At 39.2% G+C, this 144,179-nt stretch overlaps 2 protein-coding genes across 2 annotated transcripts; both read left to right on the forward strand.

The window, feature by feature from the left end:
- Positions 1-24,751: 24,751 nt before the first annotated feature.
- Positions 24,752-28,400, forward strand: LOC131041166 (uncharacterized). The gene is made up of 2 exons (XM_057974156.2): positions 24,752-24,755; positions 28,009-28,400. The coding sequence occupies exons 1-2, from the start codon at positions 24,752-24,754 to the stop codon at positions 28,398-28,400; spliced, it is 396 nt and encodes a 131-aa protein (XP_057830139.2).
- Positions 28,401-30,493: 2,093 nt separating this feature from the next.
- On the forward strand, positions 30,494-105,420 carry LOC131041173 (single-stranded DNA-binding protein, mitochondrial). Its single transcript, XM_057974166.2, has 7 exons — positions 30,494-30,546; positions 31,672-31,768; positions 97,660-97,829; positions 98,012-98,220; positions 98,466-98,566; positions 104,799-104,858; positions 105,043-105,420. The coding sequence occupies exons 2-7, from the start codon at positions 31,699-31,701 to the stop codon at positions 105,057-105,059; spliced, it is 627 nt and encodes a 208-aa protein (XP_057830149.1). The 5' UTR covers positions 30,494-30,546; positions 31,672-31,698; the 3' UTR covers positions 105,060-105,420.
- Positions 105,421-144,179: the final 38,759 nt, after the last annotated feature.

Raw genomic sequence — 144,179 nt, forward strand, 5'->3', positions numbered from 1 at the left:
ATTCAACAAGATGACACACTTTGTGCCTTGAAAATGCACAAATGATGCCTCTTACATAGTAGGGCTATTCTTCAAGGAAGTTGTGAGGATTCATGGCTTGCCGCTTATCATTGTGAGTAACAGAGACACTAAATTTGTAAGTCACTTTTGGCAAACCTTATGGAAGAAACTAGGTACACAACTTTCCTTTTCATCAACATACCATCCACAATCAGATGGTCAAACTGAAGTGGTTAACATATCCTTAGGTAACTCATTGAGATGTCTCACCAAACAACATGGACAAGGTTGGGATCTAGTATTGGGTCAAGCAGAGTATGCCTACAATAACTTGGTTAATAGAAGCACAGGTCTGAGTCCCTTTGAAATTGTTTATGGATGTCATCCTAGGGGCATATTGGAACTTAGGGACCTCAGTCCTATGGACCATAGAAGTTCACAAGGGGAAAACTTTGCAGAGAATATAAAAGAGATACATGAGCAGGTCAAGAAGACATTGCAGAAGCATGATGAGAAGTACAAGGCACTAGCAGATATGAAAAGAAGAGAAGTACACTATAAGGTTGGTGATCTAGTGTTGGCCTACTTGAGGAAGGAGAGGATACCCAAGGGACAACCTAGCAGGCTATGCATGAAGAAGATTGGACCTCTTAAGGTGATGCATAAATTTGGCAATAATGCCTATGAGTTAGAGTTACCTCCAAACTTGGGCATATCCCCAATGTTCATTGTATGCGATTTGTATCCATACAAAGGGTTTTAGACAGCTACAAATCAAGAAGAACCTACTACTATAGAAGATGTAGATTGGTTACAAGATTTACCTCCAAGCCAACAGGTCACATTTGAATGTATTTTGGATTCTAAAGTTGTGAAAAAGACTAGGAAAGGAGTCTATAGAGACTATCTGCTCAAATGGGCAGGGCTACTAGATTCAGAAGGTACATGGATGTCAAAGAAAGACATCATACAACATGGTACCATTGTCCAAGCTTTGTCCACTCGAGATACTTGAGTTCTTTTTACCCCCGGAGCATGGTGCAGGAGCACTTGAGCAATTTTGTTGGGTAGGTTCCAGGAGTTTGGAATCATGTGATTTTGGTTTGAAATAAGGTCAATAGGTTTCTAAATAAGTGCTCAAATGTTGTAAGGATCTTAGGAGTTACTATTTGGCCAATGTTGGCCTATTTGCTCTTAAGGGTGCCAGGTAGAGTACTTGGTAGAATAAGTTGATTTTGAGTTAGAATAGGTTGGTATGATGTAGTTTAGGAGGTTTTAAGGTCATTTGAACCTTTAGAAGTGACCTAGGTTTGATTTGGGCAAAAATTTCTCAACTATGTAAAAGTTGTAAGAAGTTGCAAAAGTTGCTCATAACAACTTTGCAACATTTACATTTTCCAAACACCAACGGCTAGTTGGTTGTCTTTTTTAGTTAAAGACATTTGTAACCAACCCAAGGCCGATATAAGGCTTGGGACAACTGATGAGAATGTTGGTTGAATATTTGAATGAAGAAAAACAAGTTTAGCCTTTCAAAAATTATGTTTTCAGCGAGTTGAGTTGAGTTTCATTGACATTGTACGGTCTGTATGGACTTCCAAGCCAGACCAAGGCATGAATTGTTAGAGTGGAGACATACCTTTCATTGCATGGTGATTTGAGGTTTTGAAGTGTTATAGTTTGTAATTTTTATCATTTTTTGTTGCAAGCGGGTCCTAAAGACCTTAAAACAAGGGTTTTGAAGACTCTATGGCTCATACCTAGCATTCCATGGTGGAACTCCATACTGAAATCTTGTGGAATGCTAAGAGGCCTTGTAAAGTACGCTTTCAATTTGTTTGTGAGACAAGAAAGGCTAAACTCTAGATTTGCCACCATACCCTAGGCTTGGCACATTGAGTTGGCAAGCTATGGGGATCATGGATAGCAGGCCCTAGATGGGTAAATCTGTTGGATGGATTTGATTCCAGGTTGGATTGGACATCCTCATGGGTGTACAGACCTGATACAATCATTAGAATCCTTTTCCATTTGGATTGGTGAAGGCATTTGAGCAAAACCCTATTTTGTAGGCTTAAAAGGAGGGAAGTAGGCCTAAAAAGGGTTAGGTGGGTTAGAAACCAAACCCATATCCAATTATGAGATATTGTATGAAACCTCGAAAAGGGTATTTGAAAAGACAAATTTTTCATAGGGGTGTTTAGGACTTCAGGCAGATAAGTGCAAAATACCTCATCGGTAGGGCTAATTGGACTAGGTCTCCTAGTAGGCCTAAAAGAGAAAATTGGTCCTTAAGCTTGGAAACGGTAATCTCCAAAGACCTAGATGAAGGGATAAGGTTAGGAAAAAAAAGAAAATCAACCCTATGTGAGTTGGGAATGTGTGAGAGAAGATCTTAAGGTAGAGGGGGTAGGCACTTGGTGAAGGTGTGAGAAGGTGTTGAGTATGAGAGTCTTAGTTAAGGAGTGTTCGATACTCACAAGACAAGAGGTGGTCACCATAGTCTAAGGACCTTAAGAAGGTCATTAAGGGTGTGCCCTACAACCTTTGGAAGGTTGGGATAGTGTGGAACCATTGGATGATTCAAGAGATTGCCTAGAGAGACAATAAGAATAAGCAAACCCAGTAGGAGTGAGCATCCTCTCTACATCATAAAGTCATCCCAAGGGATTTCAAAGTTAGTGATCTCGTGCTAAAGGAAAATCTGAGAAATCAACAAGATCGAGAAAAGAAGGGGAAGTTTGAACCTAACTAGTTGGATCCTTTTGTCATCATATCCGCCTACGGATCGGGTGCATATCAATTAACAAATTCAGAAGGGGACATGCTCGACTAACCAACCAATGACATCCATCTGAAGAAATTCTACACTTGAGTCATCCAATGCACGGAAAAAGCAAAAAATACAAAAACAAATAAAAAACAAATCAAAAAGTGCAATAAAAATAAGTAGTGAAAACTTGACAACATGCGTTATTTGTGCGAGAACAACTCCTCTATCTATCAGTACTCATATCATTTGATTCATGTAATCTCAGCTAAAACCCATCGCTAGAATACTTATTCATGCAGCATTATCCTGGACATACTTAGCGTAGTCATTGTCTTTGATTATCCAAAAAATAGTTCTCCATATCATATCCCACCATGGCTTGGTGATCAACATGTATATCCACATCAATAGATATATGTGACTAGGGGCGGCATTCCTCTCACTTCACCCATTCCAACAACAAACAAACAAGGATCGCAACATGCTAAGAGAACTAATGTCAACAACTGCTCACTAGGCTAGCAAACAAGACCATTATCACACTGCAACTTTAACACACACATGATGGATGATTTTTTAAATTATGATTTGTTTATATATAGCATGAAGTTTTGACTATTTTGTATCTTAATTTTTGAATCGTTAGATCTCTTGAGCTACTCGAGGATGAATTAAGCTAGAGAAGCAACGAAGGAATATGAATTTTTTTTTGGATTTTTTGTCTGTGAAGCGACCACTCGTATGGTGCGAATTTGTCTCGAGACATGATTGGAAGCATATCATTGAAGACATTTTCCACTTTTTCATATACAAATAGTTAACTCTTGTTTGTTTTACGCAAGGAACACTTAGGTCATCTTGGTTCAATTATACCTCGACGCTTGTGTTGTCTTGCAATATCAAACATCCATGTAAGTTTTAATCAGGTCACTATGGTTCAATTATACCATTATTCTTGTATTAACTTCCAACATATCAAAAGCTCAATGATGACAAACAAAAACATAGCACAAACAAGTGACTAAACAGGGATGACAACGACCGAATTAAAGTGAGAGTTTAGTTGCATATCATCTTAAACTTGCATTTAGTTGCATATCATTTTAATTTTCCATCAGTCTCACACCATTATCATTATCATTATCATTATCATTATCATACATCTCATTTTTAAGATACATCTCATAAATCAAAGTAATCAATGCAATGCATCATTACATTCTCATCTCATCATGAATCATATATTCACATCATCATCAAAATCAAGCACATTTATATCTAAGCATTAATCTTATATAAAAAACATAATGCATATCATCAATCATCATCAATAACACATCACATGTGGATCAGAGAAAATCATATATATATATATATCAAAAAATGGTTGAAATGTACAAGGAATATAATGTCTGTCAAAATACAACAAAATGATCAAAATACAACAGAGATAGGTCTCTCAAGTATGACTGTCTCCCAAGGCTGACGTTCTAGCAGTAGATGTCCCAGCTCCTGGATCTCCACCAGGTGGATCACATCGGGCAGGCCTCGTAACACCTCTACTCTCTGTACTCATATGACTGTGACCGGATCGACTAGCTGACACTGCAACATAGCTAGGAGCTTTGTGATCTATAGGGACCACCTCCTCGTATAGATGCTTGTAATACTCAGCCTCCTTGGTCGAGTATTGTATCTCTCTCAGCGTGTCCCAAACTGGGGCACTAGTCGTCGCTCTCTCCAACCTATCAGCAAGATCCTTTTCCCGACCCTGACGCTCTCTCTCTGTATCTTGCTCTGCAATGATCTGCGTAATCTGGCGCTACTGCGCTAACACTTATGCCTGCAGCTCCTGCACCGTGACATGTAGCGCTTTGATATGTGAATCTTGTCGATGGGTGGGTACCCTAATCTGAATAGGTACCTGTGTCATGGTCCCACCCACACCTGTCCCTGTTTGAGGCGTTGGTGGAGGTAGAACATTAGATCTCCTCCTTTGAGCAAGTCGCCTATCATCCTCTATACCAACTACTATCGTTAGCACAACACCTACCCTGCCAGCCCCACCAGCACTAAGAGCGAGCCCTCGTCCTCTATCTTCTCCTCTCCCACCTCCTCTGCCACCACCTCCTCCATCATCTCCACCTCCCTCTCCTACCTCCTCTCCCTCCTCATCTCTCCGTCTAGCTCCCCCTCGCCTCTATGGCTGCTCATCCTCATCATCATCAAAAGCAAGTAGAATCTCTGTCAAATCAGATATACGTGCCACTGTATGTGCCATGAAGTATGCTAAAAACTCCTTTGTCATCCCAACATCCACAACCCCAACCCCATAATCTCAGATATGTCCTGTCAGTGTCATATACTCCTGCACCGCTGCTACGCTATCCAAAGTAGGTCCCCACTCTGGCACATCCTATCTCTGACGAGCATATAAACAGGCCCCCTATGGCATCCCCTGTTGTCTACCATACTGTCGCTGAACACGGCTATGCAAAAATTGCACAATAATAAAGGGTGTCCTCTCGATCAGGTACCTCGACATATATACATAGGGCATATCTAGCCTGTCCTCTTCCCACACCTCGCAATCCATATATGGTCTCCAAATGATCGTATCGATATCATCTAGTGCCCTCTGCCAATGCTCTAGTTTTCCCAGCTTATGCTAGACAACTACACTTGTGTACCCATAAACATAAGCCCCCCAACTGGCCTATCATTGTCTGCAAGCGGTCTCGACACATGAATGTGCTCCCAAGCCCATATCTGTAACAATGTAGCCCCAGTTGATAAACTAGTATATCCTAGATATACCACCTGGTGAAGCTCTTTATAAAGATGGGCCAACATATAGGACCCCCATGCAAACCTACGTCCCTACATCACCATGTCCTCTAACACCAGTCCCCATCCCACGGCTCATCCTTTCGACCTACGGTCAGGACATATAAATCCACCAATAAACCCTACTAGTACAGATGGCAGTGGAGTGTAACCAAAATCCAAAAACTCTTACCATGGGATCTCATACCCGCTAATCTGATCATCCTGGAAGATGCGACAGAGAGCCTCTATCCCACCCTCCTTAGTCTGCTCATACGGCAATAAGGCCCCAACTATAGGAATCCACAAAATATGATAAGAGTTTTGTGGTGTGACTGTCATCTCGCCTGTAGCCAAGTGAAAGGTGTTTGTATCACTACGCCACCTCTCTGCCAACACTGTCAATAAACCTCGGTTAATGATATACCAAGGCATGTCTAATAACGAGGACAACCCACATCTCTTGATCACACCTCTATCAACCTGTGACAAATGTGGAATCAATGACTATGGTCTCGGAAATCACTCTCGAGATTGGAGCACGCCAAGCTCTGCCTGCAAAACAACAAGTATCCATCATCAGTTCTCAAAATCTATCTAATATATCCAATCAAAACAAAACATCTCAAGAACACATCATAGATATATTCACATCAATCCGTGAATAAATCAAAGACCCATATCGAGAAATAAATCAAAGACCCATATCAAGAAATCAAGCAAAGACCCATATCAAGAAATCAATCAAAGATCCATATAGAGAAATAAATCAAAGACCCATATCGAGAAATAAAGCAAAGACCCATATCGAGAAATCAATCACTAACCCGTATTGAGAAATCACTCAAAGACCCATATTGAGAAATCACATCAAGATCCATATCGAAAGAAACATCAAATCCATATCGCAAGCATCAAATCAAATCCATATCGAAAATCACATCAGGATTCATATCAGAAAGCATCATATTAGGATTCATATCGAAAATCACATTAGGACTTATATCAGATATCAAACCAAACTCACATCGAAATAAAAATGAAGATCCATATCAAACTCAAAATCAGGATCCACATCAAAAATCAATCAGCTTGGCACTCCATATCAAAAGCAATTCATATCAACAGCGGCAGACTCAAATCATCTTATACTAGCATATCAGAAATCAGACATCATCACAAAGCAGGACTCACATTGGCTCGGGAACCATAATAGAACAATCAACAAACACATATCGACATCTATCTAATCTATTCGACTCACGACGCATTCTTCACAATCCCTTTTTCATCAACTTTGGACCCTATGCACTAAACCGGGGCTCCTAAGTTTTAAGCTACCACTCATGCACTATCCTTTTTCATCAATGCGCTAGAAATAATACCCTACGTGCTAAACCCATACCACGTGCTAACTGGTACTCCCACTACGCTGCCCTGTTAACCCTATGCACTAACCAACCTTATGCGCTAGCCTATTTCTCACCTACGCTATCATATGCTACCCAGACGCTAAAATTCCTATCGTATGCGCTACGCGCTAACCCGGCAAAATCCGATGCAAAAATAAAAAAAATGATCAAAATGAACAAAATCAATAAAAAACGCAGAGAGATTTCAACCACTTATTGGTGGGCCATAGGCGGCGGGTCTCCGATGTCACCTAATGTGCTCAAATCAGTGCAAGGAATATGGAATCGACATCGTCGTTAGAGATCAAAATGTCATAATCACAAAGAGACAAGTGTGCAAATGATTTATCCAAATCATTTTTTACCTCTTTTATAAGGTAAAATCATTACGGTTAATAACTGAGGCATGTATTTTCCTCACTTTTTCATTTTTTAACCTTATTGACATCATTTTCGAGAGATGAATCAATACAAATACATTCAACGCAGTCAATATTCTCAAATTACAATTAATCCAAAAACGCTCATCAACATGACAATTTTTCACTAAAATCTTGATTCATCTCCCGAGGGGGCATCATATCGACATTTCGACACACAAAATCATATCGATCAAATTTTGACAACATATCCGACAAATTTTCTTTGGATCAACACGTGCATGCACGCCACTTCAAAGAGGGGCAAAATGTAGACGTATAAATCTGACCACTTTCCTAAATGAATATTTAAATATTCATTTTAACCCTATTCCTCCTATTAATTAAATTCTATTTAATTAATTTCTTCACATTCATCTATTTGATTAAATAAATTACTCAATTTATTTAATTAAGTTCACCTAAAACTTTTCCAGCCTTTAATTAAATAAATCACTTTATTTAATTAATTCCCATTTCTCTCTTTTTAATTAAATCTACATTTAATTAAATTGATCCCTGCAAATAAATAGATCTAACTTATTTATTTAAGTCTCCCACTTGTATTTATGCAAATTGCATCTATTTAGTTGAAATAAAGTAATTTTATTTTAATTAAATTCCCTTTTCCTCAACTTGCAAAATCTTACATCTCCCACTTGCCTCCTAAAACCCTTCTAGTTTCTTCTAATCCATTCCAATTAGCCTAATCCATTTCCTAATTATTGTCACAATCCTAAGCAAAGAGAAGTCACTTCTCGAAACCTCCAAAGTCTTTGAAATGCATTAAAGGCTTTATGTCTTCAACAAGTTAGCCCTCAAAATCTTCCTAACCATTAATGGTTAACTCAACCTTCCCACATGATTAGAGACTTTCTCTCTAACTCGACCCTCATCTAACCCAAGGGTCTCATCAAGCATTCATGGCTTTAACCTTGGTTATCCCTTTAACCCTTGCACAAGAGTTTACCCATTGGGTAAAAACTTTATCCATTGGATAACCCCAACTTAACCTTAACCCTTACCTCCTAAGGTAACCTCCATGTCTTCTCAAACATTTAATGCTTCTTTCATCTCCTCTCAAGGAACCTTTTGTTGACAATTGTCACCATTTCATTGGTGAGAATTGTAAACATGGATTGATTAACTTCCAATCCTGGCCCTTGTTAAGATTATTCAATCTTGACCATCCATTGCCCTATTTTCCCTACAAATAGAATTCTCATTCCTCATTTTCATATATAAAAGTTTTCATGCATCAAACTTATAGTCATTTTTGCATCGGATTTTGTCGGGTTAGCGCGTAGGTTAATTAAAATAAAATTGCTTTATTTCAACTAAATAGATGCAACTTGCATAAATACAAGTGGGAGATTTAAATAAATAAATTAGATTTATTTATTTGCAAGGATCAATTTAATTAAAAAGAGAGAAAGGGGAATTAATTAAATAAAGTGATTTATTTAATTAAAGGCTAGAAAAGTTTTAGGTGAACGTAATTAAATAAATTGAGTAATTTATTTAATCAAATAGATGAATGTGAAGAAATTAATTAAATAGAATTTAATTAATAGGAGGAATAAGGTTAAACCATGTCCTCTAACACCAATCCCCATCCCACGGCTAGTCCCTTTGACCTATGGTCGAAACACAAAAATCCACCAATAAACCCTGCTAGTACAGATGGCAGCGAAGCGTAACCAAAAGGAATGGTCACAATTGTCACCATTTCATTGGTGAGAATTATAAACATGGATTGATTAACTTTGAGCCCAACCTCTTGTTGACAATTATTACCATTTCATTGGTGAGAATTGTAAACATGGATTGATTAACTTCCAATCCTGGCCCTTGTTAAGATTATTCAATCTTGACCATCCATTGCCCCATTTTCCCTATAAATAGAGCTCTCATTCCTCATTTTCATATATATAAGTTTTCATGCGTCAAACTTATAGTCATTTTGCTAATCAATAATCTCTCATGCACCAAACTTATAGTCTAATTACTAAGCATTTTAGCCTCTCTTTGTTAAATCATCATAATAGCATTTAAAAGCATTTTAGTATCATAGAATATCCATGTTAGACTAGTATATCATTGCTAGGATAATTAGCTAATCTTATCATTATCTTTATGCTAGCTTAATCATCATGGTTTTAATATCATACATGTTTTAGGAATGCATTCATGCATAATAATCAAACATCACTTGTTCTTGGAGTTGTCATTCCTAAGTCACTTTGCTCAGTGTTCTGAGAGAAAAGACATTGACTTTAGGGATCCTGTGAGATAGAGAACAATGGGACACCCCTTGGGAAGTTGAACTATTTCAATATAGTTCCTATAACTTGCACCAAGAGTCTCATTGGTGTTTGGGCCTTTTGAATTAGATTTTTACGCTTTTGTCGCCCTCATTCCCTGCATACAGTTATTATTGGTGAGATTCCTATTAGCCACATAGAAAGGTGAACGAGTACTTGTGGCATGCCATGCAATGGCCAAGAGTGATCCTGAATCATGACTAGGAAACCATTCAAACAAGGAAAAATTTTACCCCTTCTATGAATTAACCTCGTACATGTGACAATTCCATAATATTCTATTGTGATGATTTTTAAATAAATTTTTGTTGACTCGAAACTCTACATGAACCCCCAAAATTAACTTGCTCCACCATGAGCCCCTATCCTCTATGTTTGTAGTTTTTTATGATTTTGAAACCATTTCAAAAGGAGGATAGGTTATACCATACCATCAAAATAGTGGATAGTCTTATAAAATATAAGAATTCTATGTTGCATAGAGCAACAAGCATGTTTTAAATTGTTATTGGCTCTTGATGAAGTTTTGAACCTATTATAAATGTCAACATTGACTACATGGAAGATTTTATAAGTTCCATAACTTCTTTGAACTATCATACCATGGTTGCAGGATATGCAAAAAGTTGACTTATTAAAATGACAATATAAATTTTCAAGAAAATGCAAATTGTAGGTGTAAGACTGAATTCCACAATCCTTGTCAATGTTCTCATGCCCAATGCCAAAGTGGGAGCTGTAAAAAAGTATATAATCACAACATAGAATGGGGTTTCGGCTAATATTTTCGGTGGTCCCTTCTCAAGCTTCCTACCTAGTATTGCAAAGTAGGTTTTTTGTGGCCTTTGTTTTTGGTCATCAAGGGTGTGCGATGGCTCTTGACCATGGCCTTTTTTCTGCTCTCTCTTTGGTGGTGGGTGTTCTCCTGCTTATGTCTGGGAAGGTGTCTGGGAAGATCTAGGACCCTGGTGGATTTCTTGTGGAGAGGCTCTTTTGCAGTATTATGTTCTCTCCTTCCCTCCTGTGCTCAGGATTTATTGCAGATCTGGACCATGGTGCTCTGGTTTTTTGAAGGAGTTTCTTTTTTTGGATCTTCTATGTTGGGATACTCTCCTATTTAGGTGGAGAGTCTTCCTTGGTGTGACCCTTTGAGAGGGGTTTCTTGGTTCTTGTTCTTTTCCCCTCCTTGTCTGTTAGAGGTGACTTGATTTTCTATGGAGGTGGAAATTTGGTGGAGGGGAAAGGACTGGTTTCTTCTTGCTACTAGAGAGCTCTAGTTGTTGTCTTTTTGCCTCATTCTTCATCCTGTCGAGGTGGAGATCTTTCCTATTGAGGTGGAGAGATGGAATGTTGGGGATTTTCAACTTTTGGTGCTCCTCTTGCTGATGGCTATGGCTGTCTATTTCTTCTCTCAAAGGTGTCTCCTTGGGCAGGTGTAGAAGTTCATTTTCCCAGACTGCCAACTTGTCTCTTGGCCTGGATCCTTCTTGTTGTATCATGGTTTGGCCTTTTTCCTTATGGTTTTTGGGGTCTTTGATCCCCCTTTTTCTAGTTGTGGGTTCCTGGCTTATCCCACAGGTAGGCCAGTTGCTAATAGTTTTAAAGGGCCCAGCCTGTCCTTCTGTTGTCTTTGGTTAAGGGAAAGTCTTGTGTTTGGTGTTTTGAGCTCTTCATTTAAGGTTGAGGGTGCCTAGCAAAATCCCTGGTTGCTGGTCTTGGGTACCATTTTAAACCCAGTTTGAAGGTTGAGGGAGACTTTCAAAACCCTTACTAGCCAGATTCAAATTGTATAAATATCTATTGTAATATAGTGTTGTTAATGAAGGTTGGGGGTACCTTTCAAAACCCTGAAAGTTGGTTGAGTGTGCTTGTTATACCCGCGATAATTACTCTTATGTGCTATAGTTTGGTGTTGTAGCTTTGTCTGTTTTGGTGTGGCTATGCTGGTGTGTTGTTGGTGTTAGTCATCTTTGCTGAGTTTTGGCTGTAGTTTTTCATTGTTTATTTCTTCTAGTAGCCTACTTTGTAGGGTTCTAGATCTTGGTAAAATATATTGGGTTTCGGGTCCCTCCAATTCTTGTTGTATGGGGTTTCAGGTCCCCTCAAAACCTGTTTTCCCTTAATCAAAAACACAACTAGCTAGGCTTTGATACCAGTTGTTGGGAAAGCAAAGTGCGAAAACATCTTCTAGAATGTTAAATTCTTAGAGGAGAAAAGCAGGAGTAACTTTTAAATTCCAAATTATAGTCATTAAGATTCACATAACAAAAAAACAAAGTAAACATAAAGATTTGCAATCACAGACAAAACACCAGAATTTCACCTGGAAAACCCTTACGGGTAAAAAACCCACACACCAAAGCACTAATCACTTGTTAAACCGTAAAGAGTATTTACATACAAGATACATATTCAAATGCTTTGTTCTAGTCTTTGTTCAAGAAGCATACAAATTTCAGATCAATTTTGATCCACACAAATTACAGTCACAATAATTTTGCAATTTAGCATTCGACAACCAACAATTTCATCCAATCGATCAGCTTCCAACTAACTGACTTACATCTACAATCGTTTCTTTAGACATTTATACCTCTATCCCAAAAATAGTTCATTTCAAATCCCATAAATCCCAACCGTCAAACACTTCAGGTTGTTGAAAATACATTGAGTATTCTACATCGACTTCCAATCGAGTTCCTTAGACTCCAACTCGAACCAACAATTGGCATCCAACTCAGTAGGTCAAAATGAGTCACACATGGTCCCCACCTTTTTCTCTTAGCATATTAGAGAGAGAGAGAGATGACTTCAAAATTATCCTTGAGAATTCTTATTGAACACCGAAGTCTCATTGAAATCAACTTTCGCTAAGACTACTTTAGATTATACCAAAAACTAGCTCTTCGCTAAGACCACTCTAAAGCCTCCTTGATGTCATAGTTCCTCGATGAAAAATGTGAATTCAACTAACTGCTTGAAGCATCTTACTAAACTCTAATGTTACATCAAAAATCCCTTTTATGCTCGACGTCGCAAATACTTCTTCAAGTATGCTCAAACTTGCTACATCTCGAGTTGTGTGTAAAACACGAAGGGTAATCAACCAACTTTGGAGCTTGTTGATAACATGAAAGTTTATCACATCGAACTAATCACTATAGAAAACTATCATGTAACCAAATCATCGATTACACGACTTAGTCATATTACGAGTGTAGCGTCCTAAAATTGCGACACTTGCAATTTCGACTGCATTTCGGTCTTCACGATGGCGACGCAACACGCAACCTGAATGGAGACCCCAAAACTCGCTCACGACACCAAAAACTGCATTTTTCAAGCACCCTGGCCTGAACCTCCTTTGCACCCCGCTGTCCTGGAGGTGGGACCAGAGCGCCCAGCGCCCTGGTCCCTGGGTCCTATTTTGGGCCCGGTCTCCTAAGTGATATCGGGTCTTTTTGTTTGCAATTTGGAAATATACTTCCTTGGTCGGCCTAAGGTCGGGAAAATCAGTCTATCAGCCCTAATTGACAAGTATATAAACTACATTTTTCTCTCTCATTTGGATATACATAACACACATGACGGAAAAAGCGTGGAAACTATACTCAAACATTCAAGCATTCAAGTATTCAAGCAATTGATCATTTCAAGTCTCCATTCAAGGCTAAGTGTTGCATTCAAGTCAAGGATTCAACCATTGAAGAGGAGATCACTTACTTCATGCTACAACATACTACAACATACAACATCTAAACCTTCGCACATAAGGATACCAACATCCTTAGAACAAGGTATTAGTACTTGTTTGTCATTACAGTCATTTACATTTACAGCACTTGCTCATTTCTTGGTTAATTCCAAAACTGGGGTTTGACCTAAAGGCAAACCCCTAATCCCTAACCCCCCATCGTCTCCGCTTTTCTGTGTGTAGGTTGCAGGTACGCGGCTGAGATTGAAGATTTGGAATCCTTGTGTAGAGACGAACCGATCCCACTTCGTTTCGCGGATTTTTCGGAGGACCGTGGCGCCGAGCGCCATCGTCCCGACAACTTTTTCTCAAATTTACAGGACAGCGCCGTATCGACATTCTACTGCTAATTCCAGGTCCGCAGCTTCATCCTATAACCCGAACTCAGTTTATAAGCGAATCTTTATGACTTTCTATGCATTCCTAGCTTAATTTCCTAATCAACATTCTTTACAAAAGAGGGTAGCTTTGCTTTCCAAACCCTTGAAATTCATTTAGCATCCAATCCTACATTGTGTGGGATTGGATCTTATGAGTTTCAACCCCTCTTTTGAATGTGAAGTCTATCTCCCAAGTGAAAAACCCATCGAATCCTAGCGAACCTCCCTTCTCTCTCCTCGGAGTTGGAAGAGGGGAGACCAACTAGGGTTCGACCGCGATTTTTCCGCTTTACAACGAGATTTCAACTAGTAAGTTTAAGGCATCCATCCTCAACATTCTCCCACTTGACGAAGAACAAACCGGTTTCTCCAGAATATCAAAGACTATTGAGAAACATGGGCACCAAGGCTCATCGAGTTAAGACAATATTTGAACTTAGTTATGTTCACAGGCTTTGCCAATGCATCTGCAACATTCTTCAAAGTATCCACCTTTTCCAGATTTACCTTTCCATCTTCCACCATGTCACAAACAAAGTGATACTGCACATCAACATGTTTTGTGAAATATGCCCTGCATTAAACCCAACATTAGAAAACAAATGCTTAAGACAAACAACCTCTTGATAGGCACAAGTTGCTACCACATTCTCTGACTTTGTATTAGATAAAGTGACTATAGCCTATCGCTTGCTCATCCAACTAATTGCACCATAATTCATCGTGAATACATATCAACTAGTGGATTTTTTGTTGTCAATGTCCCCTACCTAATCAAAATCCATATAACCTTAAATGTTGACATCCCTCTAAGATCCAACAATTTTTCCATGGTAACACAAAGCATACTGAGAAGTGCCTTTTAGATATCTTAACACTCTCTTCATAGCATCCCAATGTGGCCTTCCTAGATTTGCCATAAACCAGCTTGGTACTCCCATTGCTCGGGCAATGTTTGGCCTATTACAGGCCATTGCATACATTAAATTGCCAATTTCACTTGCATAAGGTACCTTGGTCATGTCCTCCATTTGGGTAGAAGATTTTGGACAATCCTCAACATAAAGTTTTGTTCCCTGTAACACTGGAACATCTAATTGCTTGCAATCTATCATATAGGATATCTCAAGGATAATATTAATATACTTACTCTGGCTGAGCCAAAGCTTTCTACTCTTCCCATCCCTTCTGATTTCCATCCACGAAATATACCTAGCTGCACCGAAATTTCTCATTTCAAAATGCGTTGACAACTGATATTTTAAATCTGAAATCATACCCTTATCATTCCCAACGAAGAACATGTCATCCACATATAGAGCAATGATAAGTAAGCAATCATTTTTAGTTTCAAAATACACACAATGATATGATTTTTCCCTCAAAAATCCCAATGACTACATAAATGTGTCAAACTTCTAGTACTGCATTTTGCATGTCTATTTTAAACCATACAAAGATTTCTTTAACTTGCAAACCAAGGATTCTTTACCTTTCACAACAAAGTGCTCAGGTTGGGACACATAAATCTCTTCCTCCAAATCTTCGTGAAGGAACACTATCTTCACATCCATCTACTTGACCTCAACATCATATACTGCTGCAATTGACAAAAGAAATCTGATACATGTCATCTTTTCTATAGGAGAAAATATTTCTCCATAATCAATTCCCTCTACCTGGGAATAACCTTTCGCAACCAACCTAGCTTTATAATTCTCCACACTGCCATCCAAACCAATTTTCTTCTTAATAACCATTTACAACTAGCTGGTTTTTGACCTTCTAGAAAGGGCACTAGATCCTGATAACTTGATACTTTGACATGTTTTTTTTATCAAAACTCTTAGGTTATTGGCATCTTTTGGGTTGCATTTTGATAGTAAAGGATTGTGAATTGAGCATATGTAATCCATGTGTTAAACCTGAACTTATGAAATCATGTTTGAACTTTGTTGGTTAATTCTTGCAGCCATACCAATTTATTCCTACAGCCAAGTGATTTGTCCTTGTTGATATGTGGATTATTTAGGATAATGTCATATGTGAGTTAATGAATGTATTAATTGAGTAACAGACGTATGCATGCCCTTGCGTGTGTTCTTGTTTAGTGCAGATAATAAAAGATGTTGCGGTGGATGGTTTCCTTTTGCGCCCAAAGACTGAAGAATCATGTAGAGATAACTAGAGATCAAACTGAAGGGGATCCAAGCAGGCGCAACGTATGGCATAATCGAAGCAGTCATACTTCACTATGGGATTTTAACTCTAGTGCGTATTGAATTCGCAAAATATCACTATGGCGTGCAAAGACTGTGGTGCGGTTTAGATCCACTAATTGTTCTTGCAACCAAGCTCTAGTTATCTCCTTCATCTAACATTCATCCGCTTCTTCTTCTGGGCGTGATTTGAGTTGTCCATTGTAGTTTATGTTTTCTTTATAATAAGCTCTTCCTTTTTCTTGGAGGTTAGACAAGATAGAAAGGAATTGAGCAAAGAGTTTTTAAAAAAGCATTCAGAGTTTTCTTTTGAAACATGTAATCGATTTTAGAATGAAATAAAGCAAAGATATGTTGTTCTGAACTGTTAAAAGTATTTTGCTGGAAGTTTGATATCACTCACCCAAGGGGGCCCACTTGGTGAGTGATCCTATGTTTATCTTCATTGACGTTCATTTTTACCTAGTTGCAGTAGAAGTTCATGACTGGATTGTTCCTGCAGCCACTAGAAATAGATCCACTGACTGTTCCTACAGCCAAGACAGAATGGTGTGATTTCTGTTATTTACATTAGATCATTCCAGCATTGTTTAATAAAGCTTTCATATAGCCTTTTATGATTTCCATTCTTGCCTTTCCTTTCTACGTAATGTTAGTTACTGCAGCAATGCAGAATAACCATTTAAGGAGCTTAGTGCATATATATTGCAGGCCCATTTCAAGTTTTACGTTCTTGGATTGATAACTAAATGAACAACAACCATGAAAATAGTAAACTCTACCATATGAATGTCCAAACTTTGGATTGAGATTTCAATTAGAGTAATTATTATCATTATAGTTGGGGTAAACATTTTTGGCGCCGTTGCCGGGATGGTGTCAAACTGAGAACCTTTTATGGTTATTATAGTTTCCAGTTAATTGTTTGAAATTTCATGAATATGCATGCATAGCAGAAGAAGAGATGCTAGAGGTAGATTTCTGCCCACTCATCCTAATCATGCAGAAGATAATTTCCTAGATATAAACCCTTTTGCTAAACTTTATCAAGTCCCACAGAATTTGAATCACCCTGAATCTGAATTTCCAGAAGGTAGTCTTCAGTTTCTTTTTGGCCCACAAGAAGAAGAATTTCCTATAGTAACAACCCCCACAAGTCCAATGCAAGGGAACCCTCCTCCTGTTGGGAATAATCCACCACCACCACCAGGTCCAACATTTGAGTTTCCCATCTCTAACCAGCATGATAATGCCAACCTCAAGAACATTCCAGCATCTTCACTTCCTAAATTCTATGGGTTGGTGACAGAGGATTCAGATACATTTCTGTTTGAGTTTGATGTTCTCTGTAGAAGTTTTGACTATACTACAGATGCCCATAGACTCAAAATTTTTCCTGCCACTTTGAAGGAGTCATCTTTGAGATGGTTTATGAGCTTGGGTAGTAGCACAATCAACACATGGGATTAGATGAAATGGTTGTTTCTTGCTAAATACAAAGACTATTGTAGAGGCACCGATCATCATGGGGATGATATCTTTAGAATGACACAAACTAAAGATAAGAGTCTTGAGGATTATCTGGAAAGGTTTTTGTTTAGTGTCAAGAAGTCCAAGCATAGTACTCTGAATGAAGATTCCCTCAAATTGATATTTTTGAGGGGTATTAGTGATGAATGCACCGATTCCTTAGATCTCATGGGAGGAGGTGACATTACACAATCTACTTGGGCTGAAATAGGGGAAAATTGCAAAAAGTATTCCAAATCTACATCTAAGAAGAACATTAGATTTAAGCCAGGGGCACCATTATCAACATTTGGAACTGGAGTTTCTAGATTAGAACTTAGTCATCTATTAAAAGACTTCAAGGAGGACATAATAAACAATACGGCTACCCAGTTGGATACATTGGCAGCTAAGAAGAAGCATGAGGAAGCTGATGCATTCTTTGTAGAATTTTGTCCTCATTGTAAACAATGGAAGAAAGATTGAAGATGTAAGATGATTGCAAATGTGGAAGTACCTGACTTCAAACCAGTTCAAGGTGAGGACGAGCAAGTCTTCTATGTTGCTCAAAGAAGGCCAAATTTTCAAAGACAAGGTATGCCACCCGATCCACTTTCTTTTTCTGGTTATAGTGGTAATTCTTATGCACCAAACAACCAATGGCAACCACAATATTCTCAAAAATTTGGTAACTATCCACGTTGGTATGGGTCACAAGGCCAAGGGCAGAAATTTGTTAATCAACTTCCAAAGTGGTAGCAGCCATAGGGAAACTGGTATCCATCTCAGGGTCAAGGGAACCAGTTTCAAGGGAATTGGCAACCTACCTCTCAATGGAGGGGAAACCAATCATGGCCAGCCCAATCTTCTGGATATTAGCCTCCTGTTCAGCAACCACAACCTCCTGCTTTAATGCCTCCTCCTGCAGCTACAGCTGCACCGCCTAAGCCAACACAGTTGCCTACTCAACTGGTGCCTAATCTGAATATCAAATCTCAGCAACAACAACAAGCTTATTCAGCTGATGCTAACCAATACCCAGCCTATTCTTTATCACTAGATGATATTCACCTCTGATCTGGGACAACTCTACCTAATCCCTCTCATTTCTACTCCAAACCAACACCACTCAGCATGCTTCTCACCTTTTCCATCAACGTTTTATTCAATCTTTCAACAACTCCATTTTGTTGTGGAGTGTAAGGTGTAGTTTTATGTCTCTCGATTCCATGATCTTTGCAATATTGTTTAAACTCTGCATAACAAAATTCACCGCCATTATCAGTCCTTATGCACTTAATTTTTCTACCAGTTTGATTTTCAGCAAAGTTTTTAAACTCCTTAAACTAACCGAACACTTCTGATTTACTTTTCAGAAAATACATAAATGCCCTTCTCGAATAATCATCTATGAAAGAAACATAATATTGAGTGTTTGACAACAAAGAAACATTGACTGGACCAAATACATCAAAGTGAACATAATCTAGCAAACCAAAAGATCTATGAGGACTAGAATGAAATGAATCATGGTGTTGCTTTCCATATATGCAATATTCGCATAATTCAAATTCAAAATCACAATCTTCAAGCCCCTCTAGAAAGTTTTTATTCTTCAGAGATTTTAAGCCCTTCTCTCCCATGTGACTGAGTCTATGATGTCATAACATCATTTTCTCTGTAAGAAGTTTGACCTCCATAGAGCTTGCAAAATTCTCCTTCCAAGTAGCCTTGTTTGACTTTCCAGATGTACTATTATAGTGAACAGATGGTGCATCTAGCATGAACAGAGTACCAACCCATGCAACCTTAGCTAGCACTATGGAGCCTCTAGTCATCTTACAACCACCACCCACGAATGTAACTTGTACACTAGCATCAAACAACTTACTAACAGAAATAAAATTTTGAGCCAAACCTGGTATGCTCATTATGCCATCAATTCCCTTAATTCTTCCACCAGGAAACTGAATTATGACTCTTCCTCGGCTAACAATTTCAAGAGATGAATCACTTGCCTAATACACCTTTCCACCATCATATTTCTCATACTTTGAGAACCATTCTCTATGAGATGTCATGTGGAATGATGTGCCTAAATCAATTAGCCAGACATTATCTGTTGTCTGAGTTTCCAAGGAAACAATGAAAGCATCTACATCACTCTGAGAAGATTCAATGTCAAAATAATTCTTCTTCTTCTTCTTCTTCTTCTTCATTTTCTCCTCCTTGCAATCCTTTCAGATATGACCAGAATGCCCATAATTCTAGCATTTCACCTTGGACCTCTTTCCTGGAGACTTTCATCTCTTCTTTGACTTAGATTTGGACTTCTTGTCCTTTTGTTTGCCTCTTTCCTTTGATCTACCTCGAACAATAAGAGCTTCCTTGGCCAGCTCAGAAGATTTCCTTTGTGCCTCTTCTGATAGCAATAAAGCAACCACATCTTCCATTTTGAAAGTGGTTGTTACACTTCCAATAGCCATTACCAGATGATCCCATGTGTTAGGCAAGGAACATAACAAAAGAATACAATGATCCTCGTCACTAATTGTTTTTTTTTAATTGGTAAATCGTATATTTTATTAATTTGGAAAAATATGTACATGTCAAAATTTCAGGCCCATATTTGCAAAATGGGCATCATCAAAACCTCAAATCCCTTACATCCATAGAATTGAAAATTTATCACCCGAACTTGACAAGTACAATAGGAAAACAACATTATAGTAAACAAAAATGAAAATTGGGTGATTCTCACCTTCATCTACACCTCCTCCATCACCTTCTTTCCTTTTTCATCCTTTGCCACTGCTCGTTCTTCCATTTGCATCTCGTCCTCTAGTTCCTCACTACCACCAGAGCCTTACCAAGTAGTAGAACTCGGTTAGAAGTAGAAGTAGACTGGGTGAACCCACAATAGTGGGTTACACTTTTTTGAATGAATAAATTGCACTCATTTGTCCAAAACATAATTTTTACCACTTTCAATCGAATGCCATGTTCGATCGGACCAAAAAAATGATTCGATCAAATGTATTATTTTAAACACGTTCGAACGAATATAAAATTATTAAAAAGGGGGGTTCGATCAAACCCCCTTATTTAATGGTTTTTTTAAAAGAACATGGTCATTAAAAAAAAATTGCTCAAAGGGGTTCGGTAGAACATGGGTTCGATAGAACCCCTTTTGATAGAACATATGTTCCATTGAACCCGCCTACTAGAGATTTGCCCCCAAACTCTCCTGATTTCTACAAATTTTTGGCCTTCGAAGCTCAAATTGGGGGCTCAAATAGATGAATTTTGACAAATCCAAATGCAAGATAGTAGTACTTGAAGCGAGATTTCTAATGATTATTATTTTAATATATATTGATTTTTTTAATTTTTTTTTAGATTAACTAAACATAGGTTTCACACCAAACATCAACTTTGAAGTTTAACACTTATGAAAAAATAGTAAACAAGTGAAAAAAAATTTGGAAAATATCTATGCAATAGGTATAGAAGTTCTCTTTCCACAAAAAAAAAGAATTCCGATACATATACAACAAGTTACAAGCGACCAAATGAACATATGTGAAAATTATAGTTAACTCAATTTCAAAACTTCATAAAATATGAAATATTGAAGATAATGTTATGAAAGCAATTGCAAACATTAGGTATGGATGATACAAAAGTAAATTCAAAAGAATCAAATTTATATCTATCTTATAAAAACAAATTATGCCATACCAAATGAGTATCACTCTTTAAAAATGTTATTTTTTGGTAAAAAACTAGTTTTCGAGGGAGGTAGAAAAATGGAAACAAAATGATTCCAAAAAATTTCAAAAAAATATATTTAGAATTGACGAACAAAATGTCACAAATTACTAGTTCACATCATCTACAAATTCCTTACAGTTTAGTAGTAATAGGTGTTTGAATGTGAAGTTTTTTCTTAAAATGAATATTTCAGTGTCAAAGTTGGCAAAAAAGTGTAACCCATTATTGTGGGTTCACGAGTTGTCTCGCACGTCTCTTCCCTACTGGTCATCCACGCTTCCTTCTCGAGGGAACTAGCTGAGTCTTGAGGGCCCGATAGTCCTCATAGGGTCCCCACTTAGCAACTTTCAGTCGTGTTTCCTAGACAATGATTGATGAGATCTATTGTTTTACACCTCGTAGTCCTATCTGCGTTGCAGTTCACCTAATTTCCTTGTTGCATGTTGTACTCCATATAAGGAATGACTGGAGTGGAGGGACATATTCACTCACATGTAGCCATCTCCCACCCGGGCTTACAAACCCCTCCATATCCCTAACCAGGGCTAACAATCCTTCAAACCCACCCAACCATTCTTTCTTTACACACCTATGCATTATCTTTGCCATTGATCGATGCGGTTCTAGCTCCAAACACCACGCCATGAATAGCGAGACAATGTGGGCACTTGGTGCGGTACTTGAAACCCCCTTCTAGATATTCCACCCCTAACACGATCTTCACTCTGGTCAGGAAAGTGCGTTCCTCATACATGAAAATGTTTGCCAATCTATCGTCAATAATTCATCCCTAGAATGCCACTTGTTGTTTGCTTGTCTATAGAGAAAAAATTGCTTCCATATTGACCCCTATGCTCCACAACTCCTCCTTTGGCTTCACCCAGATGCAAATGCAGATGATTTCATTGCCTCTTGTGTGGTTTATATTCGACTCATCTGTCCAACGCCATAAATGTTCCTTCCAAATTGGTATTGGGGTAAGAAATGGTAACATCTCCCATGCGCTTAGATACGGTAACAAGCTATAAAAATTTTTGGTGCTTGGACTTCATTACTGTGCCAATACATCACCCTTGACCAGTCACCTCTTGGTGTTGCCAAATTCCTCCTTTCCTGATGCAAAATTTACACCACCTCTTCTCCCGCCTCCTTTGTACACCAATCCAAAACACATTGTGCAATTATACATGTGTGGGCTGAGTTCAATAAAATGATTTGGTCAAATTCAGTGATTACTACCTAGTTCAATTCTACACATCTACCAACCTCCCATTATCTGACCACCTGATTTCGTTTTGTTCACAATCCATGACCATCTTTGCTTGAAGGTCTGCATCATTATTACCTTCCCTCAATGTGTGGGAAATTTTGAATTGTGGAAATTCCTTTAGTAGTTTAAGGATCATCCTAATGATCTTATCAATTTTCCAATGGATTGCCTCCCCCCTTGCTAATGCTTGTGTAATAATCTTTGAATCACGCTCCAAACGTAAATGTCCAACACTAAGCCTTTTTGCCATTTGGATTGCTAATAGGGCCACATTAGCTTCTGCCAAGTTATTAGTTGTAATCCCCAGACCTAGTATGCATTTAGCCAAAATCATCTCTTCATGGTTGCAAGCCACACACCCTTCCCCTGATTGACCTGGGTTGCCTTTCGTTGCTCCATCAAAATTCACCTAGATCCACCCTTCATTTAGAGGATTCCATTTTATGTTGTGTCTTTGCCTTTCTATAGGATCAACCCTATGAAGCCCATTAATGGGCATCCTCGTCGCTAATTGTTACACCCACAAAATTCAACTGTGCAATAATCATGTTGAAAGTGGTTTGCTACAGATGTACCTTCACTTATCTTTAAGGAGTATAACTTTTTCCGCAGGGATAACTTATTTACTAGAGACTTTCCTTGATAAATGTCACCAAGCTTCTTCCATAGAGTAGTTATTATCTTCTCGTCAAGAACATCCAACCGAATAGAATCTGCAAGACATAGTCTAATCAACCCTTTGGCTTTCCTATTTGTGAGATCCCAATCTTCTTGTTTCATGTCTGATGGTTTGACTCGAGACAATGAAACCCAAAGGTCTCTATCCATCAATAGGTCTTCCATCTTGAGTTTCCATAACTCATAATTGCCATCGCTGGATTTCTCAATGTCTACTCTCCTTGATGTGCTCACCATCTCAATCTGCAATTTCAAACACCAGTTCTTTGCAAAACTCCCACTACAAAATTATCACAAAAAACTCATCCTGCGTGCAAGGATAACACAACTGGTCAGTCTCTGATACCACTTGTTGGGAAAGTAGAGTGTGGAAATGCCTTCCAGAATGTTAAATTCTTAGAGAATAAAAGTAGGAGTAACTTTTAAATTTAAAATTATAGTCATTAAGATGCTTGCAATCATAGACAAAACACCAAAATTTTGCATGGGAAAACCCTTACGGGTAAAAAATCCACACACCAAAGAACTAATCACTTGTACTATAGTAAAGAGTATTTACATACAAGATACAAATTCAAATGCTTTGTTCTAGTCTTTGTTCAGGTAGCATACAGATATCAGATCAACTTTGATCCACACAGATTAGAGTCACAAGAATTTTGCGACTTAGCATTTATCAACCAACAATCCCATCTAATCGATCAACTTCCAACTAATTGACTTACATCTACAATGATTTCTTCAGTCATTTATACCTCTGTCCACAAAATAGTTCATTTCAGATCCCATAACTCCCAACCATTGAACATTTCAGACTGTTGAAAACATGTCGAGTATTCTACATCGACTTCCAATGGAGTTCCTCAGACTCCAACTCGGACCAACCATTGGCATCCAACTTAGTAGGTCAAAACAAGTCACATGTGGTCCCCACCTTTCACTCTTAGCATATCGGAGAGAGAGATGACTTCGACATTCTCCTTGAGAAGTGTTATCGAACACCGAAGTCTCATCGAAATTAACTTTATCGCCAAGACTGCTTTAGGTTATATCGAAAACCAACCCTTCGCCAAGACCACTCCAAAGTCTCTTTGATGTCATAGTTTGTCGGTGAGAAATGTGGCTTTGACTAACTGCTTGAAGCATCTTATCGAACTCTAATGTTACATAAAAAATCCCTTTTATACTCGACGTCGCCAATACTTCTTCAAGTCTGCTCGAACTCATTGCATCTCTGGCTGTGTGTAAAACACGAAGGGTAATCAATTGACTTTGGAGCTTGTCGATAACACAAAAGTTTATCACACCAAACTGATCACTACAGAAAGCTGCAACATAATTAAATGCCCAATTACATGACTTAGTCATGTTACGAGATTTCAACTAGTAAGTTTGAGGCATCCATCCTCAACAATGGGTATCGTTGGAATAGAAGTGAATGAATTTATTGATCTAGAATAGAGGGACATTGGTGCATATTCTAAGGTATTATACTACCTTCAAATTATAATGCAATGTTTGGAAGATTTTTCTCGTAGAAGGTCAAGCATGAAGTAGATTCTATATAAGAAATCAACATATATGCATAGGATTCCATTTATAAATTGGGTATAAGATGAAGCACAACTATTTGAAAATGATGGCTATAACACATATCATGTTGAAGAGGTACATGCAAGATGTGCATTTATAACTAGTGCATATAAATTGTTGGACATAATGTCTTGACAATTATTTGCCCACCAAAATTTTAAAAAAACTTCAATATTTAATTATAAATTATTATGCTTATAATTATAACAAAATGGCTCTAAAAAATGTCGTCAAGTGTTAATTATATCTTATTTTATAAACATTTTTATAGTGCTAAAAAATGAAAAAGAATCGAGTACAAACAAAAAAGTTATATATACCTCCTAATTTGTAAAGACAAAGAAAGTTATTGGCTTGGAGAAGATTAGGTTCCTTAATTTGTATAGAAACGTATAGTCTATAAAACTCTTTCTTGGGAACTAAACAAAGAATAGATTTTGCTAGTTTGTGAGCTAGTGTTCTTATTCTTTTTGTTGTTAATTGTTTTGATGTTCAATTTACAACCATTCTTAATAATATTTTTTGTCATGCGATGAATATTAATTTCTCCCCTTAATATAAATAGTTTTCATTGTGCATCTAGGATGAAATTATTGGACATTTTCTAATTTGTGAGTCATGAAACCCTGCATGGACATATCTTTTTGATATTAGACCGCATTCCATTTATGAACCCCTATTGCATTATTTACACTTAGATAACCCTTTTTAGGGAATGAATATGCTTTTGTGGGATTCTTTTTATAATAATATAAGATTCTATTGTGTGGTTTGAGAGTTTTGTTGTCCTCCAACATCAAGGATTATCAATTTGTGCTAAATGGATCATCAAAACACTTGAATGAAACAAAGATTTGAGGGTCTAGTTAAACATTATATTTCTATTAGAGTGCCTTATAGGTGCCAATCTTGGAAGGATCTTGTTTTCATACTCTTCTTATTATGAATGAACCTATCCATACACAAGACACTTTTGTTATTAAGATTATATGAAATATCGAGAAGCTATCAAACCATGGCCCTTATGGGATGACAATGAACCATGCAAGAGATTATCTATCAATCAATAATTTATTTGGGGTTTCTCATTGTTTCTTCTCAAGAATAACTCCTTGGTAAGGTACAAATGGTTCTTGCTAAGGTACAATTGGTTCATGCTTTGCAATTTTACAATAAGAGAGGTTTTTTTAATCTCATCTCAAAGAATATTAAGAATTTTCATTCTTGACTCAAGGTCAAATTGAAATACAAGCTTTACAATCAATATTTGTATACATACCAAATAATTATGGGTTCAATTTCCCATAAAATACTTCATAACATTGAATTTAGAAGTTTTAAACTTTGGTGGGAAGATTGAAAATGGTACGTAGACACACCATTATTTGTGATTACAAACATCACAATGGTTATACTTGTATTTCTCTATATTTTTACATTGGGTCTAAATTCAACCACTAATGGGTTCTCTAGTTTTCTATAGGAATTGAGAAAATACAACACCACAAGAGCCCAAATAATCTCTGCAAGCTGAAAAACCTGTTACAAGGAGAAGCAAGGAATCAAATATAGAAAAACAAATACACAAAGAATATGCTCAAAAAGAGAGAGCTCAATATTCACAAAAATATGTAATGTGATTCTTACAATGAAAAGAAAGAACTCAAACTTTAATAGGTGAAGAAACCCTAAAAGGGAAAACCTAGGTTTGCACATAATAATTAATTAAAATAATTAATTATTTGCACCTAAAGTTAGCTTAAGTGTAAAAGAGATAAAGGGAACTTAAATAATTAAACAAATAATGTTTAATTAATCAAGTAAATACCCGAATACTCTAACACCCCCCCTTAAGCTAGACTTAGGGAGAAGCTAAAACTTAGAACAACTACTGAAAGCAATAAAGATGGGTCCCGACAACAAGGCCTGATCAGGTACCCAAATACAATGAAATCTCTATGAACTGGAGAAATAGAGAAAACCACGTGGGAACAAAACTCTACTCCAAAAAGAGATGGAAAAGAATACCACTGAAGCATGAAGAACCTGCAAACTCTGTCAAAAAATAACTGCTGATCTGGAAAAACTCCACTGAAATAAAACATGACCAGGTAGAGAAGACTGTAATCTGTATGAATGCCCTCAAATGACACTACTCGAATTAGAAGGCAAACAAGGCAAACAACTGGAATCGAAGATACAAATGGCATGAAAACACCAAAGCCTGAAGAGCTGATCAATCGAACCACGAAAGCATTAGAACCAATAGGACAAACCTCCCCATAATGCAAAAGTGGGAGAGGGACAGGAACATTGAAAAAAACAACCAAGAAGAAATGCATGACGAAGAACCAGGAACATCAAAGGTGCTGAGAAAAGTACATGGTGTCATGGAAGGAACACACTTGACACACATCATGAGGCGAATGTCGTGGAAGGAACACTCATTGGACAAAGGAATATGGCAAACAACAGACAAACATCAACCCCCCTCATGGCACTTGATCAATAGTGTATGTACAACAAGACACAAGATATGCAAGATTCCAAGTAAACAATGCATGATGGCACTTTATCTAAGTGCGTTTGCATAAATACAAGCTACAATAATAAGAAGATTGGAAATAGAAACGTGAACCAAAATAGAGACATCCTACTCAGAGAAGAGATCTCAAGACCTAAAACAACCATGATATCCACCAGAGTGCTGAAAAGCAAAAAACTGAATAAAATATGCATGGAGTAGAATCTGGAAATAAAACTAAGATGGTTGGAAAGTACATAGCACATGCTTTCCAAAAATACAAACTTTTCAAAAAACGGAGGTTGGATGCTCACTCTATGGCTCCCAGAGTGCAAAAACTAGATCTCACTTTGACTGGAAAAAAATATAGTCAAACAGAAAAATTGGAAAAAATTACCAACACCATGAGGTCGGTCCCGAAACTAGCTTTCCGACGCCTATTCATTTTTGAAAAAATGACTCCGTATGCCCAAGATAGAGCCAAAAAACCAAACCCCCCCTGAAGAAGGCCAAAAAAGGAGGTCTGGTGGCTCTTTGGTGGTCCGGTGGCCAGTGGGTGGTGGCCGGGTGGAGGGCGGAGTGGGTCGGCGGCGGAGCCAGGTGGCCAGGAGGCGAAGTGGGTCGGGCGACAGAGGAGGCCGAGCCGGGAGTTGCAGGCGGCGACCAAAGGTGGATTCTAGTGGCGGGGAGACCAGTGGTGGTGGCTGGGGAACACAACAGAAGGTGGGCGTAGGTGGCGGGCGGTCGAGAAGCAGTGGAGGCCGTCGGTGGCGCTGTCGGTGGGGTTCGGAGGACGGCGGGGGCCAGCGGGGAGAGGTCGGTGGGGGCCGGGGGTTGGGAAGCCGGAGGCCGGCGCCGACAGGGTACAGGGGCTGGAGGAAGACGCCAGCGGCGCTGTACGGGTTTGCAAAATGGCAGGGGCCCCACGGTACCCTGCGACCGTGAGGGCCCCCAAAAAACTTTGCAAAAAACTTTTTTTTTTGAAAACCCTATTTTTTGCCCTTTTGATTTTTTTATAAAAAATCAAAATCCGGCCTACATGCCGTAAAAAGGCCAAAAAAAAAAAAATTGATTTTTTTTTCTCGAAATTCGTGCCAGGGCCGTACGATCCTATGGGGAGAAAAAAAATCACCCAGATGCTCAGGAGTCAAAAAAAGGTCAAATTTTATATGACCATAGGGGTTTTTGGGCCTTCTGAGCACGATGGTGAGGTCTATTTAGGCCCAAAGTGCTCAGAAAAAAAGGTCAAACCCTAGGTGCATAAAAAATTCTGAAACCCCATATCTGCTTCCAAAGCCAAAAATTCTCAAAACAAGAACATGTAGCTGTAGATCTGAAGCTCTGATACCATATAGGAGTTGAGAAAATACAACACCAAAGGAGCCCAAATAATCTCTGCAAGCTGAAAAACCTGTTACAAGGAGAAGCAAGGAAGCAAATACAGAAAAACAAATACACAGAGAATATGCTCAAAAAGAGAGAGCTCAATATTCACAAAAATATGTAATGTGATTCTTACAATGAAAAGAAAGAACTCAACCTTTAATATGTCAAGAAACCCTAAAAGGGAAAACCTAAGTTTGCACATAATAATTAATTAAAATAATTAATTATATGCACCTAAAGTTAGCTTAAGTGTAAAAGAGATGAAGGGAACTTAAATAATTAAACAAATAATGTTTTACTAATCAAGTAAATACTCGAATACTCTAACATTTTCTTTGTGCTATTTGTGATGCAAAGTTTAGATTGTTTGGTCTACTATCTTTGAATCGAAGTCTATCCATCACACAAAATTAACCCATCTAGGATTGTCAACTTTTGTTGCCCATTTAGTGGACAATAGGAATCTAAATCATAATTTTTTGTTTTGTCTTATAGCTTAAGAAGTTTGTAATTTTATTCATGGTTTTTCCAATTCTTTTAGGTTTGAGCCTGTCTCATGGCATGTGATTTTTATTGAGAGGTTGACATTGATGTTTTGTAGAACTCACATAGATTTATTACGCTTTGAGGGTGCAAATTCTTTTTAGCATTTAGAAAGTTAAAGACTATTATATTTATTAGCCATGTTGTTGACATCCACTTCACATTTTTACTAAGGTTGTGATCCAATATTCTTATGTAGATCTAGGTGAAAGAAAATAAGGTTGCATTTGATGTGGCACATCTAAAAGTGCTTTTAGGTCGCAAGGATAACATCCGGTGTATGGTTTCAAAAATACCATTAGTTCTAGCTTTTAGTACAGGCCGATCTCCTCCTCACGAACATTGATGCGAATGTTATCTAAATGTTTAGGAAGGTCACTATTCTCAACCACATGCTTTCCAATCCCCACCAAGAAGAGTTAGGGATTTGTCTACTTGTGATTGCTCTCAAACTTCTCACTTGCCTTCAGCCTCTTCTTAGCCTCATGGTTGAGAGGCTTCTAGTTGGTTGGACTCTAACAAGTTCCCTTAGCTTTGCATTGACCATTTCTCTTATTTGTGATACTTAGTTACCCACAAAAGAAAAAAATGAAGATGATACGATTAGTGGTTGGGAGCTTGATCTTGATAGCCTAAAACCTTGCTGATATATAGAAAAAACTAGATGGCCATAAACCTCTTCACTTTCTAATAATATAAATCTTACTAAATTAATTTGTTTTGTCTGTTCAATTGATTGTTTTGAAAAAAAAAACCATTTAAATTTTTGAACGTAATTTTTTTTTTTGACACATTTTTATTTATATTTTTATAGTTTTTTATATATAATATATTTTTTTTTATGCAAATAATATAAGAAATCTATTCATTTGGTAAAAAACATACAAAATATCAAAAAGGGAACTCATATGTTTCCGAGTAGGGCAAGCATTCAACGAAAGGCTAATAGAATTGAAGTCGGAGATAAAAAAAGGTCAACATGAAGCTAATATTCGTAACATAAGTTTTCAATCAAAAAGGATTTGCAGCGAGTGCCGTTGTGCTGAACAATGGATTTATCATTCTACAGTTAGAAGTTCGGCAGATGTTTGGATTTATTTTAGTTTGCTCAGTGACCCAAAACTTCACAGTTACATTTTGGGCAAGGGTGGCTACATTTCGTGTAAGTTAGTTATATTCTATTTTCAGTTCGGTACCCTGACTAGGTAGAACTGTTTCATATTCTAATGCAATGATTCCACTTATAAATTGGATGATTTTGGTATTCCGTGTGTTTGCCAGAAGACCTTTACAGAACATTTTTTGTACTCTTGTTGATGGTTTGACTCGGTGTTTGAGGCTCCGAATGCTGAATAGTAAGGCATTTGGGGAATTTGGGTGTCAACACTCTGCATGATTGAGGCAACACTGTTCAATAACTTTTGCATGAAAGGATTAAACAGAGGGTACTCTTTAGTCTCTTTATCAGTGATCTTCGTAGACTTCACCTAAATGAGTTGAAAACTTTAAACCTTTGGTCTGGTTCATCTCATTTGTGAAAACCCATTGCAATGTGCTGACTTGCACCCTTCTTCCACACGAGTTAGTTCAACAATCACAGACTCTGATAATGCACCTATGTTAAATATACAATTGAGCCACTGACTATGTTTTTGCGTCCATATATCCAAACTAACTATATCACGTGCAGTAAATTACAGGGGTTGGCACCAGGAGTCGTTTTTGTTTTGGATATCTTCTTGGTATATCTTAGTCTCTGTTTAATATGGACCTGTACTGTGTATAGTAGAGATATTGCCTACTGTCAAGCTGTGTGCATGGTTCTGAATCTTTTGCTTACTAAGGTTAAAGTTAAAACCTTATCACTGCTGACCTGCGAATTTATTTGCTAGGAATCTGAAGTTCTTTATGTGTCCTGATATTAGCACAAGGTTGAGTACAATTGTATCAAGGGAAGATGAATGCAGAATTATTGATACGAAATGTCGTGGCATTAGAGAATCACTTTACGTGTTCAACTTTGATTAGTATTCTACTAATTGAAAGATTAAAAATCAGGTTCCTAAGGTGTATAAGGTATAAGAGGAATTAGTTCTTTCCTATGCATTAATTAAGTATCGATCAGATAATATCTCAGCAAAACCTGAGAATTGCAGTGAATGCGATTTCCATCATTCCACTAATGCAGAAAAGATGTGTGCAAGGGATTTATTTTAAGCTTCAACTTTCAAATAATTTTTTAAACACAAAATGGTTCGAACGTCTTGTCATATTTGGTTATTTGCAGGCTTGTTGGTAATCATCCACAAAAGTTATGGCGCCCCGTTTAGCAAATTTAGTTCACCCTCTAAACAGGATACTTGGCATGACCGATTTGAAGTCCGGTACGCATTTTGTTTTATCCTCTTGATATATTTTGTACCTATATGATAGTATTTTTCTAATTTTTTTGGGTCTCATAACTTCCAATAAGATATATGCATGGCTTCTTTTTGTGATTCTCATATGTTATGGAAAGCTTCTTTTTTGCACAAGAAGATAATTTCTCCATCCCTCTAGCCTGTGGCTACCCAGCATTCTGGATTGACTGTTTTACAAAAATATTTTTTAATTCAAATTTGAATGTATCATGTTTTGGATTTTATATATTTATAATTATTTTTGTAAAAAATGCATCCAGAATGCTGGATAGATTTTGCTATATCTCCCCCTCTTCTTAGATTTCTTTCTAAATATGACAGATTTTTGAACCTTGTTGGTCATATTAAACACAAAAGGTAATGATTATGTAGGTCGATAGGAGGCTGCAAACGTAATGAACTTGTGCCAGATACATGTTTTGGCGATTTGTGTGAGTTTAGGGAGGGAGCTTGTTTAGTGTGATATTTGTGCCAGGACTATGCATGCAAATTTAGTTGTAATGATTACGAAGAGTAAGACTCATTGGATATCTGCTATAGCAACAAATATCTTTAAATGCCAATGAGGTTTAAAATTTTCTAAAGGACACAATTAATGCCAAGTGGGCTAATCATACTCATGAGAGATGGGTTTATGTAAACCACTACTCATGAAAACGGATGAATGAATTTGATTCAAAAACTATTCAGTTAAATCCTGATAAAATAACATGATTTCGTAAAATTATTATCTGGAATAAGCTTGCTCATCACACCATTGTATTCTTTTTAATACAGTCTTTTGGCTTGTACAAACTACAAACTCAAAAATTAGAGGACAATGAAATCACTGTAGATTAGAAGGCAAAAGCACAAAACAACATTCAAATCTCACAAGAAAATTACAAATATGATTGCTTCCTTGAAAGATGAGAGTTAACCACTTAAAAATTCAGGTATCCAAATTGGTAGTTTATGTGGAAACCGCTACATTAGATGAGTTGTAAGGCTTGTTATGAAATTTTGTGCCAATCTTGTTAGCCAACTCATCCTACTTTTTTGCGCCATGTCACTCATTTAGACTTATTTAGGGCTGTTTTTTTTCATGAATTTTTAGACACAATGCATTCCGTTTGAAACACAAATGCACCTCATTTTGAGCAAGGTCAATTTTCTTGAAGTCTAGACAAATCAACTCACACTCATTTGAGGTTATTTAGAGATGCAAGTAGTTGTTGAGAATCTTGGAAGATAAAATTATTCAAAGATATGACTAGCTAAATAAACAATGGAAAATTGAAGAAAACATTGTTGCATTGCAAAGTTTTTTTATAGCCCATTTAGGGATATACCTACTGGAAACAACTAGGGATTACTTCTGTATCCATGGGACGCAAGCCATATGTGCCATGGCTATTATGCTCAACATGTTCAATCTGAAACAAAAATAAATATTGGCGTAATTATAGATGGCAGTTACCTTCCAACAGCAGATTTTAGATTACAGTTTGACTGGAAAGAGCATATGTGCACAGTTAAACATTTGTGTTCTACTATGTCAGAACATGCATTGTGTCATTCAAAAGTATCTCGTGTGGATTTGTGGGTGCAGACATCCTTTTGCCTTGTTAAATGTTATGGATTTGTACAGCATTACTTGCAAATTACACACGATATCGATTTTGATCTCAGGGTATCAAGTTACTTTATGGGTCCCAATTATAATGGTGGAAACTGTGTTTGACAAGAGACTAAATGGCCTTTATAAATGACATGGTGGTGGGGAATGGGATTTAAAAAGGATGATGGAAATCAGAACTAAGTGTATATACTATAATTAAATATCTTCCTCCCAATCATTTTTTATCAGATTCCTAAAGCTCAATCAGATTTATATAGTGTTGTTTTGTGGGCTTCACTAAGCATAATGTACTATACTTATTACATTAGACATTAGAACTTCATTTTGCATATGGAAGAGCATAATATTGAGATTTCTGTGCCAGCCACATTTGCCCAACTCTATGTCGCTCTTCTAAACCTATTAAGGGGTGTTCCTTCTCATGAATATTTTGCATCCGGTGCCTTATATCTGAAGCATAAATGCATGTCATATTGGTTGATAATTAATCATTTTCAGTAAGGTCAATGTTCTTGATAAAATACCAGACAAGTCATCTCACACACTCATTTGAGACTATTTGGAGATGCAAGTAGTTGTTGAGAATCATGGAAGATAAAATTCCTTGAAGACATGACTAGATAAGGATATTGAAAAAATGATGCTAAAAATACCACTACTCTTTTGACTTTTGGACCATTAGGGTCTTGCCATAAGTGTAATTCTGTTGCTGGGTGAAGAAAAGCATTCATAAGGAGTCAAAAGCTGCGTATTTTTGCATATTCAGATTCCTCTGAGAAAGCTATGCAATTTAGAAAAAAAACAGCATCTCATATGGAATCAGTATGAGGAAGTTATGACTTTGTGAAGTTGCCTTTAATCTGTGACAGTTGCTGCCAATATTCATGAGACATTTTTTTTAACCCACAAAAATAAATTGTGGGTTTTGTCAGCGTATTATACAAGTGATGAAAACATTATATGTGGCAAAATAGACATCATACACCCTGCCAAAACATCACAATAGCTGTATGGAACTGTTGATGAGTCTTTTGTACACGACCAAACACAGAATAAAATACCAAGGTATCTTATCCTCTCTTGATCAAAGTTTCCCGACTGCTGAAGATCTTGCCGAAGGATCAGTCAGAGTAACTCCAAGGTTCTTGTATTTAGGTTTTCTACGTGTGGATAAGCTTCTCGTGGTATGATGTGATTTTGCTGGAATCACAAGGGGACTTATGTTTGACTGCCTGAACGTCTGATTTGCTTTGGATATTGTTGGAACGTGAGATTTTAATGGTTCTGGATTTTGAAAAAAAAAGGAAAAAGTAGAAGGGTTGAAACGGGATCTATTTCTAATACTAAGAATGTAAGAGTAATGAATGACCTTTGATGAAATTCTAACTAAGTCTTGTTTTTACATCCTAGGATCACCTCCACAAGGTTAGTGCGATTTTCTGAGGAAAGCTTTATGATGTTTAGATCACCGCTACAAGCATGGACATCGTCAGGTTGATGCATATCAATGAAGAAGTGATAATTGAAGTTAAGCTTAAGCTGAATGATTCCAGTTGACTACACAAGGCAAGTTTGCAATCAACAAACCACTAGTAGTATGGATATACGAATTTCACCGTTGGTCGTACAAATTTCTTCCATTCACCTAATAACATAAAATCAAATTTGAGAAGTATAGAGACCATGCAAATTGTTGAATCGACCCATGGAATTCACCATTTCTTCAATGAAGTTTACAAGTCTTTTGCAACAATACCTTGGCAACAATCTTTGCCTTCTCTCTCTACTCTACTCTAACTATTTCCTACTCTTTAACTATTCACTATTAGCTATTCTAACCTCTATGAACTAACTATTAACTATTAGCTAGCTATCCTCTATGAACTAACTATTAACCTTTACAAATGATGAGCCAAGGCTTTATATAGGGAGCCTTTTACAAACAGACGACTCTGATTGATTTAGAATCAATGGCTAGGATTACAAGATAAAAACCCTGATTAGGGTTTGTTACAACAAACTTCCTCTAGCCAATGAGAAAATTACATTCCAAGGGTGAGGACCAATAAGAAGCCGGAGTAGGTACATCGAAGTTTGTGCCGCCTTTAGTAAATTAGGTGCATTGAATCTGGTCATGCTGAGGTGGACCAATCCAATTGGAGGAGTGATGACTGGGATGCCACCTTGTCTGACACTTGTAACTTGGTTGATGTTCAATTTCATGATGCTGAGAGGCTAACTTTAATTAACTCTTCTGAAACTATCTGCTTCTTCAACGAACCTTTGCTTTGACCTCCTTTGTCTCTAATGTGCTAGATGGATGGCGTACCTTTCCTTGAAATGCTGGCATCGCCTTTCTTTGTCATCTTGTGGTTCTTTAGTGTGGCGAAGTGGAGGTTCTGGAGGTAGCTGGCAATTCCTTGAACACCTTGAGTCTTCCCTTTTGCATGTGGAACGTCCTTGACGACGATGGACTGGAATTGGTCGTCCTTGATGATTCTGGTTTGGAAGTGGTCGTCCTTGATGATTCTGGTTTGGAAGTGGTCGTCCTTGATGATGATGGACTGGAAGAGGTCGTCCTTGCCCTAGCCTGGTTTTCTCCATCTGCAAAATAAACCAAAAGGTGATTAAGTACATATGACATGTTCATTTCAACAAAGCATTTTCCACCTTAAATCATCAACAAGACTTCAAATAAAGTTTGCTCAAAATCCTTCCCAGGGACAGGCCCTATAAGAATTTCGCCCTGTACCCTTTGGAAGGGTCAGGAGCGAAATTTGCTATTTTGCCCAATTTAGACCTCTTTTCAACATTATATCACAACTAGCTCTTCGCCTGGCCCAAACAAGGTGAAAATAGGAGTTTCAAAAGATTTCGCCCTAGACCCTCTGGAAGGGTCAGGAGTGAATTTTGCATTCCAGGACAAATTCCATCATGTCTCTACTCCAAAATGCCTTCCAAGGCAAGCATACACTATCCTTCTCCTCACCAAAAGCTAGGAATCCACAACTTGACCTTCATCATGGGCAAACTAGGTGATTTTGGGAATTTTGCTCTGGACCCTTTGGAAGAGTCAGGAGCGAAATTCAAGTTTTAGGTCTCAATTCTTCATTTCCTTCACTTCAATTCATCTTGCAGGGCAAAGTAACATCATTTCAACCTCAACCACGCCTTAGGACTCAAAGTCCTAACTTGACACAAGGAGGAAATAGGTAGTTTGAAGAGTTTTGCTCTGGACCCTTTGGAAGGGTCAGGAGCGAAATTCACCTTTTAGCTTGTTTATCCTGACTCAAGTCCATTCCTTTCACAATGTTTCCTCTAGACTCCCTCTTTGAATCCATTTCTCAACTTGGCAACATTCGCTTGATCCTCAAAAGGCCTTGAAAAGGAAAATTCGCTCAAAAACCTTGCCAGGGACAGGACCTATCCAAAATTTCGCTTTGGACCCTTTGGAAGGGTCAGGAGCGAAATTCTTGATTTAGCTCAAAATCCACACTTTTGGTGATCAAAAATACTTCATAGGCAATCGAAAGAGCTTATCTCACCTAGGTCTAGGCCCGACTTCACTCAAATTTTGGAGGAAAAGATGGTTTTTAGGGTTTTTGCTCTGGACCCTTTGGAAGGGTCAGGAGCGAAAATCTTGTTTTAGGCTTCTTCCTCAATCCTTTCAACTTGAATCAACTTCAAAAGGCAAGAAAACACTTCTTCACACTCATCCAAGCTACAAAAACTCAAAGTTTGACTTGACCTGCAGGGAAAATAGGTGATTTTAGAAATTTCACTCTGGACCCTTTGGAAGGATCAGGAGCGAATATTTTGGTTTTGCTCAATTCCTTCAAATTCATGGATCACTAGCAACTTGAAGTCACTCCTAAGGACCCCTCCCATCTCAATTCACTTTAGTCTGCAATTGCCTTGGCATAAAATTGGGGAAAAAGGTGGTTTTAGTGAAATTTCGCCCTGGACCCTTTGGAAGGGTCAGGAGCGAATTTCCATTTCTAGGACAAAATCTCTACCTTTCATCGCTTTCAAACATTCCTAAAGGCAACAACATGTCCATTCTTCCTTTCAACATGCCTTGGATATCAAAATTTGGTCAAACAAAGAAGGAAATGAGTTCTAGGTAGATTTTTGCTCTGGACCCTTTGGAAGGGTCAGAAGCGAAAATCATGTTCTAGGCTTGATTGTTCATTTTTCCAACTTCAATCTTCTCTGGGAGGCAAACATAGATCATTCTCCACCTAAGGAACAAGGTTTGAAGCCCAAACAAGGGAGCAAATGAGGTTTATAATGAATTTCGCTCTGGACCCTTTGGAAGGGTCAGGAAAGGGAAGGGTCATGAGCGAAATTCATACTTTGGGCAAAATCTTCATCTTTCAAAGCGTCCAACTCCTTCTCAAGGCAAGAACATACCGATTCACCCTCCAACATGCCAACGCCTAGCCAAAACAAGGAAGAAAATAGAGCTATAAGGATTTTCGCTCTGGACCCTTTGGAAGGGTCAGGAGCGTAAATCATGTTTTGAGCTTGATTCTTGATTTTTCCAACTCCAATCCTCTTTGGGAGGCAAACATAGATCATTCTTCTTGCATCTCCACCAAGATCCTGACTTTGGCTAAGAAAAAAATGAGTGTTTTCGAGAATTCCGCTCTAGACCCTTTGGAAGGGTCAGGAGCGAAATTCACCTTTTAGGTTAGAATCCTTCATCTTTTCCACCTTTACTCTCTCCCTAAGGCTAGAACATTCAAAAACACCTCCAAACATGCCTTAGAAACTAGGAAATTGGTTTGGACAAAGAAGAAATTGAAGTGCATAAGGATTTTCGCTCTGGACCCTTTGGAAGGGTCAGGAGCGAAATCCTCACTCTTGGCTAGTTTCTCACTTTCTTTCATCTCATTCCCTTTCAAACTTGATCAAATCAACTTCCTCCTTTCGCAATCAAGACAATCCACCATCCAACTGGGTCTAGGCAAGGTCAAACTAGGTTTTTAAGGCCAAGAGAAGGCTAAATGGAGGATTTCGCTTTGGACACTTTGGAAGAGTCAGGAGCGAAATTTCTACTTTAGGCTAATTTCCATCATTTTGTAGTCTTAAACTTCCTCTCCAAGGCAAACATGCATCCAAGCCTCCTCAACTATGCCTCAAAAATCCGAAACTTGGCCATATGAAAGAGCAAAATAGAGGAAAAGGTGAATTTTGCTCTGGACCCTTTGGAAGGGTTAGGAGCGAAATTCATGCTTTAGACAAAATCCACACTTTCAAACACCTCAAATCACTTCCTAAGGCAAGAATATGTCAATTTGTCCTTACCATGCCCAAGGAATCAAGGTTTCCAGTGCAAGGAAGGAAAAAAAAGGTGTCTAGGGAGAATTTCGCTTTGGACCCTTTGGAAGGGTCAGGAGCGAAATTCACATTTAGGCTCAAATCTTGACTTCATTCCTCACATTTGAAATTCACATTTAGGCTCAAATCTTGACTTCATTCCTCACATTTCTCCATCCAAACAAGTGTTTTGCCCTCAATAATGCCTGGGAATGAGTTAGTTCTAAGTTTGGGTCAAACTAGAATGTCTTATGGAGAATTGCGTTCTGGACCCTTTGGAAGGGTCTGGAGCGAAAATCGCTTTGGACCCTTTGGAAGGGTCAGGAGCGAAATTTGACATTTTGGTCTCTCCGTCAGGATCCATGTATGGAATATAACATTTAAGTATAAGTGTCAAATTTCAGGATCAGGAAGACATTCTAGACTTAGTCAAATTTCAGGGTATTTGAAGATCAGGATGACATTCCAGACTTCATCACTCGCCAATTTGACCTAACTCAGACCTTCAAGGATGATATTCACTCACCAAGCAAGACACAATTAGCAACAAGAGCAAAACCAGGCCCTAAGGAAGACTCTCAAAGAAACCTTAATTCTGGGGCCCTGTGGACTCACCCTAGCTCATGCAGAACCTGCCATCCTAGCGATCCCTCTGGCAACCCTCAAAATGCAAAGGTTAACAGACAAAACCCTAAAAAACCTAGAAAAACAAACCCCAGAAAGCAAAAAGTAGGGGTCCCCATTTATAATGGGGCGATGTGTGAATACGTCACATCAGGAACACAAAATGCCACGTTTTAATTTAAAAAGAGCCCAAAAAGAGTAATTTTTGGGGTTCCTAAGTGTGTGATGCTTTGGTTTCTTCTCCTTTGGTCTTTCATTTGGCTGGAGGAAGGTTTTAATAGGGAAACATTTCTGGAAGTGGGTGGACTTTCTTTTTATTGATGTAGTTAGTCTATAATAGGATTGTTGCATGTGTATGTAATAGTTTTTCTTAAAGTAGAGAGTAGCTGCAGGCACAACTGAAGTTCTAAATTTGTGTGAGGGCTCCATTGATGCCAAGAGGGTGTGTTATCTACATTTGTTCACCCTTATGGTAAGTTTTTTCTCATTTTTTACAGAGAATGTGGGAGTTTGACATTTATGGAGTTAGTGGTTCTAGTCCATTTGCGATCATTGGAGTTTGGGGTTGTATTTTTTTCTTTCATCCATATTCATGCTTTACAATATGTTATCATTGGTGGAATTCTCTTGCATTCACCCTATTATGTTTTGTACTATACTTGTAGGTGTGCATTTCCCACCTTGTCTTATAGTTGCAATGGTTTTTGAAGGGGTTGTAGGTATCTAGTGAATGCATTTGGGGCACATGATTTCTAGTTGGCTTGCAATTAAACGGTCGTCACTAAAAAAATGTTGTTTAATCTTTTCATCTTCAAGTACTAGTCAATTTGTGTGGAAGTTGTGATTTCTTGTTGCAAGGGATTTTCAAAGTTGTATGTAGAAATACTAGAGGAAGGGCATCATAAATAATATTCATGAAGTAGTTGCGAGTGTGCATTTGCCATTGTTTTGTAAAGCCATGAGGGTTTTTTGAAGAGGTCATAGGTATTTGTTGAATGCATTTAGGGTACACAATTTCTAGTTGGTTTGCAAGTGTGGAAGGGCATTTCTAGTCATAAGATATTTTTGGGGCACGACTCTACAATTCAAGATTTGCCTTTGTTAATAAGAAATTGCGACATTTGTGTTGGAGGGTGTAATATACACCCCTAATTTTTTTTTGAAAATAATAATGCTGGAAATGAGATACATATCAACTTCCCTTCCACTTTATGATTACCCAGATGTTGGAGTGGCAAGGTGAGAGCATACGGTGTTCAGGGTTACAATTAATTGAAATGCAGCTATTGAAAGGAAAGCACTAGATGACAAGCCAACCAAAACCGCATATACAGTGGGGTGCACATGCAAACATTGAAAGACATAAACATCGACTTGTCAGTGCGAAAGCTTATACAATACTAAAAATGAAAGCAATATTCTTCCCCTTATCTAGTGGTGAATGAGTACCAAACAGTAACAACTCTTCCACTTATTCAGTGGTGAGTGATTATGATGATACCACTTATTCAGTGGGGTAAGTATTAGCAATAAACTAAGATCAATCCCATTGGCAGTACAGCCAACCTGTGTTACAATGTTAGCTCACATATAACCATGCCAAAAATAAGTATGTTTGCTATTACAAAATGCTAATGAAGTAACAATATTGTTGGAGTAAATAGGTCAATTGCCTAGTAATTAATTAATCATCAATTAGTTACTTAGGTCCCTTATTACTTTATTTACTTAAGCTTAAACTTAGAAGTGCTTTTCTATTATTAGATTGAGCTATAATTAGGTCATGTTGTCTCGTAGCATAGGATGAGGACACTTGTCATGATCTAACGTAATCCTCACCTAGGGTTTTATCTTTTTCTTTTATAAGCATTCATTTGTACATTGTAATCCATTTGAATCCATTCAATTTAGGTTAACCTCAATATCAGATTCTCTTGTGGATCAATCTTTCTCACAAGGTTGCATAACACAATCATGCCTTTTTCTCTTCAGATGTGATAAGCTTTTTGGCTGTAGGTGATTTTTGAGAGCTGTGGGGTTCACTATCAACTCCCTCATGGTATTAGAGCACTAGAGCTGTGATTTCCTGTCCAAATTTTGAGAAATCCAATCTTGAGGGAAAAATCAGCTCATCTTGGAGCAAAATAGGCATTATCATTGAATCGAGAATGGTCAAAGACCCTAAGGTTTGTTGTCGGGTAATTAAGCATTAAGGTAAATTGTGTTAGCGTCGGTAGTTAACCCGTCGGTTGTCGGCAGTTGGCACTGGGTAACTGACCAGACTCCTTTATATTGTATCTGTTTCCAGTCTTTGGACATGCTATTGTAGTCGAACATATTGCTATCATTGTATGTACTGGCTTATTATGAATCAATAGAACACTTGTGAGTTCCATATATTTTGTGTACTTCTGTCATTTATGCAATGTCTTAACCTGACACCCCAAGGGGGAAACATTTGGTGCTGTTGCCTAAGTAAAAACCTGGACAGAGAACCCGAAGAATTGTTCGAGGGGGAAAAGACACTCACGAAGGATTTCTCCTGCATCCTACAGGCGGCAATTGAAACGCACGTAAGGAGGGAAGCCACAGCCGAAGATGTCCCAGAAGATGCTGTGTGGAATTCGCTCGGAGTAAGCCCCGCTGTGAATCGATTGATGAGCAAACTGCCTAACCTTTTGGCATAAGGATTTTTGGCTCTCCAGAACCGAAGGGAAGACATCTACCGAGAGAACCGACGACAGCAAATTCTACTGGAATTTAGGGAGCGCCAAGAAGATGAGCGCAATACATGAACTCTGATGGCCAGGGAGAATAAATAAGAACGCCCTTATTGTAATAAGTATGTCAGTGACATACATTATGTACAAGGGATGAAGTAATAAATTTTTTTTTGTGTGTTTTGTGTACATGGTGTGTCCTTGCTGTGTACGGAAGTGATTTATGCCCAATATACTAAATAAGGACAAAAATAAAAATATACAAAGTGATGAATGGGAAGTGGCACAAAGAGCGTTGAATCTTAGACAACAGATAGAACAAAGGCGTAGGCTAAGGCAGCTTGCCGACGGACGACCGGCCGAGGGGTTGCTCGAAGGGAACCCAGGAGGTGTCACGGAGGTTGCGGAGGTAGAGATAGATGGAGAGAATTACACTCTCTACACTTGTAAAGCGGAAAAATCGTGGTCGAACCCTAATTGGTCTCCCCTCTTCCAACTCCGAGGAGAGAGAAGGGAGGTTCGCTAGGATTCGATGGGTTTTTCACTTGGGAGATAGACTTTACATTCAAAAGAGGGGTTGAAACTCATAAGATCCAATCCCACACAATGTAGGATTGGATGCTAAATGAATTTCAAGGGTTTGGAAAGCAAAGCTACCCTCTTTTGTAAAGAATGTTGATTAGGAAATTAAGCTAGGAATGCATAGAAAGTCATAAAGATTCGCTTATAAACTGAGTTCGGGCTATAGGATGAAGCTGCGGACCTGGAATTAGCAGTAGAATGTTGATACGGCGCTGTCCTGCAAATTTGAGAAAAAGTTGTCGGGACGATGGCGCCCGGCGCCACGGTCCTCCGAAAAATCCGCGAAACGAAGTGGGATCGGTTCGTCTCTGCACAAGGATTCCAAATCTTCAATCTCAGCCGCGTACCTGCAACCTACACACAGAAAAGCGGAGACGATGGGGGGTTAGGGATTAGGGGTTTGCCTTTAGGTCAAACCCCGGTTTTGGAATTAACCAAGAAATGAGCAAGTGCTGTAAATGTAAATGACTGTAATGACAAACAAGTACTAATACCTTGTTCTAAGGATGTTGGTATCCTTATGTGCGAAGGTTTAGATGTTGTATGTTGTAGTATGTTGTAGCATGAAGTAAGTGATCTCCTCTTCAATGGTTGAATCCTTGACTTGAATGCAACACTTAGCCTTGAATGGAGACTTGAAATGATCAATTGCTTGAATGCTTGAATGTTTGAGTATAGTTTCCACGCTTTTTCCGTCATGTGTGTTATATATCCAAATGAGAGAGAAAAATGTAGTTTATATACTTGTCAATTAGGGTTGATAGACTGATTTTCCTGACCTTAGGCCGACCAGGGAAGTATATTTCCAAATTGCAAACAAAAAGACCCGATATCACTTAGGAGACCGGGCCCAAAATAGGACCTAGGGACCAGGGCGCTGGTCCCACCTCCAGGACAGCGGGGTGCAAAGGAGGTTCAGGCCAGGGTGCTTGAAAAATGCAGTTTTTGGTGTCGTGAGCGAGTTTTGGGGTCTCCATTCAGGTTGCGTGTTGCGTCGCCATCGTGAAGACCGAAATGCAGTCGAAATTGCAAGTGTCGCAATTTTAGGACGCTACATTTAGCCCCCACTTTAGCGGGAGTATGTGAGCTCATACTTCCGGTAAAGTACAAGGAAACAACATTGAAAGACTTTCACCACGTCAAGGAGGCAAGATACACCAAGCCTCCAGTGGACTAAGGATCTTACGACTTCGATTGACAAAGTAAAAGGGAAGATCACGAGGGAGAACCATGACTGTCAGTAGTAAGGTCCCTCACTATGAGTCATGCAAAAGAAATACTAAAAATTTTCGAGGCAAAGCTAAGTTCGCCAAGAAATTTTCAAGTATCGTGAAAGGATAGATAGGGTGTATGCCCCCCTACGTTAAAGCGATCGCACACGCCTCAACGGGGGTGATTGTTTTAACGTAGTGATACACATAAGAAATGAGAAGGGAAAGGAGCACGTTATCGCAAAGATTTAGCCTCCAAGTGTGAGATAAACCCAAGGATAATAAACACAAACACAAAGCACGAGGTGACTTCGCTTTCCTCGGGGTCAGTATGCTGTATGATAAGTCATGTATATATATCATATGTATGTATGCATAATTGTTCTTCATTCCCCAATCAAGGAAGGTCACCTAGAAGAAGGGAACACATGTGTCTTTTGAGTCAACATGAGAGAGACCAAAGAGATCTCAATGCTTTGCATCGTCCTGAAGTAGACAACACTAAGGACGACAAATAGAAGAATGAGAATAACATAAAGAAGAAGTAACAAAAGAGAGAGGAGGAGAGAATCTGCTATGCTAATGTAACTAGTCTAGCATGTCATCTACCCCCTGATCTTGCTGATCAATGTTTCGGGAAGGCAGGGAACACGCTAGAGGAGGAACATCCAACACAGCAGATGGAGCTATCACAAGATCCAAACAAGGGCTATGTTCATGTTCCAAGCCACATTGTTCTTGTCTAGGAGCTAGGATAAGTGCTTTAGAAAATTCATTAGATAAATGGTTATCAACATCAACAAGTTCATATTCACTGTCAGAAGCAAGAGGAGTAGCATTTTCATCATGAATAACATTTTCATCTATATCATCATCAAGATTTATAAAAATAGGATCTTTAACTCGCACAGGATCAAGACCATCATGCATCTTATGTTTAGGAGATTTAGGCTCAATGTCCGGCTGGGGAGAAAATGGAATAATGCTTGTTGAAGGTGTTTTTGGAGATTGTAAATTTTGAGAAGCGGCTGCTTGAGCCCTAAGACGACGCTTTCGTCGGCGTTCACTTGCGGAACGATTACGTCTAGTCTTAGTAGGAAGTGGAGAAGATAGAGGAGGAGGAATGTTCTCATCCTTATCACTGGGGTGTTTAGGTTGTGGTCTCTTAGGCTGGATAATAGGAGAAGAATAAGGTCTCTTCTCTCTATAAAAGGCAGGAGGAGGAACTGCTCCATATAAAGGAGGAATTTTTGGTTTAGGGAGAAGACCAAGTCCATCATGACGAGGAGGTATAGGTCTACTCTTGGAAGGTTTATCAGGCATAGACATAGTCACATCCATGGGGACGGGTTGGGAATCTTCTTGAGGAAAGACATTAGTTTTATCTTTCAAAGGAAGAACTTCCTTCTCAAGAATGATGGGAATGTCAAGTTTAGGTGTTCTAGGTTCACTTAGATATAGGATCATATTTGTTTTCCACTTTTGATAAGATTTGAAAAGATGATCACTTCGCGGAGGAAGAGATTGGAATTGTTTAGGCCAAAAGTAATCAATAGGAACACTAGAGGTTCTTTCAGCTGGTTTAAAGAGACTATGATTGACAGTAACAACTTCACCATTATGGGGAAATTTCAAACACTTATGTATAGGAGAAGCAATAGCTTTCATGGAAGATAGCCAAGGATAGCCAAGCTTCACACGAAATTGTTCGGAAGATGGAATAATAGCAAAGTTCACATCAAGAGATTTGTTATGGACCTCAATGGGCAATGTAATAGAACCAATCGCAGGAGAAGAAAATGCATCAAATAATTTCACAACCACATCTGTTTTGTCATATATCACTTGATTCAATTGCAAAGTAAAAAGAAATTCTTCAGTAATAACATTAACCATGCAGGAAGGATCAATAAGCACTCCACGGCAAGGCATATTCTTGACTTTTGCAACTATGTATAAAGGACCATCAGGTGCTCTAATGGTTTCACTGGAATCAAATGTGATGGAAGGTTCTTTAGGGATTTCTTGCTGCTCTACAAAGTTAATCACATTCGGAGTCATAGACACAAGACCATCAGATGAGAAAGAGGAATCATTAGCCTCAATCGCATTAGAAGTATGAGAAGTATGAGAAGGTAATGGATCAATAAAAATCTGAAGATTTTGGTTAGGAGGAGCTACAGATGTGTTGCCTTTATCATTCACTCCAGAAACAGAAATAGCATTATTATCAATCAAATCCTGAATTTTATCCTTTAAAGAAAAACATTTTTCAGTATCATGACCAGGCTGACGATGAAAATGACAAAAAGCTTTATGATCAAAATAAGGTGAAGTAATCTTTGCAGGATCAATTTGTCGTATAGGAGGAAGAGTAAGCACATTTTGTCCCAATAACTTATTCATAATATCATGCAATGATTCATTCAAAGGAGTATACTTTCTTTCTTTTCTGAAAAACTTAGAAATAGGAGGCACACCTGATGCTGCATTCACATTGTTGTTGATGATGTGTTCATTAAATTTGATGGAATCTCTGTTCGGTTTAATCTTCCCAAATGGTTGTTGACTGCTATCACCCTTATCACTCGGAGCCATAGGATGTGATTGTTCCATTTGACTCACAGTCAGTTGATAATTGTGAAGAGTGGCACACAACTGTTGGAAAGAAGTAAACTCAGAAAATAGAAGTTTGTCTCGAATATCTTTTTGCAAATTAGAAATAAAGATTCTTTGAATATCATTATCAGGCACTGGAAAAGAAATTTGAGCATACAAATGCTTATATCTACCAATGAAATCAGTCACTTTTTCTTTAACACCTTGTTTACAATGCATTAAATCAATCAAAGTAACTTTAGGACTTATATTGTTTTGAAATTGTTGAATGAAAGCATTTGCAAGTTGTTCAAAAGAAGTAATAGAATAAGAAGGCAACGAGCAATACCATTGTAGGGCTTTGTCTCTTAATGTTCTAGTGAACAGTTTTGCAAGCAACCTTGGGTCATAAGCAAAATCAGTACAAATTGTTTGAAAAGTCTTAACATGTGTTAGAGGATCACCTTTACCATTATAAAGTTCCAGATGCGGGATTTCAACATGTTTAGGAGGAATAGCTCGAACAATATCAAGAGAAAGTGGGCTCGCAACATCAAATGTAGGCACACTAAACTTAGATTGATTCATAGAGGCAATTTGTTGTTGTAAAGAAGAGACAGTTTGTGCAAGATTGTTAATGGTAGCTTCGGTCGAAGAGTTCATGTTAGGTGTGTTAGATTGAGATGGAGGTGTTATGTTATTGAAAGAAGGTAGGGAGTAAGGTGGTGGGACCCTATGATAGTCAACCATAGGGGATGATTGAATAGGAGGAACACTACAAGGAGGAATGGAATGGTTAAATGAATTGCCCCCTTGCGTCATGTTCATTTGTGAAGATGTAATAGGAACACTCATTGAAGGAATGTATGAAGAAGTCGGATTAAATGAAGGAATAGGATTAATTGAAGAAGAGGGAGGATTGCCCCCATGACTGGTAATCACAGGAGGAGTGTCTTGTATAGAAGTAGCCATGATGTTTGATGTAAAGGTAGGTATGCTAGCAATAGGAGTGGTCAAAGGAATAGAATGATTGACTTGTGTAGGAGGTTGTGTGTAACCCAAAGATTCGGCACAACTCTTCATAGGCATCACGTTCGAATTCACAATGTGTGCGATACCGCGCAAGACATCAATTCCATTCTTATCATTTTGAAGCATGCGTTTTAGACCCTCAATTAAAGGAAGAGCTTGACTATCGGGATACTCATGAGACATCCATTGGTGAAAATCGTCAAATTGGTTATCCAATTTTGAAAGTTGTTCAACGGAAACTTCATGGGGAGCTTCTTCATCATTAGGAGGATTAGAGGAATTACCCATGTCCTCGTTAAAAAGGCTACTCAAATTAGGTTCCATCTCCTCGGTAGTTAAACCTCGGAAAGACTTAATTCTACGGCTTCGTCTAACGGGAATAGTGTAAGTAGGGCTTGTTGTTGTAAAACTCATGCACTAGAGAGAGAGAGAAAATTTTGAATTTAGAGGTAGCAATTTTCAGTAAAAACAGCCAATCTTCCAGATTTAAGCTGTTAAATGCAATCACAACAGTCGCCCGAAATTTCAGAAAAAATGTTCGGGACCGTGGCGCTCGGAGTGCAACACGGTCCTTGCAACTTTTTTCGAAATTTGTAGGGATGAAAGGTATGATGATTTTAGAGCTAATCTGAAAAAATTGAGGGATTTTACGATCTGTAGATAGGCCAAATTAAAGTTGCAATCTCAAAATTGAACCCTATCAAGATTGTCGAAAAATGCAAAATTTTAAATTTTGAAAAAGAGAGGGAAATTGAAATTTTGAATTTTATGATTGTAGAGGGAATGTCAAAAGCAATGCAAGTTTTGAAATTCAAAAATTGACTCAATTTCACGCAAAATTCAATTTCGAAAGCGGAAATCAAAGTTGTTGTAATTAAGCACTTAATTTCAAAAGTCACAAAATGCAAATATTTGAATAAAGCACTGAAATTTCGAATGAATGCAAATACACTTTTCAGATCTAAGACAGTAAGAACACAATTTTGACACAAAATTTCAGTTTCGATGATTTTTGAATGATTAGGAGCCCTAGACCAAGTAATCACAAGACCCACTTTGACTGCAATTTTGAAGATGTTATAATTGATAAAATCAGCCAAAATTCTGGATTTTAGCAGGAAAATACAGCAAGATCTCGCTCCCGAAATTTTGGAAAAAATGTCGGGGACGATGGCGCTCGGAGTGCAACACGGTCCTCGCAACTTTTTTCCAAATTTTCAGGGATGAAAGATATTGTGATTTTATTGCAGAATCCAAAGTTACAGCTGATTTGGAGATGTTTTGATCGGTCAAATTATCAGACAAAGGTTGAATTAAGAGGGTTTAAAAAATTAGGGTTTTGACTTTTAACCACTTAATTTTCAAAATTAAAGCACAGATATGAATTGATAATTTGTAATAGAAAAGCAGATCTGAAGCAAGCATTAACAATTAAGCATTTCACAAGTTCAATTACTAAAAAGAAATTTTAGGGTTTTTATGCAATCACCTCTAAAATTTTGCAAAAGATCAAACATGGAAATGTAATCAATTTTTTCAGATCTAAGCATGAAAAATCAGAAAGGATGTTCACGTCGGGTTCACCAAAATGTAAAGCGGAAAAATCGCGGTCGAACCCTAGTTGGTCTCCCCTCTTCCAACTCCGAGGAGAGAGAAGGGAGGTTCGCTAGGATTCGATGGGTTTTTCACTTGGGAGATAGACTTTACATTCAAAAGAGGGGTTGAAACTCATAAGATCCAATCCCACACAATGTAGGATTGGATGCTAAATGAATTTCAAGGGTTTGGAAAGCAAAGCTACCCTCTTTTGTAAAGAATGTTGATTAGGAAATTAAGCTAGGAATGCATAGAAAGTCATAAAGATTCGCTTATAAACTGAGTTCGGGTTATAGGATGAAGCTGCGGACCTGGAATTAACAGTAGAATGTCGATACGGCGCTGTCCTGCAAATTTGAGAAAAAGTTGTCGGGACGATGGCGCCCGGCGCCACGGTCCTCCGAAAAATCCGCGAAATGAAGTGGGATCGGTTCGTCTCTGCACAAGGATTCCAAATCTTCAATCTCAGCCGCGTACCTGCAACCTACACACAGAAAAGCGGAGACGATGGGGGGTTAGGGATTAGGGGTTTGCCTTTAGGTCAAACCCCGGTTTTGGAATTAACCAAGAAATGAGCAAGTGCTGTAAATGTAAATGACTGTAATGACAAACAAGTACTAATACCTTGTTCTAAGGATGTTGGTATCCTTATGTGCGAAGGTTTAGATGTTGTATGTTGTAGTATGTTGTAGCATGAAGTAAGTGATCTCCTCTTCAATGGTTGAATCCTTGACTTGAATGCAACACTTAGCCTTGAATGGAGACTTGAAATGATCAATTGCTTGAATGCTTGAATGCTTGAATGTTTGAGTATAGTTTCCACGCTTTTTCCGTCATGTGTGTTATATATCCAAATGAGAGAGAAAAATGTAGTTTATATACTTGTCAATTAGGGCTGATAGACTGATTTTCCCGACCTTAGGCCGACCAGGGAAGTATATTTCCAAATTGCAAACAAAAAGACCCGATATCACTTAGGAGACCGGGCCCAAAATAGGACCCAGGGACCAGGGCGGGCGCCCTGGTCCTGAGGGACCAGGGCGTTGGTCCCACCTCCAGGACAGCGGGGTGCAAAGGAGGTTCAGGCCAGGGTGCTTGAAAAATGCAGTTTTTGGTGTCGTGAGCGAGTTTTGGGGTCTCCATTCAGGTTGCGTGTTGCGTCGCCATCGTGAAGACCGAAATGCAGTCGAAATTGCAAGTGTCGCAATTTTAGGACGCTACAACACTGTTGTAGGGTTGCCCAAAGGGAACCTAAAAGAAGTCACGGAGGGTGTCGAAGGAGAACTCTACAGTTCGCTAGAATACCACCATAGGATAAGAAGTCGCGAAGAGTTGGTGGAACAAACAAGGCGAAATCTAAACCTGATCGACGCTACCAGAGACCTACTAAAGAACTTGTCCATTTCGGAGGACAACCAGAGGGAGACAACCAACCGGAGGGAGACGACCGAAGGTGACGGTACGGCCGAAGGTGCCGGGGGAGCACAAGGGTACCGTACGGGAGGCAATTTGTTGGGTTCGGGGTCAACCTTCTCTGGAGGACCCATGAGTGGAGGGTTAGGTGTAGGAGGCGGAGGATCACCAGGTACAAGCACACAAGGCATTAGAGGACCAAGACCTAGCGGTGGGATGGCAAGTAAACAAAAATTGCCAAAGTTCACAGGGGACGACAAGGAAGACCCCGTATGCCACTGCCGTACATGTAAAACTATTTGGTCCGCCAATGGAGTGACGGACCAGGATGACTGGGTACAACAGTTCCCAGCCATGTTACGTGGAGTTGCCATAGATTGGTACTCTGATGTTGACAAGCAAAAAGTGGCCATGTGGGCCAATCTACAGAAGGAATTCAAGGAGGAGTTTCGGTTGCTCCATGATGACAATGAAATCGTAGCGGAGATATACAGTACCAAACAAGGTACCAAGGAGACAGTACAGGCATACAGTAGGAGGCTGAAAGAATTGCTGGGTAAAATGGAAAGCCAACCTGCAGATGGATTGAAGAAACGATGGTTCGTCGAAGGGTTGAAATCCTCCCTACGGAAGAAGATGAAAATTGTACCCCCGACGTCATATGACGACGCCTATAATAGGGCGATGGACCTAGAGAGCGAACACAAAACATCAAAGAAGAAGAAAAGTAATAAATACTCATTCAACGATGATGAAGACTTTGACGGGGAAAGCAGTAGCAGTGGCGAATCGAGTAAAAAGGTGCACGCGCTCCAAAAGGACATGGAACGAATGCTGAAAGAATTCAAAGCCATGAAGGGGAGTAAAAGTAAGACTGAAGAAAACGACGTGTGTTGTATGGACTGTAGGAGTGACGGACACACCAAGGGGTCTTGCCCCAAGAAGGCTTTCTGCGACATTTGTCAGATTGCCAGACATTTGACAAAGGAATGTCCCTACAATATGAAAACAAAGAGCCAACAAGTTCTCTTCACGCAAGAGCAGCTGGCCGCCGGAACTTCGCAAACCGCCAACCATAATGCATCATCTGGCAGATATCGGAACAACCGCCAAGGGGGGAAGACTAATAACAACAATAATAATAGGAGCCGAATCCAATATGATGCGAAGGGACGACCAATGATCCAGTGCCGAGCCTGCAATCAATGGGGCCACTTTGCCAGGGAATGCACCTCAGAAGAAACTCCACAAAAACTATGCAAATGGTGTGGGCCTAGAGACCACGATGATAGAACTTGCCCAAAGTTTGGAGTGAACCTGCTCAACATTGACAGGACGGAGGAACGGGTATTGGCAATCACACGGTCACAGGCAAAGAAGGCCACATACTCGGACCCTCGCACGGAGAAGCAGTGGGCGTTGGAGGCGAAGGTTGAAGTGGCGAAGGAAATGTTGGCACAAGGGAACACTCAGGAAGCGGCAAGTACTTCCCGCTCTGAGGCTGAGGAAAATATCCTAAAGTAAATGTTGCAGATTGAAGTACCTGTGAAGATGAAGGACCTCTTGGAAACGATGCTGCAATTACGTACGACACTCCTACGTACGGTTCAAGTAACTCCACAGAGTCGGGTGACCTGGAATACAGATGTTCCCGACGGAACACCAACAGACCCATTGGTCCTGACACTATATAGTGGTCGGCACTCGACGGTGGTAGAAATGGGAATACTTGGCACCATTTTGATTGACACCATTGTCGACGGCAGGTCGGGAGTGAATGTGCTTCTGGAAGAAACCCGGAAGAAGCTTGGCAAGCCGACACTATGGCCGTCCTTCAACTTATTGGGAGCGGATCAACATGGTATCAAACCTCTTGGAACGCTCATGGTGCAACAAGTGACCATCGGGACACAACCATTTGTCCTCAACTTCGTGGTGATTCCGCTCGCCAAGAAAGGATACGACGCCATTCTTGGCAGAGGGTGGTTGGTGGCGGCCAGAGCGAATCACAACTGGAAGTGTAACACGTTGTCCATGGAGAAAGCCGGGCGAAAATTTATTATCGACCTGAAAACACAACTCGTGACTGAAGAACTTGCGCCAGAATCGGAATCAGACGGCGAGGGCGGAGTTGACGAAGGAAAGTACGGAAGGGAACCGAATGAGGAAGGCATCCTGGGAATCCAAGGATGTTCGGAAGATGAGACCGATTCCCTTAATGGGCTCTTCCATTGGCAAATGGAAGACTACGAGCTGCTATATGGGTGCAACATGTTGGAGGTTGACGAGGAGCCAGACGAAAATGAATTTCCGCTAGCATACGGGGAATACACGGAAGGGGATGCTCCTGTCAACGAGACACCAGCACATAGGTTTGACATGACGAAACTAATCCGGTACGAAGAGTCTGTAAAACCTACAAACCTCGGCAGGGTAGCAGAGCCAAGGAACATCCTGGTTGGCGACGATTGGAATCCAGTCCTGAAAGCCGCCGCGTTTTAAATATTCATGGAATACAAGGATGTATTCGCCTGGACATACAAGGACCTCAAAGGGGTGTCGCCAGAACTGTGCGTACATCAAATTTCACTCGTACCTGGGGCCGTACATGTACGGAAGAGGCCGTACAGAATGAATAAAAACTATGCTGCGAGAGTGAATGATGAAATCGAGCGTATGCTTGAAGCCGGAATTATTTTCAAAGTGCAGACCAGCGAGTGGGTATTGCCCATAGTGATATCCCTTAAAAAGGAGGCAAACCAGATCCGAATCTGCGTGGATTTCAGATGCCTTGACGTGGTCACCATAAAGGACCTGTTTCCAATACCATTTGCGGATAGCATCTTGGAGGAAGTGGCTGGTCATGAAATTTATTCATTTATGGATGGATTTTCTGGGTATAACCAGATATCCATTGCCGAAGAGGACAAATTAAAAACGATCTTCATAGTGGAAGATGGCGTGTATGCGTATAACCGAATGCCATTCGGGTTATGCAATGTGCCAGCGACATTCCAACAGATAATCCTTCACATATTTGACAAGATGTCAGTAGGGAACTTCAGGGCGTTCCTTGATGACTGGTCCATCTACAGTAACCAGGATGCACATCTGGCCGCACTTGGCAAATGCATGGAGAGATGCAGGCGAGCCCGCCTAGCACTCAATCCCAAAAAATGCAGATTCATTGTGCCTCAAGGGAAGCTGTTAGGACACAGTGTGTAAGGTTGGACTCAAAACTGACCTAGACAAGATTCGGGTGATAGTGGAAATGGAGGCACCGACAGATGTCACGGGAGTGAAATCCTTTCTAGGACACATAGGGTATTACAGGCGGTTTATCAAAATTTTTGCTCAAGTATCCTGCCCTCTGGACAAGCTGACGAGGAGAGGTGAACGGTACGCATGGGGGACGGCTCAGGAAGAGGCCTTCCAAGAATTGAAGTCATGGTTGGTGGGTGCGCCAATCCTGACATATCCTGACTAGGACAGAGTTCCACGTACACATTGACACATCCAATTTCGCCATAGGAGCCACACTGGCACAGGTTGGTGATCACAGGCTAGATCGCTCGGTCTACTTTGCAAGTAGACTCCTGTCGAAGGCAAAGAAAAATTATAGCACCACAGAGAGGGAAGCCCTTGGGATGGTGTACTCCGTCCAAAACTTTCGACATTACTTACTGGCCACCCTGTTCACATTTTATGTGGACCACTAGGCGTTGATGTACCTGGTAAACAAGCCAATTATCCAAGGACGAATCAGCCGATGGCTGCTACTGCTTCAGGAGTTTACATTCAACATTATTGTAAGACCCAGGAAGAGCCATGTAATAGTTGACTAGCTATCGAGAATCTAGTTAGGAGAACCAGGCGAAGGAGTGAATGAAGATTTTCCAGGTGCTCACTTATTTCGCATCGCCGTTCTCCCCGCCTGGTACATAAGCGTGGGGGAATACTTGTCGACATCACGGTTTCCGAGGGAGATGCCACTAGGAGAAAGAAGGAAACTGGTACTGAGGACCAAAACATTCCAACTCATTAATGGCCTCTTGTACAAAATGGGACCTGACCAGATCCTACGGCGATGCGTCCTGGAAGAGGAAATTCAGGGTGTCCTAAGGGAAGCACATGAAAGGCCCGCAGGTGGACACATGGGGCTCGACACCACGGCCAGGAAAGTTCTGTTGGCAGGACTGTGGTGGCCGACACTACATAATGACGCCAGAGAGTGGGTGACGAGCTGTGATACATGCCAACTGGTCGGACGACCATTGAAGAGGGATTCTATGCCCCTCAACCCATCGAATGCCCAGGAACTGTTTGAGAGATGGGGATTGGATTTCATCGGACCATTAAAACCAAGTAGAGCTCGATGGTGCAGATACATTGTAGTGGCGACAAAATACTTGACCAAGTGGGTCAAGGCACGGGCTTTGCCGGACATCTCGGTGGTCAATATAGCAAAATTTATCTATGAACAAATCATTACGCGGTATGGGATTCCAATCCAACTGACGAGTGACAGAGGAGGACATTTTGTAAATCATATAATCTGGTTGCTAACAACGGAGTTCAAAATCTTCCACTCCTTATCAAGCCCCTACTATCCGCGAGCGAACGGGTAGGCCGAGGCGACCAATAAAATAATTGTGTCGGTGATTTATAAGTCTTGCGGAGTGGAGAAGGATGATTGGGAGGAGCGCCTACCGTCGGTACTTTGGGCATACCGAACGACTTATAAGGTAACTACAGGAGAGACTCCCTTCCAGCTAATGTATGGACAAGAAGCCGTGGTGCCAGTTGAATTCATGGTGCCGAGTCTCCGAATCGCCATCGATAATCGACTTGGCGACATGGAAAACCTGAGAGAGAGATTGTACGCTTTGAACAAATTGGACGAGCGACGGATGATGGCTCAGTGGGCGACAGAGACGGCACAACAAAGGCGGAAGAGTTGGCACGACAAGCATTTGTGAAGAATGCGGTTTACCCCATGGCAAGTTGTATTAAAGTTTAATGGGCGCAACGAGATCAAGCCCGGAAAATTCAAGGTAAAGTGGTTGGGCCCTTTCAAAGTTCGTGAGGTCGGCACGAATGGGGTGATCAAGTTGTGGACACTGGACAAGTAGGAGGTGTAGGACACAGTGAATGGCTCTAAATTGAAGGTGTACCATGAGCGAGAAGGACCCAGCTAGCGGCACAAGTAAGAAACAATAAATTTTAAAAAAAAAAAAACCAAAAAAAAAACCGCCCAACTTGTAGTGTACCTACCAAATCAAACGGAGGTTTGATGCCAACACCCTAGCGGGGTCAAGGGGCAGCGCCCCTTGTGGGGTCCTGGGGCAGCACCCCATCGCGGTACAGGGCGGGGTTGAGGGGCAGCGCCCCTCGTCGCCAACGCCAATTTACAACCTTCAGAACCACACGAAACTTCATGGCGCACACCGTTTTCATTATTTTTTTGCAGGAACTTGTCTTTATTATTTTTGTGAAAATGAAGGGAAATTTGCAAGTGGCGAGCAAAAAAAAAAAAAAGGAAATTTTACAAGTTGGAAAAATTTAAAAGAAAGTTTTTTTAAGTGCCGAAGAATTAAGGGGAACTCGTTCATAGTAAGTCTGTACGAAACTGAAAGATAGAGATCCGTACGGATTCCACAAGTAAAGGAAATGCCGTATGGTCAATAAATAACACTCCATGGATCTCAGAAGAAAAATCCGTACGGAAATTAGAGTACGGGAAGGAGTGCCAACAAAGGAAAAGCGAATTCCGTACAGAATCTGGTACGGCGGGGAGACAAACCTTACGTACAGAAATAAAAAACAGTGAAGGGAAAAGTCTGCACGAAATTAAAGTGGCAACGAGAGGAACAAAACCGTACGGAATTTTCCGTATGGATTCAGGTGTGCCAAAGGAAAACAAATTTTCCGAGAAGTAAACTACTGGCCGTACGGACCACGAAAGAAAACTAAAAGTGCCATTGAGACAAGGGGAATAAGAGATCGCAATCGGAAGAAAGAACATGTGAAGGTGCCCAGGAGAGGAAAGATATAAGTTTGGAAAAAAAAAAAAAATCATTTGATGGCGTCTAATGCCGGGCAGTTGAAAAAACTGGATTGGAGGAGACTACAGGATTCAGAGAAGACCACCAGGAAACCGTCTACAGACTGTCCTATGGATAAAGGGAAGGTTGTTGTACCGGATACAGGCAAGAAAGAAAGGCAGCCGAAAGTCACGGTGGACACAATCACTTTCGAGGGGTTGAACGACAATGTGTGCAGGCAATGGTGGTTGGAGGCGCAGTCCCTAGATGACATTTTGGTGAAAACATAGTTAGGAAGGGCATGGGTGCATTGGGCCATTCAGATGCCGATATTCGCCATTCGGGATTTTGAGCCTTGCTTGCGCATGATGATAAAATCGTACAATGACGAGTTGCGTACCTCCTCATTCAAGTACCAGCACACAAACGTTATTGTGTCTTTTGCTCCGGATGACTTTGCTAGGGTTTTTGGCATTCCTGACGAAGGGAAGAAGGTGGACAAGCATGCAATGAAGATGTCCGCTGAGAGGAAAAATCAGCTGCTACAACAAATATGTCGGGATAACCTGACCAGAGCAGAGTGGGACAGGATTACGACACCCAAGGGGCGAGAACTGAAAAAATCTTACATAGTACCTGGTGCATGGTAGTGCTTGCTCGACTTGATGAAGAGCCGTCTCACAGGAGCTAGTAGGGCCTCCGACATAGCCGTGCCGATGATTGCATTGATGAACGGGCTCCGTAATGGGACGGTGTACAACTAGGCTACTGTCCTGTGAGACCGCATTCATGAGTTCCTCACACTAAAGCACAAGGCATTCTATATGCCCCACCACGCCATTGGGTTATTCCTGGACGCAAGCTGTATACAAGTGCCGGAAGAAAGGCGAGGGTGGCAACCGCGGGACAGCATTGACCCTACCGCACACTCCATTTTTTACTGGACTCATTTGGATACACACACAGGGGATGCACTATCCAGCAGGAAGTGGAAGCCCCAGATTCAGGTAGTCTCTGCTAGCGAGTTGGATTCAGGGGCGGAGTCGGAGGAGACATCTTCTTACTGTTCGGGTGGGGATACCGAATTTCGCCTCTCACACATGGAGGTACCGTATCCAGAGTTGGGTATGGAAGAAGGCGTAGGTGGTACGGTTGCCCTCGGCCAAATACCGAAGGGGATGCGGGGACTACCAGGAGGAAGAGTGGTCTGACCTACGGGTGTTCAGACAGGGAGGCTAGTATATGCGCCCGCTGTGTTGACTACAGATGGGACCGTGACACCATTATCAGCAGCAGGAGTGACAGTGGGAGCCATATCAGCAATCCCTGTGCCGGGGTTTGGCCAATTGCATCCTCGTCCCTCCCTCGCGCAGATTTCACAGGCCCCTAGCAGCAGTGTAGTTCAGCCGAGGGACACAACCCTTATTCGGACAGAGCTAGTGGATGGAGGTGGAGAGATTAGGTTAGACAGGGGTGACATTGAGGGAGATGATACAGACTCATGGTTGGAGCAATACTCAGCGCAACTGAAAGCCCCAGTAGGACCCCCGCCTGCCACACCTCACCATCAGGAGGTGGTTGATTTAGAGGGCAGTGACTCTCCTCATGAGATGCGTGCACAGGGGGAACCTACGGACCTACTCCAACACATGGGTGGTGCGGAGGATACAGTGCCATAGGTAGACATTCTGATGCCTGGTTCTACAGAGAACCAACCCACTGCCTTGACTCAGTTTTTGGCAGCAATAGAGAGTGAGGCATGCAGACTTTTGGCCTTGACAGAGGAAAGGACCCTAGGGCAGCCAGCGTTGGAGGGTCTCCTGGCATTTGTTATCGGAGGAGTTGCTGAGGCGTTTCATCGGTGCTGCTTTGTTGACAGAGGATGGCCTCGCGTGGATCTTCCTGTGATGGAGGAGTGGCAGCACCCTGGACAGACTGGAGAGAGTTAGGTGCAGAGCCTACTCAGGAGGATTGAGCAGGCCATATGGGATAGTCATTTGGCGCATCGTCGTGCTCAGCAGGAGGCAGATATCACTAGGGAGACACTGGAGTTGGAGTTGGCTCAGTAGAGAGCCCGGACAAGGAGTATGGAGGAGGAGTTGGCTCGTGTCTTCGCCGAGTTAGTAGCAGCCTCAGCCGCATGGGTGGCAGATAGGGCTTTGTTGGAGGCCAGTCTGAGTAGTACGAGGGCAGAGCTGGATAAGAAGCATACCGAGCTGATGGAGGCCGTATTTAGAGTGCAACGGTCTCTGGAGCGCCAGCTGGTGGCTGAGAGGGATCTTCGCCACCGCACAAAGCAGGTGTTGCAGCTCCGGGAGCAGTTGGCCCCTTCCTCATCCACGGGACCATCAGGGACGCCATCTCTACCCCAAAACAAGGTTGCCTATCAATTTTCTCAAATTGGAGAAGCTAAATTTTTTTTTTAGCAACTGGAAGATTGTGTACAAGAATTCATGCTCGTCCATAATTCTCCATCTGGTGCATAGGCACACAGGGTTTTCAATTTTTTTTCTAGTTTTTTCATTTTTGCTTGCCAAAATTTAAAAAAAAAAAATAAAAAAAATACTGTTGTTGTAAACAATATTGCTGTAACACCTCAAAATGATGTCAAATCACATGTACCCAACACCCCAGCTATGAAATAACATGGATACCTTGAATGGATAAACAGAAAGGCTGGTGCAGGTCTGGAGATGCACTGAAATATGCTGCAACAGGCTGGGCAGCAAGGAAAACTTCCAGATAATCTCAATTACTTACACCAAACAAACCAACACTGAACACAAATTCATATATCCTTGCCAAACAGCTCCAAACTTGAGCAAAATTTCTTGAAAGAAGGATACACGATTCTGGAAATAGTTTTCAAACAATGTGCAGGTCTGATATGAAAGAATGGTGGCTGGTTCAACATGGGTAGCAATGTGAAAATCATCAAAATTCACCAAATAGACACTTCTCCACCCTACAAATGATTGGAATCTTGCAAAATATTAGGGCAACCCCAAACAAGAGGAAATCAGCACCAAAACCCAAGCACCCTCCTCTAGAAGTCTCACAACAAGCTCAAGTGGTATGGCCTATAACAAGTGGTACAGCCCAACAACTTCTTATTGTCTCCTTTTTCAAATGTATGGCCTATAAGAGCACTCAAATGCATGCAAAATTTGAATTATAATCATTTCAAAATCACAAATATACTTGCAATATTTTCTACGGCTTGGTTTGAAGGGTATGGCCAATCAATTCTTCTCTTCAATTGCCTTGGAACACACATAAATTAAATTAAACTTTGAAAACTGAAAGCATTAATTTGCAATTCAAAACATTGCAAAAATCTTCATCTCAGCAACCCAAAATTTGGAATTTCGATTTGAAGCACAATGGTGATCTTTGTATGAAATCACTCAGCTAGCTAGAGGGTTTCCATTCTTGAAACCAACAACTCCAAGAGGGTTTTCATCCTCAAGAAGCTTTGGAAGAATTCTAGTTCATTCTAGCAGCACAATAATATTCACTAGTCTAACTCTTAAAATGAGCTCACATCCTCCTTATATAGATTTTTGGAGAGAAAATTCCAATTTAAAATTATAGTAATTCCTTTTTCACCCAAAATGATCTTTTTTAAAGATTAATAACATTTCAATGTGCAAAAAAGCCCCCCATGTCCTAGGCATCCACTTTTGAGCTCACTTAATCACCTTTGAAACAAATTATTACACTTAAGCTCTCACTTTAATATTATAACATTAGATAACCTAAGTGAATAATTAAATTATTTTAGCTAAGTTGTGAAAAGCACTGAAACACCATTGGAATCAAACTCTGATCATGCCAATATGATTTTGAACACTTGGGATGATGATCAGAGCCAATCCGGGTGACTTACTAAAAATAGACTGCTTCTCCAAGAAGTTTGGAGCAGTGTTACAAAACTCTGCAAGACTTGCCGAGTCTGGTTGAGTTCAGAGGTGAGGCACCTCTGCAGAGTCTCTGGGACTCTAGATTGGGAATCGCCGAGTCTGACTCAGCTTGGCAGAGTCTTGGCAGATTCGTTGAGTCTGCAAGACTCGGGCAGACTCGCCGAGTCTCGAGCCCAGGACTCTGCCGCTCAACCAAGAGAAAAAGTGTCCAAAAAACAATTAAAAAAAGGTTGATCACCCTTATCTAAGACCTGCACCAGCACCTTGGAGATTTTTGGTATTCATTTATTGTTGATACAACATTTCCAGCCATCTTCAAAGGAGAGCCAACATTAGGCAGTGGAGATCTGCCTTATTTTGCACTACCGGATCACCTTTCAGATCAACATTAAGTATGCCAATCTTGGAGGAGGGCTTATAATCAGTTTAGACAAGTTTCACCAGTGTTTATTGCTGATTGCAGACATTTTATGAGTTGTTTGCAGGCATTTTATGAGTTGTTACCAGCAGTTTGAAGGATTTTGGTTGCTAACCCTTAATTGTTTGTTTCCAGTTGCCACATGACCTCCCCAAGTCACTTACCATGCCTTTGTGCCACTACCACACTTCTACAGTCAGATCCAGCCATCAAACTTGCCTATTAAGGTCTCCTATATATAGCATGTGGTAGCTGTACGTTCATTATTGCAGGCCAAAACTCAAAGATTGTAAGTCTGAAATTGTGCATATCAGTCACTGTAAGCTGCTGCAGCAAGTTGCAAGTTAAACAAATTTTTTTTGAAGGTGATAAATCAGTATTTAATCCATATCTAATAAAGTTTAATACCCTAGGGTTCTATTCTTGGATGTTTGTTGGCATTAGAAGGTTTAATTCATTCCTAGCAGCATTGGTATTCAATGTTAGGGACCTTTGACTACTCTGATCTGATTGCAGTTGCATGGGAAAGAGTGGTTAGTTGGCTGTCCATTTCATATCAGACTTTAACCAGCATCTTCACTTGGGTGATTTGTCATCTATAAGTGAATTTTTTAGATTGGGTAAAATTAAAGATGTTTTCCAGCCATAGAGAGTTTCGACAAGAAGTTTCTGTTGATGTTATAGCAGCAGGAGATATCTTTCTCCTGTCTGCTATCTTATTTATTAATTAATACTGTATTATCGCTGTCTTACATCAGCAATCTCCTTACTTATTTCTCTAACTATTCACTAAATTGCTTTTACATAATAACTCTTTAGTTATATCCTTGACTAACGTGATTAGTAGTAATTATCATTTCGGGGCTGTTGGATTAACATACCCCTTGGATTGGTCATATCCTAATTATCAAGTCGTGTCACTTCATTTCCTTTGATCGGGTATTTAGGTTCCTCTATCGGGAGCACTAAGATGATTGTTGAATGAATGCTGTGTAATCCGTGGAAACCAATCAACGATATATGCTGTGTGATATCTGCTGCGTGATCATATCTGTGGAAACCAATCAACGATATCTGCTGGGTAATTTGTTGATGATATATATGCTATATATATTCAACCTGCAAATCTAAATATTTAGATTGTATACATTGTTGAAAGCCAGCAACTAGGAGGAAGTTTGTAGGTCTTCAGTCAAATTAATATCCTCAGCATATCAGATATCTACTGCACATTGTCAGTGATAAAAATCGTGAGGAGTCTTCACTTTATATTGACCTTGAGATCAAGGCAAATTCTCTATATCAATTGAATTATATCAGAGATATAATTCTCATACTTCTAATTTTTTTTGTTTTTAAACCTCTGATCCAAAACTTAACAGTTTCCAGCAATTAGTGTCATTTGTTTGGTTGTTCTAGTTTGTGTTTTGCATGAGAAATCAGAAAATTATATAAAAATGAAAAAATATAGAAAAATTCCTAGTTGGGGACATTACATGTGTGATACAAATATGCTATGCATGAATAAAACTTAAGCATCTTTGCTATAAAAGGATAATATTTACACGAGGTAAATGAACATGAATGTATATCTTGTCCAAGTGTTTGAGCTTAATTGGTTCAAACATTGGGATTTCATTGTGGAGGCCCAAGTTCAATTCCCCATAAGGACATTAATAAAGTGGAATTCTAAGTTGTGACTCTATCCAAGACCTGTCTTAGGTGCACACATAGGAGGGCCGGGGTGCCGAGTAATATAGGCATATTTGAGCAATAGACTTCTAGCTTTTATTTTTTATTTTGATATTTGTTTGGAACTTTTGATGCAACGGATTTCAGATTTCATGTCTTTTGTAGACATTTGACACTATTTACATATCTAATGTGTTATTTCCTTCAACTAAAATTTGCATTTATACTTATATGATCAATGTATACTTGTGTTTGTGTTCAAAATAGCTTCTATTTCATGAGATTATTATGTGATTAAGGTTTATTTATTAAAGGTTGCATGAAACAAGTTTTAAATCGTTAAAAATCTTTGAATTTGTTGGGTTTTTCAATTTGCCGAGTCTTTGCTGAGTCTGGGCATTGAGTTCGAGTCCAAAATTAGCTTACTGAGTCTGGGTCTTGTAACACTGTTTTGGAGAACTCCCCAAATGTTAGAAATCACTTCTGAAAGTGTCATGATGACCCACATTGCCAATTGAGCTCATTGCTAACAACATCTTTGTAGGGAACAACCTGAGTACTCCAAGAACTTTGGAGTTTCTTGGACACAACAAGTAGCTCACGGGTAAACTCAAAAATTGAGCTAATTGTTCTTAAATTGATTTTGCTTAAAATGGGGACATTATAGAGAGCACAATTTGCTATCATGATTTTACACTATGCTCAAAGAAGAAAAATGGCCCTTTGCAGAAGTAAATTTAAACTTACAGGCTTATACAATGTACATAATGGTTCTCCCTCTAATGTAAGAGTCTATAACTCATCATCATCACAAGTTGTTGAACCCCAAATTGAATTATGTTTGCATTTACAACTTGGTTTTGTGAATTGAGGCTTTAGATTTTGAACTTTAGGATTGTTGGAGTAAACTATTATTTATTCACAATCTTAAGTTTACTTAGGCATATCATTTTCCTAGGTGGTAGGTAAAGTTTATTATTTACTTATGTTGTTATTTGTGCATGCATAGTTGTCGGGTGGTTGAGTTCTAACTACTCCTACCTTGCATTTCATTGAGCCGCATGTCATCATTGTGTGCTCTCATCTCTTTTGCTCTTGCCTATATAAGCAGTGCTCATGGACATTTTCAATTATCTCAATCTCAATTCATCATTATTTCTGGTGAAATATTTGTTTTCTCTTTGTGAAGGTTTATAGCTGTTTGTAGGTCTTGGGAAATTGATAATTCCTACAAGGATCTCTTATTGCTGTTCCAGGCACAGTTGTAGGGGAAAGATACTGTTGCCATTTTATGACACCCTTGGTCCATAAGTGAGAACCGATCAGAGATATGTTCCATGGACCAGCGCTGCCCCAGTTGATCAAGAAGAGAAGAATCATGAAGTGTGAAGTGTTGCCTTGTCCGGAGGAAGTTCCTCCCTTGGCCTTTTCTTCTTCCCCGGTCCGAAACCCCGAGGTTCCAAAGTTCTTTTCCCTTTGCCTTCTCTTGTTCTCCTTCTTCGGAACTCCCAAACCCTGAGGTTCCGAAGTTCTTTCTCTTTCCCTTCTCTCGCTTTTCCTTCTCCGGAACTCTAGAACCCCGAGGATCCAAAGTTCCTTCCCTTTGCTGCCTCTCCTTTCTTTTCTTGGAACTCTGGAACCCCGAGGTTCTGAACTTCCTCTCCTTCTCTCCCTTTCTTTTCTTCTCTCTCTAGTTCCTCTGGAACTCCGAAACCCCGAGGTTCCGAAGTTCCTTTCCTTTTCCCTTCCCCGAAACTCTAGAACCTCGAGGTTTCGAGGTTCCTTTGTGTAGTTCCCCGGAACTCCGGAACCTCGAGGTTCCGAAGTTCCATCCCCTTCTTCTCTCTGGAACTTCGGAACCCCGAGGTTGCGTAGTTCCCTCCTAGCCCTTCTTCCTTTTTTTCTTCGGAACTTCGGAACCCCGAGGTTTCGAAGTTCTCTTCCTCGCTTCCCCTTTTTTTTTCTCCGGAACCATGAGGTTCCGAAGTTCCTTCCCACTTTGCCTTCTCTTTCTAGTTCCTCTGGAACTCCGGAACCCCGAGGTTCCGAAGTCCCTTTTCTTCTCTTCCTCTCTCTATCCCAGAACTCCGGAACCCCAAGGTTCCAAAGTTCTTTCCTTAGCCTTTCGAAGTTCTCCGGAACTTCGGAACCCCGAGGTTCCGAAGTTCCTTGCTCCTTCCCTTGTCTTCCTCACTTCAGGAGTCCGAGCTTCCGAAGTCTCCGAACTTCCTTCCGACTGGCGACACTTCCGGATGGTGTGATCGACAGTCAAAGCTTTAAATGCTCCGACAGTTTTTCGTGACTTGTGCACTTTCTTTTGTGGAGCCACAAGGGTGCATTAAATGTTTTGGTAGGATTTCCATCAAGGGAGGTACGAGGCCATGCTTGGTGACTTATGTCATGTCTGACTTTGGAAGGTTAGTCAATCCACCTTCTCAGGATTGCCCCTTTTTAGGATATGGCTTGGTTGCTTGCATGTACAAGTCAAGTGCATGCACTTCCTTGCACTTCCAGACTGACATGTAGGGGTCATGATCACCCTTGTAACCATTTTTTCTAGATAAAGGCTATTAAGCCTCATTGTAAAGGGTTCTCTCTTTGCTGGCTTGAGCTATCCCATGCTCTCCCACTTCTCTCGTATTTATCTTGCATTTATGCAACTGTAAGTTTGACCATCGGCCTTATAATTAATTGAAACTCACCATTCTTGCTGTCTTTCAACCTATGCATGCTGTGTATGTTTTCTTACCTTCATCTTAGGTGTATGTCTTGTGGCTTTTCTCTCCATATATGCCATGTTAACTTGTTTTCTGAGTGTGAATTGTGGGAATCCTTCTCCCCTCTTGACTCTTAGCGAATTCTAACCTTCATACATGCATTGGAGTCACTCATGCAACTGAAGTTTGTGCATCTCCTGTTTGTTTCAGTTAATTCTTTGTGTCATCTCGGTGGGAAGAGGAACAATCTCTTCTTGGTGCATCACCTCCTTCTATTTCAAGCATTCTCTCTTCCCTTTACCTCTGCAAGTTGTTAGGATAGGCTTAGGAAGTAGTTTTAAAGTGTTGAGTTGGTTCAACACCTGCACTTGGATTGAGAAGGAAGCTGGCCTTCTTTGGAGATTCAACCCCCGTTGCGCAAGGTTCCACACATCGGGGTTGTCTCCATGTTTCACAAGGTTCCTGAGTTGATAGCTCAGCAAGGGTGCGAGCTTTTGTGATAACAGTTTTTGGCACGCCCGGTGGGACTAGTTCCACATACATGCTAAGGATTTAGTGCTAATTCTTAGTGTTTTAGCCTCTAGAGGCAATCACCTTTCAAGCACTTGGCGACTCTGCTCAAGGTCCAGTTCTTGTTCACACAAAGTTCATAACTCTAGGGCCCTAGAACCCCCAGGTTCCCAAGTCATCGCAACTTTCCTTACTCTGGAACTCTGGAACTCTGGAACCCCCAGGTTCCTAAGTCCGCAACTCTGGAAATCCAGAACCCCCAGGTTCCGAGGTGGTTAAGCTCAGAAATCCGGAACCCCCAGATTTCGAGGTCTCTGCTCACCAGTTCAGTCTGCTTGCTCATGTCTTGTTGCAGCTCTGGATTTCATGCCCAAAATTCATACAACGACGTCTTCTAGAGGTAGTTTCCAGTTCGAAGAGCTCTCATCTTCAGGCTCTAGAAGACAGAGAGGTAGACCTTCATTATCACTAGTTAGGGAGGTCAGGGTTGTAAACACTCCATCTCCCAGGTCACATTCTACCACTCCATTTACAAGACAATTACTATCAAGGGCTCCCACCACTCGTATCAATAGACCATTGTTTCGCATGGCAAGAAATTAGGTTTTGTTACCTTCAAGGGAGGGAGTCCCCTTATTTTGACTCAATGGAGTGACATACGAGTGGCTGCGTTGAAGAGTTTACCATACTTCATTGGTGAAACAACTACTACAACCATTGAGCACATTAAAGACATTGCAAACATCTGCTTCGTCCATAATATCACTCAGGATGATGTTGCTGTCAGACTCTTAGCCACATCTTTGAAAAGTAAAGCTTTGTAGTGGTATAGAGGGTTGCCGTCTAGCTCCATTCACAATTGGGATGAATTGGGGGAGAGATTGTGCAACCATTTCGAAGACAAATGTGACAACCTATCACTTGTGGAGCAGCTGACTACGATCAAGAGGGCACCCCACGAGTTCATGGGAGATTTCAATTTCAGATTCCATAGGACATGGAATAGAATTCCTGCTCTAGTGAAGCCATCTCCAAATCATGCCTTCTTGTATTATCTTAGAGCTCTCAACAATGATATAGTTGTCATGGTACAATCAATGGGTGGACCCTCTCTACCGGGTGCATATGACATAGCCATAAGAGCAGAAAATTGTTTGATTCAGGTTGGGAAGATAGCTCCAAGGCCTCCAATGCCTCTGTTCCCAGAAGCTCCTACTCAACAACCCACCTTGGCTCCTATCCCCATGTCTCCCGCAGGACAATCATCCACACCCTCTCCATCCTCCAATGAGCTCCATGAGGTCAAGGCTCTACTACAAAACTTTGGCAATAAATTGGTGGCACTAAAAAGATAGCAAACTCAGTATAGCAGACCTTACCAAGCACAAGGTCAGAATTATCAGCAAATTAGGCCATCCTTTCAAGGGCAAAACCAATGGAGCAATGCCATGCCGTTGAATAGTGTGAACCCCACAACTGCAAGAACCTCAAAGGCGATTGTTCCAATGCCAAATAACCTCGCCCAAGAGCAAGATTGGTGTCAACCATGCAATCAGCCACACAACCAAGGTGCATGCCAAAATGGAGGGTTTGTCCAAACTTTAGTAGTGCAAGATGAGCCGACCACTCCTGGCCAGCAATATGACCCACTCTACCTTCGTCAATTGGCAGGAGGCAGAATTGTGTGGTTCAAACCACACAAATGGTGAGTCCATGTTGCACTATGCAAGGTCAAAGAAGAGAGCCATGGAGGCTGCCTCACCTTCAATATTAGCCCAAGCTCCAACACCCAATGTAGCCGTCCACGATACAAGCCAAAGTACCATGCAAGGGAGCAAGAGGCAGCAAGAGGCCCAAGTCGTCCAAAGAGCAAAGGCAGACCTTGTAGCTTCAAAGGGGCCTCTAAAGTCAGCTGGTGTTCCTTTCAACATAGTTGATCAGATGAAGAAGGCCAACCTCAATGCCACTATGTGGGAGGCCCTTTCAATCCCATCTCAAAGTGATTTGCTTAAAGAGGCACTGGAGGATGTCAACCAGTTAGGTGATGAGGCAGCAGTCAGAGGAAAGGCAGTTTCCACCAGTTTGGAGCGACCGAAGGAAGAAGATTCAAGCAAGATCAGCAAGCCTTCCCCCTTCTATCTCTCCTTGATCATAGGAGATAGCTTGGTTCACAATTGCATGATAGATTCAGGAGCTAGTAGCTTTGTCTTGCCTAAGAAGGTAGCTGATCTTCTTGGCATAGAATACGAGCCTGTGACCAAAGGGGTGGTCCAATCAGATGGCACTTCCATTAAGACAGTAGGGGTGGTGAAAAATTTGAAGTTAACCTTGCATGCATGCCCTAGTTGCACTGTCTTGCAAGACATATCAATCATCGACCTCCCTGCCTTCTTTGCCATCTACCTGTCTAGAGACTTCACAACCAAGATAGGTGGGTACCTGTCTTCTGATTGGTCCCACATGCTATTTCGAACAAGGTATGGTACCAAGGTCACCATAAGGGCAGGACTAGCCCTACACCCCTAGCCCTATAAACATGAATTGCACTTTGCATGAAGAGGGGGAGGAGTGTACTGTCCGTGAGCCTGCCACTCTCTTGCCAGAGGTTCTTGATTGCTTACTGGACGAATGGGCCAATGCTTTTCAGTTTGGTCCATTAGCTAAGATTGAAGAGACTTGGCTTGGCACCTATTGTATCCATGAAGAGGATACTCCTATTCCTAACCTCATCAAGACACAAAGAGATTCAGAGGGGTTATGGAACATGTTTTTTGATGGTTCAAGAAACGAGAATGGTGCAGGTGTCGGGATAATGCTTGTTTCTCATGAGCGGGAGAAATATTTCTTCTCTTTTAGACTTCAATTTGGTTGCACCAACAATGTCTCTGAGTATGAAGCCTTGATCCAAGGTCTCCAACTTGCACAAAGCAGAAAGATCAGATCTCTGCAAGTATTTGGAGATAGTGAGTTGGTTGTCAAACACATCTGAGCCCAAAGAACAACCTACTCAAATCATACAAACATAGGGTTTGGGATTTGATTGAAGGATTTGAGGCCTTCAATATCTAGAGCATTCCTAGGGGTCAGAACAAGCATGCTGATAGGCTTGCAGCAGTTGGTGCTCAATTCGACATACCAACGCATGTTGCAAGTGAGAAGGAGCAACACATCAAACTTGTTGTGAGGCCTTCTGTCCCAGACAATCAAGTGAATTGGCAAGTGTTTGAAAGTGATCAATAGATCGTCAACTTCTTGCAAAATGAAGCAGAGTTTTTTGCTAAAAATCAGTTAAGCTGCAAGACTAGTATGGAGTTCAAATCATGCAGCTCAACTCGAAGAAGTTGCCTAAAGGTCTAGTTACCTTGGAGGGCATTTTCAACTCAGATGATTAGTTGAAGAAGAAGATGAACTTGGTTGCAAAGAGGGGTGATTACAAGCCAGTTGTTGTTGCTGATTGTAGGTCCTTGAACTTGGGCAAGGTGTGTTCCTCAACCGAGCAAGAGGTCTTTGTTGAGCTTTGCGAACAATATGATGACATAGTTGCTTGGACCTATGAAGACTTGAAGGGTTTTGACCCTAGCTTAGCCCAGCATACCATAGAGCTAGATCCAGATGCAAAGCTAGTTAGACAGAAGCAAAAGCCAATAAACCCCAAAATTGAGCCACTAATGAGGAAGGAGTTGAGCAAGCTCATAGAAGCCAATATCATCTTCCCTATCAAGCACTACTCTTGTGTGGCCAACCTTGTCCTTGTAAGGAAGAAGAATGGGGAAATCAGGCTATGCGTATACTTTAGGGATCTCAATAGAGCCTCCCTCAAGGATCATTATCCCCTTCCGTCTATGGAGCAGATTCTCCGAAAGGTTAGTGGCTCAGAAAGATTTTCATTCTTGGATGGGTATTCAAGCTACAATCAGATCTTGGTTCAAGAATCAGACCAATACGAGACTGCATTTACCCTTTCTTGAACTAGTACATCAGCTGGAATTAACAGAGAATGATGCCATGACAGTAAGGCTAGCAGAGCTGATGGAGCTAGAGGAGTTTAGAAGTCAGGCTATGCATAAACTTAAGACTCATGAAGAGCAGGTCAAGAAAGTTTTTGACAAAAAGGCGACTAATAGGGTCTTCAAAGAGGGAGATCTAGTTCTCAAGTGGGATGCAGACAGAGCCAAAGTTGGGCGACACTCCAAATTTGATGCTATCCGGAGTGGTCCATATGTCATCACTAGTTGCAAGGAGGCCAATGTATTTCATCTTTCCAGGCTTGATGGCGAAGTTCTTCCAAATCCAATGAATGGGATTCATCTCAAGCCCTGCTCCTAAAGAGGGTGTTGATAACTATGTAAATATTAGACTAAAAGTTGTGTTGCTTTCATAAGTGCTTATGCACATGCCACGTTCTCCTTAAGAGGGTGTGCGCTCTAGTTTCTTGTTTTCCTCCAAGTGATGGCACACACATGTTTTGGGTCTTTTCAATGACTCAGTGCCCAATGGATGCTTAAGGGTTCTGGACTTCATGCTTTGTAGGCAAACATCCCGCATAAATCGCCAAAATTTTTGTCATTTTATGACACCCTTGGTCCATCAGTGAGAACCGATCAAAGATATGTTCCATGGAACAACGCTGCCCCAGTTGATCAAGAAGAGAAGAATCATGAAGTGTGAAGTGTTGCCTTGTCTGGAGGAAGTTCCTCCCTTGGCCTTTTCTTCTTCCTCGGAACTCCAGAACCCTGAGGTTCTGAAGTTCTTTTCCCTTTGCCTTCTCTTGTTCTCCTTTTCTGGAACTTCGGAACCCCGAGGTTTCGAAGTTCTTTCTCTTTCCCTTCTCTCGCTTTTCCTTAACTGGAAGTCTGGAACCGCGAGGTTCCGAAGTTCCTTCCCTTTGTTGCCTCTCCTTTCTTTTCTCGGAACTTCGAAACCCTAAGGTTCCGAAGTTCCTCTCCTTCTCTCCCTTTCTTTTCTTCTCTCTCTAGTTCCTCCAGAACTTCGAACCCCGAGGTTCCGAAGTTCCTTTCTTTTTCCCTTCCCTGGAACTTTGGAACCCCGAGGTCCCGAGGTTCCTTTGCGCATTTCCCTGGAACTCCGGAACCGGGGTTCTGAAGTTCCTTTCTTTTTCCCTTCCCCAAAACTTTGGAACCCCGAGGTCCCGAGGTTCCTTTGCGCATTTCCCTGGAACTCCGGAACCCCGAGGTTTCGAAGCTCCCTCCCCTTCTTCTCTCCGGAACTCCGAAACCCCGAGGTTTCGAAGTTCTCTCCTAGCTCTTCTTCTTTCTTTTCTTCGGAACTCTAGAACCCCGAGGTTCCAAAGTTCTCTTCCTCGCTTCCCCTTTTTTTTAATCCGGAACCCTGAGGTTTTGAAGTTCCTTCCCCCTTTGCCTTCTCTCTCTAGTTCCTCCGGAACTTCGGAACCTCGAGGTTCCAAAGTCCCTTTTCTTCTCTTCCTCTCTCTATCTTGGAACTCCGGAACCCCAAAGTTTCGGAGTTCTTTCCTTAGCCTTTCGTAGTTCTCCGGAACTCTGGAACCCCGAGGTTCTGAAGTTTTTTCCTTAGTCCTTCCCTTGTCTTCCTCACTTGAAGAGTCCGAGCTTTCGAGTCTCCTGACTTTCTTCTGACTGGCGACACTTCCGGATGGTGTGATCGACACTCAAGGCTTTAAATGCTCCTACAGTTGTGGTGACTTGTGCACTCTCTTTTGTGGAGCCACGAGGGTGCATTAAATGTTTTGGTAGGATTTCCATCAAGGGAGGTACGGGGCCATGCTTGGTGACTTATGTCATGTCTAACTTTGGAAGGTTAGTCAATTCACCTTCTCAGGATTGCCCCTTTTCAGGGTATGGGTAGGTTGCTTGCATGTACAAGTCAAGTGCATGCACTTCCCTGCACTTCCAGACTGACATGCAGGGGTCAGGATCACCCTTGTAACCATTTTTTCTATATAAAGGCTGTTAAGCCTCATTGTAAAGGGTTCTCTTTCTGCAGGCTTGAGCTATCCCATGCTCTCCCACTTCTCTTGTATTTATCTTGCATTTATGCAACTGTAAGTTTGGCCATTGGTCTTATAATTAATTGAAAATCACCATTCTTGTCTTCTTTCAACCTATGCATGCTGTGTATGTTTTCTTACCTTCATCATAGGTGTGTGTCTTGTGTCTTTTCTCTCCATATATGCTGTGTTAACTCCTTTTTTTGAGTGTGACTTGTGGGAATCCTTCTCCCTTCTTGACACTTAGCGAATTCTAACCTCCATACATGCATTGGAGTCACTCATGCAACTGAAGTTTGTGCATCTCCTGGGTGTTTCAGTTAATTCTTTGTGTCAACTCGGTGGTAAGAGGAACAATCTCTTCTTGGTGCATCACCTCCTTCTATTTCAAGCATTCTCTCTTCCCTTTACCTTTGTAAGTTGTTAGGTTAGGCTTAGGAATTAGTTTTAAAGTGTTGAGTTGGTTCAACACTTGCACCTGGATTGGGAAGGAAGCCGGCCTTCTCCGGAGATTCAACCCCCCTTGTGCAAGGTCCCACACTTCGTGGTCGTCTCCATGTTTCACAAGGTTGCTGAGTTGATAGCTCAACAGGGGTGCGAGCTTTTGTGATAATAGATACAATTATTGCTTATTTGCTAGCAAGAATCACTAAACTTGATTAGACCCAAGCCACCTTCGTTGATTGCCCATGCCTCCAACAACTTAATGAGTGGTTTTAGACATTAAGTACAAGCAACTAGATATAACCATTTAGCATGAGCACCTTTTAAAAGAAAGCACAACCCAGCAACAATCTATTGAAAAATAGGTTGACATACAAAATTTAAGGCTGCAAATGGCTAAGGGGAAGAAAGTGGCTCCTTGTGTAAATGGCTATCCAAGTAAAGTTTGAAGAAGAAAAGCCATGTCAAACCAAGACACTAAATCTTCATGTTGTTGGCCTCTCTAAACTAACTAATCCTATATAGGTAGTGTATGCTTGAACTTGAATATCTCCCTCAACAAATCTTAGACACTATTTGATAGGACCCTTGTCATCCAATTTTGAATTGTAGGAGAGTATTTACAATCACTTCAAGAAAAAAAAACTCTTTCCGTTGCCAAAAAATATATGTTGGTGTAGAGCTCACATGATCTTAGGTGGAAGGGCTTTGAAAAGCTTGTATTTAGGTTGTTGCTACGAGAAAGAAAATAAGTATGTTGTTATTAGGATTGTATGGCCGTCATTTGTGATTCTTACTCTCCTATATGGTCTCACTCTAGATCAGTAGCATAATGATGACCTTTGGTCTTAGTGAGTGATGGAAATATCTTCATTGCTTGTTGGAATTACAATAGTACTATATGGTCTTCTCTAGGTACCTTCTAGGATGTTAGTGTTTCCTAGGATCTCATCTTCCTCAATAAGACCCATGAGAACTTTGAATAGGATTGAGGTACTTGTGGGTTTTGACTTCTCTTTGTGAGACTTGTAGATCAAGTGGGGTTCATGGTTCTAATGGTGACTTCCTTCATATGAGATGGCCTTAGGTCTAGAGTTTCACTTATGACTTTTGATGTCTACTCTAGATACATGTGGCTACAGTTTCAAAAGGGCCCACCTTGTCTCTAGGGTGTCTTCATAGGAGTTTGCTACTTCCCTTCCACATATTCATTGGTCAATTAAGTTGATGGGGACCCATACCTTGACCTCTATCTAGATATCTCTTAGTATTCCACTATTGGTGATATCATTCATTTTGGTGATTGAAATGCTCTATTGGTGATATCATTCATTTTGGTGATTGAAATGCTCATGTAAGGAACCTTCAGATGCCCATTCACGACCTTACATTGGATGAGTTATGTCTTCATGAGTTGGATCTTTAGGAATTTGGTTTACAAAGTGCCTTTGCTAACAAGAATTTTGTAGCTACGACCTATTGGAGACACCTTCTTTGGTTGGATGGATCTTAGAGCTGCAAATTCTCAACAGGCTTCCTGACTTCTTAACTTTGGTAGATTCACTTGTTTTCCCCATAGTAGTGGTTTGAGTGTTGTGGACTATGTTCTTAGCAAAAGGTTCCTCATCCCACACATCTTTAGCTTTCTTGTATCTCCTAGCCCCCCCTTGCTAACCATGTTATCTTGACACACACCCTCATCCCTCATCCCTCATCCCTCATCCCTCATCCCTCATCCCCTTTCGCCTTGCCACCTTGTCCCCTAGGATTAGACATACTGCAATCCACTTTGATGATGATTACACCATTGATTATGTTGCCGGTCTCTCCCTTCCATGGCTAGGTTCAATTCCCTTCTTCCCATATTGTATCCATGTATAATTCTTATGTAAAACTCTTTATAACGTTGCCTTGATTGTTATCCCCACACCACACATTTTTCCAGATCCCATTCCCACCATTGACTTGCCCTATGAATTGGTGGCATGAGAATGAATGTAAATACATATGTAGATGCTTCAAATTTTGTAGTCCATTCTCCCTCCATAGTCACCCTTTGCGGAGAGTACTATCATTGTCTTTGACATAAGAAACGAGAATTTCTTGCATCTAGATGTCTTGTACACCTTGTGGATCTCCACCATTCACTTAAGACCCTTTGGCACACTCTTCTCCCAAGAAAACCACCATTTTAAACATCACCTCTGACTCATGGGTCTCTATGCTAGTTTTGACAATCTTGTTGTCATTGCTCCTACTCCTTTGTTATTCTCTATCTTCTTCCCTTCTGTCAAAAGAGCTATTTGAAGTTGTGCACCAACAAAGCAATTGATTGTGAAGCTCTTCAAGCTAAATTCATTAAATATGTTGTGGACTCCCTTGCCTTTACCTATGCTGCAATCTTTAATGGAGTGGTGTGTTAAAATTTTTCCTTTATACATGATTCACCCTATCCATAAGTCTAGTGATTTCTCTATCCCTGACAACTAGAGGACCATTATGATTAGGCATGCATTTTTCAAATTTTGTGCCATGGTGTGGGACATGTAGTTGTCATTATACTTGGAAAGGAATAATATTAGAACTAAGTGGTAGGCATTTGTATGGAACACAATGATGACGCATTGTATGTGGAAGAAGGTGAGCCGTACGGAAACAATGATGACACATCGTACGTGGAAGAAGGTAAGACGTACATGAGGAATCCACACGAAAGAAAGAGAGGGCCGCACATGAGGGATCTATACGGAAGAAAGAGAAGGCCGTACGTGAGGAGTACACTATACAAGCAAGTGGGGAGGAGTTTGTATGAAGAACAAATAACCAAGCCGTATGTCAATTCCAAGACGCACATGAGGAAAAGTTGCAAGTCATACACGAAGGTGCTACTTGGGTTGTATGGGATAAACCCTACCATATAGCACGTGGTAACAATTTTTGGGCCATATGTCGTACGGTCATCTTAGTGCCATCCTTCCATACGTCTTTAACACATAGTATAAATGACATGTCGTTTTGAAATCTCACTGGAGAGTACCACATGAACATAATTTTGATAGGAAATCGCTATTTTCTAGCTTCATCAGCATTGTTTTTGGCATCTTAAAAAATTATGAAAGTCATGTGCGCCATGGAGTTTTGTGTTGTTCTGAATGTCTTAATTTTGTCTTGGCGGCAGGGGCTTTGCTCCTCAACCTCACTGGGACCCTATGAGGGGTGCTGCCCCTCAACCCCTCAAGGGGTGCTACCCCTTAACCTTGCTAGGGGCACTGCCTCTAGACCCCCGCCAGGGGCGCTGCCCCTTGACCCCACTGAGGGTGTTGCCCCCAAACCCCCATTTGATTTGGCAAGTACACTACAAGTTGGTGTTGTCTAGTCCAAGTCATTGTCTATACTCGTCATCAATCTTTCTGAATATTATGTAGTTGTGTACAATTCCTATTGTTATGTTCGATAATATTGGCTATGTGGCAATGTATGAATTGTTTGTATTTAGTGGGTTGTCACTTAGGTATTTATAACCATCGGTTGGTTGACGGTTGTGTTCCTCTTGGCAACCGTTAGGACCTTTAATAATATTGTGTATGTTAAGGAAGGTAGTGGGGTAGAGTCGGATCAATTGTAATCCTTGGCCGACAATCTCTAGTCTTTTTCTCTGTAATAATTTCATGAGCGAATAAAGATATATTATACTCCTGTATTTGGTATGCATTGTCATTTGTATTATTACTTCCTGTATTTAATTTATCAGATATAGCAGTAAACAACATTCAGGAAGACATCCAGATTATTGACCATATCTTTACACTCTAAGCTATTATTGAGGAGGCTTTTCACAAGTCTTCTAAAGTCTTTTTTTATGACTTTAGAAAGGCCTTTGACTCGATTATGAGACACTTGCTTTTCTAGAAATTGAGAGATATCAACATCTTAAACTCTTTGATTATTGCTGTTTAGAGGCTTTATGAGATAGTTATTATGCACTTTTTTACTTTTGATGGTCTCTTTGACTTTGTGTTATGTCCCATGATGAAAACATTGTTTTTAAAAAAATCGCAGCCATTAGCAAACCCTTAAAATTGCAGTTTCTATTTATACTGAAATTGGACAATAACAAATCAAGGGAGGCCGACCCCATTCAAGGAAATGATAGCAACGCCGACCAGTGAGAAAAAAATAATTATTAAAGTTAAGTTAATGATAGCCACCTGGCCAAGGCTGACTAGAATTAAAAAAGATCAAATATTAATCTAATTTAATAGGCCGACTGAGATTATTAAAAAAGTAGGGCTGACTAAGTTGGTTAGGATTAATTTGAATGGCAGTGACCTATCTTAAGGGCCGACTAGGATATTAGTAAGGATCAGCCCTTAGTTTAAAGGGAAATATAATTACCAACCATTATTTAATGCACTCAAGGGCATCGCTTGGTGGAAGAGCTGCATTCCTTACAAAGGAGGTGATGCTAGAGAAAGGATGTAACCTTTCCCACGATCAAATGATATAAAAGGGGAGACACTTCATTTGTAGAGGGCATGGAAAAAAGAAGGAAATGGAATGGATTGAGGAAAACAACATTTAATCTATAATTAGAAGTCAAGGTCCAATATGAAGAATAAGTCAGCAATAAGGGATATGACCCTCTAATGGATGTCTGTTTCCCAAGAGACGTGTCTCCTAAATGAAATATGATAGTATGAAAGGAATAGAAGGAGAAAGCCAAAAAGGAAGGAAATCGGATTGGATCAGTATTGAATACAAACAATCTGCATTTCAGAATACAGCCATCCTGTGTCTAGCAAGTATTGTGGTATGCAACATGCAGGTGTTGTCTAACATATAATCTCTTATATATTTGGTTTAGTTAATAATGTGAAATGCTAACCAATCTAGATTCTTTATTTATTTATTAATATTATTTATTCACCTACAAATAATCATGTAGAGATTAGTAAGGAAATACAAGTAGGGAGGGCAGAGATGGGTTCCCCTTCTAAGTAGACCACCCCATGTTGAATGGACGTGTTCCTGCCACTTGCGGGCCAAGGGTTGTTGTATCACGCCCTTGGGCTTAGTTGAGGTGAATGTTCCAGGGCACCCTATTGTGCTTTCGTCTCCAATCTCTACCATGGTTGGTTGTAGAAGTGAACCAAAGAATGGAAGCAATCACATATGGGTTAATAAGGAGACATGAGAAGGAAGGGCAGAGATGGGTTCCTCTTCTAAGTAGACCACCCCATGTTGAATGGATGTGTTTCTGCCACTTGTGGGCCAAGGGGTGTCATATCATGCCCTTGGGCTTAGTTGAGGTGAATGTTCAAGGGCACCCTATCATGCTCTCATCTTCAACCCCTATTATGGCTGGTTATAAGGAGACACGAGAAGGGAGGGCAGAGACAGGTTCCCCTTCTAAGTAGACCATCCCATGTTAGATGGATGTGTTCCATGAACAAGGATGCATTTCCCACTCTCTCTGGCCTGCTCTCTAACATCTGAGAGGCAACAATGAATCTCTATATCCTTTGTCTTTTAATCAGCTTCTCTTCTTTACAAGAGGATCATCCGTCTTTTTCCTGAGTCATTCCCCTCCACATAAAAAAAATTAATCTTTATATTTGTTTCAGCTCTCGGCCTAGAAACTGTTATAGCCTTTGTTGCCTTCCAAAGTGATCCACAACAAACAGTCAAAAACCTCTCTTGTAATAGATCTTGTCATAGCCTCTGGAAGAGAGCAGTCACATGATTTTTCTTGGATTGTAACTGCTGTCCCAAGGAAGGATAATTGAAAATTGCCACAAGGAAGATCGATAGTTAATGAAATAGCCATGCCAAAGTGTAAAACATCTCCTACCAATCCAAATTAATTGCCAACAACCAAGAAACAGACACAGTCTCATGAAAGAAGTGTTAGCTTCAAGAATGAATGAAAACCAAAACTATATGTGGTAGAGAAGCCGCACTCGATCATCAATGAAAGGCTGCGACAGGTATATTTAAATTGACCAAGGATGAACAATCATGATGGTAAAGGAATGCTGAAATAAAATAATAAATGGCCAAGATAATCCTTGATTCAAAGAACTGAATAAGTATTAGCCATGTAGCCATTGAGACATTGCCACATACCAAATTAGAAGGATTCGATAAAGCTCAACCTTCAATAATCAGCTGCCATGTAAGATAAGTTTGCCACAGGAAAATAGAAAGTTTTGCAATACAAAGGCTATATTGTCTTTAGCAATAATGGTTGCAAGGATAAATAGACTTTTTCAAATCATCTGCCATGTTTTATGGATGACTGAAGCTCTCCAAAATGAGTAGATTTGTTAAGCAATAAAATAGCTAGGAATAAATTAAACTCACTACTTTCAAAGGTCGAAAGGGCATGACAGTTGGCGGTTGCATTTAGAGTTTAAAATATAACCTTTATTTGATTATATTGCTTAAAGAAACAATAATTGTTAAATCTGATTAATACCATATGTTACTAATCTTGAATAGCAGAAATAATCTTTTGTTTGATTCTTATCACCACTAAACCAAGATTAAACATTGAAATGTAGATCTCTTGAAGCTAAAATCACACAATCCTCTTGCAGTCGAGTAATGCATTATTCCATTGTAGAGTAACAAATGATCTTGGAGCAGAATAACATAAACTCCACTTGTAACAGTTTCTGTAGCAATCAACTAAAACCATCCTGTAGCAGCTTAATTTAATCCTGCAGCAACTTGTGAGCTTCTTGAAGTAGCTTATAAAGATTTTGTAGCATGGCTACAAGTCTGAAACATATAATTAACCTTGCATTCTTCTTGGAGCCACCTTTGAGAAGCAAACTGATGAAGCCACAAAGTAGCAAACACACCAAAAATGAAGTAGAAAATTGAAAACAAATCAGCAAATATTTTTGGTGATGTGGGATTGTACATTACTTGGATGCTCCTACATCATAGACTTGCATTATGAGCTTCTTTTCTACTACAGTAGCTACATGGCCGGCCTTGGATGTTAGAGGAGTTTCTAGAGTAAGTGCTTTGATTCTTCGTAGGATATCCTAGCATGACCTTTTGCTCTTGGATGCTCCCGATGAGAATTATCTCTCATAGTGACCAATGATTGCTCAAACTCTTCCATTTTAGAAATTGATAGGGATATTCTATGAGATTTCCTTCTAGTCTTCCCCGACACATGCTTTAGGGGCATTTATTTGCCATTGGTTGCTATTTGTATTGCTATTTGTTAGTGGCATAGTGCTTTATTTTACCTTATGTACTTTATCGTTTTGATTCTAGGGTTCACTCTTCCAGGCTTCCTAGAACCTTCTATTATGAATTGCTGTCACCTCTAGTCTTATAACTTTTGGTCATTTGTGGACATCAATATGATTTCTTTCTTTCTTTCTCTTTTCTTTGGAAGTTAGTCCTTTTTGTTTTTATAGCAGGAGTTGTTGTAGTAATATGTCATCTTTAGGATAGCATGTGGATGTGAAGGAGCTCTTAATGTGAAATGGAGCTTCGTAAGGCTGAGAGGGCAATGCACTCACCTATATTACTATGGATTAATTGCATGAGGAGAAAGTGCATATTCTTCCTGAAATTTTCTACATTTTCAAGGGTTTCTCTAGTGACATTTTGTGTGTTGCTATATCTGTTTATTTCCACATGTTTAAGATCTTCTCTTTTTTAACCTTGATTTGCACATCATGGGGATTGACATTCATTATAGGTGGTATTGGTGCATGTTCAGGTAATTTGAGGGCATCGCTTTAAATCTATATTGTTGTAGTGTGGTGTAGATGCCATAGTTTATGGATTAGGTGGTATTATATCCAATCTTTCCTTTGGGAAAAGTGGTATCAAAGTGGGTCCTTCTATTGTGTGTGATTTTGCTGACATCTCATTGCATGCTCTGGTTTTCTAATTAGCTACAAAATGCAGGGTTGGAGAGTAAGTGAAGCATACAGATGGTTCAAAGAGGCAAAGCCAAGAGTTGAAAGCCGGAGCTAGAGCCGAAGTTAGAGCTAGAGCCAATTCCATTTCAAGAGCCCAAGAAAGTGCCAGAGCTGAACCGTTGAAGATGTGTAGAAACTTCAGGAATCTGTTGGGTAATGTTGTTTGGAGTTGCCTATGTCAGGGGCACTCTAGTTTTGCATTCTCGTTTCTTTTGCTGAGGGTGTGTTACTTGCACATGATTTTGCAAGTTTGCAAAGACACAAGTCTGGCCAATGTTTGTACTTGTTGATAATGAGGCTGCATTAGTACATTTTTTTTCCTAGTTGTAAAAGGTAAGTTTTGTTGCAGCTTATGATGATGCAGTGTTTATTGTAGAGCAGAGAAGATGGAATGAGAAGTGCTCAGGGATTGCATAGGGTGGCAAAGACAATAGAGAAAAGATAACGTGTCTAATTCATGCGTTGCTCTTGAGGTCAAAAGTTACACTTGCATGGAGGTAACGACATGAGGTTTAGATAATGCTTCCAAGGACGTGTAGATGGCTTGTCTTTTCAGTTTTGCTCATGTGTTGCATGGATCAGTTAATGGCATGCCACTCTGTTTGATTCACTAGGTTTGGTTAATGAATGGACTTGGCTAATCCAAGCCACATTAAGGAGGATTCTTGAGTTGAGAGTTCTTGAGTTTGTTCTTAGTTTGGTGAGCTTTTGGGGATCCAAACTCTTGGTTGGGGAGGTGTGATCAGAAAAGATTAGGGTCTGTTTTGACATTTGGAACATTGGGGTCCTATCATGAGTGTAGTGTTATTGTAGGGTGAAAACGAAGTCATATATAGAGTCAAATTTCAAATATTTTTTTTATCTTTAGCTTCTGTTGTCATTTTATGACACCCTTGGTCCATCAGTAAGAACCGATCAGGGATATGTTCCATGGACCAGTGCTGCCCCAGTTGATCAAGGAGAGAAGAATCATGGAGTGTGAAGTGTTGCCTTGTCTGGAGGAAGTTCCTCCCTTGGCCTTTTCTTCTTCCCCGGAACTGTGGAACCCCGAGGTTCCGAAGTTCTTTCTCTTTCCCTTCTCTCGCTTTTTCTTCTTCGGAACTTCGGAACCCTGAGGTTTTGAAGTTCCTTCCCTTCCTACCTCTCCTTTCTTTTTCTGGAATTCCGGAACCCCGAGGTTTCGAAATTCCTCTCCTCTCCCTTTCTTTTCTTTTCTCCCGGAACTCCGGAACCCTGAGGTTCTGAAGTTCCTTTCTTTTTCCCTTTTCCTCGGAACTCTGGAACCCCGAGGTTCCGAAGTTCCTTTGCGCAGTTCCCTGGAACCCCGAGGTTCCGAAGTTCCCTCCCCTTCTTCTCTTTGAAACTCCGGAACCTCGGGGTTCCGAAGTTCCTTTCCCCTTTGCCTTCTCTCTCTAGTTCCTCTGGAACTCCGAAACCCGGAGGTTCCAAAGTTCCTTTTCTTCTTTTCCTCTCTCTATTCTGGAACTCCGGAACCCCGAGGTTCCGAAGTTTTTTCCTTAGCCTTTTGAAGTTCTCAGGAACTCCGGAACCCCGAGGTTTTGAAGTTCCTTGCTCTTTCCCTTGTCTCCCTCACTTCGGGAGTCCGAGCTTCCGAAGTCTCCGGACTTCCTTCCGACTGGCAACACTTCCGGATGGCGTGATCGACACTCAAGGTTTTTAATGTTCCGACAGTTTTGGTGACTTTTGCACTTTCTTTTGTGGAGCCATAAGGGTGCATTAATTGTTTTAGGCAAGATTTCCATCAAGAGAGGTATGGGGCCATGTTTGGTGACTTATGTCATGTCTGACTTTGGAAGGTTAGTCAATCCACCTTCTTAGGATTGCCCTTTGTGGGTATGGCTACGTTGCTTGCATGTACAAGTCAATTGCATGCACTTCCCTGCACTTCCAGATTGACATGCATGGGTCATGATCACCCTTGTAACTATTTTTTCTATATAAAGGCTGTTAAGCCTCATTGTAAAGGGTTCTCTCCCTATTGGTTTGAGCTATCCCATGCTCTCCCACTTCTCTTGTATTTATCTTGCATTTATGCAACTGCAAGTTTGGCCATTTGCCTTATAATTAATTGAAAATCACCATTCTTGCCTTCTTTCAACTTATGCATGCTGTGTATGTTTTCTTACCTTCATCATAGGTGTATGTCTTGTGGCTTTTCTCTCCATATATGCTGTTTTAACTTGTTTTCTGAGTGTGACTCGTGGGAATCCTTCTCCCCTCTTGACACTCAACGAATTCTAACCTCTGTGCATGCATTGGAGTCACTCATGGAATTGAAATTTGTGCATCTTCTGGGTGTTTCAGTTAATTCTTTGTGTGATCTCGGTGGGGAGAGGAACAATCTCTTCTTGGTGCATCACCTCCTTTTATTTCAAGCATTTCTTTCTTCCCTTTACCTCTGCAAGTTTTGAAGTGTTGAGTTGGTTCAACACCTGCACCTAGAGTGAGAAAGAAGCCGGCCTTCTCCGGATATTCAACTCCCTTGCGCAAGGTCCCACACTTCGGGGTTGTTTCCATGTTTCACAAAGTTGCTGAGTTGATAGCTCAGCAAGGTTGTGAGCTTTTGTGATAACAGTTTTTGGCACGCTCGGTGGGACATCATTCGAATTACATACTAAGGATTTAGTGCTATTCTTAGTATCTCAGCCTTTAGAGGCAGTCATCTTCTAGCACTTGGCGACTCTGCCTACTTCCTGAACCCCAGAACTCCGAGCTTTTTGTTACTAGTCACTGAACGCCGGAACCCTGGAGCCCTGAGTTCCTGAGTTCTCTCAACCTTGCAACTTCGGAACCCTCAGGTTCCGAACTCCCGAACTTCCTCACCACGGAACCTCGAGGTTCCGAGGTGCCAAAGTGGTCATACTTCGCATCTCCGGACCTCCGAACTTCCGAGGTCGGTTGCGGATTTCATGCCCATAATTCATACAAGGGCGTCTTCTAGAGGCAGTTTCCAATTCGTAGAGCTGCCATCTGTAGGCTCTAGAAGGCAGAGAGGTAGACCTTCATCGTCACAAGTTAGGGGTGTCAAGGTTGTAAACACTCCATCTCCAAGGTCTCGTTCTACTTCTCCATTTACAAGACCATTACTATCAAGGGCTCCCACCACTCATATCAATAGACCATTGTTTCAGATGGCAAGAAATCAAGTTTTTGTTACCTTCAATGGAGAGAGTTTCCTTATTTTGTCCCAATGGAGTGACATAGCAGTGGCTGCGTTGAAGAGTATACCATACTTCGCTGGTGAAACAACTACTACCCCCATCAAGCACATTCAAGACATTGCAAACATCTGCTCCGTCCATAATATCACTCAGGATGATGTTGCTGTTAGAGTCTTAGCCACATCTTTGAAAGGCAAAGCTTTGCAGTGGTGTAGAGGGTTGCCGTCGAGCTCCATTCACAATTGGGACGAATTGGGGGAGAGGTTGTGCAACCTTTTCGAAGACAAAAGTGACCACCTATCACTTGTGGAGCAGTTGACTATGATCAAGAGGGCACCCCATGAGTTCATGGGAGATTTCAATTTCAGATTTTTCATAAGACATGGAATAGAATTCCTGCTCTAGTGAAGCCATCTCCAAATCATGACTTCTTGTATTATCTTAGAGCTCTCAACAACGATATAGCTATCATGGTACAATCAATGGGTGGAGCCTCTCTATCGGGTGCATGACATAGCCATAAGAGTAGAAAATTGTTTGATTCAAGTTGGGAAGATAGCTCCAAGGCCTCCAATGCCTCTCTTCCTAGAAGCTCCTACTCAACAACCCACCTTGGCTCCTATCCCCATGGCTCCCGCAAGACAATCATCCACACCCTCTACATCCTCCAATGAGCTCCATGAGGTCAAGGCTCTACTGCAAAACTTTGGCAATGAATTGGTGGCACTAAAAAGGCAACAAACTTAGTATAATAGACCTTACCAAGCACAAAATCAGAACTATCAGCAAAATAGGCCACCCTTTCAAGGGCAAACCAATGGAGCAATGCCAGGTCGTTGAATAGTGTGAACCCCACAACTGCAAGCGACTCAAAGGCGATAGTTCCAATGCAAAATAACCTCGCCCAAGAGCAAGATTGGTGTCAACCATGCAATCAGCCACACAACCAAGGTGCATGCCAAAATGGAGGGTTTGTCCAAACTTTAGTAGTGCAAGATGAGCCGACCACTTCTGGCCAGCAATATGACCCAAATCAGCCTAGTGTTGGCACTCAGGCTCACTTACAAGGCGACTCTACCTTCTACAATTGGTAGGAGGCAAAATTCTGTGGTTTGAACCAAACAGGTGGTGAGTCCATGCTGCAGTATGCAAGGTCAAAGAAGAGAGCCATGGAGGCTGCCTCACCTTCAACATCAGCCCAAGCTCCAACACCCAATGTAACCGTCCATGATACAAGCGAAAGTACCATGCAAGGGAACAAGAGGCAGGAGGAGACTAAAGTCGTCCAAAGAGTAAAGGCAGACCTTGTAGCCTCAAAGTGGCCTCTAAAGTCGGTGTTCCTTTCAACATAGTTGATCAGATGAAGAAGGCCAACCTCAACGTCACTATGTGGGAGGCCCTTTCAATCCCATCTCAAAGGGATTTGCTTAAAGAGGCACTGAAGGATGTCAACCAGTCAGGTGATGAGGCAACAGTCAGAGAAAAGGCAGTCTCCACCAGTTTGGAGCAACCCAAGGAGGAGGAAGATTCAAGCAAGATCAGCAAGCCTCCCCCCTTCTATCTGTCCTTGATCATAGGAGATAGCTTGGTTCACAATTGCATGATCGATTCAGGAGCTAGTAGCTTAGTCATGCCTAAGAAGGTAGTTGATCTTCTTGGCATAGACTACGAGCCTGTGACCATTAGGGTGGTTCAACTAGATGGTACTTCCATTAAGACAGTAGGGGTGGTTAAAAATTTGAAGTTAACCTTGCATGCATGCCTTGGTTGCACTGTCTTGTAAGACATATCAATAATCGACCTCCTTGCCTTCTTTGCCATCTGCCTGTCTAGAGAATTCACAACCAAGATAGGTGGGTACCTGTCTTCTGATTGGTCCCACATGCTATTTCGAACAAGGTATGGTACCAAGGTCACCATAAGGGCAGGACTAGCCCTACACCCCTAGCCCTATAAACATGAATTGCACTTTGCATGAAGAGGGGGAGGAGTGTACTGTCCGTGAGCCTGCCACTCTCTTGCAAGAGGTTCCTTATTGCTTACTGGACGAATGGGCCAATGCTTTTCAGTTTGATCCATTAGCTAAGATTGAAGAGACTTGGCTTGGCACCTATTGTATCCATGAAGAGGATACTCCTATTCCTAACCTCATCAAGACACAAAGAGATTCAAAGGGGTTATGGAACATGTTTTTTGATGGTTCAAGAAACAAGAATGGTGTAGGTGCCGGGGTAATGCTTGTTTCTCCTGAGCGAGAGAAATATTTCTGCTCCTTTAGGCTTCAATTTGGTTGCACCAACAATGTCGCTGAGTATGAAGCCTTGATCCAAGGTCTCCAACTTGCACAAAGTAGAAAGATCAGATCTTTGCAAGTATTTGGAGATAGTGAGTTGGTTGTTAAACACATCCGAGCCCAAAGAACAACCTACTCAAATCATACAAACACAGGGTGTGGGATTTGATTGAAGGATTTCAGGCCTTCAATATCCAGAGCATTCCTATGGGTCAAAACAAGCATGTTGATAGGTTTGCAGCGGTTGGTGCTCTGTTCGACATACCAACGCATGTTGCAAGAGAGAAGGAGCAACACATCAGACTTGTTGTGAGGCCTGCTGTCCCGGACAATCAGGTGAATTGGCAAGGGTTTGAAAACGATCAGTAGGTCGTCAACTTCTTGCAAAATGAAGTAGAATTTTCTGCTAAATATCAGTCTAAGCTGCAAAACTAGTATGGAGATTAAATCATGCAGCTCAACTCCAACAAGTTGCCTAAAGGTCTAGTTACCTTGGAAGGCATTTTCAACTCTGATGATTAGTTGAAGAAGAATATGAACTTGGCTGCAAAGAGGGGTGATTACAAGCTAGTTGTTGTTGCTAAGGGTAGGTCCTTGAACTTGGGCAAGGTGTGTTCCTCAATCGAGCAAGAGGTCTTTGTTGAGCTTTGTGAACAATATGATGACATAGTTGCTTGGACCTATGAAGACTCGAAGGGTTTTGACCCTACCTTAGCCCAACATACCATAGAGCTAGACCCAGATGCAAAGCTAGTTAGACAAAAGCAAAGGGCAATAAACCCCAAAATTGAGCCACTAATGAGGAAGGAGTTGACCAAGCTCATAGAAGCCAATATCATCTTCCCTATCAAGCACTCCTCCTAGGTGGCCAACGTTGTTCCTATAAGGAAGAAGAATGGGGAAATCAGGGTATGTGTAGACTTTAGGGATCTCGATAGAGCCTCCCTCAAGGATCATTATCCCCTTCCCTCTATGGAGCAGATTCTCCAAAAGGTCAGTGGCTCAGAAAGATTTTCGTTCTTGGATGGGTATTCAGGCTACAATCAGATCTTGGTCCAAGAATCAGACCAATACAAGACTGCATTTACTATTAAGTGGGGTACCTATGCTTATTGTAAAATGCCCTTTGGGCTAATGAATGTAGGTGCCATGTTCCAAAGAGCAATGGACATGGCTTTCAAGGGTGTATTAGCAAATTTTGTACTTGTATACCTTGATGACATAACTGTTTATTCGAAGCATGCAATTGACCATCTTGGTCATCTTGAGCAGGTGTTCATGAAATGCAGGGAGTTTGGTGAGTCCTTGAATCCTAGCAAGTGTGTATTTGCTATTGATCAAGGAAGATTGCTAGGACACATCGTATCTAAGGAGGGTTTGACCATTGATCTAGAGCGAGTGGAGGCTATTCTTTCTCTTCCACTCCCCAGTCACAAGAAAGGATTGCAAAGTTTCCTTGCTAGGATCAACTTTGTGAGGAGGTTCATTCCCAACCTTGCCACCATGGTAAAACCCCTCACTTCCATGTTGAAGAAAAACTTGGCTTTCAGTTGGACCAAGGAAGGAAGGGCCGGTTTCGAAGAGATCAAACAAGCAATTTCTGAGGCCCCTACCCTTGTTAATCCTAATTATGAAAGGGATTTTATCCTCTATACCTTCGGAGGAGAATCCAACATCTCAGCTGTCTTAACACAGCTGAACGATGATAATTTGGAGCAACCTATTGCTTTCTTTAGTGAGGGGCTAAAGGACTATGAGCTTAGGTATAGCTATGTAGAAAAGCAAGTCCTCACTGTTGTAAGGGCATTGAAAAAGTTTAGGTATATGCTGTCCAACAACAGGATCTAGCTCTTAGTTTCGCATGCAAGTGTCAAGGATTTCCTTCTAAACAAGGATATCAGTGAGAAGAGGGCTGGGTGGATAACCAAAGTCAAGGAATATGACATCAACATCAAGATCACCAAGCTTGTAAGAGGCAGGGGCCTATGTGAACAACTTGTCTCATCTTTTGAGACTAGTTCAGAGGTCGCCCTTGTGTTACAATAGGATCAACCAACTGGCAACAACACTCAATTCAGTTGGGTAAGTGACATGACCACCTTCTTAATGGAAGGTAGATACCCCCAAGGTCTGGACCGGACCAAAAGAAGACACTTCAGGTTGCAGTCCATTCCCTATGTCTTAGTGAATGACACTCTTTTCCAAAAAGACTCTAATGGAGTCTTACTAAGATGCATCGAGCAAATCCAAGTTAGTAGATTGTTAGAGGAATTTCATGATGGCTCTTCAGGGGGCCACTTTTCTGCAAGGACTACGACTATCAAAATAATGAGGGCTGGTTATTACTGGCCTTCCTTATTTAGTGACTCACATAGATGGGTGAAAAATTGCAAGAAATGTGCTCTCTTCTCTGGGAAGCAAACACTAGCTACCCTACCTCTTCATCCCATCCAAGCAGATCAACCGTTCACACAATGGGGTTTAGACTTCATTGGCATGATAAACTCACCTTCTAGTGCTGGTCATAAGTGGATCTTGGCCGCAACAGATTACTTCACTAGGTGGATAGAGGCAGTTGCATTGAGGCCTCAATATTGGAATTCCTTGAGGGAATTGTGACAAGATTCGATGTTCCCTCCACCATCATATCAGACAATGCCAGGGCATTTGTTGGAACCCAAATCAGTTATTGGGCAGTTAAGCATGGTGTATACTTGAAGACATCATCCAAATATTACTTTCAGGGTAACGTCTTAGCTGAATCTTCCAACAAGAACCTCATCAAGATAGTTAAAAGGACAATTGAAGACAATCAGAGGGCATGGCATATCAAGTTGAAGACAGCCTTATGGGCTGACAGGATCACACTTAAGAGGGTGATTGGTAACTCCTCTTTCATGCTAGTATATGGGAAGGAAGCAAGACTCTTAACTTCCCTAGAGTTACCCTCTCTGGAACTAGCACATCAGCTGGAATTAACAGAGAATGATGCCATGACAGTAAGGCTAGCAGAGCTGATGGAGCTAGAGGAGGTTAGAATTCAAGCTATGCATACACTTAAGACTCATAAGAGGGTGTTGATAACTATGTAAATATTAGACTAGAAGTTGTTTTGGTTTCATAAGTGCTTATGCACATGCCACGTTCTCCTTAAGAGGGTGTGCACTCTAGTTTCTAGTTTTTCCTCCAAGTGATGGCACACATGTTTTCGGTCTTTTCAATGACTCAGTGCCCAATGGATGCTTAAGGCTTCTGGACTTCATGCTTAGCAGGCAAGCATCCCGCAGAAATCGCCAAAAATGTTGTCATTTTATGACACCCTTGGTCCATCAGTAAGAACCGATCAGGGATATGTTCCATGGACCAGCGCTGCCCTAGTTGATCAAGGAGAGAAGAATCATGAAGTGTGAAGTGTTGCCTTGTTCGGAGGAAGTTCCTCCCTTGGCCTTTTGTTCTTCCCCGGATCTCCAAAACCTCGAGGTTTCGAAGTTCTTTCTGTTTCCCTTCTCTCGCTTTTTCTTCTCCGGAACTCCGAAACCCCGAGGCTCCGAAGTTCCTTCCCTTGCTGCCTCTCCTTTCTTTTGCCGGAACTCCGGAACCTCGAGGTTCCAAAGTTTCTCTCCTTCTCTCCCGAAACTCCAAAACCCCGAGGTTCTGAAGTTCCTTTCTTTTTCCCTTCCCCAGAACTCCAGAACCTTGAGGTTCCAAAGATCCTTTGCATAGTTCCCCGGAACCCCGAGATTCTGAAGTTCCCTCACCTTCTCTTCAGAACTCTGGAACCCCGAGGTTCCGAAGTTCCTTTCCCCTTTCCCTTCTCTCTCTAGTTCCTCTGGAAATGCATGCACTTCCCTGCACTTCCAGACTGACATGCATGGGTCATGATCACCCTTGTAACCATTTTTTCTATATAAAGGCTGTTGAGCCTCATTGTAAAGGGTTCTCTCCCTGTTGGTTTGAGCTATCCCATGCTCTCCCACTTCTCTTGTATTTATCTTGCATTTATGCAACTGTAAGTTTGGACATTTGCCTTATATTTAATTGAAAATCACCATTCTTGCCTTCTTTCAACTTATGCATGCTGTGTATGTTTTCTTACCTTCATCATAGGTGTATGTCTTGTGGTTTTTCTCTCCATATATGCTGTGTTAACTTGTTTTCTGAGTGTGACTCGTGGGAATCCTTCTCCCCTCTTGACACTTAGCGAATTCTAACCTCCATACATGCATTGGAGTCACTCATACAACTGAAGTTTGTGCATCTCTTGGGCGTTTCAGTTAATTCTTTGTGTGATCTCGGTGGGGAGAGGAACAATCTCTTCTTGGTGCATCACCTCCTTTTATTTCAAGCATTTCTTTCTTCCCTTCACCTCTGCAAGTTGTTAGGATAGGCTTAGGAGTAAGTTTTGAAGTGTTGAGTTGGTTCAACACTTGCACCTAGAGTGAGAAGGAAGCCGGCCTTCTCCGGAGATTCAACCCCCTTGTGCAAGGTCCCACACTTCGGGGTTGTTTCAATGTTTCACAAGGTTGCTGAGTTGATAGCTCAGCAAGGGTGCGAGCTTTTGTGATAACAGGTTTCTCTCAGAAAGCTATGCAATTTCAAAAAGGGCATCTGATTACAAGTTTGTATTAGGAAGTTATGGCTCGGGCAAGTTGTTATTGAAGTGCTTTTGAACTGCCACAAATGTTGTCGAAGTGTTGTTGAAGTTCGTGAGATGTCAATATTGAACAGTCGTTCAAACCACAACCCAAAAATTAATTTTCTCACTCGGTGTTGCAAACCATTTTGCTGCCTATTCTCCTCTTAAACTCCCAAAATTTAATTAGGAAACACAGATAAGCCACTGCATGGGACCTCTTGTCATTTTATGACACCCTTGGTCCATCAGTAAGAATCTATCAGAGATATGTTCTATGGAGCAGCGCTGCCCAGTTGATCAAGGAGAAAAGCAGTGAAATCATGGTTTGAAGTGTTGCCTCGTTGGAAGTTCCTTGGCGCTCTCTCTCCTCCGGAACTCCGGAACCTCGAGGTTCTGAGTTTCTTTGGCTTAGCCTCTTTCTTTCCTGCGCCAGAACTCCAAGTTTCCGAAGTTCCCTTCCTTCCCTTAGCTTTTCTTCTTCCTTCCTCTCCCTGGAACTCCGGAAATCCCCAGGTTTCGAAGTTCCTAAGCCTTTCTCTCTTCAACCTCGGAACTCCGGAACCCCCAGGTTCCGAAGTTCCTTGTCCAACAACAGAGACCCCGGTCCCCGAAGTTACCCAACTACGGAGACCCCGGTCTCCGAAGTTCCCCAAGTTCCTAAGTCTTCTATCTCGGAACTCCGGAACCCCCAGGTTCCGAAGTTCCTTGTCCTTCTACCCCGGAACTCCGGAACCCCCAGGTTCCCAAGTTCCTTGCCCAACTACGGTGACTCCGGTTTCCGAAGTTCCCCTTCTCTCTTTAGCCCTTTCTCTCCCTATCCCGGAACTCCGGAACCCCGAGGTTCCAGAGTTTCTTTGAGTAGTTCCCCGGAACTCCGGAACCCCGGGGTTCCGAAGTTCCTTCCCCTTTTGCCTTCTTTCCCTAGTTCCTTCGGAACTCCAGAACCTCAAGGTTTTCGAAGTTCCTTTCCTAGCCCTCCTTTCTCCTATCCCGGAACTCTGGAACCCCGAGGTTCCGAAGTTCCTTGCTCCTTCCCTTGTTTTCTTCACTTCGGGAGTCCGAGCTTCCGAAGTCTCCGAGTTTCCTTCCGATCTGGCGACACTTCCAGATGGCGTGATCAACACTCAAGGCTTTGAATGCTCTGACAACTTTGGTGACTTATGCACTTTTTTTTGGTGGAGCCACAGGGGTGCATTTAATGTTTTTGGCAGGATATCCATCAAGGGAGGTACGGGGCCATGCTTGGTGACTTATGGCATGCTTGACTTTGGAAGGTTAGTCAATCCACCTTCTCAGGATTGCCCTTTGTGGGTATGGCTAGGTTGCTTGCATGTACAAGTCAAGTGCATGCACTTCCCTGCACCTCCAGACTGACATGCAGGGGTCATGATTACCATTGTAACCCATTTTTCTATATAAGGCCGTTAAGCCTCATTGTAAGGGGTTCTCTCCCTGCTGCTTGGAGTTTTCTTATGCTCTCCTCTTCTCTTGAAGACTTGTAATCTTTGCATTTCTGCAACTATAAGATTGGTGTTTGGCCTTATGATTAATTGAAGAACACTATTCTTGCCTTCTTTCAACCTATGTATGTTGTGTATGCTTTCTTACCTTCATCATAGGTGCATGTTGTGGCTCTTTCTCTTCATATATGCTGTGTTAACTGGTTTTCTGAGTGTGACTTTTGGGAATCCTTCTCCCCTCTTGGCATTCAGTGGATTCTAACCTTCATCTATGCATAGGGGTTACTCATATAACCGAAAGTTGTGCATCTTCAGGGTGTTTCAATTAATTACTTGTGTCACTTCGGTAGGGAGAGGAACCATCTCTTCTTGGTGCATCACCTCCTTTCATTTTAAGCAATTCTCTCTTCCCTTTCCTCTGCAAGTTGTTAGGATAGGTTTAGTAATTAGCTTTGAAGTGTTGAGTTGTTTCAACACCTGCACCTAGATAGAGAAGGAAGCCGGCCTTCTCCGGAGATTCAACCCCCTTGCGCAGGGTCCCACACCTCGGGGTTGTTTCCATGTTTCTCAAGGTTGCTGAGTTGATAGCTCAGCAAGGGTGCAAGCTTTTGTGATAACAGGACCTTCGCCTAAATTTTTACCTCCTGCCTTTCCAGCTAATGGATTGCTGAATCCCATCTTCTCAATGACATTGAGAACATAATCTATAAATTTTGCTTCATAAAAATATATAAAGGGTGTTGGTTGACTAAAAAAGTCTGTGTGTCGATTCTCTTGCATGAATCTTCACACAGGCTGTGCAATTTTTGTTATTGCATATCAGAAAAGAGCCACATCTTCACTCCCTTCCTTGCTAGTCTAGATGCCTAAAATGGAGTATTTCTTCCCAAATCTGCTGCCACAGTTTCCTCTTCCACACAATCTACTTAACTTCACAGAGTAGGATTGTAGCACTTTGATACCATGACATAGATTAGGGGAGAGTTTACAGAATAGTACGTTTCTATTTATCTCTCATTTTTGTTCATTCATATACATTACATATATTTAGTGGAATGTCCTATAGTATAGGAGGATTGTTATACCTCCAATAATCACTCCCCTAAATATGAGTTGTTTTAAACTTTTAACAACTTAATAAGTTTATACAAATAAATTAACAATACTAACAACTACAAGAATGATGTAATAGTCCAAATTCCCATAATAAGTATGTGAGTTGTTATTACAACTTACTTTACCTCATCCATTCACATTATTATGTTACGTTCTAACCCATGTGAACACTAATTCCTAACAAGAAGTGGGTTGACTTCCATTCTATTCTTAGTTTAGTCTGTGTAATGTCCCCACTTTGAAATAGAATTTAATAATAAATGATAATAAAAAAATTAAAACATTAAAAATTAAATTAAAATATAAAATAATATAATTAAATATGATTAATTAAAAAAGACATGAAAGGAAAAGTTGTGACTCCCTCAACAATGAGATATAAAAGGGAGAAGAAAACCTCATTTGAGAGGGGGAATAATTTGGAAATGAGAAGTGCAGATCTGATTTAAATAATAAGTGCAGATCTGATTATGAAAGGTTGTGTCCCTTTCAAAGGGTAGAAATAATGAAGAGTTGCACTCTTTCAAAGGGTGCTAATGGTGAAAGGGTATGTCTCTTGCCAAAGGGCATACATGATGAAGAGGTGTGACCTCTCCCTCAAATTGAGAAATATAAAGGGAAGGAATCAAAAGCATCTAGTGACATCACCATTGATCAGATCAGAATTGTTATCAAGTTACAGGCAGTATTATTTGTGTTCTTGGTGGTATGCATGGGGATATGCTTAATACGCATGCTTAATATATGAAGCTTGATAATGTTATTATGCAGAATTCAATAATACTATTAATATAGGCTGCAATACGATGACAGTCATATTTAATTTCATTACTGTGGCAGACCAGATCTGACGCATGTCAGATCTGTCTTCTTTTACAGCCACAATAGGTAGAAGTGGTGTTAATAATTTATATAGTAGGTAATTACCAAATATATTGGTAATATAATTATATATATATTCAAATTAGAATAAGGATAATAGATTTATATATGATAATGACGTTAGCAAGATTTATATTGGCTTGATATTATATTATATATATATACTTGATTATATTTTCTTAGATTATTGATATATGCGTGTCTTATCTCGTAATCAATCAAAGGAATGAATGGAGGAAGTATGTTAGGAAATTGCAGTTTACCGGTTCTCCCAAGCTAAGTAGGCCACCCCAAGGGATGGAATTGTCATAGTGGGACGTTCCTGCCTCTTGTGGGCCAAGAGGTGAGTTGTCATAATGGGACGCTGCGTGCTCTTGGGCTTAGTTGGGTTGAGCAGTTTACAGGCACCCTCTCAAAGCTTTCCTACCAAACTAAACTATGATTGGTTATAGGTAGAAAGACATGTTTATCATTCTTTGCAATATATGTGCTATTAATCCATCTATTTATTCGTCAATTCGTAAGTTTATTTAATGAATAGATTAAGTCACTCTCATAATTTGAAAAAATGATAAACTATATTATGGAATTACTAATTTAGGATGAAATTCAGGTAATCCCTAGTTGGGGACATTACAGTCCGTCACAGGACTGTTGCATGTGTATGTAATACCTTCCCTTCATGCAAATAGTAGTTGCAGGTACAATTGAAGTTCCAGATTTGTGTGAGGGTTCCATATAGTCCTCTATTCTTTTGGGGTTATAGTCCTTTTTGCTTCTGTAGCAGTTGTTGTAGTCATACTTAATCTTCAGGACAGTATGCAGGTGTGAAGGAGGTCACACTGTGAACTGGAGCTTTGTAAAGCCAAGAGGGTGATGCAATCACTTTGTATTACTGTGGATTAGTGGCATAAGGAGCCGGTGTTCACTCTCTCTAGAGTTTTCTGCCCTTGGAGGGTTTCTTCAGCAGTATTTTGTGTGTTGCAACTTGCAATACTTGTTTATTCCCACATGCTTAAGATGTTCTCTATTTTTTCCTTGATTTGCACATCATGGGGATTGACATCCATTGTAGGTGGTATCGATGCTTGTTGAGGTAGCTTGAGGGACTGGGGCATCTTTTTAAATAGTAATTGCTGATTGCTGGAGTGCAGCATAACTGCTCCACTTTACTGATAAAAAATGAGAGAAAACAATGTGATTTTGTAAAGGTTCTAATAGTGCAACCATGGAATATACCCGCTGGAAATAACTAGGCTTGCTTATGCATCAATTTGAAACAAAATTAAATCTTGGCATAATTATGGATGACAATTACCTTATGGCAGATTTGTTATAATATTCCTCGGTAATGGTTTGCAGCCCAAAATCGTAAGAGCATGTGCCCAATTAAACAACATCCTTTGAAGGACTATGCAGTTAATTCACAACATGCATTGTTTCCTTTGAAAGTAACCATGTTAAGATAAAGTCTGTAGTCATACCTTGTGTTGGTCTTTGGGTGCAAACGACCAAGCCTTGGTTTGATAAGTGTGTCATAGATTTCAGTGTCCTTACTTGCGAAATACACAATATTGATTTTGACCTCAGGGTACCAAATTACTTTACAGGTCCCAATCATAATGGTGAAATAATGCCACAAAAGGCTAAAGGATCATTATAAACATTGTAGTGGTGGGGAGTCAGATTTAAAAAAGAATGATGGAAATCAAAACAAAGTTTAAATGTATAACTGTATATAACTTTCTTCCAATGATTATCCTATATATACATAGATGAAAAACTCGCTTGTAACTTGTTGTTGGGTTGGAAACCCTTGCGAGTCACTCGTGTGTTTATTTGCAAATGATTTTTTACTAAAATTTGCCACGATTCTTTGCTCAAAAAACAGCCAAAAATTGTGATTTTTACTTCTTTCACTTGCCGGATTAGAGTACTCATAGGTCAGAAACCCTAGAGAGTCACTTGCGGGTTTACTTGCAAATGTTTTTTACTAAAAATCGCTGTGATTCTTTGCTCAAAAAATTGCTGAAAATTGCAATTTTTACTTCTTTTACTTGCCAGATTAGGTTTTAAATTTCTATGTTATCGGTTCATTAGGAAAACCCCTTGGATCCAAATACACTAAGAGTGGCTTCGTTGCCATTTTGACCCCAGTATAAGCTTATGCTTCCCGCGGATACCGCACTACACAAGAGAGCAAGTTTAAAGGCAATTGATGGTACTTTAATTCCGCTACTCTCCATGGTTGTAAATCAACATAAATGTTGTCAGTGGAATTGGGCTCCTGATAAAGCTCTTTGTCAGACTAGTTCCGCACAATGCCGAGTGCGGCACACATTTTCTTATGCAAGAATATTGCCACTAGACGTGACTTGGCCGCGTCTGTGTAATTTTCCTTGATGTTAGCCGTGTTGCATTTTTTTTATTTAAATATTTAAGAATTTGCATACTTTAGTCATCGATTTTCTAGATTTTTTGTTCAATTTTTGTATTAATTATATTTTTTATATTATTAATATATGCAATATTTACTTTTCAATAATAATTATATATATATCTTCATTCAACTTTATCTCCATCATTTTCTTTTAGCTTTATTTTAATTGTTCTCTATCTATTGATTTTTTCAAATTTTATTTTTATTTTTGCTTCCATCTTTCTAATGCATCAAAAAGAAATCTTATGTTCAAAGTTTGTTATATGTTGATATGTTCTATTATTTTGAAATATAGTCTACACCATCTATTCATTTTTTGATTGTTTAAATGCATGAACGAGTATCTTTGAATATCAAGACATTGCAAATCCCCACACAAAAATGTATTAGGTCGGTTCCTAACGACTATTGGAAAATGACAAGAGTTAGTATGGTGTTTTCAAAGAATGTTTTAAGAAATTATATATTTTCAAATGTTCGAAAAATTTGCTGAGATATTGCTGATTTTTTCTCGAGTTTTTTGGCGAGTCCCGAGTTTGTAAAAACTTTGGGGCAGCCAAGTCATCGTCGAGTCCGAGTTTTTCAACTACAATCCTATCAGATTCCCAAATATCTGCTGACTTAAAATAGTAGTGTTTGTCGGCTTCACCAAGCTATATATCACACTATTCACTAGAACCACCTTTTGCATGTACCAAAGCATAACATTGGGATGCAAGAATAGACATTGGAGGAAGGAAGTCTTTAATGATATTTAGGTCCTTAGTGGAGCCTCCTCTTGCATGCGATTTAATGTAATCTCAAGTATGACTTATTAAAATTTGAGAGAGATTTTGTGATTGAACACATACATATCCTTGAAATTAACTCCCCAAAGAAGAAGAAGAAGAAGAAAATCTTTTAACATCCATGAGGCTAAACATTAAATAGCCTATGGGACAGTCAGCCTTGTCATCTTCAACTCTTGCCATCTTCGACTTTTGCAGTTCAGTTCTTTTTCTATACAAGATGATGATGAGCTCCCCCAATTTCTCAACAGGCCCCAATGCTATTCATTAATATTGCTTAAAGTTAAACGGTAATATTATTTTAATTATTGTGGTTACCAACTTATCACTGAGTATTGTTCTACCTGTATGCTGTTTATGTGACAAGGTACAGTAGAAGTTATCTTTATGTACAATATATCTGCAAATTGAGATAGCACGTTTCTTACACAATCACATGAAATATCGTTATCTCACATTGGACAATGATGGATTAAAGTCCCCACTCTCCTGGTTTATTCAGCATGAGTTATTAATCTTAAATAGGATTTCTATTTTTGCATGCAACATCTAGACTCTAGATTTCATTCTAGTTACTAAGAACTTCAGCCTGGATGCATCTTTATCTTCTAAGTTATGTGCATGGAATCCATTATTAGTCAATTGTGTTGCAGGTTTACTTGGAGCTCAGAAACTGGGGTACTCTACTATTACTCATGATTCTAGCGAAGAGAAAGAAATCAAAGATGCAAGAGGAAATGATGAAATTGATACAGAACAAAGAGAATTACAGCCACAAGGTGTGGACCCTAGGAAGGGATGGGGTTTTCGTGGTGTTCATAAGGTTTTTCACTTTTCATTTTCTTTAATCTTATATTTTGGCTGTTAAGTGAAATTGGCATTCATCCAAAGAGCTCAAGGGAATGCATCATCACCCTTGGGTTAGAGAAAAATCCACTTCTACAAGATTCATGTATATGTGCTAATTCCAACATTTCTTGTTAATGTATTGGGTGTTTTCTGCAGGCCATTATTTGTGGAAAAGTGGGACAAACACCAGTACAGAAAATATTGAGGAATGGTCGAACTGTGACTATCTTTACTGTAGGAACAGATGGTATGTTTGACCAGAGGACGATTGGAATGGACAGAGCCAGCAAACCATTGCAGTGGCACAGAATTGCCGTTCACAACGAACAACTTGGAGCATACGTTGTTCAGCAATTGATTAAAAAGTATGTAAGATTTGGATTTTAATGACTTGTATTTATCTGGATTCTGAATGGAAGCCTTCATATTTGGTTAAGGTAAACTAGTTTTTGATTAAGGATCGTTGTAAGTTTTGTCTATGAAACAAATAAATTGGAAATGTCAAACACTTCAAAGGCACTTCAGTATTTTAGAGTATGTAGTAGTCTGTATTTTTACTAGAGGTTAGTTTTCCTTGTGTGTTCACGGATGGTTTGATGCTTTGGATCAGTGCATGTGTGTATGTTGAAGGAGATATTGAAATGAGAGTCTACAATGATAACATCAATGGCCAAGTTAGGAATGTTCCAGAAATTTGCATTCGACGTAATGGTATGTAAACTTCTCTCCTGGTTTAGCAAATTAGCTAGCTTGTTTTATCCTCTATTTGAGCAATTGGTGAAATATACATATAACAAAACCCTTTCACATTGTTAAGTAGGATACAGATTGCACCTTTTGTAGTAATTTGATCCTTCGTCACATTCAAGACAATATGCTACTTGAGATTTTCTTCCTGTGTGAATTTTGAATTCCATTACATTTAGGTGAGAACTTGATTACATCTCTTGATGGAGCTTTGGTTGTGAGGGGAAGTGAAAAGTTATCTTCTTCAAAGAGCTGCGTTTTGTCAATTTTGGTTTTCCCTTACTGGTTGATGATTTTTGTGTTTGATTTTCTTTTTTAGTTATATTTGGTTTTGAATTTCATGTGGAATTTGTTTTCGGCATTTCAGTACTCTAAAAGAGAGTTTTTAGGGTGGGGTTTGTGTTCATGGTAGTCCTTTTGGGGGAATTAATTTAAAATCTAGTGTGGAGGAAGCATTCAATATGAAGCATTGTCCACCTTCTTAGTACACAGCTTTCCTGTCATATATGTAGGGGCTGCCAAACACAATTCCACATACATTCATAGGCACAACATCTAGAACCACATCATCAACAAATTTATGGTTAACAACAAACTTCAATCCCCATTGCCCATTTGTGGACAATTGAAAATCTTTTTTGATCCAGCCCAAAGCATAAGGCTTGGGGTGTTGATAAGTTTCAATTCCAAAATTTTCAACCAAATCTTGTGAAATAAGGTTTAGCTTGGGAATAAGAACTGAAAAATACATCATCTTTAACATTCTTGATTTGTATCTTAATGCTAAACAACTTTGAATGCTCATTTTCTTTTGGTGACAAAGGTTAAAGTAACCCTCTTTGTAGTGCGTGATGATTTAGAATCAAGCTTTGAACTTATTAGCAAGTGAATTGGTTCCTGCAATTATTTCTTTGACTTGCCCCATGGGCATCGATGTGAACTTGCAACAACGGGATAAATCATAATGTGGCAGGTGATTTTCCTCTGCTTTTGAGTGGATAAGCTCCCTCGTATGACGGGTTTTTGTTACTTTTAACCAGAAAGTATAGAAAGGAAACAAAAAGGAAAAATAACAAAAAAAAAAGAAAAGGTTATGTGTAAAACTAAATAAAAGAACAGAGTTTAATCCCCCACATTTTATTAAAAATGAACGAAGGTTAACTTTTTGTGCTCACTCAAATCTACAAGGAAAAGCAAAAGAAATGGTTTCATCTTAGATGTAAGAACCATAGTTATGAGACTTGGACTCGACATAGACTTGGCAAGCTGATTTTTGACTTGGTGCAAAAACTCAGCAAAGACTTGGCAAACTGAAAAAAATGAAGAAATTAAGAGGTTTTTAAGGATTTAAAACTTGTTTCATGCACCCTTTAGTAATAAACCTTACAGATACAATAACATCATCAAATAGAAGCTAATTTGATCACATAAAGTATACATTGATCACATAAGTATAAACACAAATTGTAGCTGAAGGAAATGCCACACTTATATATATTAATATTGTCAAATGTATACAACGCTCATGGAATATGAAATCCATGGGTTCAAAATAAATATCAAAACTAAAATTATAAGTCTAAAATGGGTGATGATGTAGCCATGATATTTGCTTGTCTCAATGTTTGGTGTTTATATTCAAGCGAGTAATTTATTTGTAATTTTTTTTGAAGCCTTCAATACTGCATCTTTTGTTGACAAGCTCATTAACAAAGAAGAGTGGTTAAGTAAAAAGATAAATGGTTATGTTTTATTTTGACGTTAGCTAGGATACTAATAGATGAGATTCTTCTATGAGTTGTCTATGCAAGGCATGATCGATACATTTGGCATTATGAAAATGGCATTTCTTGCCAACTATGACTTAAGTTAAATTCAATAGTACAAGGACTGTGGCATGCCAACTTTGCCTTTGGCAGTCCTTTATACTAATCAAGTTCTCCGATATATGAAACACAATAATCCTTGATTGTGGCTTTGACTGTGAATATACAGATATTTGCAACAAGGGATATGTATTTTATAGATTGTTATGTTCATGATTCATCATTGGTCTATTACTTGCTTAGACTTATAGTTTGATGGAGGTTTGGGGGCAGCACCAAAATGGGGTTGAGGGTAGAACTCCTTGTAGGGGTTTGCGGACAACATCCTTAGTGAGGTTGAGGGGCAGCGCCCTTTGTGGGGTCTGTGGGCAGCACCCTTGGCGCGTTCCCTGTTGCGATATAGGGCAGGGTCAATGGGCGGAGCCCTCGCCTCCAAACCCAAATGAAGACCTTCAAAACCACACAAACCTTCATAGTGCACACGATTTTCATATTTTTGTTTCAAATCCTATATGGGCATGTCTAAATCAAAAAAGCATTGAAATTTTGTTTGTTAAAAAAAAAATCAAAATGGCCCAGTCTTTAGGCCTAGACTTCTCCAGACTCGGTGAGTTTGGGAAAGATTCGGCTGAGCTTGAGGCCGAGTCTCCCAGACTCTGCTATCTTGACTCACCTCGGACTTGTCGAGTCTTGGCGAATTTGGGCAAGTTCATTACTATGGTAAGAACCATACAAAATCCCACAAAGAATGATGAGACACAAAGATCCTTCTTATTTCTCCAAAAAGAAGGCAGAAAGATCTCCTTCTTGTTCCTTGGACCAGGCTGTGCAAAACTACAAAAAAAATCCCTTTACAATTGAGATTTTAACGATATCAAGCCCAAATGAAGACCTTCAAAATGACCTAGACCTTCATGGGGCACACCATTTTCATGTGTTTTTTTTTAAATCCTAGATGGGCATGTCATAAATAAACAAGCATTGAGATTTGTAATTAAAAAAAAATAAAAAAATATTGGTGGGTCTTTGGGTTGGCACTCGCCAAGGCTTGGTGAGTCCGAAGAGTCTCTAGACTTAGTGAGTTTGGGAAAGACTTGGAGGTCGAGTCTCCCAAACTCAGCCAGCTTGGCTCGCCTCGAACTCGCCAAGTCTTGATGAGTCCAAGCGAGTCGCATTATACTCTGGTACTAACTCCACGGGACTGAAGATTCATGTTTCTACAACAGGGAAAAGGAGCTTGATGTTGCTTCCTAGTGAGAAATTGGAGCAAAGAACTTGTATTTTTTGCACGGAGGGAAGCCCTCACATCAAACGTCTTTTACTCAATGTAGGAAGATGGCTAAAATTGAGATTGCCAAATCTTCTATCCAAAGAGTAGTGGATGAATTAGTTTTGACTGCAAGGGCCTTTTGTTTATGTGTGGTATTAACTCATTGAAACATTTTTTCAACCCCTGATGCATGAGCAACAACTACACCATTGCAAGTCTTGTCTCAGACTCTCAACTAAGATAGTTTCTGTAATGTTCCCTTTTTTGCAGACACGGATTTTTGGATGATTAGCCTATCATTTCAGACCCTCGTAGGCTAATGAGGATGGTTAGAGGGTTTCTAGAGGTTTGTATCTTCTCCAGTGTTTTGTATGCTTCGGTTTGGTCTTCGTTTGGCATCATTTGGACTTCATTTGCTATAGATTTGCCACACTTACTATTTATAGTAAGCCATAAGTTGATTTAGAGGGGACCTTTCTGTTTTTAGAAAGAGCATATGGTCACATGGGGAAAAGCAGGATGGACTCCTATTTGTGACGACATAACAAAATGTTAAGTATTTTGGGAGTTATTAATATTTTAGTGGCCAAATTAATATTAAATCATTAAATGGCTTATTATAAAGTTATAATTTCACTTGAGGGTTGAATCATCATTGAACGGGGGCCATTATTACAATTAATTATGGGGTCCAATATTATTGAGAATAAAAATGATTTCCTAAGTTTTAACGTAATAACATTTTAAATGTTATTTTAAATGCTTTTGGAGGAAATCGAACCTCATGAGGAGATATAAGTCTTTGCAAATGAAATCGAATTCATTATGTGATTGTTATTTCTTTCAACTTGATATTGGAGAGCATTGGGATTTGGAAAGACCAAGGGTTTCTGCAAGTTTTCAGAGCTTTTTGGCATTGGAGTGCGTAGCTACCTGAGGTGGTGAAATATCTTCCGACGGTTGCTTTTGAGTTGGCTGTAACCAGCAGTCAAATTTGTGCAAATTGGAGAAAGATCGATCAAGGTTTTTGAGCAGATTTTTTGTGAAGTGCAGAATAATTATGGGGCTTTGTTAATTCAACGTTGGGCACAGAGGTTTATTGTAGCAGACCATATCATTCAGCCAGGTTCTTGATGTATTTGTAATGCATTGATCTTATATATATGTTGCTGTTGTAGGTGCCATTAATCTGAAATATTATTGAATGATAAGAGTCCAAGTAACTACTTGTTCATTGTAATTGATGATTGCAAATAATTAAGGAGATGGATGTCGCAGCTCTCTATATGATCTTATATCTATATTCATTATGTTTGTAGTTCGCATGCCAAATGTTTGTCTTTATGTCTGCTGGCTGTAATCGCACATTACACCTTTGAAAGTCATGTATATGCATTGGAGGGGTTAAATAGAAGTTATTCATGCATTATACTTCAAGCCTAGACATCCCAGGGATCATTTGCAGTCAATTTTGATGCTGTGTTGTCACCCAAACAATATTATATGAGACTAGAACTCAGACCAGCAAACTGAGTGTTTGTATGTGAAGTGTTTGATATTATTCCTTGAGTTGGATTCCATCGTTTTCACACCTATATTAGCAAGGAATATTACAGGTTAATACTCTTAAAGAAGTCTGAAGTTTTTCATCAGTCATATGCCAAGTAAAAACTGCATAACATGCAAGTTATACTAGCAGTCCAGACTGCATAACACGCAGGTTATACAAACTGAAACAAAGAACAGTAAGTACAGACTGCAAGACAAGTGCTTGACAATATTCCTTGGAGCTCAAATCATCACAGCAAGGTCAAATTTACCAAGGGATATTACAGTTTCTCACTGTAATGATGGTCATATTCAACTTTTAAGTTGTGCTCTAGCAACTGACTTATTGACAGGAGGTTCTTAGTGAGCTTGGAACATATAGAACCTTAGTAAGCCAACATTATGAGTTTTGAGTGACTCTGAAATATCTTCAATCCCCTATGCTTCATAGGATGTATCATCACCAAGGGAAATTTGCTCATATGAAGCTGATGGGATGAGACTATAAAATCACCCTTGTTCCCCTAGAGATTGTTTTTGTGGCTTTAGCTAGCTAGATTTACTATTTGCAAAGGAATTGTATGAACATTCCTGGAGATTGTCTTTTATTTCCACAAATGAGACACTTTTTTGTGTAGAAGAGTTTTCTTGTTTGAATTTTGATGAATTTGATAGACCATTCTAACTTTCAGGTTTCTTTCCCTTCTGTTTAGAGGCAAGGGCCTGATTGTCTTCATAGTCTAAGGTCTCATCATGAATTGTCTCTTCTTGTTGAAACAAATTCACCAAGTCTTCAAAATATGGCATTTTGCTAGCCACATTGAAACATGTAACAAACACGTGAAATGAAGGGGCAGCACTCTCAAGACAATGTGTACAAGAGAGTCATCTATCTTCCCCTGAAGCTTGCAGTGATGTCTTAATCTTTGCAAATCTTCTGAAAAAAAATATTTAGTTTTCACCACTTTGTGTTTGCAAACAATGTAACTGCGAATGAAGAATTTGATTTTTATTTTTCATTGAACAACATAATGAGTTTGGCCTTTTAATTCCCTTATTGTACCAATTTTGATTAGCAATGGCTTGTTCAGTTTTGGTGGTATGTTACAGAAAAAGTATAACACAAATCTTGAAACTCAAGTTGAGTTTGCAATTTGGTTTTCTAGGGAGTATAATTGTTTCCTCTCAAACCCCAAGAGGTAGGGAATATTGTTCTGGGAGTAGTGGAAGACATTGTTTAGGATTTAGGGGGTCCTTATTTATCCAACCAAAATTTCACCCTTAATTATCCTAAACAATTTACAGGGTTGATACCAGAATGTTGTTACTGTAGCTATTTTAGGTGTTAGATGTAGTAAATCAACATGACGACATAATTTATAAATGCAAATTACAGGCATTATTAGCACTGAATTTTGTGATGTGTACCTAAATTACTTCAATGAGAATATAGATACGTTTTTATTACCTATTCTACAGCGGGATTTGTACCTAAATTACTTTGGTGGTTTTTTGGTTATTATTGCTAAATTACTTTGGTCGTTATGTCCAGGTATAATCCGTCTAATTAATGGATCAGAACCAGTTAAAGAGTTTTCTTTTGAAGGACTGGGTATGATATTTAAATAGCTTTTTTTCAATATGTAAATTTTCCTTTCATAATTGTAGTTTTATGTGTTGTTGGGTAAAATGCATCACTTCTTGAAATGGGAAATTTCCTTTTCTATTTTATTTTATGTATTTGCACATTTGATTAATGAATTCACTGCTGCTCGGTCTTATACTACTGGAAACAGGGGAAAACTTATTCTAGTGGTGCCATAACACTATTGTGTATAAAGGTTGGGGAGTCTCAAAAGTATCTCGCAAGATTTTCATGTCAAGGAACTTTGGATCCATGTCAAATGGAGCTTTCCTCCTACATGCTATATTTATGCAAATCTTATGGAATATTCAATATCTAAGTATTTGTTACTTAAATGGCAAATTCTTGTAGATGTGATAATGTTAGGTTGGTTTAAGATATTATCATGCCATTCAACTTAGTTTCTGTAGGGATTTTGAGAGCTACCATCAGCTGCTGTGATATTATAGAGAAACTCTTATTGAATTGCTCATTTGTTAGAGACTTGTGTGAAACAATGGTCAAGAAATGGCATTTTATTGCTTCCTCATGTTTTGCTTCTGCATTGATGCTCGCCATCTCATTATTGTAGATTGTATATTCATTATAGTTCCCATCTCTGAAACAATCAAGAAATTGTGAACAAGCAAATAGTTCTATTTCTTGGAAACACTATCCTGAGCGGATTATGTTTTTGAACAAACAACAAATAGAGAAATTCATGAGGATTATGTTTTTGAACAAACAACAAATAGAGAAATTCATGAAAAGATGAGATTGATTTCACATATTAAGGTCCTTGCTAATATATATGTTTGCAATTATTGAAGATGTTGCATTTCTCTGAATTTTTTTGAGGCCATAATTTTTCACAATGCATCTTTTTGCTTGCGGGGATTTAGCATATGGGGTTGAGGAGAGCATTGATTCGTTAGATTATGTGAATCATGTTAAAATCTTGTCAAATAGTGGCCTGGTTTGATTATAGAAACTTTAATTTTTTTAACTTCGTATTGTGTGTATGGTATTCACATGTATCAATCATAAAAGAAAATAAGAGAGGATTTAGTACTAGGAAAGACTGAGTATGATGAATAAATGTAATAAAATACCTATCTCAACATTTGAAGGATTTTTTTTTTAATTTTTTTATATTGAACAAAGCAAATTTACAAAAAAACAGGAGTTAGCTGAATGAGATTTAAATTATGGACTCTCAAGGATGAAAACGATTATACATAAGGCTGAACACCAGAACAAACAAGAGTTAAACCTTGAGCTGAAACAATTTACATATGTCAAGATTGTTGCTGTTTTGAAACTGTTTAATCTAGTCTTGAATTTGTAATGGTTGATCCATGGCCATTACATTCTTAGATTTTTTACAGCTACAAAAACAAAAAACAACTTAAAAACATATGTCAGAGAAAAGCCTTTAGTGTCCCAGTTTCTTGAAAATAGTTGCTAGAGAACACAGAAATATATCTGGCTGTCCAAAAATGTTTTAACGTCACTTGTTAATTGAATTAGCAGTCACATTATTATGTAGACCAGAACCAAATGCAGCTTCTTTCCAATTCAACTTATGATGAAGAACAATAGAATTTTTTTCTAAAAGTAGCATTCTATTGTTTTATGACAAACAAGCAAATCCCAAAAGATATGTCTCATATTTTTAGTACATAAGAAAGACAATTAAAAGACTGAATCATAATGCATTCCAATCTATCTCCTACAGGTAGCTTATAATGTAAAACTTTCCAGGCCAAAATTTTTTGTGTATCCATATCAGTTTTTGATTTCCATATTTGTGCACTCATTTTTGGTCATTTTTTGGAGTTAAACTTGCATTTCCAAGTATGACTGAAACGAGGAATGATATTCCAATGCCACAGATTGAAAATGTGTAGAAGATATTTGAAATGTGTAGATGACAACCATCTCCAATCCTTAAAAAGTTTGCATTACTTGGGAATACAAATTTTTATAGATAACTTAAGAGGTACTAATGATTGCACACATATTAGAAATTGTTTATACTTGCAGTTCAACCCATATTGTTCTTTGATTTTTTGTAGCATCCTTTCGAGGGTCTTGAATGAAGATAGTAAATGAGAATTACCATAGTGATCTTGCACCACTAACATGTTAGTTTCATCATTCAACACAACCCAGAAATGCTGGATAAGAATGGGCAATGCTTCAAACAAGAGATTTTATTGGTGTGCAATCATATTATTTCAATTTATGATAGTGAACATAAGACTTTTTGTATTTATGTGTTTACAAGTTTCTTGCATCAACACTTTATATCACACTATGTGATCTATCTTAAAATTAGGAAGAGATATTGGTATTAAAATAATATTGTAATATTTAGTTATAATAGTAAATTAAGTTGTTAGGATAGGCTTTAGGTATATTCCTTATTCTCTTAGTTGATCTTATCCTTATCGGATAGATGTTTTGTAATCTCTTATCTAAGGAGTCTTTCAGTCCTTTGTGAATTTTGAATATTGAATACCGAATGTCTTGACAATTTTTAAAGCTTTGATGATTCCTTTTTATAAATTTGTGGCAGTTTTTTGATTCTTTTTTCTCTAAAAAGGTTTGTGGGATTATTCGTTGAAATTTGCAAGGGTTTTTTTTGAATAGTTTTTGACAATTTTTTTGATAAAATTGCATTTTCACTTCTACAAATTTTATGGGCATTTTCTGGTGCAAATTGTGACCTGTTATTAAAATTTTTGTGGTTTTTTTCCATCAGTTTCATGTCTTTTTTCATCAAAATTTTGCATGATTTTGGTTTAAAATCATGGGTGATTTGTTCTGTGGAATTTTTGGCCAATTTTTCTTCAGCAATTGTGGCGATTTTTCATGTTTCTGTCGCATATTAGGAGTTTTGTTTTGGCTGTGGGTGATTGAGATTTTTCCAAGCAATTTCTATTTCAAATTGAGGGTCTTTTTGCTTGATTTTTGAAGATTTTTCTCACCATCCTGAATTTTGACACGTTAACAACATTTTCAACAAATTTCTTTGAGTTTTTGACTATTTGTATTAAAAAAATTGTAGATTTTTTGCTTGGGGTGATGGGTTGCTTGTTTTAGACTTGCACGAGATTGAGAGGTTGGTTTTTGGTGATTTTTTCCAGCAAAAATCATGATTTCCTATGACAACCAAGGGTTTTTTAATGGTTTGTTTTTGAAAATCGTAGTTTTTTTTTTTGCATATTTCAACAACACTTGGGGTTTAGTGGCTTGTTTCTCCATCTTTTTGAACTTTTTTTTTAACAAAATGACGGTGTTTGTTGGACTGCCCACACATCACATGGCATGGAATATTATGTGTAATTGGTCAAAATGTGAGTGTTAATGCAGTTTTACCTAGTGGTTCTCATCCAATATTTAAAAACCTTTAAGAGTGACCTTAGGCGACTTTAGATACTACCATGTTACTATCATAGATTAGGATAATGAAGATGAACAAGTTTTAGGTGATCAAGTGAGTGGGGTTTATTTATGAAGAAAATGAACTCTTTGGTGGAACCAAAGTAATATCTACGAGTGCGAAGATCAATTTCATAGTTACAAAAGTAAACTAGAGTAGAGAATAAAACATCTTGGAGCTTGTCAAACCAATACATTTCTAAATCTAATCATAGAACATCATGCTGGATCATTGAGAGCAGTTCACAACAAAATATTCCTTTACAACTTTTTAATCTAAGTCCGTTTTCAATATATTATTTCAACTAATTTATTTATTATCACTTTTGTGCATATTCTCCAAGTCATGGCATTCAATAACACCACATTTCTTTGAGGCATTTTGTCAAACAATTAACATCCCTTGTTAGCTGATAGGCTATATATCAGGGGCACTGCCCACCAGAATTCAATATTCTCATGCTGACAACTTCATGCCTGAAAACATATTCTCACACAATAAATATTTCAGATCTCCAAATCAAATAAGATTTTTTAGATCTTCGAACCAACGGGTATCTTTTACTAGGATATTTGATTTGGGCATTCTTTGCAACTTTTGAACATATAATATTAATACAAATTACACATCTTAGATTCTTAGAGACTCATTGCAGTCGATGTCTCTTTAACCTTTATATTGTGCGCAGGATCCATGTTTCTAGGACAGGGGATTAAGTTTTTGTATTCATCACTAACAAGTAGTTCCTCTCACCACTTGATAAATTTCCATTCTTTTGAGGTTAAGTGATTATGTTGGTGAAGAGGGGAAAATAGATTTGAAAAGTAAACTGATCAAAACATAACAAAATAAACATGCAGAATGCTAAAATATCATTAAAAGACCATTTCACCTTGTTATTTTACCTTCTCCTTCGGATTGAGCTTGAGGAAGTGAAGACGCCCCTTGATAATGCTCCACTTGATGTGCTCCTTTGATTGCTGGATGTGGATGACTCTCCAATATTGTGCACAAATGATAAGGATGAATGATAAGGATGAGATGATTAAGTTGCCAAGATGATTTCTTGGGCTCAAAAGGGCAACATAAACTTACTCGATTTCAAGATGTCCTGAATGAAGGGATGGAGCCCTATTTTATAGGAAGAGGAGAGGAAAACAAATGGCTATGATGAATTCGAGATGAAGGGCTACGATTTACTTGTGAGCTCACACAAGCTCCAAGAGAGGGTGTGGAGACCAAGAAATATGCTCTAAAGGCATTTCATATCTCCACACTCTACAAGATGCATTGGAGGAATTAAAAATTCTCAAAAAACGGATATTATGGGGATTAGAAGAATAAAAAGGAATTAAAAATTCCTTGGGAGAAGGAAATGTCTAGAGGAATGTGAGATTTCGAAATTCTTACATTCATTTAGAAAAAGAGCATTTAAAGCTAGTGGCTGGATGAAAGGACAATGAGTTGACTTTGTGGTTAATCATGATGATTAGCCATTAACGACTCATTAGGAGGGGGATTAGAGGAAATGTTAGGTGGGATTTATATTTGTAGGAGAATTTGACTAGAAGAGAGAATGAGTGGAGGGAATAAAAAATTAGAAGAATAATGTTAAATGAGTTTAGGGAGTTTCTAGAAGAATTTATTAGGTTAATGATGAATTAAGAAAATGATTTGTAGGAATCATGTAGGTTAACTAATTAATTGAAATTAATTAGCTAAGAGGAAGATTTGTGAGGATTTGATTTTTTAGAAGAATAAAGAAAGAGATTGATTTATTAAATAAATCAATCATATGCTATAGTGACAATATTAATTATATTTAATTAATATTGAGAAGAATTTTAATTAACATAATTAATTAATTAATTATGTGAGGAATTAAAAATAATTAAAATAATTATTTTTAAGTGTCTACATTTTGCCCCTCTTTGAAGTGAGGTGTGATGACGCATTGATTCAAAGAATAATCTTGTTTTGATGTTGATATTGGTTTGATAGGATGCCCCGACTCTTGATTGATAGATTACTGTATGGTGATGCCCCCTCGGGAGATCAATTGAGGTATTTGATCTTTAGAGTTTTGAGAAATTGATGTCCCGATAGGTTTGATGTGATGAAAAAGAAAGTTCTTTGATTAGCTTGATTTCTTAGGTTGGTAAGATTGAAAATTTTTGGTCGATTCGATTGATAAGATCTAGATTCAGTTTGGTTTCAGGAAGAATTCATCGCGTATAAGACAAAGATGATCAAAGTGTCTGGTTTCAGGAAGGATTCATCTTGTATAAGACATGATTGATCACAACGTTTGGTTTCAGGAAGGATTCATCCTGTATAAGACATGATAAGAACGTCTGGTTTGAGGAAGGATTCATCTTGTATAAGACATGATAAGAGCGTTTGGTTTCAAGAAGGATTCATCCTGTATAAGACATGATCGATCACAACGTCTGGTTTTAGGAAGGATTCATCCTGTATAAGACATGATCGATCACAACGAACGTCTAGTTTCAGGAAGGATTCATCCTGTATAAGACATGATCAGATCACAACGTCTGGTTTCAAGAAGGATTCATCCTATATTGAAGGATTCATCCTATATAAGACATGATTGATCACAACGTCTGGTTTCAGGAAGGATTCATCCTGTATAAGACATGATCGATCACAACGAATGTCTAGTTTCAGGAAGGATTCATCCTGTATAAGACATGATAAGAGCGTTTGGTTTCAGGAAGGATTCATCCTGTATAAGACATGATCGATCACAACGTCTGGTTTCAGGAAGGATTCATCCTGTATAAGACATGATCAAAATCAGAATTGATAATGTGAGGAAAAAAAAAAAAAAAAGGAAGAAAAATTAGGGTGGAAGGGATAAATGAGGAAGAAATATGAAGCAGTCGTGAGGTATTTGGAAAGAAGAATACAAGACGTGAGACCGCGGAGGAAAATGGGGGTAATTGAGAACTCCATGGGATTATCGAGTTTAGGATTTGATGGAATGATGGTGAGATTTTGTGCACAACAAATGTGGAGAGCCAACCTAGTTTGATGTTGCCCTGAGTGACTTGCACCATTGATTATAGAAATCAGAATGCCATGAGAAACCCAGGGCGTGGACTGACTCTGTAGACAAGCAGGAATTTCTTGCACACAACAATGCAAGTGTTAAAAAACACTAATACAAAGTTGTGGGTTCGTGCAAGGAAACCCTCAAACACACCGATACCTCTTGTACATGAGAAGGTAAGTGTTGATAAACACTAGTACCAGGTTGCCGGTTTATACAAGAAGGATCCAAAACATGCCATACTATGAAATATGCCCCAGTATGCACCTATCATAACATACCTGGATATGGAAGAACCCAGACAATTGTAAATAGTGGCAATCGTAGGGCAAAAGATGCAAGCCTATATGAAAAGATATAACAAAATCTAACAAGTCTCTTCCTTGCGACCAAATGATACCTCTTGCCAAGAGTAGAACTAGGATGGACTTGGGATTGTTTCTCAAGACTTCTTGAAGCTTATATAGAGGCATAAAAGCTCAGTTTCACTGGGACATTTCTTGTTCATGACACAGGCGAAGACTCATCATCATACGCATGTTTTATTGGGAGGCGGAAAAGAAGGAATTTTGTGCATGGGTGGGCTAGATAGCAGATGATTTGTAGTATCGACATGATAGACAGTGGATCCGGTTATTTACCTTGGCACCTGCACAGAGGTTTTCACCAAGATACTTGCCCATAGCGTCACAAATTGTTTTTCTTTCTTTTTCTGATTTTTTTTTTAAAATTTTTTTTTTTGTATCATAAGGTGCCTGTTTGCCAGGTTTGCACCAAAGTGACGATTTTTTTAGGATCTTTTTTTTTTCTCATTTTTTTATTTTTTTGACAATTTAAGACTCTCTGAGGACTAAGCATAAAACCTTTTGAGGTGCATGATATTCATTGGATCATCCAAAGGATCGCCTTCAGGAGTAGCCAACTGATAAGCTCTTGATCCATATTTCGCTGTGATTACATATGGTCCAAGCCAATTAGGCTCGAACTTGCCTTTCTTTTCTCTTTCTTATAGATTTTTCTGATTCTCCATGAGGACAAGATCACCAACTTCGAATTCTTGGGTTCTGACTTTTTTATGATAACTCATGCGCAGACGGTTTTGATATACTCGGAGATGATTCAAGGCCTTGAGGCGCCTTTCATCTAACAATTCTAGCTCTTGTAAGCGGGCAATTCTGTATTCTTCCTCTGGTAGGATGTTTTGCAGTGATACCCTTAGAGAGGGGATCTCGATCTCAAGGGGAAGGATAGCTTCAGAACCAAATACTAGGGAATAAGGAGTGGCACCTGTGGGGGTGCAGATGGAGGTGCGGTAGGCCCACAATGCAGGATGGATTTGGAGGTGCCAATCACGACCCGCTTCATTGATTGTCTTTTTGAGGATTTTTATTAGGGTTTTATTAGAAGCCTCAGCTTGGCCATTGCCTTGGAGATAATATGGAGTGGAGAAGCGGTGTTGGATGTTGAATTTTTGGCAGAGTTCTTTGACATCCTGGTTTTTAAATTGTTTACCATTATCTGTGATGATAACTTTTGGGATGCCATATCGGCAGATTAGGTAGTTCAGGATGAATTTGGATATTTGCTTGCCGGTGGTGAAAGTAAGAGGGATAGCCTTTACCCACTTGGTGAAGTATTCGGTGGCGGTGATAATGAATTTATGTCCGTTGGAAGACGAAGGGTGGATTTTTCCAATGAGATCGAGCCCCCACTGCGAGAAGGGCCATGGTGTAATGAATGGCTGCAATTCTTGTGACGGTGCATGAATCTTGTCGCCATGCTACTGGCAAGGGATGCATTTCTTCACATAATTGTATGCATCTTCTTCCATTTTAGGCCAATAGTATCCTGTTCTCAAAAGTTTTTTAGCCAACGTGAGTCCACTTGAGTGTGCCCCACAGATACCCTCGTGTACTTCGCGTAATGCCCATTTTGCTTCTTGTTTATCTAAACACCTTAGGAGGGAACCATCAAAATGCCTTTTGAACAAGGTGTCTGCAAGGATGGTGTAACGGGCACATTGGCGGATGAAGGTTTGCTGTTGGGTTTTGGTGAGGTGTGGGGGAATGGTGTTGTCTTTGAGGAAAGCGAAGGTTTCTTGATACCAAGGGGACTCGGGACCAACGAGAACACACATCATTTCAGACTCTGGTAGGTCGTATGCCGGTATAAACAATTGCTCGACCAAGAACTCACACTTCTGACTGTGTGCTGGCATTTGAAGGAGGGAGCCAATGGTGGCCATTACATCTGCAGCCCTGTTGTTTGTTCGTGGGATTTGATCAAACTTGATTGCCGTGAAATGTTGCTTAAGATCTCCAACCATGGTACGGTAGGGAAAGAGTTTATCATCTTTTGTCTGGTATTCATCATTGACTTGTTTTATGACGAGCTGAGAATCGCCATAGACTTGTAATTCTTTTATTTTCCAGTGGATAGCCAAGCGTAAACCTGTGATGAGGGCCTCATATTCTGCTATGTTGTTGGTACATGCAAAGGCTATCTTGTATGATTTGGGGATGCCATCTCCTTGAGGTGTGACCAATAATATTCCTGCCCCCGATCCATTTTGAGTGTAGGAGCCATCAAAATACAATTGCCATGTGGAGGATGTGGTAACAGTCATAATGAACTCATCTGGTAATTCTGTGAGAAGAGGGTGACCACCTCGAAGTGGAGCTTCAGGCAACTGATCTGCAATAACTTGTCCCTTGATTGCCTTTTTGTTCACATATTCGATGTCAAACTCACTTAGGAGCATGACCAATTTAGCCGTTCTGCCAGTGAGAGCAACTTTTGACAGGAGATATTTAAGTGGATCAATTTTAGCAATTAATTTTGTCTTGTTAAGCATATAGTGTCATAGTTTCTGTGTGTTGAACACTAATGCCAAACATGCTCTTTCAATGGGGGTGTAGTTGAGTTCATATCCTACCAACGTTCGACTGATGTAGTAGATGGCATGTTCCTTCCCTTGATCATCTGTTTGTGCCAGTAATGCCCCCAATGCTACTGTAGTAGCACATATGTACAAGATGAGGGGTTTTCCAGGGGTAGGTGGCATCAAAACTGGAGGTGATGCTAGATATTCCTTTAATTTTTCAAAGGCCTTTTGACAGAGGCAATCCCATTTGAATTTTGTGTCATTACGTAACAGGTGTGCAAATGGATGGCACTTGTCCGTTAGCTGTGAAATGAAATGCCTGACAGACTAGAGTTTTCCTTGGAGACTGCGTAGTTGTCTGAGAGTTTTTGGTGGAGACATTTCCATAATAGCTTTTACCTTTGCGGGATCAACCTCGATGCCTCTGCAGGAAACAATGAATCCTAGTAGTTTTCCCGATGTGACGCCAAACACACACTTTTTGGGATTTAGGCGCAACTTGTATTTTTTCAATATTTCGAAGATCTGTTTTAGAATAGGGATGTGCTTTTGTCTTGTCTTGGATTTGCCTAGCAGATCATCCACGTAGTCCTCCATAATTTTGTGCAAGAGGTCATGAAAAATTGTTATCATTGCCCGTTGATATGTAGCTCCAGCATTTTTAAGGCCAAAAGGCATGACCTGGTAACAGAAAGTACCCCATGGTGTTGTGAATGCGGTTTTATGTTGATCTTCATCTGCTATCTTGATTTGGTTGTATCTAGAAAACCCATCCATTAGCGATAGCATTACAATGTCCTGCTGTAAGATCCACAATCATATCTATGTTTGGGAGTGGGAAATCGTCTTTAAAACAAGCTATATTTAGATCTCGAAAATCTGTGCAGATGCAGATGCCCCCAGCAGGTTTGCCGACAGGTACAATGTTGGAGACCCATTCAGCGTAGTCTATGGGTTTGATAAATTCTGCGTCTAACAACTTTTGAAGTTCTGCCTTGACCAAGAGAGCAATATGCGGGTGCATTTTGCGGAGTTTTTGTTTTACAGGTTTTGCATATGAGCGGATGGCGAGATTGTGAACCACCAAGGCAGGATCCAACCTTGGCATATCGGAATAGGACCATGCAAAATTGATTTTAACCTCTGTAAGGAAGTTGATGAAGTCTTGTTTCTCGATTTCGGTGAGGGATTTGGCAATGAGCACATTTTTCGGAATGACTTCAGTGCCCATGTTGATGCTGTCTGTTTCTTCTATCAACAAATTTGATTTGTCCTGTGGAAGGTAACCAATGGTAGGGAGGTCAAATCCCTCATCATCAAGTGCCTTTTCCAGGTTTTCACTTTCAGATACGCCCTTTGTTTTTATTTCTTGTTCATCCAAAGGCGCCTCAGGGAGGTTTTCACCTAGGAAATCATATCTTTTTCTTTTATTATCTTTTTTGTGGATAAGGGCATTGACTTGACTACCAAAGTATCCCTTTTCGTGTAGTTGAATACCCTCAATTCTATTACAATCTTCCTTATTTTGCACTGTTAGGAGAGCAATGAGAGCATTATCGTCGGCGCAGATATCTAAAGTGGGTTTGTCTCGTTAGCCCCAGTCAATGAGTTCAGGATGGACAAGATGTAGCTCATGGGAAGTGGGAGGGGTTATGGGGGTGATGGTATTGATGTAAGCGTCGAAGAAGGTATCTTTCTCGTATTCATAAGACATTTTGTTGAATTCCTCTTTGTCAGTGCTTTTGATATCCGAAGAAGGACTAGAAGGGGCACCGACGATAGAAATCTTAGGCACCGGGGTGTACCCCAAGCCTCTGTTGTATCTGTAGGAGATAGGATTTATGGGTGCTTTTCTTCCTTTCTCCTCTGGTCCCAGATCGTGTCCTTTGTGACCCATTTTTTCAACTATGGCAAATGCTTTTGGGTACATTTCTTTGGATATTCTTGTTGGATCATCATCCTCTTCCCGGTACAGCCATGAAGAGATATCTGCTTCGAGGTTCTCATTATCAAGTGGGCCCCATTGCTGGAAGGTGGTGTTTTGGCATTGCATGACTGGTTTCAGGGCCTTTTCTAGCTCTTTTGGTTTGCCAAATGACTTAGGAGAGAGAGGGAGGTTGCCTATTAATAAGACGTCCTCCAATTTGTATTCTCCACAGCCATTGTCCAAGATCTTGATTTGATTATTTGGTTGGGATGATGTGGAGGCAACATTTGATGTGTCAGATGGAGGCATTGGCGAAGGTCTATTTAGTGGGCAATGATACAGATGCTTCCGTTCTAATAGTTTGCAATATTGAAAAGGTTGGGGATCACCTTTGATAGTGATCACTCTTCCATTATAGGGGAATTTGATGCATTGGTGATAGGTGGAGGGTACGGCCTGCAAGGAATGAATCCATGGCCTCCCGAGGAGAATGTTGTAGGGGAGATCAAGATCTAGTACTTGGCAAGGGGTTTCAATTGTAATGGGGCCCACTTGAAGAGGTAAGGTGATCACGCCCTTTGAAATTCTTTCTACATCATCATATGCCTTTATTGTGATCCTTCCTGATGTGTCTATCAAATCCTCAGAAAGTCCCAATTGTTTTATCAATTTGTATGTACATAAATTAAGCCCGGATCCACCATCTATTAGGATACGTTTGACCTTGTGCTTGTGGATGAGAGCTTTGATGTCCAAAGGTTTGTTATGGTCCTCATCTGCGGGAGCATCTTTGGAGTTAAATACAATTTGCTGCTGGGCAACAAGGTTTCCAATGAGGGTTTGAAATTGGGTGGCGTTGATGTTATCAGGAACGCGTGATTGGAGAAGGGCTTGTTCCAAAATTTCTTTATGGACTGTAGAAGTCTTGAGAAGTTCCAAAATGGAGATCTGCGCGGGTGTCTTCCCAAGTTGATCAAGGAGGTCATATCGGCAGGTGAAAGACATGGTTGGGGGTTTTGGTGGGGGAGGAACTCCTTGGATGGTGACTCTTCTTCGGCGTGTAGTTGCATTGCAGTCATTCTGGAAATGGGAGGTGGAAGGCATGGCACCTTGAATGACTATTCTAGTCGGATTTGGTCTGCTTTGGGAAGAAGGAGGATTAACTCCTTGGATGGTTATGACATTGACATGATTGTCTGCAGGTTCAATGCAACTTACTAAAATATCAAAACCGGTTACGTGATTAGCGTAGTCATAACCCATTGCATTAGATGATGAGCCTTTTCCTTTATCATGCTTTGGGAAGGGTTCCTGGTACATTATGAGTTTGTCATTGTTATTACCAGGTTTTGCATTTGCCACCTCAATCTCACCTCTATCAATGAGATCTTATATGTAGATCTTCAGTTTCATACACTTTCGTGTATCATGTCCCTTGATACGATGGTATTCACAATACTCATTTTCATTATACCATCTTGGTTTAGGTTGATTGGGATCAAACGGGCGAGTGATTGGAAAAACCACTATACCTGCTTGGACAAGTTTTTGAAACACCACTTCAATAGGCTCAGCAAGAGGAGTGAAATCTCTTGGAGTCTTGTTATTCGATCAGGGTGGTCGTCCTTGGATTGAGACATTGTTGTGAGGTTTTTGAGATTGATTTGAATTGTTTTGATTGTTGAATTGATGAATATTGGTGGTGGATTTTGGGGGAGCGGCCACGGTTTGGACCCGCTTTGCATCAGTTACACCATCATTGACCACGTTTTTATTTTTAGCCTAGAATTTTGGCTTGTCGTTATGATAAGAGGAAGAACTTTGTGATGACTTCTGGTAATGTTTCAAGGTTCCTTCCTCCAACAAGACACGTTCGAGGGCGAGGCCCTTATCGGTCAATTTTTGGAAGGATTTGATACATTGAGATATTAAAGGTCTTGAAAGTTCAGGCACCAAGTTCATTTGAAATAGTTCAATTTGATGTTGTTCTGGCATGTTCCACTGGAAATTTTTGATAAGATGTCGCCATCTTTGTAGGAAATTGGCGAAGGTTTCTCCAGGCCTTTGTTTTGTATTACGTAGGTCCATCATAGAAACATCATTACCCATGTTGTATGCATAGTGGGCCACAAATTTTTCTACCAAGTCTAGAAAAGAGTCAATGGAACCTCATGGTAAAGATGAGAACCATGCCAGGGCGTCTCCCATGAGACTCTTGGGAAAGAGTCTGCGAAGATAAAGGTCACTATAGGAGACTTCTTGGCATAAGATGTGGAATTCTTGAACATGGTCGCGGGGGTCTCCTTTGCCTTCATACTTGGTGAATTTAGGGATCTCAAATCTCGGGGGATACAGTGCAACTGATATAGATGGTTCATAAGGACAAAGGCAAAACTCTTCGAATGAGTAAGCTTTTCTTTTATTAGTCTTTTCTTTCATGTTTTTGATGATATTCTTCATGTCTTGAATTTCCTTGATGAGGTCTTGTTGTGGACTTTGATATTGATGGATTGTATTTGCCCCAAGAAATGGATGAACCAAAGAAGGTGCACCACCACCAATATATTGATATGATGAGGAGGTGGGAACGTTCTATGTGATGACCGATGTCGCTGGGGTTTGTGTGATAGTTGGTTGCCGTCTGCCAACTGTTGTGACGGGATTGAATGCGGTTTGGATAAAATTTGCGACATTGTTGGGAGAAAGGGAAGTTTGTGGAATAGAAATATGTGGTTGAATAGAAGGAGGCGGTATAGAAGTTTGTTGGAGAATGGATGAGATTGGATTTAATAGTGGTATGGATGGTAAGGAGGAAAAAGGCAGGATGGAGACCATGGTGGGAGGTGTCGCGGGTGGCATTGATTGAGCTTGGATGATTGATGGGGCTGCGATTGATTGAGTTTGAATAGTAGGTGCAACACTTTGTGTGGGAGCAAGGTCTCCTTGTGGTTGTTGGGTGAGAGCGGATCTATTAAATTCAGGTGGAAGTTGAGCTCCATGTTCAAGGAGAGTTTTCAGAAGTGCAGTAGGATTGTGTTTAATAAACTTTTCCATCATCTCTTGGTTATAAGAATCCGCTAGGAAAGTTTGCACTTCCGGACAAAGTTCATCTTGGTTAACCATGTCAAGATTTTGGCTTTGATCTTGATCACTCGGTTGCCCACTTTGTGTATGATCGTGCGTGGGATCTTCATATAAGACACCAATGTTTGGCATGCCATATTGTTGATCAGCCATCTTTTTCTTTTGGGATCGAGTTGCGACCATACACAATATTTGTGATGAAAAGACTTAGGAAAATTGTGATGAAATGACTTAGAAAATTTGTGATGGAAGGACTTAAGAAATTTGAGGATGAAAGGACTTAAGAAATTTGTGTGATGAAAAGATTCAAGAAATTTGAGGATGAAAGGACTTAAGAAATTTGAGGATGAAAGAATTTAAGAAATTTGTGATGAAAGAAAGGATTTAAGAAATTTGTGATGAAAGGATTTAAGAAATTTGAGGATGATTGATGAAGAAGGTATGGTAGTGATGGTTTAGAAGAAAACTTGATGACTAGGTTGTCTTTGGCATGAACATGAAGGATCTATTTAAATGGCAAGTTGTATGAAGGGATATGACCACCCTGATTTGGACGATAATAGGCGTTTCAAAGGACAAACTTGAATGTTGACGTAGAGGATAAACTCTTAGCTTCTCTCTTAGGCTTATGAAAAATGGGATGGACGGAGTTTTGACGCAATTTTGGACTTGGTGTGGGTAATGACTTGGACAATTTGTTTGTGTCTTGACAAATATTTTTGCAAAGTGTTTGGGGATAGTGATGTGTTTTTAGTCTACTCTTCACAAGTATGTATCAACCAAAGCAAACACAATGATTAAATGCATATTATCTCAAAGACACTTATGCTCATATACAACATTCTTAAGGCTGACAAGGACAATAGTCATTGAATCCCAATTGGTTTCCCATCTACACTTACCCAGAGCAAACACTTAGATGCTTGACCCCACTGGCTCCCCTCCATGACACTCACTTCTCGAGGCAGCCAAGCATCAATTCCCATGAATACTCCTCATGGCGAACTTTGTGTCTCTACTAAGGGCCGTAAGAATATGGGCCGCTTTAGAGGTCCGACCTCCTGCACCAATGACTAGAGGGTTTTTGGCCACTATGAACAAGGTGTTTAGTAAGTCTTCCCGTTAGGAGCTACCCTTTGAAGTTGCGCAAGCGCAATTGAGGCCTATAGCCCAACGAAGCACCAAGAACTTAATAGTCAGGCAAGCATGATTGAGATCTCTAGGATCCTACTAAGCACCCAATGTGAGAGTGAACTCTCATATGGCTCCAACTATTAACCCTTTCGTAGTCAATGGCCTATTTATTATAGTGAGTTGGGAACCCCAGGTCTGGGTGTACTCACTTGGGTCGTTCCCCTCTTACCTTCTAAAAGAGCAAGTTGGGAGGGCAGGCCCGCTAGAGGTAAACACACAATCAAACAAGAAAAGGTTGGAGGGTCTGGATTTCTGATCGTCTAGTAAGACGAGAGCATACTTTCCTACCTTTACGCTTTTCTTAAAGACACATAAGACAATGATTCATTCCATTTTAATTAATATCTAGGTGCCTAATTTAAATAAATGCACAATATTTGGTTGAATCAGCTAGGCAACCTGCAAAACCACTTGATTAGTAGTTTGAAAAATAGAGTCTTCAAAAAAACGTCCTACAAAACAACTTGATTAGTAGTTTGAAAAATAGAGTCTTCAAAAAGCATCCTACAAAACAACTTGATTAGTAGTTTGAAAAATAGAGTCTTCAACAAGCGTCTTGCAAAAGGCAACAAAATGACAAAAATATTAATTTTTTTAATTTTTTGGGAATGAATAAAAAAACATGAATAAAAACTTGTTTACTAATGACAAATGTGGATTTGAAGGAAGTTTTGATGGGTAAATGGGGTTTGACTAGGGTTTTGTCACTTTCCAAGGGATAGGCAAGCGTAAAATGGGGATTTTGGAGGAAAGATGAAGGAATGGGAAAATTTGTCCAAGAGGGACAAAGAAGCAAAAGTTGGAGATGGATAATATGGAAAAAATTTGGAGGGGATTGGATAAAAGGGGAAAAAGTTATGGCAAACCCTAAAAATAGAGGAATATGGGATTTTGGGCTTCAAAAAGTGGATTTTTGAGATAAGGCCTCCAAGGAAGAAAATGTGGAAAATAGCAATCTGGAGAATCTGGTGAAGTTTGAAGGAAAATGGAGTCATGATAAAGAAGATATGGCGAAAAACAGAAAAATTTTTACTTCAGAAACCCTAGATTTAACAAAACAAACATTCGCACTAAACAGAATAAAATAACAAGTGTCAAAGGTCCAGATTTCTAATTGTCTAGATAGACAAGAGCATACTCTCCTACTTTCACACTTTCCTGCAGGCAAACAGATTATATTTAAGCTGAGCAGATAACAAGAAATAAATAAATTAAATGCACACTACAGTTAGCGCCTAAAAATTTTCAGACAGATTAACAGAGCAGACAGTAGCACTACACAGATAGAAAAGTGTCAAAGGTCCGGATTTCTGATTGTCTAGATAGACAAGAGCACACTCTCCTATTTTCACACTTTCCTATGGTCAGAGCATACAGTCGTGCTAAACATAATAGAAAAGTGAAAGGTCTGGATTTCTGATTGTCTATTTAGATAAGAGCATACTCTCCTACTTTCACACATATTATACTAAAACAGAACAGGCAACAAATCAGATAACAGAGCTGTCGTGCTGCAACAGAAACAGAAACATAAAAAAACAGAAATAGAACAGAATAAGGAGCTGTCGTGCAGAAATGCAGAGCTACGATTCTGGAACCTGTAAAAAAGATATATATATATATATATATATTTTTTTTTCTGCAGTCGCGCTATTCTGGAACCTGCGTCTCACAACTCACAAAAACCTAAAAAACAACAACATTAGTTCTCAGGGACGTGAGTCCCACCGGACGTGCCAAAATGAAGAGGGGAAAACAGATTTGAAAGGTAAATTGATCAAAACATAACGAAATAAACATGCAAAATGCTAAAATATCATTAAAAGACCATTTCACCTTGCTATTTTACCTTCTCCTTCGGATTGAGTTTGAGGAAGTGAAGGTGCCCCTTGATAATACTCCACTTGATGTGCTCCTTTGATTGTTGGATGTGGATGGCTCTCCAATATTGTGCACAAATGATAAGGATGAGATGATCAAGTTGCCAAGATGATTTCCTGGGCTCAAAAGGGCAGCATAAGCTTACTGGATTTCAAGATGTCCTGAATGAAGGGATGGAGCCCTATTTTATAGGAAGAGGAAAGGAAAACAAATGGCTAGGATGAATTGGAGATGAAGGGCTACGATTTACTTGTGAGCTCACACAAGCTCCAAGAGAGGGTGTGGAGACCAAGAAATATGCCCTAAAGGCATTTCGTATCTCCACACTCTACAAGATGCATTGGAGGAATTAAAAATTCTCCAAAAACGAATATTATGGGGATTAGAAGAATAAAAAGGAATTAAAAATTCCTTGGGAGAAGGAAATGTCTAGAGGAATGTGAGATTTTGAAAATCTTACATTCATCTAGAAAAAGAGCATTTAAAGCTAGTGGTTGGATGAAAGGACAACGAGTTGACTTTGTGGCTAATCATGATGATTAGCCATTAACGACTCATTAGGAGGGGGATTAGAGGAAATGTTAGGTGGGATTTATATTTGTAGACACCTAAAAATGGTCAACGCTTGCGGAATCGTACTTTAACATTTGCGCATTGCCTTATTTTAGGGTTTTTGCATCGCATTAACATTTCTTCTATGTCACACACTTGGTCTTTATCATTTGCGAACATCGAGTCCTTCTTCTGTGTTCTTCATTCGTCTTGCTTTCGAATTTGGTCTTGTCGACAATAATCTTCAGTCATGATTTTGGTCAATCTTATCCTGTCGCATCTATGTGCATGTTCATTTGTCATCATTTTGGACATCGTCAATCCTAATTAGGGTTTTGTCCTCTTATCAATCTTGTCATCATGCGATCGATTTGTCATCGATTCTTGTCTTTTGATCAATTCATCATCAATCTTGTTGTCTTGTGATCTATTTTGTCATCGATCTTTGTCCTTGTCAATTTTGTCATTTTTGCGATCAATTTGTCATCAATCGTCGTCTTTCTCAATTGTGTCAATTTGGATCAATTAGTCATTGTTCCTCGTCAATTGGCGCATTTGTTAATCAAATCGTTTGTCAGCATTGGTCCTTTATCAGTCAGAATCATGATTAAATCGAATCGATATCAATTATCCTTTGTCAAGACCTAATTGTCATCCTTGCATTTCTAATTCATCTTTTAGGGTTTCATGATTTTATTCATTTAACCCTGTTTGTCATTTCTCCCTCTAGGTTAAATAATTTATTTATTTATCCTAGGTCTTCGCGTTACGATTAAATGTTTAATTTAATTGGCTAACTAATTATTCCTCTTTTTGTGAATTAATTAATAAATGACGAATTATTAATTGAATTACCTAATTTCTCCTAATTTCCTAATTTTTCATCAATTTCTAAATTCCCTCTTTGTGAATTAATTAATAAATGAAAAATTATTAATTAATTCACTAAATTCCTAATTCCTAATTTCCTCATTTTCTAATTCCTAATTCCTAATTTCACCATTTTTCTAATTTCCTAATTCCTATTTTTCCAATTTTCTAATTTTCCTAATTTCTAATTCAATTTCCTCCTATTTCTCTCCTAATTTCATGGGAATGACATTTCAATAATTTGTCATAATTGACAATCAATCAATTTTGACATAGAAATTTGTCATAATTTTGTCATAAATCATCAATCGATCAATTTTGCATAGAAAGTGCAAATTTGTCATAATTGACATTCTTGATTTGCAATTTCCATTTGAATCTCTTCATGGTAATTTGATCTTTTCTCCAATTTGTCTATAAATTGGATGCTTTTCTTCAATCCCAACTAATCACATTATCGAATGAATCATTTTTTCTAATCACTTTGTCGAATCAATCACGCTTCGAGTATTCTTGCGCTACTATCTTGTCTACTTGCTTTCATCTCATGTGTATGCACTAATAGGTGAGATCCACAACAAAGCTATTTGAAGAAGAAAGAAGGACAATGGAGCCACATGAAGGAGATGTTCAAGTCTGCATTTGGTTTGCTTAAGTTTTCAATCTTGAATATCTTGTTTTCATATCTCTATTGGATGTAATTAGGATTGATCATTGCATTTGAGCTTTCATGATTGAGCTATGACTAATATTGATTTGCTTTGATGATTTGCATTTGCATCCTTGTCCTTATAACATTAGGTTACATTTGCATACCCTAGGTCTCTTCATCAAGCTTAGGTCATTATCATATCATATTAGGGTCACTTGCATAGTAATTGTCCCTTAGCATATAGTGTCAAAACTAGGTTTTGTCATACTTGAGTAATCCAAATCTTTGATAAACCCTAAATCATTGTTAGGAAGTCTAGACCTTATCAAACTTTTGGCTTTTTGTCATCAATGTCATTTGGTCAAACCTAGATTAGTATCCAAGCATATAGGGGAGACATTGTCATTTTGTCCTTTTGTCCCTTGGTCGTTTGTCCTTTAAGGTCTTGACTTCATTTCAATTTCCCAAGGTTATGTCTTCAGCTTTGCATTTCAAAAGTTTGTCTCCAAAAATTCAAAAGGTACAAAAACATTAAGTTGCATTGTCATCGTTTTAGGTTGCATTTGTCAATCCCATTAGTTGCATTGCATGGTGACATGTTTGTTGAAATGAGGTCTCAACCTTCTTACGAAGCCATGCCATCACAATTGAGCAATCAATCATGTCAATCCAATCTCTACATGTCTCAGAACTTGGATCAAACTTATCATGATGATGTAAATACAAAAACTAGAGGAGAAACTAGCTCAAGAAGAGGAGATATTGGAACAAAGAGTGAAAAACATTGAGAAGAATAGATCACAAATGTCCAAAATGTTTCAAAAATTTTCAGGTCGAAATCCAAAGATTGAGTCAATTGATGTAAGATCTCTTCTTGAACGATCAGACATACCAGCTCTCCTCTCACAAATAGAGATGATGAAACAATTTCAAGAAAAGAGACAACATCAATTTCAAATTATGTGCCTCCACAACAAGAACAAGAAGGTGTTTACTATCAATCAGATTTTCAACCAATACAACCAATGGTTCAACCAATTGTTCAACATATACAACCAATACAACCAATGGTCCAATTTCAACAATATGTCCAACCAACTATACAATGTCCACAAATGGTTCAACCAATGGTGGAATATCAATGTCAACAACCACAATCACAAATTCAAAAACAAAGGTTGCAACACACACCAACCCAAGTTTCAAACATGTCAGAACAATTGAACCAAGTCCAATATCAAAACATGAAATCAAATCAACTCCTTGCCAAACAAGTTCAAATTCCAGATACAACTATGTCAAAACCTAGAAAGAAAGGTGGCTTTATTGCAATGATCTTAAGGAAATTACCAAGTGAGTTCTTTGAGGAAGATCAAAATAATACACTTATGTCTAGCAATGCCTCATCCCCCCACAAACAAATTGACTCTCCAATGTCATCTATCCCTACACCTCTAGAAGTTTCACAAGAACCTTCCATATTGTCCTCATCAAACAATACACCCAAGGATGAAATTATCCAAGGGCTATCCATAATTGATTGTCACGATAATCCAATTCATGATGCACATCCTTGTCATGTTTCAGAAATACAAGACCCAATGCCACCATGCACTTTATTGTCATTACCTGTTTTAGAGGACCCCATTCGAAGTCCCTCTTCCTCATGTTCAAGCATTGATTCCTTGCCAGAATCCATCACAAAGGTTCAAAGTGCATTTCCTTCATGCCAAAACATTGATCCCTTGTCAGAATCCCCATGCATATCCAAAGTCTAACCCCATGTCAAGAGGATAATTTAGAGCATAAAGAAATGCATCTTTAAATAAGATCAAGATCAAGATCCCGAAACCTTATCATCCAATCCAATTGTTGACCAGGACCCCATGTTCCCAGACACTCACGATGATTCCCCTATTCTTGTCCATCCTATCCAAATCCCTATTGACACTCCATTCCCCAGGCAAGATCAAGATATCCCAGTTCATCCAATCCCAAACGATCCCCTTCCATTTCATGAACACAATGTCCTTTCAAATCCCATTGACATTCCACTTCCTAAAAAAGATCAAGATATCCCTTCCATCCTTTCCGATGGCCCCATAAAAAGTCAAGCGCAAAGCAACTTTAAAGAGGATTCTAATGATCTTCCTCCTTGTCAAGATCAAATTATTCCTTTAAATCCTCCACAAGATCCTTTTGTTCCTCCATCTCCTTGTCTTAATGCTCCATATACACTCCAAGATCGTATTTCTTTTGATGATCCCATTATTTCTCCCATTCCATCTCTTGAAGAACCCGTCATTGAACCATGTCCACAACACAATCCTAGTCCCCCTCATGATCCTAGACCCCCTCATAATCCTAATCCCCCTCATGATTCTAACATGTCAGTGCAAAATGTTCATGAACCCTCGATATGCATAATGGGTTCTTCCACTTTGGTGCAATCCGATCCACTTCAAGATCTCATTATTTCTCTCATATCATATCCACCTCATAATGGACTCGCGTCTTCTTCCCAAAGAAAAGAGTATCCTACAAGTCAAGATATTCATAAAGGCAAAGGAGTAGACCTTCATGAGAAAGAACCCCTCCATATCAAAGAAAATGTTAAGGCTCATGTCTACACAACTCACTCTCAAGACGTTGGTATCCCTCCATCAAAATCCAAACATACACCTTCCCCATCATACTTTCCATCCATCTTGGGTCCTTATATTCCTTCGTCCTCTATGCAAGGTCAGCAAAGGCATACATCCTTGAGTAAATTTCATCCATCCAAAAGAAGTCCATTTCATTCATATCCATCCATGCATTCCTTTCCCCCTCCAAGCAATTTGGATGCCAAGTATAAAAGTCATAAGTCTAGAAATCCACATGTATTTGAGGATCAGCATGTCCAATCTAATCAACATGTCAAAGCAAAGAAAAATATGAGCCAAAAAGAAAAGGAAAAATCCAAAAGGTCACAAAGGCCCATTGCTAAAAAACAAAAGTCAAAATCTATATGGGTTCCTAAATCCCTTGTGCAAGCAATGCACTCCAAGGAACCACAAAAGCATGAAAAATCAAAAACCATGTGGATCCCTAAGCGGCTCCTTGAAGGACAAAAGCCTAAAGAAACATCCAACTTGGCATCCAAAATTGCTATTCCTCCATCCAAACCTCTCAAATCTATTCCTCCATGACCTTCATCCATTTTGGGCCCTTATGTCCCAAAATCCCAAGCCTTTCCTCCGTCAAAATCTCAATATCCAAAATACATCTTTCCTCCATCAGTCCATCACCCCTCAAGGTGTGTGCCAATGTCAATCTTGCCAACATTTCCGTCCACTGAAGCCCAATTCTTCCAATACCCTATCCATTATCCAATGCACATTTTCCATCCTTTGATCCCTTTGATCCAATCCTTTGCATAAATCCTCACCTTAGTTTCATCTTATTTTCCATGTCCTTATCCTACCAACGTCTTTGAGCATACTTTTAAAGGTCATGGTCCTTTTTTTTTCAAGGCTACTATCCAAACAAAATGATGTTTGAGTCCTTTTTCCATCCCCTATCATGTGTCCATCTTCTCTTGAAAAAGTCAAAAAAAAAAAAAAAAGTGAGAAAAAAAGAACAAGAAAAGAAAGAAAAAAGTAAACGCAAAAATAATTCGTCCACTGGTGAAAACCTGGCAAACAGGCGCCTTGGGCAAGTACCATGATGAAAACCTGGCAAAGAGGCATCATGCGTAATCTATGAACTTCTTGCACACCACACTTGGGGGCAGGTTTCATCCTTCCATTATCCTATCATACCATGTCATTACCCTTCATATCCTATTGTCCCTCATGTCTAGTTTCTCTTTCCACCTTTGATCTTGACAAGGCTGAGGATCTTCATGAGCATCATGCATCTTGTTCATAGCTTTCAGTCTATCATAGCTTTTGGTCTTTATCCATTTGCTTATTACAACCTTTCATCCATATTCCCTGGCTTATTGCAACTTTCTGCCACTATCCCTTAGCCTACCCCGACCCTCAGTCCATGTCCCTTATCCATTCTTGGTCTTGCTTATCCTATCCATATCTTATCACTATCCATACACTCTTTCTGTCCCTTGATCTTGATCTGACATGAGGACGCAAAATTTAAACATGGTTTCAAAAACATCTTGACATGTCCTTCATGCCATGTCACTGCTTTACATTGTCATATCCAGTCTCTTGTCCCATCACGCCATAGCCCTTGAAAGTTGCATCCGCATTGTCTCCATGATAAAAGGCCTTTGTCTTCCCTCTATCCACCATCATTTCAGAAAGCCTATTTATTCACCTATCATATTCCTTGCCTTGCTAGACACTGGGGGCAAAATCATAAAAATTGAAAAATGTCCTAAAAAAAAAATCATAAAAAATTGAAAAATGTCCTAAAAAAAAAATCATAAAAAAATTGAAAAATGTCTTGAAATAATTCAAAAAAAAATTGAAAAATGTCCTGAAATAATTCAAAAAAATTGAAAAATGTCCTGAAATAATTCAAAAAAATTGAAAAATGTCCTGAAATAATCCAAAAAAATCAAATAATGTCCTGAAAAAATCTCTAAAAAATTGAAAAATGTCCTGAAATAATCCAACAAAATAAAAAAATGTCTTGAAAAAAATCCTTAAAAAGTCAAATAAAGTCCTGAAAAAAAATAAAATTTGTAAAATCTCGAAAAGCAAAACAAAAAATAAATGATCCCTTTGTGCATAGACAGATCCCTGAGTATGCATCCAACAACAATTAATCACAACGCTGCGCTTTAATGCAATCATGCATTAACAGATGAACTTTTCAATCAACCCAGACATTCAAACTGATCAAAATTGTCATATCAATCAACCTCAAAATCATTTGTCCTTGTCTCTACTATCATGGGTCTTATACAAGGTGTGGTATACTCGAAACCAGACTGTGTTCTGTCTTAGACGGGGTACCGCATGTCCTGAAACCAGACAACATGGTCGTCCTATCAACCCTTTCAACTTTTGACAATGAAGATCAAGATGTTTGTTTGACTTGTTTTGAATTAGCGAGTCTTATCATTTATTGATTTATTTTCGATCATGTTCCTATGTTGCTCGATGATGTCACTGAGTGATTTAGAGTGACCAGGATGGTTCATGGTCCCTTTCTTTTTTGTTGTGATTGCTGTTTGTCTGCGATGTGTTTGTCTTTTGCCAAAAAGGGTTGCATTTCAGCTCTGGCCTTCCATGCCAATGATGCTACGCATCCATTTTGCTACATTAAAATAAAGGTTCTCACTTACAAAGTGCATTACTGAAAGCAAGTTTTTTCTTCGTCTCTAACTGTCCTCTGTCTCATTTTCTTCTTACTAACATTTCTTCCGTCCGTTTGGATAGTCAGTTCGGTCTAGTGCTCCAATTTCTCCAAACACATATGCTGCATCCTGCATTCATTGGTTAGTACATTTGCATTATATCAAACATCACATTGAGCATCACATCAAGCATTTTATCCATTTCATATTATAAATTTATCAAAAACACATAAAAATGCATCCATACATGTTCCACAATAAACAGTGCATAAGTCATCCATACATGGAAAATAACATACGTCATAACACATTGCATCCCATCATATCGATGCATATCATATCATATATCCAAATAATATCGGAGTATAAAATTGGACTGTCTGTCCTAAGTATGGCCCGCAGGCTGACCACATAATGTCAAACTACATCTATCTCTGTTCTAAGGAGTACGTGCCTCTGTCACTGGGTGCTCCCTCTATCCTCCTCATCCCTGCCATGTCTCAAGGATGATGTCCCTCCTGGTCCTGGCTGTGGTGGTCTCATAGGTCCACTTACCCCCATGCTGCTCACTGACCTCCGAGAGCATGCCCTACTCTCTGTCCTCGATCGTGCCCGATATGAAGCTGCTCTCTACTCTGGTGAAACTGCACTCTCATATAGTGTCCTCCAATGGCATATCTCCTCTCTAGTCTCTACCAGCATCTGTGCCATCTCACGTGCACTGGCATCCCTAATCGACCCAATATACTCAGTGACTCTCTGTTCTTCTCGCTGTGCCTAAGCTATCGCTGTATCTCGAGTTGCTGTAAGTCTAGCTATCTCTGCTCTGAACTGATCCTGCTCTATCCTCAAGATGGCATTCTGTCTCTCTAAAGTCGCAATGTGATCATGCTGACTTGCTATGGTAGCCCTGCACATCTCCATCTCCTCTATCCTAGCTGTCTCTGGCTCTATGGGTATATCCTGCAATGCCTCCTGCTCGCCTGAATCTGGCTCATGATCGTCATCCCTCTCATCATCTCTGTCCTCATCATCCCCCTCATCCTCATCACCGCCCTCATCCTCCTCATCCTCTTCATCTCCCTCCTCCTCTCCTGCGAGTGGGAAGTCCTCCTGTCTCCTAGGTACCGAAATATTAGGATCTGTCAATGGCACTGGCCGTCGTCGTGCAAACCATCTCTCATACTCCTTTGTCATCCCGACGTCCTCCACATCTGATCTCCAATCCCACTGTCTCTGTTGTAGCTATGTGAAGTCAACATATGCTATGTGTGGCTGAATCATACTTCCCCACTAACTCGTCTCTCTGTGAGATCAGGCAAAGTGTGCAGTCCTCCTAGGTACATCCTGCCTCTCTCCAAACTGTCATCTAACTCTCTTTGGCAGGTACATCTCAATCACTCTCTGGCGATTCACTGGTCTCCCGATCAGGTACCTCTCCTATCTACAATACGGTAGCTCATCACTATCATCTGACCATCCAGGGCAATCACGATATGGCCTCCACGTGAACTCTCTCAGCCTATCTAGCTCATGTCGCCAATACAATATGTATCCAAACGGACCCTGTCTCAGTGCTCCCCCATAGCAGTACACATATGGTCGATGTGGTAATACCCATCTCTCTGCAATCGGTCGACATATGGCTATGTGCTCAAATGCCCATACCTGTAGCAGTGTGACTCCACAGCTCAAAGTTTGCACTCCTTGATATGCTATTTGATGCAATTGAAAATACAACATAGCCAGTACACATGGTCCCCATGCGTACACTATCCCCTCTATCGCCATCCGCTCTAGCACTCTTCCCCATCCAATCGGGAATCCATGTCCTCGTCTGTCCCCTGCTAGTAGGCATGCTATCACCACGGCTATCACCACATATCGTCGATCATACTCTGATGCCATTGTCTCCCAGCCAATCTCCCTCTCTATGATATCCAGATCATCTGCGTCGCACTCAAATAATCTGCACAAAGCATCTCTCCCTGTCACTAGGTCATACTCTACCATCTCTCCATGAATTGGAATGTGGAGGATACGCCATACATCCTCCAGTGTCACAATCGCCTCTCCAGTCGCCAGATGGAATGAGGAAGTCTCCGAATGCCATCGCTTTGTTAATGCAGTAAGTAGTCCTGTGTTTGCCCTAATCTCAGGCATGAATGTGATATAGTATATCCCAAGTCCTGCTAGTGTATCTCTATCCGTGCTCCTGAGTCTATGTCATAACATGAAGCAGTCAGGTCGGTTCTCTCGCGTGATCAATGGATACTGTCGACTCTGCATCACAATTGGGGCATATTTTGTTAGTTTTAGGGTTTGCTCCTACGGGTTGCATTTCTTCATTTTTATGTCCAAATCAGGGTGTTTTTCATCTATTTTGACCTATCCTCTTCTTATCCCCCCTTTTCGGATCATTTGCACACTGTTTTTTGACCAAATTAGGGTTTACATTGCACAATTGAGCCTGTGTGATGAGTCCTACGCCCGTGTCACATAACATGCGCCTATGTCCCCCTACACAAGCACAGAAGACATTACACAAGCGCAGGATTCGCCCTACACAAGCGCAGAAGTCAATTTCTGCATCCCTTGTGGGCCCCGCAATGTCCCGCAAGCAAGTCAAATTCATCAAATTGAAAACATGGGTTTTTGAGATACATACTGCTGCTCCCGCGTCGTCCGGTGTCATCTGTACGTGCATACACGTTCTCTGAGGTAATCTGCCATTGGAATGTTCGCCATCTCTCTGCAAGTGTCCTTTTCCAGAGCAACAAATTCTCCTCTTGGGCTAGTGCAAATGAGCAATTTTCATTCTTTTTGTCTCATTTATAGATCTTTGTTAGTGCATAGATGGACGTGCACCTTCGCCATCTTATGTTGGTCGTGGTCTTTTGCGTCTTTCATTGCTTGTCCTTCATGCATCCAATCTCCGATTGTCAGTCTGGTTGCTCCTATCATTTTTATCGATCAATTGGCCTCTTTTTTGGATGTTTCTGGCCAATTCCTCGAGGGGGCATGCATATGTCATTGTCAGTATCTAGGGCATTTTCATTATTGTTTTTTGAAACAACGCTTAAAATCGCATTGTCTCAAAGAGGGGCAAAATGTAGACACCTAAAAATGGTCAACGCTTGCGGAATCGTACTTTAACATTTGCGCATTGCCTTATTTTAGGGTTTTTGCGTCGCATTAACATTTCTCTTATGTCACGCACTTGGTCTTTATCATTTGCGAACATCGAGTCCTTCTTCTGCGTTCTTCATTCGTCTCGCTTTTGAATTTGGTCTTGTCGACAATAATCTTCAGTAATGATTTTGGTCAATCTTATCCCGTCGCATCTATGTGCGTGTTCATTTGTCATCATTTTGGACATCGTCAATCCTAATTAGGGTTTTGTCCTCTTATCAATCTTGTCATCATGCGATCGATTTGTCATCGATTCTTGTCTTTTGATCAATTCGTCATCAATCTTGTCGTCTTGTGATCTATTTTGTCATCGATCTTTGTCCTTGTCAATTTTGTCATTTTTGCGATCAATTTGTCATCAATCGTTGTCTTTCTCAATTGTGTCAATTTGGATCAATTAGTCATTGTTCCTCGTCAATTGGCGCATTTGTTAATCAAATCGTTTGTCAGCATTGGTCCTTTATCAGTCAGAATCATGATTAAATCGAATCGATATCAATTATCCTTTGTCAAGACCTAATTGTCATCCTTGCATTTCTAATTCATCTTTTAGGGTTTCATGATTTTATTCATTTAACCCTGTTTGTCATTTCTCCCTCTAGGATAAATAATTTATTTATTTATCCTAGGTCTTTGTGTCACGATTAAATGTTTAATTTAATTGGCTAACTAATTATTCCTCTTTTTGTGAATTAATTAATAAATGACAAATTATTAATTGATTTACCTAATTTCTCCTAATTTCCTAATTTTTCATCAATTTCTAAATTCCCTCTTTGTGAATTAATTAATAAATGAAAAATTATTAATTAATTTACTAAATTCCTAATTCCTAATTTCCTCATTTTCTAATTCCTAATTCCTAATTTCATCATTTTTCTAATTTCCTAATTCCTATTTTTCCAATTTTCTAATTTTCCTAATTTCTAATTCGATTTCCTCCTATTTCTCTCCTAATTTCATGGGAATGACATTTCAATTTGTCATAATTTGTCATAATTGACAATCAATCAATTTTGACATAGAAATTTGTCATAATTTTGTCATAAATCATCAATCAATCAATTTTGCATAGAAAGTGCAAATTTGTCATAATTGACATTCTTGATTTGCAATTTCCATTTGAATCTCTTCATGGTAATTTGATCTTTTCTCCAATTTGTCTATAAATTGGATGATTTTCTTCAATCCCAACTAATCACATTATCGAATGAATCACTTTTTCTAATCACTTTGTCGAATCAATCACGCTTCGAGTATTCTTGCGCTACTATCTTGTCTACTTGCTTTCATCTCATGTGTATGCACTAATAGGTGAGATCCACAACAAAGCTATTTGAAGAAGAAAGAAGGACAATGGAGCTACATGAAGGAGACGTTCAAGTCTGCATTTGGTTTGCTTAAGTTTTCAATCTTGAATATCTTGTTTTCATATCTCTATTGGATGTAATTAGGATTGATCATTGCATTTGAGCTTTCGTGATTGAGCTATGACTAATATTGATTTGCTTTGATGATTTCCACATTTCCTACCTACAATATTTGTAGGAGAATTTGACTAGGAGAGAGAATGAGTGGAGGGAATAAAAATTAGAAGAATAATGTTAAATGAGTTTAGGGAGTTTCTAGAAGAATTTATTAGGTTAATGATGAATTAAGAAAATGATTTGTAGGAATCATGTAGGTTAACTAATTAATTGAAATTAATTAGCTAAGAGGAAGATTTGTGAGGATTTGATTTTTTAGAAGAATAAAGAAAGGGATTGATTTATTAAATAAATCAATCATATGCTATAGTGACAATATTAATTATATTTAATTAATATTGAGAAGAATTTTAATTAACATAATTAATTAATTAATTAATTATGTGAGGACTTAAAAATAATTAAAATAATTATTTTTAAGTGTCTACAGTTGGATATTTTATATTCCCCAGTACCATGTTCCTCCTCCCACCACCTAATTTCTTCACATTATTTCGGTGTATAAGATGTTGGGATTGCATGTGTCATAGTCATGGAGAGATGGGAGGATAGGGGAGATGAATAGTTATGGGGAAGTTGATAATGAGAAACATGATACGAGGACAAGAAGTACACACAATAATGTAAACATATTATATTTTATGAATGGCGTAAAGAGTTACATCTCTGCTAATAATCACAAATAATGTTTCTATAAACTCAGCTAGGGCACATCCTCCACTTGTTCATTCCTTGTTTGGCATTGTGAGTTATAGTGCCGGGAGATTGGTTTTGGTTCGACTCATATTAAAACTTTTTTTTATGGCAGGGGTTCATAATTTTTTCTTGCAACATCATTGTCAATAAGACATAATTTGCTTAGAGCCTTCACGTAAGTCAATGGTTTAAATGAGTTTTTCATTTTTACATCGATCGGATCATATTTTGTTGTGTTTTATTTCATTCTAAAATAGTTCTATTGTTATGTATCAAATGAAGACAATGGTTCTCCAATAATCTGTCTTGTAATGATTCTCTAGTTTGTGACCAATGGTCATTTTGGAATATACAAAATTGCAAATTATTACTCAACAAAGAACTCAACCATTATTACATAATCTATTTTTTCAATAAACACCAAAATGTTAGATGGGTTCTACTTGGAATGTGTTGTCTTGAGTTTAACAGGTTTGTACTCGAACATGTATATTCTTAAATTGTTTCTATCCTCTTCCTTAATTAGGAAATAAAACAAATTCAACTAACCATATGTTTCCTCAAACTAGGGAGCCTAAGAAAGCCTAAAGCTGTCTCTTATATCTTTTTAAAACTAGGTGTTGAAGCTATGTTTGTAGACTTAGGCTATTTTAATAAGAGATGCATCTATGTACTCTATACAATTAATTTAAAAATTCAGGCATCATTTATCCAAATTCCATAATAGGGAATGAATGCTTTGTAGTCATCTTAAGGAAAAAAACCCCAATCAATATCTATACCCTATCAATTCGACTCTATCAAAATCTATCACCCAATTTTACTCCAAATTTAAATACTTGCATCCTATTTCTACATGAAGACATGCATTCAAGTCATTGCATAAATAAAAAAATAAAAAAATCAACATATACTTGTATTTTCTAAGAATATTTAAAATTGAATGCCCGAGTTTAACTAAAACTAGAATCTTTACCTTGATATCCCACTAAAATATTTTTCTCTAATGAGCAACAATCATTGTCACTCACGACACTACTAAATCCTTCAAAAATTAATTTGGAATTCATATATAGAACAACTACCCAATTTTGGTAATGGATTCCTTGCAACAAAAGGTGGCACTCTGAACAAGGAATAAGTTTTTTGTTGTGGTATTTGATGTTTTGCACTATTGATGAGCACCAAATATACCCCATATGTATGGCTCATTAGTAGTAGGAGTTTTTTTGGATTTAATGGCTTGCTCAACCAGAGCGAATATTAAATATTGACAGGTTTTGCACAAACACACAAGGCATGAAATCAACTTTTCTAAGTATGGATTTGCATGGACTTTTGAAACATCACCTATCCACATCATGGCCACATGCAGGATGATTGTCTGTAAATATGGTGGCATAGAAAATTAAAACCCAAAAATTTACACTAGCAATAAGTCGCATGCATCTTTACCAAATTGTAAACATTGATCATCTACACTTGGGATGTTTTTGATTAAAATTAGCAACAAAACAAGGATGTCAACCTCGTATACAAACAACTCGTAGGCGGTAAAAAGAAGACAACAAAACAAAGGTGCTGACCCTTTACAAGCTCAGGTTGAACATGCCAATAAAAGTAGGTTAGAGGACCATTGTTAAAAGGCCTACCTAACCAACAACAACACAATAGCATAAAGCTATGAACCCAACTCAATAGTGGGGAGAAGCACCTCCAACCCGACATAGAATATGAAAGGGGGAGGAATTACCTTACACCTACGACAAACAATAGTCTAGGCAATACTATTGTTAGGGACATCATTGCAAGTAATATCAAGTGGGGAAAGCTTCTCAGAGAAATTGTCCACATCTAGAGCAAGTTGTTGTAGCAAAACAACACCTGGAGTGAACTATTGCTATAGAATAGGAGCAACAACAGAGGAAACCATAAGGGCCGAGGGGGTCACAACATAAGTATCCAAAGGGCCAAGAGAGGCCAAAACAATAGTAAGAGGCACAACCTCATCTCAGGATGAGTCCACATCAACATCTGAAAAGCCATTAGAATCAGGAGCCTTGATATTCAAGTGATCAACACTAGCATTTTTTCACCAAGTAGCAACACCTTTACGATAAGAGAGAGAACAATCAAAAGCTAAGTGACTAGTTGAGAAACATTTATGACAATGAAAGGGGAGGCCCTCATAATCCAATGATTGAGTCCACTGCCTATCTCCAACCATAAGAACCACATCCCTATGGAGAGGCAATGAGATGCCAATGTCAATTAAAATGTGAGCAAAAGTAGAATGACCCATGGAGGACGTGAGATCAACAAGTGGTTGATAGAGTTGCGAATGACCTTGTAACAAGAATGCTCCCAAAAATGAAGAGGAAGATTGGGAAGGCCAACCCACATTGGATGCACATTAAATGGTTCTGTAAGAGGGTTAAAAGAAGCTGTCCAAAGTTTGATAGAGAGGGAGTTAATTCCCCAAACCCATAATTTTCTCAACACCAAGTCACAATCCACAAAAGAAGTAAAGGAAGCAATTAAAAAACCTAGAGCAGAAGGGAAGAGCTCAATGCTACTAGTAAACAAAGGTTTCCAAGAATCACTCACCCAATGATGTAGACCAGGAAGGGAAGACCAAAGCCCCACAAATCTATACACCAACTCACAATGTTAGTAGAAAGCAACAATCTCCAACACATCTTGACCACAAACCACCATAGGGGAGGTCTTGGCGCAAGAAAGAGGGTGAAATTTTCCCTTGGTAGGAGTAGCAATAGATCTGGTAACATGGACGAAGCTCCGCTCACTAGTAGGACCAAGAGGGACACTAGCACCTGCATTAACCCTAACAAGACCACCATCATCAGAGGCAATGCTAGACCCACCAACAAATGAGGAGGCATGTGGAGGATAGGTTGGGGGAGGCACATACCCCACAAACCCCAAAGAAGGCCAGAGGGAGCAACAACTACACTAGGTGAAGTAGGTGCGACCCTAAAACTATCCCCATGTGGAACACACACAACAAAGAGCTAAGGTGTAGAAGGGCAACCCCCAGGAGTAGTAGATGACACAACAATATTGTTTGAATTCTATAGAGCTGGAAACACAGGCAAGACGATAGGTGCAATGACATGCATCATTAGTAATTATTTTTTCACACTTGGGATGTTGTCAAAGACAACATTTCTAAGATCTATATTATTTGGAGAAATTATGGCACTTTTAATGTATACATGAAATTGATATTATACTGAATTGGCAAATCACTCACTCTGTTAAACTAGAGAAGGACATTGAGATAGGAAATAGAATGATTAAAATTTCAATGCAAAGTGACTTGGATATAATACATACATGTATGTTGTGTAATATAGTAACCCTTCTATTATTACCATATCTAATCAAATTAAATCCCCAAGAAGGTTGTCAAGCAACTATGAAGATGAAATCCATAGTTTTTTTTACTAATGATAAAAAAAAAACAATTTGTAGTCAACAATGCAAACTAAGGAAGTGTAACCATAACATTCAATAGTATTCACCAATGGAGACTACTAAACTTGGATTCATTCGCACTTGACATGATAGCATGTCGTCTACTAGGATATTAACAAACTCAATATAATTTCATATAATAGCTAAAACTTGTAATTTGTCACACATTCTTCTTAACTTCCTTCTCTGACATTCACAATAAATTTATTAGCTTAGATTTCAAAGAAGTTGCATCAGATTTTCATGTGTTTAAAAAGTTGAATGTATTTGCTTAGAATATATTCTGATTTGTGTTACATATTGTAAAGAAACATGTAAAGTGTTGATTCTTAAAATTTTCAATATTTTTTAAATTAACATGGTATATTTTCAGCTTGTTTCTTTTTACATTTTAGCTATACATAAATATGGTTAACTATGACAAAAAGGAAAGCAATACATTTTGGTCCATAATTTTTTTTTATTGTTCACAACTTAATCATTTAAAAAAAAAGTTTATGCAATTAAAATGTTTCATAAATTGTTTGGCCTTTTATTTTCAATATGTCAATGGACATGACATCCAAGATGTTCCAATGGCTCATGTCAAAACTGCATGTATCACAGTGACTATAGTTAAATGTAATATAGTTGTACCTTTATTCTTAACTCTAACCTATTTCAAATGACATCTCCCTCCGAACCTAGCCCTAATCTCAAGCTTAGTACCTAAATGTCATTTCTCTTCATGGCTTTGGTTATGGTAGTATTTTTTTTATTTAAAAAAATGTTTATTGGATATATTCATATGTTGAGGTTTAAAAGGGAAAATATTGTTTATATATAAGCTTATGTAACTGTTTTTCATTAGATTTAATTTTTTGAAATGTCTTTGATTGTGGTTGGGCTTAGAGATTATCATTGATAATATTTTCAAATTTATTAGAGATCATTACGGTAGATTGTCTAAAATTTGGGACCAATAATCTTAAAACTTAGTATTTCTTTGTAAGAAAAGAAATTCCTTTTAGTTTTCATTTGCAATGACCAAATATAATGCACATAAATGTTCTTAGACTTGGAAATTATTTTCATTTTCAAATATACATGTGTTTTGGACTCGATATTAATCAATAATAAATTGTTATGATGTTGTTTCAATTTCGTAATAAAGTACTTACATATTCAACTATAGACTTCCTATCAAATTTGTATAGCATTCAATATAAATTACAATCAGATTAACCATTGCACCTCCTTTTGGTGCAAGTGCTAGTCCATGCTTCCCATTTTGCATACATGTCTATTAGAACTTTACCAACTACAACATCTAACCAAAATTCCTCTATCCTTTATGGTCTTATAGATATTTATACCCTGTTCCAAACTCCCATTTTGACATAGATTGGGGCTATGCTAACAAATGTAAATTGATTGAGTTGCAGACTTGTTTGTTACATATGGTAAAACAATGTGACTGCCCTATGATGATAACCGAGTGTTCTATACGCTGAAATAATAAAAAATCATGAGAGTCTGTTAGATATGTTGAAAAGGATTTAGAAACTTTCAAACAAAAGAGACTGAGTAGTTTTTTTTTGTGTGTAGAAAATGGGGGCTAAATGTTGAGTGTTATGAATAATGACGATGGCTTGGACAAACGAAAAATAGATGTTGATATAAATGAACCTCACATGAACCATCTAAACAATCAAAACTTAGAGTGTGCATGTTACATCAATATCTTCTATAAAAAAGAATGTTAATAGGCCCCCCCACATAAACATTTTTAGTTGCACTTGGGTAATTTATGTGCGCTCGACTTTTCAGAGCTTTATAGATGGGTTACATAGTTTGGGGATTTTTTTAGGGCCAAGAAAATAGCGAGATGCAATAACTAAAAATGGTCACTCGTGTAGGTTGAATCGATTGATTGAAGTACATATGGACCTAAAATAATTCTAGTTGCCATGCTATATTTGTTGAAATAAGAAGAGCATATCAAACAATTAAGAAAAAAAAATTAGACAAAGCATAAAACATGAATAAATATAGTGGTTCAACAATATGGCTACATCCACTTTGAAGTAGGGGAAGTTATGTTATTATTATCTCTATTTTGTTCATACATACAACAGTTGCTTCTATAATAATTAACATGATTACATTATCCATATAAAGATAAGCCTTGAAAGGAAGAATGCTAAGAATCTAATAATTGGAGGGAAAGGAGATGACCATTGAATTTCATATCAATAATATTTTGAATACTGTGAAGTAACATGCACTAAAATATTGTATCTTGAATGTTCTATAACTAAACCAATATTTAAAAGAGAGTTTTGAATTAGAGATTGGATGTTAAAGTTATAATTAAAAAAAGATAACACTTTAGATGGAATATGAAAAATGCTGTTGCAAACTTTAGAAGTCAAGCAGGCCTTTGGGCTCCCCCGATCAACTTTGCTTTTAACTTTTTTGAGTTTTTTCTAACATTTTAGCTCTTAAATGTTTTAATCACGAAATGAGGTCGATCAACATTTCAAATGTCTTTGATTTTTTTCTTTTGTTTGTACATATTCTATAATCATGACATTGTTTGTATGGATTTTAGAATTGTGATTTTATATTCATCATTTTTTAGAATATATGTAATATTATTTTTTATAAATGATAAATCAAATACGTTTTCATCATTTTTTTTTCTCTTCACATGATCTTGGGAAGCTTCTTGGCTCCTCTTTTCTTTTTATGCCAATATTTTTCAATGCATTTTCAAGGAATTTAGACTTACCAAAAACTTATATAAATATAAAAATAACAATACAATATAAATATCATTCTAAGCCAATGAATCATCAAACTAATGTTATTAAAGAGGTGATGAACTAATACGATCCCCTGATTCAAAAGGATGTTGAAGTTGCAAAAATCTTGAAGCAATTACAATAGTCGTGTTTGGGTTTTAGACCCAATTTTGTTGTCTTTTGTTCTACTGTTATTTTGTTGATGGTTAGCTACTGATTCTTTGTTGTTTTCTAGTTTTAGGTGACATTTTATTGTTTAGGGTTTTAGGGACCCTTCAAAACTTGTTTTACTTTAATAGAAAATAATACAATATATAGTAAGAAAATTAAATATTTGAAATCAATATTTCAAACTACATTTTGAAATCCATCATCATAAAAACTTCTTTTCTTCTTGAAACATGGATTCAATAAACATATATAATGAAAGAAAAGTATTTAAAGGAAACTCAATTGATCTGGAATAATAAACTTGAGTAGATTGAAATGTTTTAGACCGTGTACAATGAAAGTGATAGTTTATTTCCCATTTTTATGAGCTATAGAAGCCTTGTTGGAGCATGAGTAACGACTAGGATCTGGATGTGTGCCATCGCAATTGGCATTCAAAGCATAGGGTTTTGGATCACTTTGAAATAAATTACGTGAAGAAGCTCCCTCTATATACATCTTGTAGCTCTTAAAGCCATGCAACAATATAACATTGAACACAAGTAGTGCAATCATTTTCCTAAACATTCAAGAGAGCTATTACTTAAATCTTTTGCGTTTCTGAAATAAATAAATTATCAATGTATTTCATTTCTTTCAAGGAAGTGTTTATAGAAAAGGAATGAGACTCATAGGGCTTGCATAGGCTTGGCAAGTTGCGAGTCAAGACACTTTCAACGAGACCCAAGGGTTCAGACTTGGACTCAGTAGAGTCTGGGTGAGACTTATCAAGTTTGATGGACTTGCTAGACTCACCAAGTCTGATGGACTTGCTAGATTTGTCGAGTCCATGTGAGTCCCATCTCCTTGGCCATTTTTTCAAAATTTTAATTAAAACTCACAAAATTTTAACGCTTTTTTGGTTTATGACATGGCCTCATAATATATAAGAAATATAACATTAACTCCCCATCTTTGTCTTCAAGTGAATCTAATTCTCTTCATTAGAATATATATAGAAAATATAACATTTAAGTATAAGAGAGGAAAAACACTTATACTTTAATTTATGTTTCATGTATATTGAAGATGATAAAAAGTAAATGTTAATGAAGTGCTTAAACATAAAAACTAAATGCAAACAAAAGCATATACCTTCATCTATCCCTACTCCACATGATTTTTTTTTTTTTTTTGATGATTGTTGATGGGAGAAATGCGGTTTCTCAAACTAGAAACATGATGTTGGGGTTATGATGGAATGAGAGAAGAAAATAACATCATAAGGGTAGGATAGAAGAAGAATGATAATAATGAGACTAAATGCCTCAATTTATATATTTTTGACGAGGAGAATCAATTGCTATGATTCAATGATTAATGAATTCCTAGGATTGATTGAGAGAGATGGCATGGATTGAAGGCTTAGCCTTGTGACAAGTTTCACAAGGAGGATGGAGGTGTAAAAGCTAGGTGTGCTCACACATGTGTGAGAAAACATTGGGAAGAACATGAAAGAGACATGTCTATGACATGTGTAAGAGACAAAGCGTGTTGGAAGTGACATGTCTATGACATGTGTAAGAGGTAGGGTGACTTGGAAAGTGACATGTCCTAATAAACCATCTCCTAAGATACCCATAATGATATCTTAATATCAACTCATATACACAAAGATAGAACCATATTATCCATCCTTCAAAATTAATCCTCCATAACAAACCATATATACATAACTCAAGACCCATATCCATGAAAGATAATCATAAAACATAATGCACCTTAAAGGAACAATGAGAAATACCACTCAAATAGTAAACCGTTGAGTAGAGCATGAGAGGAGAATTATAATTCTCCTCCAAGATATCCTAGTCATCATAAATCATCCAAGAACAATCTCCTCATAGGTCCATGTTGGGCTCACATCTAACTAAGGTGTAGGCTCCTCAAACTTCCTACTGAAACCACCAATTATCTCAACATGTCTCTAATCACAAGAGAACTACAATGCTCACCTATGTCTCCAAGTATCCATGAGAACCTAAGATCAATCAATGCATTCTAAGCTCCAAATGCAACACAAAACCCTCATGAAGTAATCAACCAAATGATCATGTACTCAATAGAAAGAGAACCAACAAGATGAATATAAAATCTCCAATTGAAAATTAGGAACATAAACATGGTAAAATGATCTAACCATCTCCTCTTAGGATATCACATTTCAAGTAAAAATATCAAACACTTGTATCATGCCAAACCTCTAATCTAGAATCAAGAGTATAACATGCCATAATAACAACCATCATGTAAAAAAGGGATAACACACCGAATGAAAAAGTATAAACACCTCAACCAAAGACTCCAAGAGTCCTCAATGCCTCTTAGATGTCAACAACTCAAAATCAACATGAAGATGATCATCTCCTAATAGTGAACCTACAAATGTGAAAGACCATTCTACAACAATATGATTTAAGAGCTCCTCGAAAACATCTACAAACACTAAAGAAGATCACCTAACATCAAACGGTGAATACACATTACTGCGGATAACTCCCACTAAACCATGATATTAAGTCACACATTGCATTGTGATAATAATCTCCTAAATGATGATCATCCAG

The sequence above is a fragment of the Cryptomeria japonica genome, chromosome 3 (assembly GCF_030272615.1).
Source record: "Cryptomeria japonica chromosome 3, Sugi_1.0, whole genome shotgun sequence".
In the NCBI taxonomy this organism is placed as follows: Eukaryota; Viridiplantae; Streptophyta; class Pinopsida; order Cupressales; family Cupressaceae; genus Cryptomeria; species Cryptomeria japonica.

Excerpts from the sequence above, each read along its gene's own strand:
- LOC131041173 (XM_057974166.2), top strand. The coding sequence starts at position 31,699 with ATGGCGCCCCGTTTAGCAAATTTAGTTCACCCTCTAAACAGGATACTT. Across the intron at positions 31,769-97,659 it reads CATGACCGATTTGAAGTCCG|GTTTACTTGGAGCTCAGAAA; the intron begins GTACGCATTTTG and ends ATTGTGTTGCAG. Across the intron at positions 98,221-98,465 it reads GTTCAGCAATTGATTAAAAA|TGCATGTGTGTATGTTGAAG; the intron begins GTATGTAAGATT and ends GCTTTGGATCAG.